A 144179-nucleotide genomic window follows, 5' to 3' on the forward strand; every position below is an offset into this window, starting at 1 on the left:
CAAATATTTAATATTCAGCACAGTGTATTTAAAGGATAAACCCATCCCCAGAATAGTAGTGGGGTGAGGGGGACGTAGCAACAGAACAGCAGTAAATCTGATAAGTGTTCATATCTTTGCAGCTTGTTAACTCCTGAACACCGAAGTTCACAGATGCAGCCAAGGCAGATGTTTCTGTCCAGGCTGATAAGATCTATGACTTAAGGTCAGCTTCTGCCTTTTATGGGTGTATTCAATGTCTCCCTAGCCTGACAGGCTGTGGATGTCACAAAAAGCTTGGATTACCCACTCACGATACAACACACAGACACTCAAGAAAACAGAAAGACCAAAGTATGGATGCTTCAGTCCTACTTACTTTGACGTGGCAACAAAATAAAAATCTTAAAGAGTGATTCACAGCACCAGTTCCAAGAGCGGGTCAATGGAGCGGCTGAGGAAACCGCCAGGGTGATCTGAGAACCAGAAGCAGTAGACAAGGGGAACAGACAGCAGGGTGCTTTAGGAATGAGTTCAGAATGTCACAGGTGTCCCCGAGTTACTCCTTTCTGTGCTGGGTTCCTGAGGCTTGGGGTGAGCTTGGTGAAGTTGACCTGGGCGTCAGAGGAAAACAAGCGAGCAAGAGTGAAAGGTTGGAGACCTAGAAGTGTCTCTAAGGAGCTTGTGCCTGATGCATCTATCACCACAGGATGGAAGAAACCGAGAGGTACATCTAAGTAGTCCATTAGGCTAGATCCTGGTAGGGATCCAGAAAGAATGGTTTTACTGATTTTAGCTTCATCCTGAACTTTCTTTTAGGAAGGGTATGAATTCTGCCAGGTAAGGACAGAAGAAACAACTGAACCATGTCCTGGGGTTGAGCCTTGGGAAAGAACATGAGTCATTGCATAGAAAAAACAAGTCCACTTCAGGCTTTATCGTGGGCTGGTTTGTTTGTTTGTTTGTTTAAGATGAACTACCTTTTAATGTTTTACTGAAGCAAAAGCAGTCAAACAAATTTTCACTTGAGAAAAAGGAAAGCCAGCGTTTAGAAACAACTGTGATTCTAAACAATCCTGGAGAATTTTTGTGGAGGCAACAGGTTCCCAGAAGACCAGTGTCTGGCTCCTTATTCTCTATAAACTGGGAGGTCAGGCCACCAGTGAGTTCTAATAAAGTTATCAGTCAAACCTGGGTCTTGTTATTTACCATCATTTCTGCTGGCAAAACCCTACCACCATGCTCTTTTAATTTTCCAGTTTATGTACATGAGTGTCTGCCAAGGGAATCTTTCTAAAGGCAGAATTATGACTCTCCTGCAAAAGAAAAAGTGAGCGTGTGCCAAAATATGTTTGCTTTTGCCAAGGAATTAATGAGTTGCTGTGTCCTCTTCAAAGGAGAACTCAGATGTGCACACATATACCTCAAGGGACAATAGGAATAATGGAAAGAATTGAAAAGTGAAGCAAAACTACAACAAATTGCCCCTCAACTTGACAGAATTCACCTGCACATCATGGGTTAGGATCATAGGAGTGGCTGCCTGTTGTCTAAATTTAAAGCTATAAAACAGTTCATAAACCTTTAGAGGCACAAGCCTCCCAGGATCCGGTGACCTGGAAAGGAATATGCTAAGTCTCCTATATGCTGCAGTTTTTCTTAATTTTCTATGCACAAGCCACCTCTGTTTTTAAGGCCATAGCTTTGACACTGTTCTCCAAGAGTAGAGCCATCCATGAAGTAACTCTTCTGTGAACACAGCTGTCCAGATCTGCCAGATTGTCTGCAGGATTGCAATTCTTTTGATTTTTTTTTCTTTTCTCACTTCTTTGGGTGTTTGTTTATAACATGGTTTCTTCATGTAGCGCAAGTTAGTCTTGTACTCTCTGTGATGCTCCTACCTCAGCCTCTAGAATACTAGGTTACAGTTGGGTACTACCACACCCAACGTGGTTCATTCGTTTTTTTTCTAAATTCTTCTCCCCATATCTTTCTAGCTATAACATGACTGGTTGCAGATATGGCTTTATAGTAACATTTCTGGATGCAAGCACTGTTAAAGAGGGAACTGTAGGCGACTGTGAGGTTATTTAGACAATAATTCTATTACAAATAAGTTGCCATGCAGTTCAGGAAGAGAGGAAGAATCAAGAATAATGCCCAGGGGAAATGGGTAGAGTATGACAGAGTAGTTTAGCCCACTTTGAAAAGATCAAAGGCTACTGAGTGCTGTGAGGAAAATAAAGCCATCCTTAGTCATAGAATTCTACCATGTTTCCTTTGTCTGGAGTCCAAACTAAACACAGAAAGTATGTGCTGTGAACCCTAAGCGTCTATAAAACAAAGGGACTTTATAATGCATTTCATGGCTTCTTGCTTCAAGAACTCAGAAAAAAAAAAAAAAAAATAGAAGACTAATGTATCGAGTTACAATAGTGTTTCCTTTAATGCCTTCACCTTTCTGTTAAAACATCTCCTCCAGGGTGGATTTCCTCTTGGCTATTCTTACTGCCTTGGATTTTATTCATTTATTCATTCATTTATAAATAAAGGTTTATTAGAATTTAAGCATGTCCATTTGATTAATGCACACACACACCCTTTGAGACAGGGTCTCTCTATTGAGCCTTGGCTAGCCTGTGGACCAGAGATCAGCCTGCTCTTGCCTCCTGAGTGCAGCACCACACCCAGCCCTTATGACTGTTTTCAAGCTAGGGCAATGCATTTGAATTAGAACCAACCCTTGGCATCTGCAGAGGCTTGATTCCAGGTCCAGTAAGGACACCGAAACCTGTGGGTGCTCAAACATCGGGTAATAATGGCATGGTATTTGCATATAGTGCACACACATCTTCTCATGCCCCGACCCACACACACCCCTTGTCATCTCCAGGTTCCTTGTAATACCTAAAGTAATGCAGATGCTATGAAAATACCAACTACAGCTCACAGTGTAGGAGTAAGGGCTAGGAAACAAGACCAGGTGTGTTAAACATGGCTACTTTGTCTGTTTGCTATTGTGGCTTGGTGCTGGGAACCATCTTGAACCTAGGGCCTAGAATATGCTAAGCACAGGCTTATCCACTGGGCTACACCCCCAGCATTTTGTTTTCTACCCATGGTTGGTTGAATGTGATGCAAGACCCAAGGAGAGAGATAGCTGCCAAGTGTAGCTGCCTCTGAGTCTGAATGACTACAGATCCTGAAATATGTGCCAATGCTCTTTTAGGGAAGAGTTCCCAGCTCCCCATAAGAGCAAACTGTTCATTTAAAAGATGCAGATATTAAAGCTCCTGATACACCCACAAATCCCTCTCTGAGAAGCTCATCAAGATTGCGTTAGACCCTTCATAAAATCCTATTTGTGTTCTATTTGTATGTATATGTGTGTGGGTTTGTGCACATCCCCACAGAGGCCAGACGAGGACAATCCCCGGGAGGTGGAGTTATAGACAGTTATGAGTTGCCCTCATAAGTGGGCATGCTGGGAAACCAATGGTATATCAAAACTGTCTGCAAGACCTGGCACTACCTTCCGACCCCTGCAAGTACCAGGCACATATGTGGTGTACATGTATACATAAGAGCAAACACTTCTATATACAAAAGAAAAAATAAACCCCTTTCTCTTGGGCTATTGAGATACCTCAGTGGATAAAAAGTTACCACCAAGATGAAAGTCTTGCCACCAAGACTATCTGAGTTCTATCACAAGGTGGAAGAGGAGGGCCAACTCCTCCAGGTCATCCTGAAGCACTTGCATACTTGTACTTACATAGCATTTCCTCCCTAATACACAAAGTCTAAAACAAATGAGGTTTGGTAAGGACCAGTGTCTTGGATTTTAAATGACCTATAGCTAAACATATAATGCATCTCCCAAGAATACTGGAGCCAGAACAAAAGCTCAAGGCTCATCTATATCTTGTCTCCAGAGTCTAGGGGACCACAGCACAGGTTCTTGAAAGTTGCAGATCTAGAATCAAGTCAAAACACCTAGCAACTGGACTAGTTGCTATACAGTCAAAAGCCTACAACTTAGACTTTGAATTGCAGAGGGAAAGAAACTCATTTTAAAATAAAGCTATTCTTGCAACTGTGTTTACTAGAAAAAATTAAGTTCATTGGAGAGGATAAAGAACATAGAAAGAAAAAAATCTAAAATCTTACCAATTGCAAGATTTGGTTCTTGTGACAATTTTAAATTATATTTGTACCCTTAACAGTGGTTCCGGGCTGGGGAGATGGCTCAAGTGTGTAAAAGTACTTTCCACACAAGCATGATGACGGAAATCCTAGAACCTACCTTTATCAAAAGCTAGACATATTACCTGAGTGTTTGTATAGCATTGCTCCACCAGGGAGATAAAAGGCAAAGACAGGAGAGAACACAGACACATACACGATGGTTCCGATTCGTATGTATGTATACTTTTTACTTTAATATATTTTATATTATGTTCATATATATACACCTATATATTTATGTTTTTTCATTAACATAAAACATTTTTTAAATTCACTTATCTGGGCCTGGAGTTCTGCTCAGTAGGTAAAGCACTTTCGTACAATACACAAAGCCCCAGGTTCCCTTCCCAGCAATACACAAATAGGCCTTGGTCACACATTCCTGTGTAATCTCAGCACTTGGGAGCTGGAGACAGGCAGACCAAAAGCTTAAACTTATAAAATAAAGAGAGAGAGAGAGAGAGAGAAAGAAAGGAAGGAAGGAAGGAAGGAAGAAATGAAGAAAGGAAGAAAGGAAGAAAGGAATGAAGAAATGAAGAGAAAGAGAGAAGTTAAAGTCATCTTCTTTTACATATAGAGTTCAAGAATAGCTTGGATAGAGATTCTGCCAAAAAAAAAAAAAGGAAAAAGAAAGAAAGAAAGAAAGGAAGGAAGGAAGAAAGAAAGAAACAAAGAAAGAAAGAAAAGAAAAGAAAAGAAAAAGGGGAAGACACACACACAAAAAAGAGAGAGAGAAAAGAAAACATTTTAGCTTAAAAATTACTAAAACTGGTATTTGGATGCATAAATATTAATTATCTGGGCCCATAACTCACATAGCATTCAAAAAAATTTATCCTATATAGATCATAGCTATAATAAAAAGTAAAACTGCAGAGCTAAACCATGAAATCCACACACTTAAGCTGAAACCATGAAGAAAATAGAAAAGGACCTTTGCAATCTAAGCAAAGTATTTTTAGAACAAAAGTGTCACAAACTATAAATTAAAACAGATTAGATCCACCAAACCTTAAACATCCTGCTCACTGGAAAATGTTCTTTTTAAAAGTGAAAGGAAAAAAAGCAAGCTGAGGTATAACATTCGGCCACAGTAGAGTATTTTAAGTACCCAAAGTTATTTAGGTATGTGGCATTTTAAAGTTGATCTACTATGATGAATATACGTCACACTATATAAACACAGTGCCATACACGGAAAATACAATGTCTTAAACAAAACTATTTAAAATTGCGTGCCCCCCCTCCAAAATAAAAAAAGGAGTAACAGAATTGGAAGAAAATATTTCACGTATCAAAGAATTTGCATATAAAATGTTTGGATGATTCACTATAACAGTGGTTCCTAATGCTGTGACCCTTTAATACAGTTCCTCCGGTTGTGGAGACCTCCAACCATAAAATTATTTTGTTGCTACTTTATAACTATAATTTTGCTACTGTTACGAATTGTAATGTAAGTATCTGATATGCAGGATATCTGATATGCAGGATATCTGATATGCAGCCCCCAAAGGGACCATGACCCACAGGCTGTGACCCACTACTCCGCAGGATACAGTGCTGTAAAGGGTAGTCTAGTTCCCTCACCTGAACTCACTTTAAGGCACAGTAACATGTTTGCAGGTAGTTCCTTGAAAAGTGGGAAAAATGGGGAAGCAGAGGCAAGCAGATCTATGAATTTGGAACCAGCCTGGTCTGTATACCAAGTTCCAGGCCAGCCAAGCTCTACATCGTGAGTACCCTTCTCAAACAAAACAGCAAAACCAAAAGCAAAACAATCCCAGGAAACCCTCTTGTATCTTTAAACTCTAGTACAATGGTCTTCAAGCTTCCAAGGAGAAAAGGATGAGGGAGGAGAAGTGGGTAGTTTGCTATGATGCAGAAGCATCCTTGAAACAAGGAGGTTATTTACAATCAGGGAACAAAAGCATAAGAGAGGATATCAGGACAGTAAGAAACTGGAAAAACCAACTTAGTAGACTTAAGAGTTGAATTTGCTTTACTTTGGCTAAAGGGTCTCCATCAGCCAGCCTGCTTCTTACATGACAAATAACCACAAAATCGGTGTGGCATTCTAAATGTATCTATCTTTTGGCCTAGTGGGATGGCTAAGTGAATTGGATGGCTTAGGGTTTTTATTGCTGTGGAGAGATACCATGACTATAGCAACTCTTTTTTTTTTTTTAACTTTTTACTGATTCTTTGTGAATTTCACATCATACACCCCAATCCCAGTTACCTTCCCATCCCTTCATAACTGCTCCCTGCCCTTGCAACCTCACTCCCAAAAAATAAAAATAAAAACAACAAAAAAGAGGAAAAGGTAACATTAGAAAACATCTCACCGTGGAGCCTGTAGTATGATCCTAGTGTGACCCACAGTACACCTTTTGTCCACACACCTTTACTTGCAAATGTTCACTGCAATGAGTCACTGGTCTGGTTTGAGGCCCCTGGTTTCTGCTACACTATCTATACTGGGTCCTCACTGGGACTCCTCTCAATATCCTATTGTTGCCCTGTGTCATGGAGATCCCGCACCTTTGGACCTCCAGATGCAGCCCCTTCATGCAATCCAGCAGTCCACAGATGGGGTAGATGCTGGGGTGAGCCAACTCAAAGCCCTGGATCTGGACCTGGGTGTTATCTGTGTTGTTCAGCCTGCCAACACAGGGCTTTCACCACCAGAGCCAGCTCTCCCATTGTCCAAGCAAGGAGTAGGACCAGCTCTCCTGCTTGTGACAGCTGGTGGGACTGGCTCTCCTACACTCATGTCATCGGGATCAGCTCTCCAGCAGTGCTCTGGCTAGGAGAGGGGCCTGGTGGGCTCTCTTCTGAGCACTAAGGCAATTCTTACAGTATTTAACTGAGTGAGGCTGGCTTAGAGGTTCAGAGGTTTAGCCCATTATCACAGAGGGCTTTAACTTCCTTGCTGTGGTGCAGCCATAAGCCAAAATAAACCCTTTTTCTTTTTCTCAGGGTAATTTTTCTTTTTTTCATGGTAATTTATTTCAGCTACAGAAGAAAAAACAAAACCTGGGAGAGAAATAGAGACAGCACAGTGATAGTTAGTTTTATCAACTTGTCAGAATCTAGGATCCCTAGGCACACCTGTGGATGGTCCCCTGGCTGTGTTGAGGTGGAAGGACTTGCCCACTGAGGTACGGTTCGCCGGGATAGAAATGGGCTGTACAAACTGAAAAGTAAGAGAAACGTAATCGCTCATCACGGTCTGCACCCCAGCCACGGGTCATGTGACCTCGACTGCCTGAGGTCTTGCCTTCCTTACCTCAAACTGTGAACCCAAAGAAACCCTCCCTTCCTTGGGCTGCTCTGGTCAGAGCAGCTACAGGAAAAGACACCCTGACTCCCACGTGGCCACTCAAAGGGGATTAGTGTGTCTGTCGCGGGTGCTTACAAATGCTATAGTTCATTGTGTACATAAATTGCTATTAAGGAGAATGTGTTACTGGCAAATGTTCACAGTGCCATTTATAAAAGCAGTTCTGGGAAAGGAGAACTTCAGAATATCCCCCAAAAAGGTCAAATTCAGATAATACTGCCTATGCTCAAAATTAGTCTCCCTTGAATCATGAAAGAGCACAGAGTCATGGGTTTCCCTCAGCACAAAATGCCTGGCCAGAGACAGTTGTTGTTACTTTAAAAGTTAAAAACATTTCCAGAAGATACTGATGAAGGGAGATCAGGTCAGATCCCTCATTTCAGGTTTTCACCATAAATGACATTTCTAATGGTCAAGACTTTCTGTTAGGAGCATGGTTAAAAAATAATCTTAAATACACCCATATTTAAATGTTACTTTAGAAATGTTTGTCTTAAGAACTAAAGTTAAGATATGGTCTATGGGTGACTTTCACCATGGTGCGATTGAATGATATCATTCAGTTTAGCACTCTGGTTTTTCTTCATAAAAGGAAAACTTGGCGTAAAACATTATGTGTGTGTTTAAAGCAGATTTGAAGCTGAAGTGAGTAAGTTGGCAAGTGAAAAGTCTAGAGTATTAGCACATGTAAGTAGGGATTTGGCTGACATGAATCTTGAATGTGCCTTTCAGAAGTGTACTGTTAGAGAACGTAGCAACCAACAACAGAACTGATGGTTTAAGAAAGGAAGAAGAGGAGGAGGTAGAGGAGGAAGAGGAGGAGAAGGAAGAGGAAGTAACAAGGGAACTCATTAAAGGCTAGTTCATATTCCGTTGGAGGACCAGAAGTCAGACTCTGAGGCCATGCACTGGGTGACTGTGGGTGAAAGCTAACTTTCCTGGGCTCATCACTGCCACTGCCCTAAGTGCCAGGGGAGCTACGGTACCTATGATACTCACCACACAGAGCCACAGGTTCTCTGCCTGCGTCACATTGTCCCTGCTACTTAAGGTCCTGTTCTCGCTCTGCATTTGGAGAAATCCTGTGAATACATGTACAGTGGCAACACCAACAATGATCTGAATGAAGTAGAAATATGTTCCTCCTGAATCAAGGTGAGCTAGACATCAGAGGTGCAGAGGCAGCGTGGTACACTGTGGAGTGGGGACCAAGCAGCGTCTTCTTACGTTCTTGCTTAACTCTTGCAGCTTTAGCCTCACTGTCTAAGGGGGCATCATCGACATCCTAAGGATGACCGATGAGACAGAACAAGTAGACGACACACTTGTGTTCTCCTAAAAATAAAAATGTCCTAGGAGACAAGGGAGTCCACAGATAAAATCTCAGGTTTCCAGTATAACTTCAAGCATTTACTGAGTCTGAAATGATTTGAGACATCTTGGCCCCAAGATAGTCCAGTGATATCTGGTCTTCTCCTGACCTTCTCTTGCTTAGGACAACAGCATCCCTGGGTCTCTTGCTACACATTCTGGGTGTCTACACATTCTCCCAGTCCCACCTTTGTGGCTTGCACTTAAACTCCTCTCAGCCTTTCAGGGATGTATCAGAGTTTTCCATCTTTGGCACCTAATAGTCAAAGTATCTCAGGAGGTGTGGACAATGTCCCTTACTATGCAGAGGCTGCCCATGATTAATGTGAGAGCTCCTTCTACAGCCCAAATGTGGTTTGTGACAAGGTCCTCTCGTCCCTGTCCCTCAGTCTGGCTTCCTTCTTCACTGCAGTCCTTGGTGGCCAGAAGTGACACTCAAGCCTCTGGCTTCCTGAAGTCATATCATCCTTATTCCAAATTCCATTTCTCAGCAAAGCCTTCATGATAAATAGAATGCTGACAGGAAAATATTCAGTTTACCAATGAGATAACTGCAATATTAGTAGGATTATAAATCATTTTTGGTTTAAGGGAAAATACATTGTTTTACCATTAATTGTCTCTGATTAAAAGGAAGACAGTACTGTGCATGTATAACAAAGTAAGTTGTGATTGTTACTAAAAATAGAAATACCTTCTCTATCTTACTCTGCAAAATCTTTTATACTGGGAGCTTTCTTGGAGATGAGGAGATGGATGGGTCGGTGTAAGAGCACTGGCTGCTGGCTCAGAGGACCCAGGTTTGATTGCCTGAACCCACATGGCAGCTCACAGCTGCATATAACTCTGGTTCTAGGGAATCTAATGTCTCTGTGGGCACTTCATGCAAATAGTGCACAGACATACATTTAGGCAAAACACCTACATATATAAATGTATATATTCTTATATTTATATAAATTATTTCATAATTAAAAGAAAATAACAAGAATTTTTGAATGCTAAAAAAGATAGTTGAAAGGGGTCTTACCCCTTTGTATAAATAGAGACATTCATAGATTTTTAAAGTATTTTTATTAATGCTTCAGAAATACTAAATTTTATGGCTATATATCTATAACAACCTGGGAAAATCTCTTCAGTAGACATAAAACAGATTCTTTAAAAGAAATACCTTTAAAAGGCTCATCATTAATCGGAATGAACTTGCTCAGTCCTCTCTGGTTTTGAGCCATGAAGAATTTACAATAGTAAAGAGGGGCATTTTCCCTCACTCCTTTGTGTCTGAAGGCTAGAGGTGTTTGTCATCCATAACTCTGGACTTTCTGTCTATGTACCAATTGTCTGCGTATCCCAGACTCACCCCAAACAAACAACAAGACAATTGATACTTTGTTTAAAAACTGACTTTTGAAGCTAATACAATATAGATTTACCCCCTCACAATCAAAGTTGAACAACATGACTAAGTCCTACACATTCATCCGGTTTGTTCACTTCCTGTGAGCTACGGCTTCCTCTGTGTCAATATTTAGCCTTTCCTTCCTGTTCCCCTTGTGGTTTGGGGTGTATTCTCCACACTCATCCTTGATCAGAAGAAATTCAGCTCTTTGTCATGTCTGGCAGCTCATTGTTATCTTAATCATAGGTTGATTTTATTCTTAATGAAAAATTTTCAAATATATACAAAATCATGCATTAGACTAGAAAACTCTATTTATCACCCTGCTTTGGTAAAAGTCACAAGGGATTTTTATTTCATCTGTAACTCTGCCCACTTCACTACCACCACCTTCTCCCAGCTTTTTTTTTATTATTAATTATTTTATTCTTTTACATTTCAAATGATATCCCCCTTCCCGGTTCCCCTCAGAAAACACCCATCCCACCTCCTCTCCCTGCTCCCTCCCTCACCCACCCCCACCTCACTGCCCTAGTATTCCCCTACACAGGGTAGAGGGCCTCCCTTCCCACTGATGCCAGATAAGGCCATCCTCTGCTACATATGTGGCCGGAGTCAGGGGTCCCTCCATGTGCATTCTTTGGTTGGTGGTTTGGTCCTTGGGAGCTCTGGGGAGGGGGGATCTGGTTGGTTGATATTGTTGTTCTTCTTATGGGATGGCAATCCCCTTTAGCTCCTCCAGTCCTTCCCCTAACTCCTCCATTAGGATCTCCATGCTCAGTCTGATGGTTAGCTGTAAGTATCCTCATCTGTATCAGTATGACTCTGACAGAGCCTCTCAGGAGACAGCTATACCAGGCTCCTGTCAACAAGAACTTCTTGGCATCAAAAATAGTGTCTAGGTTTGGTGTCTGTATATGGGATGGATCCCCAGGTGAGGCAGTCTCTAGATGGCCTTTCCTCCAGTCTCTGCTCCTCTCTTTGTTCCTATATATTTTTTAGACAGGAGCGATTCTGGGTTAAATTGTTAAGAAGGGTAGGTGGTTCCATCCCTCAATCGGATGCTGTGTCTAACATCTGGCTTTCTGTTCTTTCTCCCCTTTGTTGGGTATTTTAACTAATGTTATCCCCACTGGGTCCTTGGAGCCTCTTGCTTTCCTGGCATCTGGGACTTTCTGTTGGTTCTCCCCAGTTCCCCATCCCCCATTGCAATATACCTCAGTTCAATTTCCTGACCCTCTGCACATCTCCTCCATCTGTCCCTCCCATACTCCCCCACCCCTTTTCCTTTTCCCTCCTTTCTTCTTCCCGAGTTCCTCCCAGCCTCTATCTCCGGTGATTATTTTGATCCCCCTTCTAAGTAGGACCGAAGCATCCACACTTTGGTCTTCCTTCTTCTTGAGCTTCGTATGATCTGTGTGTGGGTGGTATCTTGGATATTCCAAGCTTTTTACCTAATATCCACTTAACAATGAGTGCATACCATCTGTGCTTTGTGATTGGGTTACCTCACTCAGGATGATATTTTCTAGTTTCATCTGTTTGCCTAAGAATTCAAGAAGTCATTGTTTTTAATCGCTGTGTAGTACTCCATTGTGTAAATGTATGACAATTTCTGTATCCATTCCTCTGTCAAGAGACATCTGGGTTGTTTCCAACTTCTGGCTATTATAAATAAGGCTGCTATGAACATAGTGAAGCATGTGTCCCTGTTATATTTTGGAGCATCTTTTGGGTGTATGCCCAGGAGTGGTGTAGCTGGGTCCTCAGGTAGTACTATGTCCAATTTTCTGAGGAACCACCAGACTGATTTCCAGAGTGGTTGTACCAGCTTACAACCCCACCAACAATGGAGGAGTGTTCCTCTTTCTCTGCATCCTCACCAGCATCTTCTGTCATCTGAGTTTTTGATTTTAGCCATTCTGACTGGTGTGAGATGGAATCTCAGGGTCATTTTGGTTTGCATTTCCCTGATAACTAAGGATGTTGAGCATTTCTTTAGTTGCTTCTCGAGCATTCAAAATTACTCAGTTGAGAATTCTTTGTTTAACTCTGTCCCCCATTTTTAATATGGTTATTTGATTCTTTGAAGTCTAACTTCTTGAGTTCTTTGTTTATATTATCAGATGTAGGATTGGTAAAGATCTTTTCCCAATCTGTAGGTTGTCCTTTTGTCCTGATGACAGTGTCTTTTGCCTTACAAAAGCTTTTCAATTTTATGAGATCCCATTCATCTATAGTGGATCTTAGAGCCTGGGCCACTGGTGTTCTGTTCAGGAAAATTTCTCCTATGCCAATGTGTTCAAGGCTCTTTCCCAATTTATCTTCCAATAGAGTCAGTGTATTTGGTTTTATGTGGAGGTCTTTGATCCACTTGCACTTGAGCTTTGTACAAGGAGATAAGAATGAGTCAATTAAAAAAAAAAGAATGGGTCAATTTTCATTCTTCTACATGCTGACCTCTAATTGGACCATCACCATTTGTTGAGTATGCCGCCTTGTTTTCCACTGGATGGTTTTAGCTTCTTTGTCAAAGATAAGTGACCATAGGTGTGTGGGTTCATTTCTGGGTCTTCAGTTCCATTCCATTTAGCTATATGCCTGTCTCTGTACCAATACCATGTGGTTTTTAACACTGTTGCTCTGTAGTGGAGTTTGAGGTCAGGGATGATTCTCTCTGAAGTTCTCTTATTGTTGAGAATAGTTTTCTCTATTTTGGTTTTTGTTGTTGTTGTTGTTTCAAATGAATTTGAGAATTTCTCTTCCTATCTCTGTGTTGAATTGAGTTGCAATTTTGACACCCTTCACAATAGCCACAAATAATATAAAATATCTTGATGTGACTGACCAAGCAACCGAAAGATCTGTACAGCAAGAGTTTCAAGTCTCTGAAGAAAGAAATTGAAGAAATCCTCAGAAGATGGAAAGATCTCCTATGCTCATAGATCGGCAGGATTAACATAGTAAAAATGGCCATTTTACCAAAAGCAATCTACAGATTCAGTGTAATCCCCATAAAATTTCCAACTCAATTTCATTTCACTCTTGAAGCAGGGGTGCCACCCACTGGTCAGATGTAGAATGCTGCATCACACCGATTGTGGTCATTTGAATGGCATTGGCCCACATAGATGCAGGTAATTGAGTGCTTGGTTCCCAGCTGGTGAAACTGTTTGGGGAAGGATCAGGAGGTGTGTCTTTGGTAGTGGAGGTGTGTCACTAGAGGTGAGCTTTGAGGTTCCCAAAAGCCAAACTACTCTCATTTACCTCAATCTGCCTCCTGCTTGTGAATCAAAGCACCAGACCCTCAAAGTACAAAGTCTCAGCTGTGCCATGGCTGTCTGCTGCCACGCTCCCCTCTTTGATGGCTACGGGCTCACCCTGTGAAACTGGAGTGTCACTTTAAGACAAGAAATGAAGAGTTGCTTTCTGTTGTTGTAAGAAATACCATGACCAAAAGCAACCTGGGAAGAAAGGGTGTATCTTGTGTTAAGAGTTTTCTCCAGGGATGCTAAGGCAAGGACTCAGGGAAGGAACCAGGAGGTAGGAACTGAGGCAGAGACCACAAAGAAGTGTCCCACAGACGTGCACACAGGCCAGCCCAACAGAAGCACTTCCTTAGTTTTAAGTCCCTTGATGAGGGCCGTGCAGGAGAGACAATCAATAGCTTTAGAACTATTGGAATTCGGCTCACTGGTTACCACAGGCACATGTCCTGAGGACTTTTGCCGTTATGGAGTTCTGCTCTGCATGCTGCCCGCACATCCCTCATCCGAAGAACCGTGAAAAGACTTTAAGAGGGCTTCCAGTCCCTCCCCAGGCAGAATCTCTGGCATTCGCAGTATTCACGTTTGATCTCTTTCAGGCATTGCTGCTGTGATTAATTTCCAACCTAGAGAAGAACTTAGAGACATAGGTGGTCAGCAACAACCACCACCCTGAGGAAACATTTGGAAAAATAAAATTGTTAGTGACGCTAGGTTGCTATGTTTTTACTACTGGCTCTGATGTAGAAAATCTTAGGGAACAAGCTGAAGTTCAGAAAGACACACTGCTAATGGATAAGCCAGGGACCTTTTGTGGTCAGGGAACAGGAACAATGGCAGCACTGGCTGATGTGACTCTCACTGAGGCTGGACTGGTGAGGATTGTTTTTATACACCCATTTTTGTCCTCAGCTTCCTGATACGGTTTATTAAGAACTGCTGATGGGTAGCTATGCATTCTAAGATTTAAGGCACATGTGACTGGTTTTTATATAAAAGTTTGGAGTTGTGAGTCTTTTAAGATTCTAAAAGATTACCTTTAAAGATAAATAACAAAATAATTACTCATTCCTTTGTAAACTGAAAACCCAGTAAGGGAAACTGGCTGAGAAAACTACCTTGTTTGCTTACACTTTGTTAATCTGTAACAAGTTGCTCTGTTACAAATGTACTTGGGTTTTGGAGAATAATTTGTTTTCTTTAATCTGTACTGCATAATGTTATTTCTTGTAGGAAACACATTGTTTTTCATAATCATTCACTAGAAAAAAAACTAAAATGTAATCATATTATAATGTTATACTGCTCAAAAGATTTTGCTGGGATATATAAGCCGTGAAAAAAATAATAAACTGTGGGGGACTAGACCATTGTTCCTTCTACCCATCAACTACCTCTCTCTCTCTCTCTCTCTCTCTCTCTCTCTCTCTCTCTCTCTCTCTCTCTCTCTGTGTGTGTGTGTGTGTGTGTGTGTGTGTGTGTGTGTGTAAAGCTTGTCTGGTGGGTGGGAGCTTGCTCCATCCACCACTTGTGTGTATATACATATGTATGTGTAAAATGCTTGGAGCCTGCTCACTGGAGCTCTGCTCTAACTTCTATGTGTGAATGTGTATATGTCTGTCTGTAGTTCTATATTTATGTATGCATGTATATATTTATGTATACATATGTGTGTGTAAAATCATTAAATTCTGCCTTATGGTTTTCTCCCTCCCCCCCCCCCTCTCTCTCTGTGTGTGTGTGTGTGTGTGTGTGTGTGTGTGTGTGTGATTTTTCTCTTTTTCCTTCTCTCTCCCCCACCCCAAGGAGCTAAAAGAGTTCATAGTTTTTCCACTGGGCACAGGGAGTGCCAACTCCAGTAAATTAAGCTTTGTTCCCACAGAGAAAAGGCTGCTGAGTAACTTCTCTAATTGCCCTTGGCAGCAACCCTTATAGGTATCTGGATCCACCCATCAGCAGCTTCAAGCACTGGCACCCAATGGTTGCCTGCCTCCATTTACCCACCACATGGATGCCAAGACCAGTCATTGACAGTCTCTCTTTCCAGGTACATCTGCTTGATTACCGACACTGACCATGACATATGCCAAATAATTCTCCAGCACACCGGTTTCTGCAGTCCTTCTCAGATTCGTTTTAAATGGAGATAGAGAGGACCACAAAGAAAAGAGATGGTATGAAAATACTGTTGCATCTAGTTGTCCATAGCTCTAGTCAAGCCAGAGCAGACTTGGAAGATGCTGTTGTGGTTCCTATAGAAGCAACTCTTCTCTCTTATTCCTGTAATCAAAAATCATCATTCCAAAAGGCTTCGGAATCTTGTCCTTTTGTCCTCATTGATGTAAATAATTTTATGTTTTATGTGTGTGCGTGTTTGTATTAAAATGTTATTGAAGACACAAAGGAAGTCTCTATACAATAAGAAGTATCACTTGGGCCCAGAAAGACCTCAGCAGGTAAAGGCACTTGCTCTCGAAACCCAGTACCTGAGTTCCTAGGGCTGACTTGGTGGAAGGAGAGAATTAATACCCCTCAGCTGCCCTCTAACTAGTCTCTCTGTGTCTGTCTGTCTCTGTATCTCAATGACTATAATTAAAAGTTTTTAATTAATAATTTGGAGAAAATATTGACTTGTGTGCCTACGTTCTATAAATTCTAGAAATTTATAGATGGTTTTTGTCAAGGAGAAAAGGTCAACTCCATATAGTCACTGAGACAGCTGTTCTTCAGTGTCCCGGCTTATCATGCATGCTTTGCAAAGCCTACAAAGTGGCCAGAGTACAATTAATAGTATTCAACTCCTGTAAATAAGGTTAGTTACTGAGGTTTCTGATGAGGTCCCCTAGGAGGGCTAAGTAGCTTTTATCCCACTAGAGGGCACTGTGATACTGGTCAAATAGGAGCAGGACAGCCAGCCTCTAGAATGAGAAGCTCAAGAAGCCCCGAGTACCTCATAAATAACCCTCATGGAAAAGGTATGTGTGTGACCTCAGGCAAAGGAGAAGAGAAAGCTAGAGGAAACAGCAACACTGAACATTTTTCCTAAATTCTTATCTTCTCTCATTTAGATGCTACAATGATCTAGTGAAGTGAGTTCTATTATTCCTCATTTAAAATAAACAAAGAGGCGTCGATGCTACAGATCTTCCCCAATTCTCTAAGGACCAGCAGTAATTTAACATAGTTACTCATCAGCCTTAATTACAATGAGTAATGTCCCACTACTGACCCATAGTGACTGTGGACATGCTTGTGAAATACATCTCATATTAAACCTGAGATATTTGGGGATTAGGCATTATTACTCATTACTCCAGCATAACCTATTTAAGGTTTTGTTTAAATTCATTGAGAGCCAGGTGGGGTCATGTGACAAGGGCATCTGGTCTAAGCTGGGTTTGTTGTTTGTTTGGTTTGGGGTTTGGTGTTGTTGTCATTGTCGCTGATTTTTCCAGAGTCCGGGACTTCTCAGTGTTATTCTATCATGGTATTTTACAAAACACTTCTCAGAACATCTCACATCTACCAAGTGTAAATGTGATTTTAAATGCAACTTAATCTAAGAAATTAAATATATGTATACTCATTCCACAAAAATGCATTTTCCTCCTGATCAAAAAATATATATAATGCCAGATGCCAGAGGTACAACCACAACATTCCCTGCTGTTGAGACTTACACTTTAGAGAAGATAAATTATGAATATGATGCTATTACATACATAGTACACCAGAAGGTAAGTGATAAGGAGACACACAAGGCACAGACAGCAGGTAAATGATTCCTCGCATGAGGTAGACACATACCAAAGTCTGAGAAGGTCTGACGTAACAGAACAATGGCCCATAATGCTATGCTGCAGAATAAAGGATGGAGGTGCTTGTCAAATACAAACCAGCTCTTGGGGTAAGCAGGAAAAAGTTCCAGATCAGATCTGGTGATGGCATGTTGTGGGTGAGACATTAGAGCCAGACACTAACATACAAGTGCAGGCACATCCTAAGTTTATTTGAATGGGCTTCTTTGTTTTTGTTTTAAGACAAGTTTTCACTGAGCAACCCTGGCTGGCCTGAAATTTGCTTTCTAGACCAGGCGAGCCTTAAACTCACTGAGGGCCCTCCTGTATGTTTCCCAAATGCTAGGATTAAAGGCACGAAGCTCTACACTCAGCCCCACAATTCCTTTTTTTTTTTTTTTTTATTAAACAACTTTATTTTTTTTAAAAAAAAGATAAATGTACAGATTTATAAAAGCATTTTTGCATAAAACCATATGAATATATATATTTTTGTCAGCACTTGCTTTTTTTAAAGATTTGATAGTATGCATTGAAAACATACTACTTATAATGAGCATAAAGTACAAATAAAACAAAATGTAACAGAAATAGTCAAAGTTTTCTTGGTGTGTAAAGATTAAACATAATGATTTTAAAATGCCAATGAATGCCACAAGGCTTCGTTCTTAGCTATTGAATTATTCATGATTTAAGGTCTAGGTTTACCACACTCTGAGAAGGTATACACTTTGTTTTTCTAAGAAGGACTGATGCTTCCATATTTTGGCCTTGCTTCTTTTTGAGCTTCATATGGTCTGCGAGTTGTTTCTTTGGGTGTTCAGAGCTTTCTGAGGTTACTACCCAATTATCGGTGACTGCATATTATGTCTGTTCTTTTGTGAGTGGGTTACCTCACTCAGGATGATATTCTCTAGATATTATCCATTTTCCTAAGAATTTCATAAAGTCATTGTTTCTAATAGCTGAGTAATACTCCATTGTGTAAATGTATGACAATTTCTGTATCCATTCCTCTACTAAAAAACATCTGGGTTCTTTCCAGCTTCTGGCTATTATAAATAAGGCTGCTATGAACATGGTGGAGCATGTGTCCTTATTATTTGTTGGAGCACCTTTGGGATATATGCCCAGAAGTGGAATAACTGGGTCTTCAGGTAGTACTATGTCCAATCTTCTGAGGAACCGCCAGACTGATTTCCAGTGGAGGAGTGTTCCTCTTTCTCTGCATCCTCGCCAGCATCTGCTGTCATCTGAGTTTTTGATCTTAGCCATTCTGACTGGTTTTAGGTGGAATCTCAGGGTTGTTTTGATTTCCATTTCCCTGGTGACTAAAAATGTTGAGCATTTCTTTAGGTGTTTCTCAGCCATTCGATATTCCTCAGTTGAGAATTCTTTGTTTAGCTCTGTCCCCCCATTTTTTAATAGGATTGTTTGATTCTCTAGAGTCTAACTTCTTGAGTTCTTTGTATATATTGGATACTAGCCTTTTGTCAGATCTAGGATTAGTAAAGATCTTTTCCCAATCTGTAGGTTGTCCTTTTGTCCTGATGACAGTGTCCTTTGCCTTACAGAAGCTTTGCAATTTAATGAGGTCCCATTTGTTGATTCTTGATCTTAGAGCATAAGCCATTGGTGTTCTGTTCAGGAAATTTCCCCCTGTGCCTATGTGTTCTAAGGTTTCCCCCACTTTCTCTTCTAATAGTTTTCGTGTACCTGTTTTTATGTGAAGATCTTTGATCCACTTGGACTTGAGCTTTGTACAAGGAGATAAGAAAAGATCAATTCGCATTCTTCTGCATGCTGACTGCCAGTTGGACCAATACCATTTGTTGAAGAGGCAATCCTTTTTCCATTGAATGTTTTTAGCTCCTTTGACAAAGATCAAGTGACCATATGTGTGAGGGCTCATTTCTGGACCTTCTATTCTGTTCCATTGATCTACCCGCCTATCTTTGTACCAATACCATGAGGTTTTTAACACGACTGCTTTGTAATATAGTTTGAGGTAAGGAATGGTCATTCCTGCAGAAGTTTTCTTGTTGTTGAGAATAGGTTTCGCTATACTAGGTTTTTTTTTTGTTGTTGTTGTTGTTATTCCAAATGAATTTGCAAATTGTTATTTCCCAATGCTATGAAAAATTGAGTTGGAATTTGATGGGGATTGCATTGAATTTGTAGATTGCTTTTGGTAGGACGGCCATTTTTACAATGTTGATCCTTCCAATCTATGAGATCTTCTGAGATCTTCTTCAATTTCCTTCTTCAGAGATTTGAAGTTCTTGTCATACAGACCTTTCACTTGCTTGGTTAGGGTCAAACCAAGGTATTTCATATAATTTGTGACTATTATAAAGGGTATGTTTTCCCTAATGTTTTTCTCAGCATGTTTATCCTTTGAGTAGAGGAAGGCTACTAATTTGGTTGAATTAATTTTATATTCAGAAACTTTCCTGAAGTTGTTAATCAGCTGCAAAAGTTCTCTGGTAGAATTTATGGGGTCACTTAAGAGTACTATCATTTCATCAGCAAATAGTGATATTGTGACTTCTTCCTTTCTGATTTGTATCTCTTTGACTTCCTTTTGTTGTCTAATTGCTCTGGCCAGGACTTCCAGTACTATATTGAATAGGTAGGGGGAGAGTGAGCAGCCTTATCTAGTCCCTGATTTTAGTGGGATTGCTTCAAGTTTCTTACTTTTTACTTTGATATTGGCTACTGGTTTGCTGTATATTGCTTTTACTCTATTTAGGTATGGGCCTTGGATTCCTGCTCTTTCCAAGACTTTTAACATGAAGGGGTGTTGAATTTTGTTAAATGCTTTCTTAGAATCTAGTGAGATGTTCATGTGGTTTTTCTCTTTGAGTTTGCTTATATGGTGGATTACGCTGATGGATTTCTGTATATTGAACCATCCCTGAATCCCAGGGATGAAGCCTACTTGATCAGGGTGAATGATCATTTCGATGTGTTCTTGGATTTGGTTTGCAAGGATTTTGTTGAGTATTTTTGCATCAATGTTCATGAGAGAGATTGGTCTGAAGTTCTCTTTCTTTGTAGGGTCTTTGTGTGGTTTAGGAATGAGAGTAATTGTTGCTTTGAAGAATGAGTTGGGTAGTGTTCCCCCTGTCTATTTTGTGGAATAGTTTAAAAAGTATTGGTATTAGGTCTTCTATGAAGGTCTAATAGAATTCTGCACCTAACCCATTTGGTCCTGGGCTTTTTTTGTTTGGGAGGCTTTTGATGACTGTTTTTATGTCTTTAGGTGTTATGAAACTGTTTAGATGGTTTATCTGATCCTGATTTAACCTTGGTATCTGGTATCTGTCTAGAAATTTATCTATTTCTTCCAGATTTTGAAGTTTTGTTGAGTATAGGCTTTTGTAGTAGGATCTGATGATTTCTTGAATTCCCTCAGTTTTTGTTGCTATGTCTTCCCTTTCATTTCTGATTTTGTTAATTTGGATACTCTTTGTGTGCCTTCTAGTTATTCTGGCTAAGGATTTATCAATTTTGTTGATTTTTCTCAAAGAGCCAGCTCCTGGCTTTATTGATTCTTTATGTTTCTTTTTGTTTGTTTGTTTCTACTTGGCTGATTTCTGCTCTGAGTTTGATTATTTCCAGCCATCTACTTCTCTTGGGTATATCTGCTTATTTTTGTTCTAGAGCTTTCAGCTGTGCTGTCAAGCTGCTAGTGTATGCTCTCTCCAGTTTCTTTTGGAGGCACTCAGAACTATGAGTTTTCCTCTCAGTACTGTTTTCATTGCATCCCATAAGTTTGGGTATGTAGTGGTGTCATTTTCATTAAATTCTAGAAAATCCTTAATTTCTTTCTTATTTTTTCCTTGACTATGTTACCTTTGAGTAGAGCATTGTTCAGCCTCCATGTATATGTGGGCTTTTTGTTGTCTTTGTTGTTATTAAAGACCAGCCTTTGTCCGCGGTGATCTGATAGGATGCATGGGAGTGTTTCAATCTTCTTATATCTATTGAGGCTTGTTTTGTGACTGACTATATGGTCAATTTTGGAAAAGGTGCCATAAGGTGCTGAGAAGAATGTATATTCTTTTATTTTAGGATGAAATGTTCTATAGATGTCTATTAGTTCTAATTGATTCATAACCTCTGCTAGTTTCCCTGTGTCTCTGTTCAGTTTCTGCCTCTATGATCTGTCCATTGATGAGAGTGGGGTGTTGAAGTCTCCCACCATTATTGTGTGTGGTGCAATATATGCTTTGAGCTTTAGTAGGGTTTATTTTATGAATGTGGGTGCTCTTGTATTTGGAACATAGATGTTCATATTGAGACTTCACCTTGGTAGATTTTTCCCATAATGAGTAAAAAGTATCCTTCCTTAACTTTTTTGATAGCTTTTGGTTGAAAATCTATTTTATTCTATATTAGAATAGCTACTCCAGCTTGTTTCCAGGGACCATTTGCTTGGAAGGCTTTTTTCCAGCCTTTTATTCTGAGGTAGCATCTGTCTTTGTCTCTCAGATGAGTTTCCTGTATGCAGCAAAATTCTGGATCCTGTTTACATATTCAGTCTGATAGTCTTTGTCTTTTTATTGGGGAATTGAGTCTATTAATGTTAACAGATATTAAGGAATAGTGATTGTTGTTTCCTGTTATTTTTGTTGTTAGAGGTAGACTTGTGTTTGTGTGCTTTTCTTCTTTTGGTTTCCTTGCATGATTATTTTTTGCTTTGCCTTGGGTGTAATTTCCTTCCTTGTGTTGGACTTTTCCATCTATCATCCTTTGTAGGGCTGGATTTGTGGACAGATATTGTGTAAATTTGCTTTTGTTCTGGAATATCTTGGTCTCTCCATCTATGGTGATTGAGAGTTTTGCTGGATATAGTAACCTGGGCTGACATTTGTGTTCCCTTTGGGACTGTATGATGTCAGTCCAGGATCTTCTAGCTTTCATAGTCTTCGTTGAAATGTCTGGTGTAATTCTGATTGGTCTGCCTTTATATGTTATACGTTCTTTTTCCCTTATTGTTTTTAGTATTCTTTCTTTGTTTTGAACATTTGGTGTTTTGACTATTATGTGTTGGGAAGAATTTCTTTTCTGGTCCAATGTATTTGGAGTTCTGTAGACTTTTTGTATGTTCGTGGTCATCTCATTCTTAAGGGTAGGGAGGTTTTCTTCTATGATTTTGTTGAAGATATTTACTGTGCATTTTAGTTGATATTCTTCACCCTCTTTTATACCTATTATCCTTAGGTTTGGTCTTCTCTGTACACAATGGGTTAGGAACTTTTTGGTTTTTGCATCTTCTTTGACTGTTTTGTCTATGTTTTCTATGTTGTCTTCAGCCCCTGAGATCCTGTCTTCCATCTCCTGTAGTCTGTTGGTGATGCTTGTATCTATGACTCCTGATTTCTTTCTTAGGTTTTCTATCTCCAGGGTTGTCTCTTTTTGTGATCTCTTTATTGTATCTATTTCCATTTTCAATTCCATCATCTGTTTGGTTGTGTTTTCCTGTAGTTCTTTGAGTGATTTCTCCTGGTTCTCCTGTAATTGTTTAAGGGAGTTTTTCATGCCCTTCTCAAAGATCTCGATTATCATCATGAATTATGATTTTAAGTCTAAATCTCTTGTTTTTCTGGAGTGTTGGGAAATCTACTACTTGCTGTGGTGGGAGAACTGGGTTCTGATGTTGCCAGGTTGTCTTGGTTTCCATTTCTTGAGTTCTTGTGCTTTCCTCTTGCCATCTTGTTGTCAGTGATTTTTGGTGATCTTTTTGTTTCTGACTGGTGCTTGTCTCTCCTGTGGGTCTGACAGCCCAGCCCATGAGTTCAGGAGGGAGATTGCTCCTGGGTGTTCGGCTCTTCGTGGACAAGCAGTGAGTTAGATGGCACTGACTCAGTTCTGTCTTCGTGGGCTCATGTGTGAGAGTTCTTGCAAGGCAGTTCTGGGAGCACAGCCCTCTGCCCACACGTCCTGAGTCCTAATGGTGGAGATTCGGCTCTTTCTCTAAGCCAAAAAGGACCCTTTTCCAGAGAGCACCACGGTCCACGCACTTCAAGAACTCCCTGCGTTCTCTCACTGGACACTCAGCAGGTCTTTGCGTCAGGGTCACCCTCTGTCCAGGTGAAAAAGCGCCTGTGCAGCTGATCTGGGGACTCAGGCTTCTGTGGGAAGATCCTGAGTCCTGATGACAGAGACCTGGCCCTCCAGCCCCACAATTCCTTAACCTTATATTTTAGACATGAGTACATATGTATATTGTGTGACTGCTCATTGTGTTAGTGTATTAGAGGAAATCTTGTTATTTTTTAAAATGTGCTTATAATATTATACATTGTATTATTGTTGCAGAAAATAGACTCTAGACCACAAAGGATATGTCAGAAAGATTACATTCACATTTAACCAAATTAAGCTGTCTTTTCTCCAAAAATGTATGTGTTACTTCTTAAAGTCAGAATGAAAATAGAAATTTAAAGCTCTCTGAACCTTGTATTCTTTAGCCATTATTAAACCTGGCTTTCTGTATCAAGCACCTGGACCCTTATGTCATTTCTTCTAAATCTTGGCTATGTTTCCAGCCATGGCTATCAATAGCAAAGGTCCCTTCGAGGCACCACTGTCTTTTTCCTTTTACCTCATCTCAGGCTTATGTCTATAACTCCAGACACCTCCAGTTCAACTAAGTCTTTTGTGCTGTTTTGTATCAAAGTCCTATCCCATGAGCCTTATCAAGAAGAAAAAAGTAAGTAGAGAACTCCCTCTGGGCTTTGGTCACAGGAGCCACTGCTGAAATGCTCATCACTCAAACCTAAGTGGCATCGTGGAAATTGGCTGCTGTCATACCATCTAGTTTGGCACATGCTGGTAGTTTCCAGGTCTAGGAGCTATGCAATTAGCAAGCAGTCTCACCTTCATACCATGAACATGAGAGGACCCAGCTCAGAAAAGCATAGTTCACCATCCTTACAGAGCCTTCCTCATCTCCACAAATCTGACAGAAATACCAATTCTCTCTATCTTAATTCTTTCCCTGAAAGGATGCTCAATGTCATCCCTGTTCCTTCTTCTCCACCCCACGCTTAACACAAGCTCCTTGATGAGATGAAGCTTCTACAGAGCAGAGAGAACTCTTCAGACAACTAACTTCTCCTTTCCTTACAAATAGACCCCAAGAGAAAAAAATGCACAAACAACCTTGGGGGGTGGAGAATATGAAACAAACGGAGGATTTGATTACCAAGGAAGAAATACCAGCTGCTACAAGTCAACTTTATGGGCAAAGATTAAGCTCTCTATATCTGGTCTTATCCTGGATGCCAATGTTTTATTGCCCAACGACCATTTTCATCTATTAACTTTCTGATGTTTTTTGAAACCATCTCTTCCAATTTTCAGTCCTTGTGATTTAGACAGTCTTTTTGTGCTGGACATTTTGTTGCAGCCTCATCAATCACAGCAAAGTCCATCTTGACTCTAGCGATTAGTTGAGGAATGGATGCATGATTATTGTCCAATGATAATCAACTTTAGGTGTTTTCTCAGATGTGGAGGAGTTCACTTAGATGCTTTAGCTTTGTAGAAGAAAACTCAAACCAAGAGGGCCTATGTTGAATGAACCAGGCAGAAAATGGAGCCAAAAGAGGAAGAGACTTGAGTCTGATGACCACATTTATGCCCCTGTATCCAACTGTGCCTGAAGCTAATAGTATATCACCTGGACTTTCAGTTATGTGAACCAATAAATTCTCTTTTTTGTTGAATTTTTTTTAAATGGGAAATGGTCCCACATTAATTAATGTTATACAATTGTCCACATTCATATTTTTGCATATTTAGCTGCCTCAATGACTCAGTGATTAAGAATTTATTATTCTCATTTAAAATGAACAAACTGGGTCTGGGGGAGTGGTCCAGAGCCTAAGGCTCACTGGGAACATGTGAGGACTGGAGCCAGAGTCTCCAGAATCCACACAAGTACTGGGTATAGATGGGCAGCATGGCAAACCCACCCGTGATCCCAACCTCTAAAGACAGGGTCCTCTGAGCAAGCTTACCAGCCAGACTAGCCATATCTGACCACTCTAGATTTGATTGACAGACCCTGGCTTGTAGAATAAGGTAGATGTGCAATCAAGTATCATTTCCTACACCAATCTTGGTCCTCCACATGCAGTGTAACACCCATGCCCCGACCCTGTCACATGCACATAAACGCACACAACAAATTAGAAGCAGATTAGATAGATAGATGACAGATAGATAGATAGATAGATATTTAGATAGATAGATAGATAGATAGATGATAGATAGATAGATGACAGATAGATAAATGACAGATAGATAGATGACAGATAGATGACAGATAGATAAATGACAGATAGATAGATAGATAGATAGATAGATAGATAGATAGATAGATAGGTAAATAGATAGATGATGGAAAGAAATGGAACAAACTGGGGATCCAGTAAGATTGGGTAAATGCCCATGTCAACACACACACACACACACACACACATACACACACACACACACACACACACACACACACACACTAAATAGATCACATTTAGCAGCAAGCACTGCTTCTGTTGACCCTCCCACTTCAGCACCAGCTGAGCCAGATAGCTCTGTGTTTTCAGGGCTGCTCTGTTTTAAACTGATTCTTGGTCCAGCTTCATGCTGTGTTCGAAAGGAGCCATGAAGGGTTGTTTTGGGTTTTGTTTTTTGTTTCCTTATTCACTTTACATCCTTCTCACTAGCTCCTCCTAGTCACCCCTCCCACAATCCTTCCTCCCACCCCCTGACCCTTCTCCTCTGAGCAGGTTGGGGCTCCCCAGGGTATTCCCCCACCCTGACACACCAAGTCTCTGTGAGGCTAAGTGCATCCTCTTACACTGAGGCCAAACAAGGCAGCCCATCTAGAAGAACATACCCCTCATACAGGCAACAGCTTTTGGGATAGGCCCTGCTCCAGTTGCTCAGGACTCACATGAAGACAGAGCTGAACATCTACTACATATGTGCAGGGAGGCCTAGGTGTGTATGTTCTTTGGTTGGTGATTCTGTCTCTGAGAGCTCCAAGGGTCCAGGTTAGTTGACTCTGTTGGTCATCCTATGGGGCCGCAATCCTTCCTCCTATTCTCCCTTAAGAGTTTCCAAGTTCCAAGCACTGTTTGGCTGTGGGTGTCTGCATCTGTCTGAGTCAGCTGCTGAGTGGAGCCTCTCAGAGGACAGCCATGCTAGGCTCCTGTCTCATGCATGGCTTTTGATGACTCTGACAGTCCAAGTTTTTCTAGACAGGTTCTGGATGTTCCCTACATAGACAAGGACTCAGGCACCCATTGTCTTTATTTGGGCATCACTTCCCATTCAGCACGTTTTACACAAGCAGCACAAGAAACACACCACTCTAAAGAATCCCACTATGCCAAAGGATGTAGAATAAATGGAATCCCCATTTGTTTTTAGGGAAATTACGGCTCTCGTTTCATGGCTCTTGGTCATTAATAAAACATTTTTAAAAGGGACTGAGAAGAAACCTCATCCATAATTATATCTAAGCTCGACAGAAAGAGAACTAGGCAGGCAAACAGGAAATCTTGGAAGCTGCCTAGATGAGGGAGATGGAGGAGAGGAAAGGCACGTCCTTTGCAGTGGGTTGGCAAGCAGCTGCGTGGACAGAAGGGGTTGGGCTTTAGAGAAAGAGTAAGAAAGCTCAGGGTGTCTGGGAAAGCATGTGTTTGTCCAGTATAAGAAGAGAAAACTGGAAGATCAAAAAGAGTGAAAAAAGATAAGCATTCACACTTCCCCAGCTGTCATGCTCACACACAGCTTGGCTTGTTAACTTGGGTTGGCTCTACTCCACACCTGCTACTCTCCTCCATCTTTGTTCCATGATCCTAGCATTTTGAATGTCCTGGGGTCTCCATTATTATTTAAAGCTTTACACACACACTCATACACACACACACACACACAGACACATACACATTCATATACATGTACACATCTTAAAAAGCAGATATATTACTGTATTGTATAACTTTTAACAGTGGCCACAGGTCTTACTATTCTCGCATATGAATAAAGTTAACATATAACTGAAGCTGAAGCAATATAACCCAAATCACAACATACATAAATAACCATTCCACTTAATCATATATGAATGGCACCTCAAAAGGAAGTTTTTTTTTAAGGCTGACACTTTTATTAAGTTCGATGATACTTTATTTTAGAGTTAAAACAAAGGTTTCCAGAAGGTGTCTTGCTCTCATACTGCCCAACAAGGAGAGCATTTCAGTGTTGCTTGAAATGCTGGGAGTCAATTACCAATAGCAGTATACTTCACATTTCCATGAATAAAAAATTCTTTGTAAAGTAATGAACTTAGAAAAGACAAACTCAAGAGAAATACTCCATGGCAAACAGGGGATAAGTAGGGAAACAATTAGCTCCATCCAAATTCACTTAATATGGGTAGGCAAGCCTGAAGACCTGAGTTCAATCCCTGGGACCCATATGCTAGAAGGAGAGACTCGTAAGAGTTATCCTATGACCTCCAGATGCACGCCGTAGTACATGCACCCCTGTACATCAACACAATAAATAAATAAGTATAGCTTTAATAAAAATCATTGACAAATTATTTGCTATTTGAATGTGCCTGCTGTCTTTTGAGCACTAAAGTTCAAACTTTAGGAAAAAAAAAAACTCTTTTGTCTGAGGCAAGGAAATATTCTGTGGTTTGGTCTAAAACTGGCAGATGCCAGATTTCCTGAATGCAAGGGTATCATGGCTGGCCACTACTTCTACTAGCATAAAAGTTTGTTAGAATGAATATGACACAATCTGGTCCCATCTTTGAGCCGGATTCTTTAAAAAGCAAAGGCCAGATTAGATTACCTGTAGAGTCCTTAACTTTGGGATCCTCTCAGTCAGGTTTTTATTTTGACCTCAGGCCATCTGTCTATTATCATGGACTATACTTTTTATTTCTTTTTCAACTTTATTTTAAAAACAAAGATAAATGTACAAATTTTACAAAAGAAAGATTTTTAAGGTAGGTATAGGAAGTCTGGCACAGAAGTCTCTGACCATATACCATCACAATATATGAAGTTACTTAGGTCTTTAAGAGTTTTGAGATCAACAGTACAATGCTGAGCCCACTGGGATTGTGGCAAGACAGTGTTAGATTGCTAGATTCGATGAAAACCATTGTAGGACATGATGTGTCAAATCAGAGAAGTGGAATTAAGGAGAGCTTATACCCTTGTAAAAATTGGTCCTTGCACTCTTGCATTTCCTCCTGGACATGTGACTGGTGTCACAGCCAATATAAACATAGGTGCCAGATGCAGGGTTTTCCACACTTTGTGGTAACCCACCAATTTGAGGGTTTTGCTGACATATTTGTATTTCATTTATGACTTTCTTTGTTCTGCTACTATAAAAACTCAGTGAAACTATTGCAATACTGGAATATGGAATTCAGAGAAACCTAAATCTACCCTCAGGCCATGGTCACTCATACTGTGATGCTGAATAAACTATCCCTCATTCTCTCAGAGGTGAGAGCTGTGTGTGTGTGTGTGTGTGTGTGTGTGTGTGTGTGTGTGTGTGTGTTTGTTTTTAAGGGTTTCAAGAGGTTGCTGCCTTCAGAAAGAAGGACCATTGCTGAGGCAACCCAGAGCAAAACAGAACAAGAAGATCCATCCCCATTTGACCATACCTCTTTTTTAACTGTCCAGTCTTTTGAGGTTCTCATTGGCAGAACCCAACAAAGATCCAGCTATGAATGGGAAATCTTGTTTCCAAAGCCTAACCTGAGCATCAGAGAACATATTATACAAGTATAGATGGAGAGCTAAGAGACAATTGACAAATGGTACTTATGGTTTCATAACAAAGTTTAAACAATGATTTTAGTGGCTTCAACCTAAACTCACTAGTATGAAGTTCCCAAGGTGTGTTTTATCTGGTAGTCTAACACCCGCTGATCACCATTACTTGAGATTTATTATTTGATTCAGTGTTATGGCAGAGTGGTCTTCTGATTGAGGCATCCTTTTTGCCTTCATTGGGTGGAGTCTGCACAGAGCAACAGTCACACTAACCATCTCTTCGATCTGAATTACAATTTGTGCAGGAAGAAAACAGGGGAAACGTGCCTATTCCTTTAAGTCTATTTTCAGAGTTGCCAACTTAGGAATCATGAAAGATGACTAAGGGGTTAGCAACTTTTGATGTTAGAGACTTGTCACGTGTGTTCATATTTCTGGTCTTCTTTTAGTCTACTGTGGGCATTATTCTCTTTTATATTGAGGTTGTCTCAGTTTAGGCTACTTTAAGTGTTGTTTTCTGCATATCTTTTAGTTCTGGATTATTCTTGAAAAAATATCATGCAAGATCAACTTAATTCTATCCCTCTCATTTGGCTCTAAATCCCAGTTCTTCAGTGAAATTAGCAACGTATCCTGAATTTTTTTCCACCACTTGGTAAGATGCTAAAAAAACACCTTAATTGTCTGGTGTTGAGCTACCCTGGGGAACTAATCTTTACCAATACAGCAAAGCTGGTGTTAATTATAGAACTTAACATTGTTCAATTCTAAGCAAATTGGCAGCCAATTATTATGTAGTAGTCTTTCCCCTACTTCTCACGGGGAAAAGGGATAACAACAAAACAATGAATACAAGAGAATTATTCGTTCTAAAATACAGAGCTAAGGTTTTAAATATTCTTGTGCTTTTCTAAAGCAAGAAGTCATAAATGGTGGCCCTAAAATGGGCTGTTTGTGCCCACTGAGATTATAACTGTTGTTGAACATGTCAAGTGAAAGAACAAATTACAGACCCCAAGATTCACCTATCTTGAGAAAAGCTTTTTCTTCCCAAATAGTTAGCAGTGTGTTGATTATTCTTTTTATTCTTTTAGAAGTATATAAGCTGGCAAATACCAGCATGTCATCAAAACAGGTGACTGGGTCAGCTCATGGGAAGATGTCTTAGTCATCTTCTTGTTTAGTGTGTGCTACTGAATCCTGGCCCTATTTCCTACCATTAAATTCAGCTACTGAAAATTCAGACTTTCTGGTTAACTGAACTAGGCAATTTACCTACTAAATGTCAATTCTTTATGCACCCGTTTTCATATTCTTGCCAAAGAGATCTAAAATTTGATTCATGCCACTTGATTCAAATCTTGTTACCTTGAGGTGCTGAGATGAAATTTGCTTTAGGATGAAATGTTTTACAGATATCTGTTAAATGCTCCTGTCTAAAGGAAATAAAGGGACAAGAGTGGAGCAGAGACTGAAGGAAAGGCCATCTAGAGACTGTCCCACCTGGTGATCTATCTCACATGCAGCCACCAAACCCAAACACGATTGCTGATGCCAAGAAGTGCTTTTTGACAGGAGCTTAAGGGTACTTATCTGGCATCAATGGGAGGGGAGGCCCTTTGTCCTGTGAAGGCTTGATGCCCCAGTGTAGAGGAATGCTAGGGTGTTGAGGTGGGAGTGGGTAGGTAGGTGGGGTAGCACCCTCATAGAAGCAGGGTAAGGGGGGATGTGACAGGGGGCTTATGGAGGGGAAACTGGTAAAGGGCATAACATTTTAAATGTAAATAAATAAAATATACAATAAAAAATCTTGTTACCTTTAGGAAAAGAACCCACATTTCTTAGCATGGAATATTATACTTTCACCCTCTGTTCTACTTACTTTCCTGCCTTGTAACTGTCGCAGGGCCCCACACCTAATGTTCTGACGCTGGAGTATTGGCAGAGCATTCTCCCAGTTTGCCTCTACATTTCAGCAAGTTGTTTTGTCTAATTTGGATAGTTCCCCTTGAAGCCTACCCTCCTCACCCCAGATAACTAATTAGGACTCATTCTTAAAAGCCAGTCAGACATCTGAGATTTGTGTTATCAACTCTGACAATAAAAGAAATAGTCAAGTTTCCCCCTTCCCTTTGCTGCACAAATTGTAATTTGAGGGAATGTTGTTCTGTGCAAACTCCCAGCTGACATCCTCTATACCCCAGTGGATTAGCTGCCTTCACAATGCCTTGGTAGAATTATTATCAATTCCCTGAGTGTGTGACATTTACTATCTCCCATAAGCATCTTCATGTAGCTGATCTTTGTGTGTGTGGTGTATGTTTGTGTTCGTGTGGGTGTGTGTGCATTTTTGCAAGTGGAGGTCAGAGGTCAATTTCTGGTGCCTTCCTAAATTACTTCACCTTATTGAGAAAGGACCTCTGACTGAACTTTGAGATCATCGATCTGGCTAAGCTAGCCTTTGAGCTCTAGAGATCCGCCTGTCTCCTCCTGCTCCCACAGAGTGCTGGGGTTATATTTGTGCAATGGGGTGCCCAGCTTTTCCAGGGATACTAGGATCCAAACTCAGGTAGTCATCCTGTTCACATAGCAGAAACATTATCCACCGATCCATTTCCCAAGCTCCTCTTGCATTTAATTTTTGGTGTTCAGCATTATGATTGCTAAAGCTCCAGTGAGTATTTTCTGGTAGAATAAATGTACAATTGAACAATCTTTTTAAAAATTATTTTATTTACATTCCAGTCATTTCCCACCACTCTGTCCCCCCTCCCACAGTTCCTCATCTCATTCCTCCTCCTGCTTACCTCTGAGAGGGTGCCCCCCCCCCACAGACCTTCCCCTCCCCTGGGGCCTTAAGTCTCTCAAGGATTAAGAGCATCTTCTCAAATTGAGGCCAGTCCAGCAGACCTCTGCTACATATGTGCCAGGGGCCTCGGACCAGCCCAGGTATGCTCCTGGCTGGTGGCTCTACGACTGAACAATCTTAACAGCATTTTCAACTATTCTTTCAAGCTGTACTAATTTCTATATACTTTAGTATAATATAGCCAAGCTCTCTGGTGTTCCACATTTGCACAAGCTTTGGCATTGTCTGTCTGTCACCGGATATTGCTGTGACTTTAATAAGCCATTAATATGCTAATGGATGCAGCTGTAGGGAAAGGATTTCTCCAGCATTCATTAACATTTCCAAAAGCTGCAGATGCAAAGGTTCAGACTCATCCGTTATCTTAGGCAAGGCCTCAGTTTCCCTGGCTCTTCATTTCTTGCCTTAAAGTAGTACTTTATCTGCCTTTATCAGCCTTACAGAATTACTGAAGGCTGAAATGAATGTGGCAACAGCTGACAGAGAGGAAGACCTGATCACAGACTGTTACACCTTATAATTATGGTTTTAAATAACACATCTGCCTAAATTAAAGATACATAGCCTCAGGGAATTTGTTTTTAGGATAACCTTTGCAGCTTCCTATTCACGGGTAATTAGGACTCTAATACTGTCATATTACAGTTTAGAAACACGTAAGGAAAATCATGTGTAACAAAGATACAAAAGTAATTTATATAGAAGACCTGAATTCTAGAAGTTTCATTCTTGCTCCAGATCATCTGTCACCTTACATACTTATCTTTCCCACTCTGTTATAATCCACAGGACAAGAGATCTGATATACGCCTGAGTTTGAACATCACGGCTTCTACTTCTTTGGGTGTGGTAATGGGAAGGAAACTGAACCTTTAATCGAGCTTATTTGGGTTTATTTTGCAAACAACTTTATTATGGTTTTACTCATGATACCCAATTAACAATTTAAATTGTAAAATTCAGTAGTTCTTAGTATAAGGGCATGGCATTGAGAGAACCATCATCACTACCAATTGCAGAATATTTTTATCAACCCTCAGAAAGAAATCCCGGGACAGCAGTTATACTTCATTCTTCCCTCCTCCCCGACTCCATAGCAAGTGCTAATTAAAGTTCGTACAGACGTGCTTATTCGAGATCTTTTATATATAAAAAAATAACGGCATCATACAGTATGTAGACTTTCGGAGCGAATTTCTCTCCATCTCTTTCCTGCCTCTACAGGCGCACACGGATCGGAGAACAGAAGGACGAACGAGCCTCCTTCACCCAGTAAAACCCGGACCCCCGCCTTCAGCTCTACCCCGCCGCAGCGGACCGAGCAGCGCCCCACCCATCCCCGGCGTCGCCTCACTGACGTCACTGCTCCCAGCCGCAGACTCCCTCCCTCCTTCCCGGTCGCGGTAGCTTTGACAGGGCGCGATGGCGGCGGCCGGGTCTGCAGGGTTGCCGGGGACCGTATCGGATAAGCAGGAGTTTTACCAGCTTCTGAAGAACCTGATCAATCCAAGCTGTATGGTGCGGAGGCAAGCCGAGGAGGTCTATGAGAATATCCCAGGTCTGTGTAAGACTACATTCCTCTTAGACGCCGTCCGAAATAGAAGAGCAGGTTATGAGGTGAGACAAATGGCTGCCGCACTGCTACGACGGCTTTTGTCCTCTGGGTTTGAGGAGGTCTACCCAAATCTACCTCCTGATGTGCAGAGGGATGTCAAGATTGAACTGATACTGGCCGTTAAGTTGGAAACACATGCTAGCATGAGGAAAAAGCTTTGTGATATTTTTGCGGTGCTGGCCAGGAATTTGATAGATGAGAATGGCACTAACCACTGGCCAGACGGTCTGAAATTCCTCATTGATTCGATCCACTCTAAAAATGTGGTTCTGTGGGAAGTTGCACTTCACGTTTTCTGGCACTTTCCTGGGATTTTTGGGAGCCAAGATCGTCACGATTTGGATATCATCAAGAGGTTGTTGGACCAATGTATTCAAGATCAAGAGCATCCAGCAATCAGGACATTATCTGCTAGAGCTGCAGCTACGTTTGTCCTTGCTAATGAAAACAATATCGCTCTTTTCAAAGACTTTGCAGATTTGCTTCCTGGAATATTACAGGCTGTGAATGATTCCTGCTATCAGGATGATGATTCGGTGCTAGAATCCCTTGTTGAGATTGCAGATACTGTACCTAAGTACTTGGGTCCCTATTTAGAAGATACTCTACAGTTGAGCCTGAAGTTATGTGGAGACTCTCGGCTTAGTAATCTGCAACGCCAGCTGGCTCTGGAAGTAATAGTGACCTTATCTGAAACTGCAACTCCGATGTTGAAAAAGCAAACGAATATTATTGCACAGGCTGTGCCTCATATATTAGCAATGATGGTTGATCTTCAAGATGATGATGACTGGGTAAATGCTGATGAAATGGAAGAAGATGATTTTGACAGCAATGCAGTTGCTGCTGAGAGTGCACTAGACAGACTGGCTTGTGGACTTGGTGGAAAAGTTGTTTTACCAATGACCAAGGAGCATATCATGCAGATGCTTCAAAGCCATGACTGGAAATGTCGACATGCCGGATTAATGGCCTTATCAGCCATCGGAGAAGGTTGCCATCAGCAAATGGAACCAATTCTAGATGAAACGGTTAACTCGGTTTTGCTTTTTCTTCAGGATCCTCATCCAAGGGTAAGGGCTGCTGCCTGTACTACGCTTGGACAGATGGCTACAGATTTTGCACCTAGTTTCCAAAAGAAATTCCATGAAGTAGTGATTACAGCTTTGTTGCGAACCATGGAAAACCAAGGTAATCAGCGTGTGCAATCTCATGCAGCTTCTGCTCTTGTTATTTTTATTGAAGACTGCCCCAAATCACTGCTAGTTCTATATTTGGAAAATATGGTAAAAAGTCTCCATTCCATCCTGGTAATTAAACTTCAAGAGCTGATTCGGAATGGAACTAAGTTGGCCTTAGAACAACTTGTGACTACCATTGCCTCGGTTGCAGATGCAATAGAAGAAAGCTTTATTCCATATTATGATATATTTATGCCCTCACTCAAACACGTTGTTGAGCTCGCTGTGCAAAAGGAACTCAAGCTTCTTCGAGGAAAAACTATTGAGTGCATTAGCCACATTGGACTTGCCGTTGGGAAAGAAAAATTTATGCAAGATGCATCGAATGTGATGCAGTTACTGTTGAAGACACAATCAGACTTAAATAACATGGAAGATGATGACCCTCAGACTTCTTACATGGTTTCAGCCTGGGCTAGAATGTGTAAAATCCTTGGCAAAGACTTTGAGCAGTATCTTCCATTGGTTATTGAGCCTCTTATCAAGACTGCCTCAGCTAAACCTGATGTCGCACTCTTGGACACGCAGGATGTGGAGAACATGAGCGATGACGATGGCTGGCAGTTTGTAAACCTCGGAGACCAGCAAAGCTTCGGAATCAAAACTTCAGGACTTGAGGCAAAAGCAACTGCTTGCCAGATGTTGGTTTACTATGCTAAGGAGTTAAGAGAAGGATTTGTGGAATACACAGAACAAGTTGTGAAGATGATGGTTCCTCTGCTGAAGTTTTATTTCCATGACAATGTTCGAGTGGCAGCTGCAGAAGCCATGCCCTTTCTCTTAGAATGTGCAAGAATTCGTGGCTCAGAGTATCTTTCACAGATGTGGCAGTTTATATGTGATCCCTTAATCAAGGCAATCGGAACCGAACCTGATACAGATGTACTCTCAGAAATAATGAACTCTTTTGCCAAGTCCATTGAGGTCATGGGAGATGGTTGTCTCAACGATGAACACTTGGAAGAACTGGGAGAAATTTTGAAGGCAAAACTTGAAGGGCACTTTAAAAACCAAGAGTTACGGCAAGTAAAAAGACAAGAAGAAAATTATGACCAACAGGTTGAAATGTCTCTTCAAGATGAGGATGAATGTGATGTCTACATTCTGACCAAAGTATCAGATATTTTGCACTCATTATTTAGTACTTACAAGGAAAAAATTTTGCCGTGGTTTGAACAGCTACTACCACTAATTGTAAATCTAATTTGTTCAAGTAGGCCATGGCCAGACAGACAGTGGGGACTATGCATATTTGATGACATCATAGAGCACTGCAGTCCAACCTCATTCAAATATGTTGAGTATTTTCGGTGGCCGATGCTACTGAATATGCGAGACAACAACCCCGAAGTCAGACAAGCTGCTGCTTATGGACTGGGAGTTATGGCACAGTTTGGCGGAGATGATTATCGTTCTTTATGTTCAGAAGCCGTTCCACTCTTGGTAAAAGTTATTAAGTGTGCAAATTCCAAAACCAAAAAAAATGTGATTGCTACAGAGAACTGTATCTCAGCAATCGGAAAAATTATGAAGTTTAAGCCCAACTGTGTAAACGTGGACGAAGTTCTCCCACACTGGCTCTCATGGCTTCCGCTGCATGAAGATAAAGAAGAAGCTATTCAGACTTTGAATTTTCTCTGTGACCTAATTGAAAGTAACCACCCAGTTGTGATTGGTCCAAATAATTCCAATCTTCCCAAAATCATTAGTATAATTGCAGAAGGAAAAATTAATGAAACTATTAGCCATGAGGATCCCTGTGCCAAACGCCTAGCTAATGTTGTTCGTCAGATACAGACTTCTGAGGAATTATGGTTGGAATGCACATCCCAACTTGATGATGAACAGCAGGAAGCTTTACAAGAGTTACTCAGTTTTGCTTGAAGCAGTTTAATACCATCTATCATAAAAGCTACAAAGTGTTGAGTGGATTCATTACAAATGAGAGATACTATTTCTCTCTGCTAAGCAGTCCATATCTCCGTGTTTCTCCAGGATTAGTGTTAAGGTGGAGATGATTATCTGTTTATTTTGCACGTGTCACCTCTTGATCTGTGGTTGTAACTTGTGCTTCCAGTTGTCCTAGAGTTATTTGTCACCTTCCCCCTATTTAGTGTGAAATGTATAAATCGTTGTCTGAACTATTGATGCTGGGCAAATGGTATACTTGCTGCCAAGATTTTTATGACTGTCACAAGATGCTAAAAGCTCACAAAGAAAGGGAGACTTTCAGGATAAATATCTCTAGAATTGAGGGTGAAGAATACAGTGGCAAACTTGGTCTTCCCTGGTAACACTTCTGTTTGTTACGGTGATGGAAGGATGCTAGAACTGAGTGTGTCAAGGTACTACAGTGGATGTAGGAGTTGTTTTCTATAATATAAGTGAATCTTTTCATATGGTACTCCTAAAAAGTGGTTATAGCATGTCTAAATACAAGTTCCTACAGTGTCCACCTGAGAGTTAGAAGAACTTTTAAATCTCCTTAGCCAAACTGGTCTTAAAAAATTATCTAGAACTGAAAAACACTCATGGCTGTAGAGGAGGAGGTACTGAGAAGACTTTTAACACTAAAAGCATTTAACAGGCTATAACAGTCAGTGTTTGTGGGAATCAGGTATTGTTACATGTTTTAGCCAAGTATTACTTTGTGTTTGTATGTCATATCCCCATTACCCCCATTTCAAACATAAAGGGAAACCTTTATTCAGAATGGGGGTTAAATAGAGTTCTATTTTGAAGCAGTTCCTAATAGATTCTACAGAAACAGTGAAACAAAATGTTACCCTTAAACATTAAAAAGTAAAGAGCTTTTAAGGCTAGTCATATGTCAGTGTGTGTGTATTACAAAACAGCTATCAATTTAGGGTTAATTATATTAATTGTAATGTCTTTAATGTTGAAGGGGTTTTTTTGTTAGGATAGAAAAAAATTCTACTTAACAGAACTTCATTCAAAACTTACAAACAAGAATGTCTATTGTGTGTGGCTTCCTGAGCCTGTTGTGAGTACTGTGTATGTAACAGACCAAATATGTCCGAAACAGTAAGTGCTCAATAAATTGTCAGTGTTACTTCTGTTGATTGTCCTTCTACTGTGTTCTTTTTCGTACTTTAGAATTTGTTTTACATGGAATTTCCCCCCTACTAGTTCTATCTAAACTACCGCAGACAGGGATATAAAGTTAGGATTGTAGATAGTTCAGAATTTGATATATATTATGGTTACAATTTTATTTAAAATAAATAGAAAAATAGTTATCTTTAAGTTTATGTTTTCTCTGGGCAGTGGGACTAAATGGCAACTTTTTCCTTATCTATAGTTTACCAACAACATTTTTTTTTAATAATAAAGTTTTTTTAAGTCCAAGGACCTGATTTTTCTTCCATAATAACTAGGATAAGTTCATGAATAGAGTCAAGGCTCCTACTTATCCATAGCCTTCTCTCTTTATATGTCTTAAGAAATTTTTCATCAATTTACTTTTTTCATCTCTTGTAGTCTTGTGGAAATCTGGCAAATGATTTGTAGTTGAGCAATTAGAGTTTTGAAGTAAGAGTTCTTAATTTGGATTTTTTGCAAACTTTCCCCGTCTGTACGGCAGGCTAGTTGGTAGCTCTTGTGGTTGTTTGAGAGTCAAAGAAGGTAACAACTATCCAGTACTTAGCAGCACAGTTCAGTTAAGTGGAAGAAGCTACTGTGGAAAGCTTGAAATAGCGGCTAAAAGGGGACATTTGCTTGAGTTTGGTTGGCTTTAGATGTGGGCTTTGTCAGAGGAAATGAAGGAAAGCCTAGCCAGACATTTGCCAGTTGCTGAAGTATGACTGCCCCACCTTCTTTTCATCATGAGCTGAGGTATGTCAGAGAAAACCATAAATGCCAGATAAATACATGCATGTGCATAAATCCGTTTATGTGTGAAGTACTTTAAAAACTCATATTCCTGTCTCACTGTTTTACCTACAACTGGTATTTACTATTGAGCCCCCACAAGAAAGTTTTAAGCTATTAAATTTATCAGTCCTTTAATAGTTAAAGTCTTTGTTTATAGATATGTAAACCACTTTGAAAGTAAGATTGTCTCAACCATTTAGTTATGAATATGTTTAAGTTGCATTTCTATGGTTTTGGTTTTATGTTTCAATCTTAAGTTTCAAGCAAGTACATATTATGTGCATTAGAAAACAGTAACATCTATTTGGGGTTCGTAAATTTCTTCATTTTAAGCAACATGTAAATTAATGTAGTGAGTCCACTTTTGGGTAATTTAAAAATAAAAATAGGTAGCGAGACTTTAAAGCCACACCAATAATAAATAAGCTGTACAGTTTAGAGTAGACATATGGAGACTTTTTAGTGAGATTGCATTCTCTTAATTTTTTAGCCAAACTCCAGGTGGTTTTCGGTTTTTAAATTTCAAATTAGAAAACAGGATTCGCTTTTGAGAACTAGCGTTCTACATAACACCACTCTTCTTTTGTGGAGTCCTTAAACTTCCTTTCAAACTTTTCTAAATGCTGGTTTTATGTAAAAACAAAACCAAACCCAGTCACAAAAGGAAGGAGGGGTACAAAGAATATTTTACAACGGAGAGGACTTAATCTTGTTCGTTCTCGTTATTCATTTGGGTTAGCAAAGGTTACTCTCAGTCCATTGATCGCCTGCCAGACTGTGCACCTGCGCAGGCGCTGTTTCTCCGTCCACCCCACCCCTTACAGAAGCCCGCATATTGATGACATCATTAGTCCGCGCAACACACTCGGCCTCCAGGCCTGTGGGGGAGCCAAGTCCGAGCTTTGCGTAGCAGGGCGGGGCCAAAGGGGGCGGGGCCATCCTGAGCTACTACGCATGCGCGCCGGGAATGGCGACGGTACCTCTTTCTTTGCCTCTCTACACGGCTCTCCCCAGCCGGGGGGGCTGAGTGCCCAGCCCCTTTCCTCTCCGCTCCTCCCCTTACCCTCCTCCCGCCCGGCGGGGCTTCTAACTGACAGTTGTCGCCCGGCCCGGTCCGTGCGCCGCCTCCTCCTGCCCAGGTCCCCCGCAGGTAGACAGGGGCGGGAGGGGGTGTGAAGGAGAGGAGGAGCCGGAGCCGCGGCGGCCCGGGGCTGCGGCCCACTCGAGAAGGAGCAGAGCCCTCTTACTCCTCGCCCCCTCCCAGTGCCCCGTCGGCCCGGGAGGGGGTGGGGCGCCGAGGCCCCGCCGGCCCGGCCGGTGAGCGGGCGGGCGGGGTGTGGAGGGTGAAGCCGGCGCGGGCCGCGCGCTCCGGGGGGAGGGGAGAGGAGGGCACCTAGCTCTCCTCTCCCCCCTCCCCCGCGCGCCATGTAACCCCGCCCCGCGGGCGCGAGCCTGAGACCCCCGCGCGCGCGGGTCCCGGCCGGCGACTGAGGAAAGCAAGGCCCGATGCGGCAGGGGCTGCGCGGCGCCGCGGATCTCTGAGGAAGCGGCCCGCGCTCACGCGTCCCCCGGCGCCTCGAGCGGCCGCTCCTCTCTACCCAGCCTGGGCCTGCCGGGGGCATGAGCGTGCCGGAGACACCGGGGGAGATGGAGCGGGCCGCGGAGGAGGAGCGGCCGCCACCGCCGACCGGAGGAGGGAACGAGGAGGAGGTGGCGGCAGCGGCGGCCCGGGCCTCGGCACTGGTCCGCAGGAGGAGTGCCTCCTCGGTGGACGACGAGGAGGAAGAGGCGGCGGCGGAGACGAAGGTGGTCGCGGGCGGTGGCTGCAAGGAGCAGGAGCTGACCTACGAGCTGCAGCAGGGCTACCGCATCCTGGGCGAGTTCCTGCAGGAGAAGCACCGCGGCCTCACCGCCCCTTTCCTGCAGCCCTTGGGGGGCGTTGCCGCCGGGGAAGAAGAGGTGGCCGAAGGGCGGCGCGGCGGTGGCCGGGGCAGTCGCGTCCTCCCGCAGCAGCCGGGCCAGGGCATGTGTCTGTTGAAGATGGAGGAGAAGTTCTCCAGCGGCCAGTACAGGGGCATCACTGAGTTTGTGGCGGACTTCAGGTTGATGCTGGAGACGTGCTACCGTCTGCACGGCGTCGACCACTGGATCTCCAAACAGGGCCAGAAACTGGAGATGTTGCTGGAGCAGAAGTTGGCGCTTCTCTCTCGGTAAGCGAGCCCGGTCCCTAGTGGGACTGACAGACCGACACAAACACACCCGCACACGTGTCCGAGGAGGGGCTGGGCCAGGGCCTGGGGGGCGGCGCTGATAGGTGCTGAGTTGGTGCAAGAACCGCGGGAGGAGGAGCAGCAGCGCCGGGCGTGAGACTGGAGGGGTGTGGTGGGCACCGCGTGAAGGGTGTGCGCCCGCACGCCGAAGCCGAGAAGGTAGCCCCGTCCAACGAACCCCCAAACTCGGATAGCAGGTAGATAGGTTCAACATGTAAGAGCTACGGGAGTAGGCGCAGGGAAAGCTTTTTATAGGATGGAAGTTGAATCCGCCACTTGTAGACAGTTGTAACGTGCCGTTGACAACAGCACGTGGGGCGAAATACTTTTAGGAAAATAATTTTGATCGTTGAGAAAGATGGTCGAGCAAAATTTGTATCTTTTACTATCAGTTTCAGCCATTTGAAATTTAAGTGTTATTAAATGTTCCCATTTCATGAGGAAATTGAATTTTTGCAGTGACAAAAAATGCATCGACATCTTTCATAAGTGTAGACTTGCATGGTGTGGGCCGGTCGGTCTATCGGTCTGCCTGTCTGTCTTTTTCTTTTTCCAGTGCTAGATAGAACAGAGGGCTTCAAGTATACCAGACAAGCACCCTACCACGGAGCTAAGAACCCAGCCTCAGACATTTTTTATACTTTCTGCTAGAAAGTATAGGTAATTCAGATTGTACAGTGCTTTTGGTATACAGCATCTATATGCTTCCCCCTTTTAATAAGAGGAAATAAGTTAACATAGGACATTGAAGGTATTTTATACAATAATCACTATATAGTGGACACGAACTCAGTTAATTTCACTTTTTTAATAGTAGAAACGTTTTTAAATATTAGAAACTTTAATTAAAATGGGTTAATTAATTATCAAGGCTTTTATTTTGTGTATATGAGAGTGTATGTGCACTGTGGGGAGTAATGATCGTGCAGTGGAAATCAGAAGAAAGTGTCCTTTGGGAAAATGTGAGATTCCATTTTCTAGAGAGTGAAAGCTAGCAAGCCCCAGCCAGCCTCCAGTCTTCATCTCCCTTGGAGCAGGGGTTACAGGTTTGTTCCGTGCTAATAGGATCTGAACTCAAGTCGTTTTGATTGGGCATCAAGGGCTGTTAGGTGCTAAGCCATCTCTCCAGCTCCTGGAATAAGGGTTTGAGTATTTATTACCTGGATGAGCTTGATTGATTGACTTTTTTGACCGGTTTCCTTGTCTATAAAATACTATCTACTTAAAAAGCTTGCTGTGAGGACCAAATGAGGTTTTTTTTTAAAAAAAAAAAAACAAAGTCAATACCATAAGTCATGTAACTCAATGTATTAAGCACAGTCGTGCAATAAAAAGAATATTATCTCAAATCTGAACTTGGGCTTTGTATAAAATATGAAAAATAAGTTACTCATTTGTCTTTGGCTTATATACTATTTTCAAATTTATTACTAATTTCACTAAAAGAATAATATAGTGAGTGTTAACTCACTAAAAGGCAGATTCTTTAAACAGACGAAAGTTGTTTTTACATCAGCAGTGAAGTACAATTATTTCTAATAGGTTAAGTGTTTACAAATTAGCTTTGTAAGTAATTTTTAGTATTTTTATTTGGTGAGTTTTTTAAAAAAACTGTTACTCTTTACAGTGCATTGTGGTGGAAATACCACATATTTTAAAAGCAGTCCATCCAAATGTCATAAATTTTAAAAAGTTTTTTTAAAAAAAGATTTTAACTTGGGGGAGTTATATGTATGCATGTGAATACAGTTGCCTGTGAAGGTCAGTTTGTCAGATTGACTGGAGCTGAAATTACAGGTGGTTGTGAGCCACCTGAAGTGAGTGCTAGGAATCAAAGTCTGGTCCTCTGGGAGAGAGCAGTTCGAGCTCTTAATCATCTGAGCCTTCTCCCCAGTCCCACATGTCATTATTTTTAAATAGCTAAATATACTTCAAACTGATGTCACAGGATTTTAAACACAGAAGGAACCTTAGAGTTCTTGTAATCCACCTAGTTTTATAGATGGCGAAACCAGATCTAGAATGAGACAGAATTGCTGTATGGGAAGTTCTGAAAGGTAGCATGTAGACACAGCTGATCTGTAGATATGCTCAAAATTACTCTGTGTGCAACAAATCTTTGTTCTATAAAACGACAGGCTGTTCTTTTCTCTTTTGCATAAAATTGTATAAATTCCCAACAGCTTATGCCCAGAAATACCCCCTTTACACTTCAGAGTTTAAACTTGCAGTGTTGTAAAGTAATAAAAAATATGTCTCTAATTTATTAGGTCAAATGAAATAAAAATTCATTTTAATAGCAAAAGTAATGTGATGGTCTCAAATAGATAGTTTTGAGTTCCTCATGGTTTTGTGCCAATATTTGATGTATGCAAACATTTTGTAAGTGCTAGACTATATTTGTGGATACTCATTCTTTTCTTTTTTTATATTAGCTTAAAATCTGAGTCATAGTATTTGAGTGGGCAGAACTTAGTGAATGCTGCAGCTTCTTGGAATACACGTTTGATATATCGATGTTCAAGAACAGTATTCTACGGACTTTTTATGTGATTATGGTTTCACAAAATAGATGACTTTATGAGTATCATAAAGTGGTCTGTGGTTTAGTAATTAAACCAGTATTACATATTATCTTTTTGTCTTCTAATGTGTATTTCTCAGACACTGAACTATTATTTTCAAATGGTAAAAATTATTTTAAAGTTGCTGCTTATATGATGCTGGCAAGAATACTCAGTGGGAAAAGGTATTTGCTGCCAAGCCTGAGGACCTGTGGGATACACAACCCCTTCCATAAATACATGTTAAAAAATTGTTTTGAGCTGCTATATATACTATTGAGCTTTCTATTGAGCAGTTGATGAGGTATTAGGTGAAGAGGATGCCACATTATCATTAGTGAGCAGCCTAGTAGTACTGATACTATGAACAAGTTATAACAAATATGTTTCATCATTCAGACAGTGACAGTGGTGATAAGCTAGGCTAGTTGATAGTATAAATATTTCTGAATTTATTTGATGGGATTGACTGGAAATCTTGGCTTAGCTTATAAAGTACTCTTATGTGTTCCATGGGAACATTCTTTGGGAATACTATGATGAGCTATGTTCTAGAGTGTTTGAGGTATATAGACATGGTATAAACTACTGGTGTCGGGGCAGGGGTGAAGTTTAAAATATCTTATTATGTCTTATTCAAGACATTGTAGTTTTGAGCTAGATGAAATTGATATCATTGAATATGTATTTGAGTAGTTCTATATTGGTAAACATTATCTTGTTCATTCAGGTTGATAAGTGCAGAAAAACACACAGATCTGGAGACAAGAGTTCAGTGTTGGACAAGGGTACCAAGGCAGAACTTTATATGAGAATCACTGGTCTTTAGCAGTCTTTTGGGAGAGAAAAAGATTATAAAAGTTTGTGATTAAAATGTATACACCATATATATTGAAATCTTGGCAGCTTGATAGAAGGCTAGAAAGAGTATATTATGGCACCAATAAAAGGTATTATTTTCAGTACTATGAACTTTATCTAAAGTTTCTGTTCCACTTGAAACTATTTTAGAATATTGTAGATTTCTTACAGTAAAAATGCCTTGGTAGAGTAGTGTGTCTTTACTATGTAGTCTATCAGTATGGTTGTAAGCTGTAGTACAAATACCTGAGAAAAACAATTTTAACAAGTTTTATTCCATTTTCAGATCACTTTTAGACTATTTCCTTAAAATTAGAATTACTCAAAACAAATAATCATTTTTAGTGTCCACAACCTTGTATAATAGTGTTCGAATTGGTAATTTGGCACATGACATTTGCTTGGGATCTTCTTTTCCCTAAGGATAGCCCTTGTCTTTAGATACATTCCATTTGTTAAAGATACATCTTGTTTCAAATGGTAGCATCCTAATTTGTAGGAACTACAGCTTTATTTTTCAAAAAAGACTTGCAGGTTGGCATATTAGCAATTGAAAAAATTTTAAATCTAATCCAGTCTCAAAAAGAAAAATCATCATATGATTTTTTTTCTTGTATATATAATGGTGTATGGCATATCATGAAAGTAAAAGTTGGATTATTGGGCATGTGAAAATAAAGGAGAGTCAGAGGTGATGGAGGTTATATTCATTTGTATTCACATATGAAAATGTTATAATAAGACACCATTGTACAATTAACACATGCTAACAAAAATAACTTTAAGGGGAAAATTGGGTTGGAAAGATACAGAGGTCAGTAAATACCTACCATTAAAGGGAGCATGAGGACCTGAGTGTGGATCTCCAAACTTGTAAAAGCTGGATATGGTGGCACTGGGAGAAAGATGGGGCAGTGCAGAGACAGGCAGGTTGTCAAGGTTTGCTGGCCAGCCAGTGTGGCCAGTTGGTGAGTTCTGGGTTCAGGGAGAGACCTTGCCTCAAAAGAGAAAGTAGAGAGGATTAGAAAGATGGTTAAGAACCATCTTGGTGGTTAAGAACTCTTGTTGCTGTTACAGAAGACCCAGGTTTGATGCTAAGTGCCCACATGGTGGTTCCACAACCATACATGACTAGTTCTAAAAGATCCAGTATTGTCTTATGATGGCCTTCCTGGACACAAGGTACACACATATTGTGCTCATATATACATGTAAAACACTTTCACACAGAGAGTAAATAAATATTGTCAAAATAGTAACATGAAACAGTGATGAAGAAAGACACCCAGTCTTGATTACATATGCATGCATGTCTGCATTAACCCATGCATACTCAAAGCATGCACACATACACAATTTTAAAAGATAAATTATAATTTACTAGCACATTATATGACTTATGTGGTAGTGTATATTCTCAGCCCTTTTGATCAACATCAAGGAATCTTTTCCACAAAATGTGTACTCAGGTAGAGTATTATTTTCCCAGTAGCATTTCATACTTTCGTTTTTCTTTTTTATCCTTACTGTATTTATTTATTTGTATGTTTATGTGTATTTGTGCACCCATACACAACGCCATACTTGTAGAGGGCAGAGAACAGCTTGAGGAATTCAGCTTTCTTTTTCTATCATGTGTGTACTAGGGATCAGACTCAGATCATCAGCCTTACCTGCAAAGCAGTATTACTGGCTCATATTTTTGTTTTTAAAATTGCTTTTCAAACAAGTCTATGATTCCTGCATATGGAAGGTGAAGGTTGGAGAATAAATTCAAAGCCTGCTAGACTCTATATGGCCTTGCCTTGAAAAAGAAATAGAAACAAAATACTATACCAGACTTGATGGAACATACTCTTGATCCTAGTGCTTGATCATATAGGTAGGTAAAATACAAAACTAGAAAACAAACAAACAAACAAAAAAACTTTTACTAAATAAACTATTTCTACAGAGACAGTTCAGAGTATTTTCTCAGGTTTGTCCTAAAAAAGAAAAGTCTACTTCATTTCACACAGAGAAACAGGCTATTTAAAAAAAACTCATTACATATTTTTCCTGTAGTTACAAAACCAGTGTTTTTGACATATCTGAAAATTTTTAATTAGAAGATGAAAATATTAGAAAATAATAAGAAAGTTGAAGACATTTTATATTTGCTTTGAATATTTGTGCTTGTGCTTAGAATATACTACAAATACATTTTTTCTTGACTCCCTTATTTTCTTCTCTGATGCTGCCTTATCTAAGACTTCCTTTTTAAAAATTTTTACTTTTATTACCTATATTTTGTTTACACTTCAAATGTTATCTCCTTTCCCGGTTTCCCCTCCATAAATCTATCCCCTCCTCCCTCCCACTTCCCCCAGCTTCTATGAGGGTGCCCTTCACTCTCCCCCCACACCCCATTTCCCCCCCCCTCACTTGACATTCCCCTACACTGGGGCATCTCGAGTCTTAGCAGGACCAAGGGTTTCTCTTCCCATTAATGCCCAACAAGGCCATCCTCTGCTGCATATGCAGCTGGAGCCATGCTATGTCCCTCTGTGTACTCTTTGGATGGTGGTTTAGTCCCTGGGAGCTCTGGTTGGTTGGTGTTGTTCTTATGGGGTTGCAAACCCCTTCAGCTCCTTCAATCCTTTCTCTAACTCCTCCATTGGGGACCCCATTCTCAGTTCAGTGGTTGGCTGTGAGCATCCACCTCTGTATTTGTCGTGATCTAGCAGAGCCTCTCCGGGGACAGCTATATCAGGCTCCTGTCAGCATGTTCTTCTTGGCATCAACAGTATTGTCTGATACAATGGCTTGTATATGGGCTGGATCTCCAGGTGGGGCAGTCTCTGGATGGCCTTTGCTTCAGTCTCTGCTTCAAACTTTGACTTCCTAACCATTCTTAAGTCACTTTCCTTTTTTGGGTCCTTATCACCTTTAATGTGCTTTGTTCTTAATAGGGTTTTGTTTTGCAACCTTTGTCATTACTTTTATGTCATATATAATTATTTCTCTCTGAGCACAGGAATTTTTTCTACTTGGTGTGCTGCTGTTTAACTTTTGTGACTATTCACTTGAAATTAAAAAGTAAGTAGCTCTTTAAAAACGAAGGATTTTTTTTATTAATTGTTGAGTTGAAAAGAGGCTTCATACTCAATTCCTCATGGAATGAATACAGTTTTTAGAAGCCTGGTAAAATTCATGTTTGAAGTTAGGTTAGCTTGGCCAGTTTAGTGAGACCCTGCTAAGAGTGCTTGGGGAGAGTGACACTGACCTTGTCTGTCTTGTGTGAGGTGCTGGTAGGTTCAGCTGTCCATACTACAGAAAGAGAGGGGTATGGAGGGAGGAAGGAAATAAGAGACAGATGTGTAAGTGTGTATATAATGAAAGGTATGGGCTGGGGAGGTTTGTATTTGCTTTGATACAGCACTTTAAAAGAAGGGTTTCAAAGATCTCATACCAGTGGGAGCTATACAGTGAGACCATAACATAAAAAAAAAAAAAAAAAAAAAAAAAAAAAAAAAAGCAGTGTATAGTTAAGGCATGCTAGAGTCTAGACTGAATAAGAAGAGAAAGTGAGCTGAGTAACAGCACTCATTTCTCTCTGTGGGTCCACTGTGACTATCTGTCTCATGTTTCTGCTGCTACACTTTGCTTGCCATGATGTACTGTACTCTCAAACTGTGAGCCGACTATCTCAGTTCCTTGAATTGCTTTTTGTCAGGTAGTCACATAAATTAGAAAATGAACTAATAGAGCTGCTAAGAAAGAAAAGAAAACCACTTTAACTAGAAATCAGCCTGACTCATTAAACTCTTTTAAGTTGACGCCATCAATCATACCATGATTAATTTTAAATGTGGTACTTTATGTCATACAAGATTAGCTAGTTTTCTATTAATTTCCTCACTTCATTCTAATTTATAACAGCACTCTCATGATTGGTTTATCAGTCTAGAGAGATAGTTCTCAACTGTCCTAATGCTGCAACTCTTTAATATAGTCCCTTATGTCATGGTAACCCCCAACCATCAAATTATTTTGTTGATACCTCATAACTATAATTTTGCTACAGTTATGAGTCATTATATAAATATTTGATATACAGGATGTCTTGATAGGCAACCCCTGTGAAAAGGTCAGTCATATCCCCACCCATCCACCCCCAAGGGGTCTCAACTCACATTGAGACCCACTGGTCTAGAGCAAGGAATAGAAAAAGCCTGTAATAGATAAAATCTTAGCAGAAGTTTTGAAGTTACATTTTAATACTATTTTAACACTAGTTAACATTTATTGTCACTGCAATCTTGTTTGAAAGGTATTACATACATTGTTGTTCTCTTAGTTTTTAAGATATTTATTGAGAGACTGGAGAGATGATTTACAGGATAAAAACAATAGTTTTTGCAGAGGATCCCAGTTCAATTCCCAGTATCCACATCAGGTGGTTCAATACCACTTTGAACTAGTTCTGGAGGATCTAGTACCACTTTCTGGCTTCTTTGGGCACTAACACACATGTAGGCACTCATATACACAAAATAGAATCCTTTAGAAAGGTAGTTACTGATTTCATGAACTGTTTTACAAATGGAAAAATTGGGTACTAAAAGATTAGTTTACCCAGACTAATTAGTGGCAGAACCTGAATAGGAATGTAGGTGGTTTGACTTAACAGCCAGTATTTAACCACTGTGCTGTGTTGCCAGAAGATGTAGGGATTGAGGAAAAGGAGTCTACCTACTGAGACAGGCTGGGGAGGAAATGCTTATAGGGAATTTCAGGGCATAGGGGCTAGAGACCTAGTATTGTAGGATTTCCTGTATTTGTAATATTATTAAAAATAATAACATAGGCAGGCACTGATACATGTTTTTATTCCTATTAAATGGGAGGACAAGGGAAATAAATCTCTGAGTTCGAGAGCAGCCTGGTCTACATAGTGAGTTACAGGCTAGCCAGAGTTACATAATGAGACCTTATCTCAATAGCTAAACCAACAACAGGATATATAAAGTAACTGTTGTAGAAATCTAAAGAAACTAATTAGCAATTTAGTGATTAATGTTTGCATTATTGTTTATTAAAAGAAATGATATGTATATCTGGTAGCAAAAGCTAAATGTTATAAGGAAGTAGCAAAATTTTTCTAAGAAGTCTCCTTGATCTAGGGAGTTGGCTTAGGAGATAAGGTACTTGATGTATAAATTAATAACCTCAGCATTCACATAAAAACTGGGTATGGCAATGCCTTCCTGTAATCCCAGTATTGGGAAGCAGAGATGGAAAGATGCTGAGGAGCTCAACAGACCAACAGGTCTAGCCAGTTAGAGAGCTTCAGGTTCAGTGAGCAATCATGCCTTAGAAAAATAGGGTAAAGGCAATTGAGAAATATGCCAGAGATCAACTTCTGCTCTCCACATACCTACACACAGGCATGACACTTAGATACTTACGTATATTGCACACACATGCACACTTTACATAGACTCTCCTTTCTCTAGCAGTATAGTCTATTACTGTTTTGAGACCACAGTTATTTCCTGTATCTAATTGATATCTAATAACCAGTTTAAACATGTTTAAACCTGTACTTATGGCTTATTTTGTTATGGTAGTAGTGATAGTTTTACTGTGGCTAATCTTATGGAGCTCTGGCCAAAACACTTAAGTTTTTTCAAGTTTCTTCCATTTCATTTGTTTCCCTTATTAAAGATGTCAATTAATTCTGAGCTTGTGTATTTCTAATGTTGCTGCTTAAGTTTAAGACATTACCATTTCCTTACTTGTAGTTTTCTAATTTTTTTTTCTTTTGAGTTCATTTTCTGTTCATCAATCATTTATATATATATATATATATATATATATATATATATATATATATATATATATATATATATATATGGAGGAATTAGTAAGTACCCTTACAAATAAGTGCTTCACTGGCATTTTGGGTATATTAAAGAATTTAACTGTTCTTCCTACATATCTGCCAAACCACCTCCCCACCCCTCCCCACTGTCTATTTATTTATTTAGTATTTAGGTGCTGTGGCTCTAAGGTGGAAGACTGAGGACAAGCTGGGGAGAGGAGGTTCTCTCTTTCCATCACATGGGTTCTGGGGATCAAACTTGGCTCATCAAACCGTCTCACCACCCCATAAACCATTTTTCATATCATGAACTTTGTACTTGATCTTTTAGTTTGAACATATATATATATATATATATATATATATACATACATATATATATATATATATATATATATATATATATATATATATATATATTCCTACATTTGTTGTTGTTGTTATTTTGGTTTAGTTTTGCATGGTTGACTCCTGCTGTCACTTCCTCAGAGAAATTATTCTTAACTGAATCTATAACTTAGAACTTCTGTATATTTGCTTACTTTGATTTTGTATATCTTTACTACAGCAGCTGTCCCAGTCCCTAGCCACAGTACCTGTAAGTGTCTAACTAATGACGAATGAAGGCATACATAAGATGAACAAAATGATTTGTTAGTCAAGAAATGAATTTGAATACCAGCTGTTTTGTTACTGTGTGCAGCTAGTTGTTGCAGCATCACATTTCTCCATTGTTTTGAAATGCCATCTTTATGATAATTTCAGGGTATATTTTGAACTCTTTACTCTGTTGCCGATCTTTAGACATTTGTATTTCTTTAATTTTGTGATTTTAAATTTCTTTGTGTATGTTGGGGAGAGAGGGAGGGAGAGGATATACATGTATGTGCGTTCTGCTCACATGTATGTGGAGGCCAGAGGGCAACTTAGGCGTCCTCCTCAAGAACACTTTTTTGAGGCAGGCCTATACTAGCAACCAGCAAGCCTATGGACCCTCCCTTCTCCATAATGCTGAGATTTTCTTACCTGGGCTTTAATGGTAAAGTTAGGCTCTCAGGTTTGCAAAACAAGTGCTTTTTACTGACTTCTCCTCTTCAGACCCTAAAATCCTTTAATATCTGGTAAAATGGTCCTCTGCCAAAACTAAATATTTTACCTGGAGTTCTTTTCTCCAATTTTTATATGAAATTTGTCTTTTTAGTAACTTGATAGATTGGACATTTGTCTCAAGTTAGCTATTGGTAGAGCCTTTCAGAGGACAGCCATTCCAGGCTCTTGTCTGCAAGCACAATATGGCATCAGTAACAATGTCAGGGTTTGGTGTGCACCCATGGGATGGATCCCAAGTTGGGCTAGTCACTGGGTGGCTTTCCTTTCAGTCTGCTCCATTTTTGTCCCTGTATTTCCTTTAGACTGAAACAATTCTGGGTTAAAAATTTTGAAGATGGGTGGCTGGCCCCCTGCCTCAACTGGGGCCATGTCTTTCTACTGGAGGTTGTCTCTTCCAGCCACTGTTGGGCATTTCAGCTAATGTCATCCTCATTGAGTCCTGGGAGCCTCTCATATCCCAGGACTTTCTAGAGGTTCTCCTGGCCCTCTGGGCTCCCTTCTGTCTCTCATGCCTGATCCTGTGCCTCCCTTTCCCCTCCTCAGTCCCTTCTCCCACCCAGTTTCCTCCATCCCTCTGCCTCTGTTTCCCTTCTAAGTGGGTTTCTGGTATCCACACTTGGGTCTTCTTTCTTGTTAAGTTTCCTATGGTCTGTGAGTTGTATTGTGGGTATTTATTTCATTGTACAAAGCTCAAAATGTATGCTTTAAAAAACTTATAGTGGTCTGTCTTCAATTGTGGGTAGTATTTTTATTGATCTGCTGTTTCAATAAATATCTAAGGCCTAGAAATGTTTAACTTGAAGGGTCTCTGCAGTTAGGTCCTACTGAAGTTTTCTTTGGCTTATACTAAAGATAAAGGCCTTCTTTCTCAATCCTTGGCTTTTACTTTGTTCTTTCTCAGTCGATTGGGAAAAATTAAAGAGTTTAGGTCACTTACCAATTAAATTTTTGGTCTCTGTTTTTGCAATTTAAGTTACTCCTTAACTCATCTTTCAGTATTCTTTTGCTGGCTTTTCCTTCATCTGTAGGTAGTTCCTGCAATTGCGCCTTTAGAACTTCTATTTCTGCATTTATTCTTCTAGATACATTATTCATTCCCATGGCTTTACTTGCCAAAATATTTCCAGGTCAGTATTTTAAGCCCTCTCTCTCTTAAAAAAATAACTTATTTCTGTCCATAGAACTTGTTTTTTCCTTTTTAGTTTTTATAGAGACAGGATTTCTCTGTATAGCCCTGGCTGTCCAGGAACTCACTCTGTAAATCAGGCTGGCCTCAAACTCAGAGATCTACCTGACTGGTTCAGAGTGCTGAGATTAAAGGTGTGTGTCAAAACTTCCCAGCAGAACATTTCTAATTAGTTAAATAACTGCTACCTCAGAAGTATTATCTATTTCTAGCCCAGATCTTGGTTTTTAATTTTGACTTTTACAATTCTTTTAGGTTTTTGTTGGTATTGTCACTATTGTTTCAACCTTGCTATATTAATCATCTTTGATATTTATACATTTAATTCCATATACACAAACTGTCATGTTCCTTGCTGAATCTTTATTGTTTAGTAGATATCTGAATGAATTTGAATTATACAAATGGATATTCCCTCTCTACTTTTCTATCCCAAAAAGTTTCAATTATGTTGAGTTACAGTTAATGGCTTAAGAAAAGAGTGACTAGATGCTAGAGATCTAACATGAGTAAAGTAAGGACTGGGACGTATTTTAATGTCCTAACAAGAAGATTGGGAAGAATGACTCAGTGAAGTATGTACAGGCAGTTGCCATGTTAGACTGCAGTGTGAATCAAAGGACTAGCAGTTTAGGTTCAGATATTTTCAAGGGGAATGGCTGTTTTTAATCTGACTTGGACATGGTTTTATGCTAAAGGAATGCTCAGGAGAATTCATGAAATAGTAATATTGAAATATTTGAATTTTCAATATTTCAATTGAAATATTGAATAGTCTTAGTTTTTCAAAAGTTGAAATTAATGGATATCTTACTAAGTTGTAGTGGGTGATAGGTTGAAGCTTTTGCATATGATGGTATTAGACATGGCTGTTATGGAGGCCAAGAGAGGATGTTAACTACTTTCAAAGAAGTGGTCTTTGTCTAGGTTGAATCCATTTGTTCATAACTAAAAAATAAACTACAAGGCTTTGATTTCGATAATCATGCTTAGTAGTAGAAGAATATGAGCAGAGGGACTTTAGGCTAAGATGTAAAAGAAACTAAATACATGGGAAATACATGGGAAGGGAGAGAAGAAAATTTGTTAATGTATTTTGAGTTTCATCTTATTTATGACTAATGAAAAGAAGCTGAATTCTGTTAGAGCAAAATACAAGTTTTCTGGGGGAGCTGAGGATTTTAAGGGGAGTAAGAATAATAACTGAGGGAACAAAGGGAAGGAACAATAGGAAAAGTCTAGTTATGATTAGTTCTTTCTTACAGATGATTTTTTCTTCTGAAAAAAAATCTTGGATATCAAGTAGCTTAAAGATGAAAGTCTCCAAACTTTAAAAAAATTAGTATATATTATTTGTGAAAATGATTGGTTTCACCAAAACATTGTCAGGCTACTAAATTTTTATAAACTGATCTTTGAAAGAGGGAAAAGAACTAGTATGTGTACTATAGTTTGTATTTATAAATTGCAAGTAAGCATTTCTTCAGGCAGTAATTGTACAAAAATTATTTTTTATGAAAGCATTGTGATTTGTTTGTCAAGGTTTGGTTTAATATTGCCTGTTAAGATATTTGAAGCTTCTTTTATGCTAGGTTTATTTGGATATGTGGTTTTAGTGAACAGTGCAGCTCAGAACTTAAAAAGATGCATACATTTAGATGGAAGAAGTACACACCGGCCGCAATGCCTATATCGCTTATCTATCAAATGTGCTTTAGTTTTTGTTGAAGTCCCTAGTAAAATTTCTTTCTTTTCTAATTTCATTCAGTTGGTCTTGAAAACTAATACTCAGGTTGTGCTTTGCTGTTAGTCATCATGTGCTCCTCCAAATGCATTCTCCACCCTTGTATACTCTGCTCTGTGCCCCAGGAGGCTGATTTCTAAGGACTGCATCAACTGGTCTGCCTTGTCCCCTGACTTCTGATTGGGTTCAGCCAACGGAAGGCACTGACAAGAGGACCAAGAGGTAGGAGTATTTACTTTAACATCTTCCTCTTTCCTGGCCTTGAGGCTGTAACTGTGCTCAGTCGTTGTGTGGCGCTCTTCTTTAATTACAATTCTCTTGGTCTGATAACTACTCCCCATTCCCTTTTCTTCCTCTCTTAGGCTTAGAGTAGGAATAACTCCTTGTTGCGGATCCCAGAATACTTCATCATCTCTTCCTAAATTATCTTAGCCTTGCCTGCACATTTGTAAATAGTCCCTGCATTAAGCAACACTCACTGTCTTTTACATGTTCTTTCTTACTATAGGATCCTGGATAATAGTTATAATTGTATTTTAACATTCATTAAATGAATGAGTTAACAAAGTGAAACTTTTTTTACTTAGAATATTAAACAGATTAGATAATTTTATTTCCAAATTATAATTATGCGCTCTCTCATGTGCATTGTTCCCAACCCCTGTGTGTGTGTGTTTGTGTGTGTGTGTGTGTGTGTGTGTGTGTGTGTGTGTGTGTGTGTGTGTGAGAGAGAGAGAGAGAGAGAGAGAGAGAGAGAGAGAGAGAGAGAGAGAGAGATTGAACCGGGGCCTTGTGTATGGTAAATATATTCTCTACTTTTGAGCTGTTTGTCCATACAAATAATTGTAATACTAATGGAATGCACATTGCTTTTAGTAATATCTAAAAACCCTCAATAATGGAAGCATTTCTTTTTTTTTTCTTTCCTTAAACTTTATTTTAAAAAACAAAGATAAAAGAAAAAATTTAAACATTTTTGAATAAATGTATACAAATACAATTGTGTCAGTGCTTGGCTTTTTTTTTCTTTTTTTTTTTTAAGGTTTGATACTCTGCATTAAGGTCTTACTAGTTACAATGAGCAGAAAGTACATGTAAAACAGGATGTAACCCGGAATTAGTCAACGTTTTCTTGGTGTGTAAGGATTGAGCATGACGGGGTTTTTTTGTTTTTTTTGTTTGTTTGTTTGTTTGTTTGTTTTGTTTTCTTTTCTTTTCTTTTCTTTTTTTTCTTGAACTTCATACAGTCTGTGAGTTGTTTCTGGGGCAGTCCAAGCCTCTGGGGTTAGCATCCCAATATCAGTGACTACATATTATGTCTGTTCTTTTGTGACTGGGGGAAGCATTTCTAAATATCTGTTTTTAATAGGTATCAAATAAATAGCAAGTATATTTTATATTTTATATCAGTTTTAAGTATTAATTATTTAACAGCAAATTGCTTCATGATAATACTTGTTTTAATCATTGTGAGTAGAATTTAGTCTCTAAATCCTGAAATTCAGAATGTATTAGCATAGGCATTTTATGTTTTAAAGGAAGAAAAAGAGAAATGATGGTTAAAAACTCAATGAGTCAACTATAATTGCTAAAGTTTTGTATATTGTTGGCATATTATTTTCATTATTTTCAAACCACTGTCATACTAATTTCATGAAATAATTTTCCTCATAGGAAGAAAATAGCTTTTTTTTTTTTTAAAGGGAAGAGTTAGTTTAATGTATTTATGTGGTTCTTGATCATGTGACAGTTCCTGTTTAGAGGTGAGGGGAAATTTATTTATCTTAAATTATAGGATCTTATTCTCTAATAAATAAAAACCAAATAACATGTTTACTCAGGACATGTGGACAAATATACATGGATTGGAGTTTAAATGTTTAAATATATTTATAACTGAAAATGTGAAACAGCTTGGTTTGTATCCTTTCAAAGATATTTAAACATGCATGCACCCATATATACATAAATGTGTATATATATAAACAACATGTGTCTACTGTATTTTGGGGTCAGAAAGTACAGCCAATAAGGAGAGAAAAGTCCCTTCTATTCCTGGACCTTTCCTTCTAGTTGGGTATATATAAGTTTTTTTAAAAATTCATTTTATTTTATGTACATTGGTATTTTGACTTCATGTGTGTCTGTATCAGGGTGTCAGATCCTCTGGAACTGGAGTTACAGACAGTTGTGAACTGCCACATGGGTGCTGGGAATTCAACCCTACCCTCTGCAAGAACAGCCAGTGCTCTTAGCCACTGAACCATCTCTCCAGCCTCAATAGATATTTTTGTAATTGAAAATGTTTTTTATAAATATATTTTGATCATGTTTTTCTTCTTCCCAGATCCTCTCCTCTTCCCTGTGCACCCAATTTTATGTTTTCCTCCTTCCTTTCTTTTTAACAAACAAAATCAAGAAACTCACACACAGAACTCACCCAAATACGGAAACCAAATATATGAGCAAAAGACCAGTAATACAGAAAATGCCCAAAGCAAGTTAAGACAAAAAAAAGTGTACAAAAATGCCATTGAGTTTTTTTGTATGTGTATTGGCCAACTACTCTTGGGTACAGGGCCTGCTCTGAAGTGATGACAGGTGCCAGTTGCAATTCTTGCTGAGGCCTGCAAGCCAGTTTCTAAATTCTCCCTCAGTGCTTGGACCCTGTTTGAGCTGAGCCTGTATGAGCCTTGTGAGTGCTGCCGCAATCTCTGTGAGTTCATATGCGCTTTGGTCCTGCTGTGTCTGGAAGACAACTGTTTCCTGGGAGTCATCCATCAACTCCTGCTTTTAGTCTTTCTGCCTCCTATTTTGCATAGATCCCTGAGTTTTGCCAGGGGTGGGGGTGTAGATAGTTATTAAGTAAATACTATTTAACACTGTGTTGATAAGTAACTTAAAGACAAAGAAAGCAGTATAAGATCATAGAGCAATAGGGGAGGTGTTATTAAACATCACAATTAGAAACCCTTTCAGATTTGGTGGCATCTAAAAGATGATTGAAATGAGAGACATACACATGGACATCTAGGAAAGAATATTTTTATGGAGGAGGAATGGGACGCAAAGGTTCTAGGGAAGTAGGTATGATGGTGTGCTTGAGAATAAATGGGAGACTTTGGCTGGCATGCAGAGAACAAAGACTTAGAAAAGCAGGAAGGGTGGCCTTATGGAGAGAAGGACCAACCATATTATACTAGGTCTTACAGATAATAAGAACATCAGACGTGTTCTAAGTATGCCTGGAAGATTGGGAGGAGACAGCAAAGTAATGACATACTCCAACTCACTTTTAAAAGTGTTGTGCAGGTTTCTGTATCGATAGAACAGAATGAAAGGAAAAAAACCTTGTCATGAAGCATTTGTAGTAATCTAGGTTAAGAAATTGAACTCATATATAAATAAGCATACATACTTCAAGATGTCATTTATTTGTGATGTTTGTAGATTAAATTATTTTGATCAAAAACTTTTTTACACTTGTGAGTGCATATACAAGCACCTGGTCCTCTCAGATGCATTGGTTCTAAAGTATGTTAACTAATGTAATCTGGGCCATGGAGGTGACTCAGCAGGTAAAGGTCCTTGCTGCCAAGACTGATAGTCAGAGTTCACTCCTTGGAACTTCCATATGGAAGGAGAGAACCAACTTTCAGTTGTCCTCTCTGACCTTCATGCCTGTGTGCGAGCATGCAAGTGCACACACACACACACACACACACAAAATACATAAATGTAAAATTCTGTTAAAAGGTAGAAAGAATGTACTGACACTTAAAAGCAATATTCTTATCTCTACAGGCATACAAACAATGAATATAAATTTTTAAATTAAAATATTAATTTTTTAAAAAAAGATAAGTGCCTGAAATAGCAAACCAGATTAGCTCAAACTCTCCATTAGGAAACTAATGTTCTTGTCCTGTATAAAGCTAAATTAGTTAGTGATATCTCCATGTAACAAAAGACACTAGTACAATAATTCAATAGAATCTATCATGAGATCTAAATGCCAGTGAATGTAAGATTGATGTTATTCTAATTTATAGTCATAAATCAATGTGGACACTGTTTAAGAAGGGTGGGGCTTTAATTATACCTCATTATGTATACCTCATTGTGTAAAAGTGTATGCTGAACTGACCTTTTTGACAGTTTTTAGGAAAGCAAGGAAATACAACTATTGCCAGCATTTAATTCATATGAGTTCTTTTTTGTGTGTCTTGTTGCTTAAAGAGGAATATGGTTTATTAAGGTAAAGTAAAAACACTCAAGAATGGGAGGAGCTCCAAGATAGGAATATCCCTTATAAATTATTCCATAGTATTTTGAGTGATTTTGAGTACCTGAGTGATATGCCTAAGTACTGACTTAAGTTTGCCATTGTAGAAATAGCATATGTGAAAGTTTTAGAGGCTTTGGCATACACTACAAAGGTAGAAGAGACATTTTATATGAACTTTTAAATTTTTTTATTTTTTTGCTTGCTTACTTACTTGTGACAGAACTTCTCTGTGTGGCCCTGGTCATCCTGGAACTCACTCTGTAGACCAGGGTGGCCTCAGCTTCAGAATATGCCTGCCTTTGCTTAAGTGCTAGGATTAAAGGCATGTACCACCACCACCAGGCCTGAACTTTTTTTTAATAATTACTGTTTATATAATAAATGCAGTCCTAAAAACCAGTAGTTGGAATGACCTTTAAAACTTTGCAATATCAGTATAATGGTTTTTTTTTTTTTTCAGGATAAATATGTTCTTATTGACTTCTTTTAGCAGTATTATAGATTAATCTTAGGGTTATAACAGTTGCTACCTTGAACTACATCCTTAGGTCCATTGTAAATGTTTTTAGTCATTTAGATACATTAAGATGATTTATGAACAATTAAGTGAACTGCTGAGATACTATTTTTAAGCATTAGACCAGTGTCTCAATGAATTAATAAAAGTATAAAAGACACGTTTGCATTGAGATTGAAAAGGAACTCTAGAGTTATAAACTCTTTTTACAGTTGAGTCAGAAGTCAGGTTTTGTTACATTGTTCATTCATATTTCTATTAATATTTCTTTTCATTAGTATTGATAAGTAATTAATATTAAAGAATTAGTTACATCACTTTGTAAAAACACATTAGAATGAACCTCTAATTCATCTATTCATGATCTATTACTGCTAGGCAACTGTTTTCCTTCGGCCTTATAATTTCTTATTCTCAGCCTATATAATATAATTGCTATGTATTGTAATACTGCACTTGTTAATAATTTCCCCAAAGTATTTATGTATCAAAAATCTTCTTTCTCAAAATGTTTTTAGATCATTGTACACTTTCTCATACATTAATAAACAATATATCTATTTCAAACAAAACTTTCTACTAAACAATTAGTGTTTTAGTCCTCAGTTTGAAAGCTTCAGGCTTATACTTTTTAAATGTAGAAGACATACTGTCCCTCAGTGGATTTTGTATGAAAGAGTTAGAATCTTGTATGGACAAGATAAAACTCAAACATGGCAAATAAAGGTTTGACTAAATATTTTGTATGTAAACAGAAAAGAAATTCTACTTAAGGTACTAGTTGAAAGGGTGTATTGCTTATCCAGAAGATTTGACCTTGTGAATTGACTTATTCTTCTCCAAGGCACTTGAGAGAAAAGACAACGATAGCAGTTACATCTAGAGGCTATTATGGATTGGAGGAGGAGAAGGGAACTGCATGTACTTCAACAAGGCGTCGGTCAACACCTCGAAGTTTGGCAGGTTTGACAAGTGGAGTTTTTGAGTCTATAATGGTTCAAGTTTTGAGACAGGAAGAACAGCTGAGAGCAAAAGAAGAAAAAAGGTAAATGTTAAAATATTAAATGTTCAGATTTACAAGAATTACTTTTAAAAGAATAGCTTTATTTATATGCTGATATCACATTTTGGTCCCATTTTAGTAGGATTATGTATTTAGTAGTAGTGCACTGTCAACAAAATATGAATTGTTAATGGATCACAGTGAAATTTGTTTTAAAGTATAGTTTTAAATTGAAAAACAATTATTTTGACACTGTACAAAAATAGTTTTTAGAAAAGATTTTCTACTTTTCTAGAAATCTTCTCAGGGGAACTTTAAAGTGCAGAAGTTTTCCTATAGACAGGTATTTTTAGAATGGAATCACACCTTGAAGTTACTGTCAACTCCAGAAGTCACGGAGTTTAAGAATGACATGGGCTGGGATAACAGGGCAGGAGTTAAAAGTTCTCACTGATCCAGCAGAGGACCTGGGTGGTAGCTCACAGCCCTCTCTAATTGCAGGGAAGGTACCAGGCATACACATAATACACAGACATAAAACACCCATACACATAAAATAAAAAATTAAAATGTAAAAAATAGAATGGCATAAATCTACCTTTACCATTTTTCTTTATTTATTAACTTCTTGGATAACTGCTTTTTTTTTTTTTTTTTTTAAAGACTCTTCAGGAAGGAGTTTTGTACTCAATTAGTGGGTACCTTTTCGTGTCAAGGAGCATAGAGTGATTTCTGTAATTGAGTAGAGATTTTATATCAAATCAAATCTCAAAACTATACTAGGAATATTTGCTGAAATAGGATTTGCTAGTGTTAGTTGAAGGACGCTTATACCATTTTGTTGCTCTTATACTAATAAATGTAACTTGCTTTAATTGTAGGGATAACTACAATTAAACTCACTCATGATACTTTCAGCAGTCTTAACTGTTTTTTTAGCAGTGATTCATTTTGGACACAACTGTGGATACATTTCCCACACTTATACAGAGCTCCAAAGTTTTTCTGCTATAGGAAATGGGGATTTTTAGAATTAAAATTAATTTGACAGTAGTGCATAATTGGCTGGAATGGAGTAACCAAAAAAAAAAAAAAAAAAAAGGCAGGCTGGTGGAAGACAATATCTACATTACTAGTTACAAAGAACAGAGAGTAAAGCAATTGCTCTGAGAAGGCCTACCAGATCTACCTTCCTTGATAGAAGTAGAGCAAGGGCATAGCTGGGTGTGGTAGCACATGCCTTTAATTCCAGGACTCAGGACTCAGGCAGGTGACTCTCTGTGAGTTTAAGGCCAGCCATACACAGTAGGAATGATACTAGACTAACAAGGAAGAAAACTTTGAGTGTATTGTTTACTGTAGAAGAAGGCTTAACTCTCGACATGTGTGTCAATTTGTATCCTGAGTCACAGAAAATAAAGTAGTTTGCCCAAAGTCGCATAGTTTCTGTGTTCCTAAGCAGTACACCACTCTGTGATTTGCAAAAGGTCAGAATAGCAAAGAAACTGTAAGTTTGAAAATGAGAAGAAACAGAGAACTTACTAAAAATAAAGGTATTGAGATGAGTACATTTAAACATCCAAGTATGAATGTATAGTGAGAAGCTAGAAATAGTCCCAAACCATCTTTTCTTTCGGTCTTAATCGTATTTATGTGTACTCTTGCCACAAATAAGCAGAGGAGAATAAGCCATTGCAGAACATTGTTCTCAAAATGTCCCATGTACCACCAGACCCAACTCCCATATGTTTTCTTATTTAATTGTAAGAATTCTTTATATACAAAAAATACAAGTTATCTGCCAGACAAATATAACTGGCAGATGCCTCTTAAAAACTGTGGCTTTCTGTTTTCAGTGTATATTAAGAAAGTTTTACCTATGACATTCAGTTGGTCTTTTAAAAATTTACACTTATTGTGAACTGTATACAAAACCATAGACATAACTGGGGTTATGAAATTTTTTACTCCAGAAATTTCTAGGTTTCCATTTTTATGATTATATTTGTTACATAATTGAACTTAAAATTTTGTGTGTAGTGTGAGAAAAGTATAAAACTAATTTTTTTTCATACCAGTAACCAGTTTTGCCAATATCATTCATTGGGGACAAACAAAAGCCAACCTATCATTTTCCACTGCATTTTTTATTCATTTTTATTGAAATTAATTGAACAATTATTTGTGGGTCAGTCTGAATTCACTTATATATAAATACATTTAATCTATTTTTGCTTAATTTTATGACTACTTGATACTGTTGCTGAGTACTATTTGAATTCAGCTTTATATAGTAAGCTTTAATATTAGGTAATGTGAGTCTTCCAACTGTATTTTTTATTTTCACATTGTCTATTATGATCTTTACCTTTCTGTGTAGTTTAAGAATATTGTAAGTTCCTATACAAAAAATATAAGTCTGAGGGGATTTTGATTAATATTGCACAGATATTACTGATTAATTTTTGGTTATTGTTTTTTTCTAATTTCTCTGTGTAATGTTTTATATTATAAGCCATTTTAACTTGTAACTATGTAAAAATTTGTAATTATGTAGTGTAGTGACCTTTTGTCTATTTCCTAATTCTATCAGATTGTGCTTCATCTAGTGTAAAATGTTACTACATACTTGTAATTTTAATTATAAAAATTAACTCAATTTTGCACAAACTAGCTGAGCATGGTGGTATACATGTATAGTCGCAGCACTTGGGAGGAGCTGATAGGAAGATCAGGAGTTCAAGTCATCCTTGGCTTCACTGGGAGTTTGAGGGTCAGCATTGTCTATGTTGGTCTGTGTTATGATCCTGTCCCATTAAACCAAATTATAGTTTTAATGCAACAGGTAAAGTGCTTGCTGGTGAAACATTAGGACCTGATTTGATCCCTACTACCTGCATAACCTGGGCATGGCAGTACACATCCAGTTCTAGGAGGCAGGAGCAGGAGGATCCCACAGCTGTGCTGCCCACTCAGTTTAAGCAATTGGTGAGCTCCAAGCTCAGTGGGAGACTCTGCTTCAGAAAGATAAGTTGAAAAGTAAGAGAGAAAGACACATGATACCAGTCTCTAATTTCACCAAGTACATACTCCCCTGCACACATATTCACATATGCATGCATGCACACATGCAGACACACACACACACACACACACACACACACACACGAGTTTTTAATTTTTAAAAAGAAAAATAAGAAAGAAAAATTGTATTATACTAGCAGACTATATTGACTTTAGTGATAGTGTATATTGTTAGCTGCTTGGGTTGATATCAACAAAAAACTTAGTAAAACGTGTACTAAGGTAGAATATTAGTTTTTCACTAATATTTTATGTTTTTATTCAGTAAGAGACCCTTTCTCTTATGAGGTGAAGTACCTAGTGTGATGGCATATGCTTTTAGTTCCAGTACTTGGAAAGCAGAGACAGGAGGATCTCTGAGTTCCAGCCCACCCTGTTCTACATAGAGTTCAAAGACAGCAGGACTTCATAGTAAGACCCTATATTAGACATATCAAACAAACACACAAAACCAAAACAACAGAATAAGATAGAGCACAGTAGAAGACAGTCAACATTAACTTTGCCTTCACAATTCCACAGGCGTATAACATACACACAAAATAAAATACATTGTACATATTAATTGATCAGTTTGGTTTTTTAGTATTTCATTGAATACTATAGCATATATGTCCATTGAGAATGTTGCTCTGTAGTTTTCTTTTTTGTTGTTGTCTTTTTATTAGTTTTGATATCAGAATAAAACTGGCTTTGTAAAAATTAATTTGGAAACATTTCTTCCCTGCTGCTTTATGAAATCATTTGAGGGAGTAGTTCCTGGTACTCAGGAAGAAGTTATGAGAAACTTTTGAAAGTGTGACATCTCCTATTGAAGGGTTCAACTCAAGCTAAGGAAGGAGCCAAAAGAATAAAATAAATACTTTCTGATCAGGTCTTAGAGGTCTCTATTGACTGAATTCAAGGGCACCAAGAGGATGAGGTTGTCTGTAGATAATCTGTACAGCAAAGAGTGGGGTAAATGTAGAGGCAAACAAGATACTTGGCACAGTATCTTTAAATTGCTCATATCTAAAATTATAAATGTACAGGCTTACTTCTTAAGACTCAGTATTATTGCAGGGCGGTTGTGGGTTTTTTTGGGGGGGGTGTTTATTTTGTTTTGGTGAATGATATTACTATCTATCGAATTGTACAGGTTAGAAATCTAAAGTTCATTCTGGGAATGTTCATATTTCTTACATGCATTTTGAGTACACCCCAAGATTATGACAGTTTATTTCTAGTATCTTTCGTGTCTATATATCTATATGTGTCTTTTGTTCCTGACTTCATCTAGTTAATTTGCCGTTCACTTAAACTAAGGAGATTGTATCTATGCTCTACTCATTCTGTTTTGTTTTGCACATCAAACTATATTAAGGGCTGGGGGTATAACTGAGCTGGTAAATTCGTAGTTCACTATCTTTAGGAAAATGCTGACAGGACAACAAGCAGTTTGTGCTAATTGGTACAGAGAGGGCCTCTTGATCTAGAAATCATAAATATAATAAGCCAAAGAAAGTTGAGTTAGATTTAGTTAATTTATGGTTGCTAAAATAATTATAACACTATACCAACTGCTTCGCTTTATTTCTCATGGTGACCTTGAACCATTAAAGGAAGAATATGTTTTGTAGAATTTATTGATTGAACAAAAAGTTATATAATACTTTTAAAAAATAAAATGTGTTACAAGGACATATTGGCTCTCCTTACATAAAATCTGTGTGTCTAGAATTTAGTTTTGTGTGTGTGTGTGTGTGTGTGTGTGTGTGTGTGTATTTTGTTTTAGTTTCTTTGTCTTATGGTACAAATGCTGAGATCTCAGACATGCACCATCTTACTCAGCATAGAATATGATGTTATCATATAGTAGTTTTGATATCTTATTGTATTAAAAATCCTCTCATGTTTATCTTTTATAAAACAGTGTTTGGATTATAAGAAAATTATATTCTTTAATATTCATTGTTTCATATACCTGTATGAACTAACTCATCTTTTGACTTGGAAATCACGATAATTAAATCAGTAGTAGTTTTTACATGTTTGTAAACTTAAAATTCTGACTTTATAATCTATTTTCAAATTCTCTAACAAAAAATAATGACATTTGACAGTTATCACTCTGCATTTTTATAGCTTTCTAGTCTTTTGCTAATTTCTTTTTTATGTTTTATGTATAAGTATTCTATTTGCATATACTTTTGCATGGCAGAAGAGGGCATCAGATCACATTATAGGTGGTTGTGAGCCACCATGTGTTTGCTGTGAATTGAACTCAGGACCTCTGAAAGCAGCTAGTGAGTTGAACCATCTGAACCACTAAATCATCTCTCTAGCCTGCCTTTTGCTAACTTCCCATACAAATCTTGACATTCCAGGTCAAATGCCAAAAACTTTATATGCTCCTAACTACTCACAACTAAGGTGAGAGCATGTGACCACGTATCTTATTTCTTAAGTGGAACTGCTGAGACAGGAGACTGTAGATCTTGACAGAGGTGGTAGCAGGAGTTTCTGATTATTCTAGGCTCTTATTTCCAGAGGTGTGAAAGACTACTGGAAGTCTAATTTTCCTGAAGAAATGCATAGATATAATTTAGGTTACTTTGTGCTTTTTTAAACACTAGTGTCTCTGATCCTACACAGGGTTTCTATAACTTTTTTTAAATTAAGCTTTACATTCCTTTTTGATTTTGAGATTCTGTTGTTAGCAGAGAAGTTAAAAAAATCTGGCTAATAAATTTGATGACTGGTTAATGTTCCTAAAGTATAATATATATTACTTATTTTAAAATCCTAATGCCTTAGCTTCCCTTTTGCATGCCTTCAATTGCTTTTATTGCAGTGTTTCCTTAATGGATAATTTTTAATGGAAGCTTCTGTGTTTTTACTGGATTGCAAACTCTTGAAAAGAGAGGTCTATATTTTTTCCTTCTTTATTTAAAATAAACATTCACTAAAAGTTTATAAAACTAGTGGTACTTCCAAATGTGATTTTTTTTAGTAAAGCCATTTATCATTAGCATTATTTCTTCTAAAATATGCATAGCTAAAATAACTAGAATTTGTTACTATTTCATACAGTAGCAGGTAAATGTAAGAAACAGGCCTGTAAGAAACAACATTTATAAAATGAGCTTATCTGGTAAATGGAAATAAGGGCCAGTTGTTTTGTTCATTTAATTTTGTTAATGAATAATTGTGGACTTTATGATGGAGAGGCCCATAACTCTCTGTAATTTTAGTTCCAGATAGCCAGGGCCTTATTCTGTCTTCCATAGGTATTAGGCACATGTGAGGCTCATATATATACAGGCAAAACACTCATATATACCAAATAAATTAAAAATTGATAGATTACATATATTATCTCTAGTGCTCTAGATACTAAGGCTCTCCCATTATCTATTTACCACATTGTTGAGAATCAGTTGAAAGACTTCACAGTCCTGTTTTTAAGCCCAGAATGTGGTACTCCCCAGGAGACAAGCAGGAAGATTTCTGCAATGTCAAAGTTAACCTGGAGTGTATAGTGAGCTCCAGGCCAACCTGGGCTGCATAAGTGAGACCCTATCTTGAACAAAACAAAGGAAGCAAACAAACAAAAACCCATAGCAACCATATGCTTCTCCCCCACTCCCAACTCCCCTCTATACTTCTCCTTAGAGAAGCCAAAGTCTTGGACTAGATTCTAGCATCCTCCCCTGAAAAATATAGTTCATAATGATTAGCATTATGAGCAGTATCTCTTAAGTAACTGCACATAGTGCATATAGAGTTGTCCGCATTGTATTTCAACTGTGTGCTGGCTCTTCTAGGGACCTGACTAACAGAATGTATATATTGTATCATTGCTTAATTTCCTCCCAAGAGTAACCAATTGATGCTAACTTTAGTCTGCCAAGTTAAGGCTATCCTTGTGCTCTCTTACACCTACCTGCTATGGAATTCTGAAGAAGTCATCCTCTCATCATTCTATGTGTGTTCTTTAGTGTCTCCATTAGGTGAATAGTTTGACTAAAGGCTCTGTAACACTGATTTAGGCAAAAACAACCCTTATTTTTAAAATCTGCTTAAATTTCCTCTTTCATTCTTCTCCTAAGCACTGGTTGCTTTTCTTTCTATCTCTTCAGAAACATGTAATTTTTCTTTATCAATACAAAGAATAATTCACTGATGTTTATGTATTGCCTCTAGAATACCATGATTCTTTTTTGTTCTCTTTCTCTACTTAGGGCTCATTATTGTTATTGTCACTATTACTATTTTATTATCATATCGATTTTAGTATTTGGTGCTCCTTCATAGGAGTTGGGCATACTAGATTCAAATAAAAAGATTTAATACTCTGAAAATCTGATAGTTCGAAGGGCTGACATAACACCACAAAGGGAAGTTTTTACACCTGATGAAATTTATACTCAAGTTTTAAAAGTTTATATGGGTTGCATTCGGTGCATGGGCTCATTAAAATGCTACATATACATAAAACTACCTTCAGTCAACATGTATGTGATACATGTGAAACATAAATTAATTTCATGTTTAACTTTGGATTCCATCTGGAAAATATCAAGTATACACAAAAACTATGAAATCTAAACTTTTGTCCCCAGCATTTCCATTATACTCAGCCTGTGAATTCATTCTTTGGGCAAAAACAAGGTGTTAAACATTTTGTTTTGTTTTCATTATGTTTTCCATTTATTTTATGTGTATTTTCATTTGCATGTATATATGTACAATATACCTGGTACCTGTGAAGGCCAGAAGAAGCTGTCTGGTTCCTTGAAACTGAAGTTACAGACATTGTGAACTGCCCTGTGGGTACAGGGAACTAAACCTGTGTTATCTGCAAGATGAGCAACTACTCTTAATTGCTAAGCTGTCTTGCCAGTCTTGAATTTCTTTTAAATGTGTGGGTGTGTATGAGGGAGACAAAGACAGGGATGGGGGGGCATGCATTCCACATAGCGTGTAAAGGTAGGACAGAGGACAGCTTAATTACTAAGCCTTGTCCCAGGCGCTTACATTTTAATTTTAAGATAGAAATTTATTATATATGCTGTTAAAATTTGCTTTTGTGTAAAGTTACATAGAGTTGATCTCTGGACTTAGGATCTGAGAGGATTTAATAGCCACTAATTGATTTTGCAGTGAGTTTCTAGTCAAAGGTTATACTGAAGTTGGTCAAACACAGAGACAAGTAAACCACCCTTTTTACTTTCCATAGTAAGCAAATCACCTTTTTTAATGTTTGATATTCTAACAGATACAGGATCATACAACAGCCTTTTAAGCTTAATTAAGTTTTATGGGAAATGAAAATTCTATATACTTAACAGCAGAATTTTGAAGAGGAAATTCTGTTTGACCCAGTTTATAATTCTAGAGAAACTTCATTTATTGGTAAATAAAATCTGTTCTTTGAATTAGATAAACAGGATCTTCAAATAATGACCTACCTCATCTTTAGGTTTTAAGTTTTTGATTTAAGATTTTTTTTAACATTTGTAGACTATAAAGTCATATAGTACTCTTAAGGCTTCTAGTAAAAGAGAATAGTTTCAGACTGGAGAAGTGGCACTGCTCTTCCATAGGTCCTGAGTTCAAATCCCAGCAACCACATAGTGACTCATAACCATCTGTAATGAGATCTGATGTCCTCTGTGGCATACAGGTGGCATACACACACACACACACACACACACACACACACACACACACACGCATACACACACACATTAAATAAAGGAAGGAAGAAATAACAAGATAATGTTTGGGGGGTAAATATTCTCATTACAACTTATTTCCAAGTCCCAGATTCAGAATCACCTATTTCTTGCCCTTTTTATTATAGCAACATATATTGATGCCTGTATGGAAAAAAAAAAAGATTAAAGATTTAGTTCCATTGGAACTATTTCCACTGGTAGAAAAGTTGCAAATTTGACTTTTGTCTTGTTTTTTTTTTTTAACCTCTTCTACCTCATCTTTTTGTTTACTTTTGTTTTAGTTATGGTTTGGGGGATTGTTTGTTTTTGTTTTTTGAGATAGGATCTCACTGAGTAACTCTGGCTGTCCTGGAACTCATTAGGTGGATCAGGCTGGGTTTGAATTCTCAGAGATCCACCTGTCTGTCCCTCTCTCGTTCCCTACCTATATTGTTTTGTATTAATAATCTAGCCATCTTATTTTAACACCAAACTAAACATTGCTTTTGATTAATATATTTACCCATATGACTAACAGTTTATTTCTAATCATTCTTGTATAATTTCTTTCTATGATCATTTTTTCTTAATTAAATACTCCATTAAAGTATTTTCCTCTGTATTTGTTTAACATTCACTAACCTTTCTTTTCTGGCTACCTCTAAGTTCTGTTAATTTCATTTAGTGTGCTGCTTTTTTTTTCTTAATCTCAAACATTTTAATTTTTATCAGTCAAAGTTTAATTTGTTTTTGGCTTTTGTTCTTAGAGTTTTGTTTCCAAGACAGTGTAGCCCTGGCTGGCCTGGAACTCGCTCTGTAGTTCAGGCAGGACTAGAACTCAAAGAGATTAGCCTGACTCTGCTTCCCAAATGCTGGCATTAAAGTTGTGGACCACCACCACCTGACGTTATGTTATTAGTTTGTTTAAATACTTTACAAGTTAAGTGAGTTTTGCTGTTACTGTTGTTTGTTTTCTGTGTTTGTGACCAGCTCTCACTAGGTAGCCTTGGCTAACCTGGAAATCATTATCATAAACCCGATTAGATATGAATTTTAACAATTCACCTGCCTCTGTCTTTAAGTGCTGGGATTACAGGCTTGTGCCATAGACACCTAGTTTAAGTGAACTACTTGACCATGCCAAAATATAGCTTCAATAACTATCACAGTGTCTGCTAATTCTAGCATTGGTATCATTTCTGGATCCATTTTGATTGATTTTTAAGATCTATTTATTGATTTTTAAGAGATATTTGTTAATTTTTAAAAGAATTTCATGCTATGTAGTTTATTTACCCTGACTCCTCTCTTTAACTTCTCCCAAATTTACCTCTATTAAGCTTCTCCCTCATTCTCATGTCTTTCTCTTTTCAGAATAACCTAGTGAGCCCAATTTGTGCTGCCCATGCATATACTGCTGGGTATGTCAGAAGCCAGTGGAGCATGGCCAGCCTCCTAGGAGCCAACTCTTTAAGAAAACTGACTCTTCCCCCCTGTGGCACTATCACTTGTCTGTAGCTTATCAGTTATGGGTAGCGCTTGTAAATCCTTCCCCCTCTGTGCTAACATGTTGACAAGCTTGATCTTGTGTGGGTCTTATGCCAGCAGCCACAGCTGCTTTAAGTTCATAAGTACAACATTCCTGTCATCCTGTCCTTACTTACCCCTCATTCTTACTGTCTGTCTCTCTTTCCAACTCTTTCTACAATGGTCCCTGAGTATTGGGGTGGGGCTGTGATAATAGTGACCTAATTATGTTTGAGCATTCCATTGACAACATATTCTCTGCATTTTTGACTAGTTGTGAGTTCCTGTGTTTGCTGTCATCCACTGTACATCTCTGATGAGGTCTGATAACAGTACTAAACTCTGGGCAGAAAGAGTGTTTAGATTTAGAAGCCAGTTTGATTAACTTGTCCACTTAGCAGTATGAGGGTAGGTTCATTCCTGGGGCCTGTGAATTTCCCAACCATGGGTCCTTGGCCAACTTAACAGTACCAGACATGCATTTTCTCCTGTGGAGCAGGCTTTAATAAACCCAGCCAGAAAGTGGCTGTTTATCCCCATAACATTTGTTTCACCATTGGACTCTGAGCATATATAGCCATGGTGGTTATTGTTACAGTCCACAGGTTCTCTGTTGGGGGAGACTGTTGACTTGTTTAACCATCAGCCTACATAACACCTTCCAGTACTCTGAAAGTCAGCAGGAAGGAAGCTCTCTGCTCAGTACCAACTTGATTTCTCCATGTACTGTGACCTATGCATGTGGGGTATTACCATTACATTCTAATAGGCAACCAAGAGCAATGTCAATAGTGTGTATTGTTCTGAGGAATTCTGGGATATCTCTGACCAACAACTCAAAGCGAGGTATAACATAACTACCACTGGGCCTTTTATTTGGCAATATATGCCTTTGCCAAGAAGCAAAATTCCCTGTGTAGGGTAACTAATTAAATGCTTATAAAATGGGTTTTCATATGACTTTTTCAAATATCTTTAGTGCCAATTATAAACAGTGCATGTCTCTTGACAATCTGTTCCTGACTTTTTAATTTAGCTTTCTTTATCCTCTTAATCAAATTTTAACATATTCTACAACATCCTTACTTTTTATAGTGTGTTGTTTCTTATGAACAATACTTAAACATTTTTGTTGCAGGACACATGGAATAGCTAGATACTGAGTCATGGATGCCTTGGTCCTGGGCTTCTGATCATTGTTTGAGGGTTTTCTGATAATACCATGAGACAGAAAAGTTTATGGATTCTGCCAGCCCTTGGTAGGCCTGACCTGCTAAGGTGAACAATTATATCTTATCAGTCTTATACATTCCTTCCTTTTTTTTTCCCTCTCTCTTTTTCAATAACCAAGGTGAAACCACTCAGGCTGGCATCTTTCAAATGTTATACCCTTCACTCTCCACCTTCCCTCCTCCCCCTCAACTTGCTTCCATGAAGGTGCTCCCTGTCCCAATCACTCTCTCCACCTCAGTGCCTTGGCTGTTGATGGTGTTGTTCTTCCCATGAGGGTGCAGACGGTTCAGCTCTTTCAAGTCTTTTCTCTAGCTCTTTCATTGGGGTCCCCGTGTTCAGTCTGATGTTTAGCTGCACACATCCTCATCTGTATCTATACAGCCTCTGAGGAGACATCCATGTCTGGTTACTGCCAGTAAACATTTCTTGGCATCAGCAATAGTACTTCGGTGGCTGTATATGGGGTGGTTCTCCAGGTGAGGCAGTCTCTGTAGATCTTCAATCCCTGCTCCTCTGTTTGACCTTTTTATTTCCTCCCCTGTTTTGTTCTCCCTTCTAAGAAGAACTGAGGCATCCACATTTTGGTCTTCCTTCTTTTTGAGCTCCATAAGTTCCATGGTTGATTTCTTGGGTATTCCGAGCTTTTGGGGGGTGTCATTCAATTTTTTAAATTTTTGATATATCTGTGTTTGCTCTTGTGCCTGCACATAACATGTATTTGGAAGTCAAAGGGACAGTCTGTGGGAGCTGAATCTTTCCTTCTGTCCTAGAGGTCAAATTCAGGTCATCAGGTTGCCCAGCAAGTGGCTTTTACCCTATGAGCCATCTTGCTAGCCCTCAGTAGCTGAATTTTGTTAATAATATTTAACATTGTTTGAATGGCCAAATGCATACACATACTAAATCACTAATGGAGGTATCTGTATAATTCTTACTTAATGAACTTAGTCTATAAGAATAACTGATTACACTTTAATATAAGTGGAATAATAGTGTGAACTCTTAGCCAAAACCATAAACTAGGTTAGTCTATAAAAGAAACTCCTGATATTTGTCAGTGTGTAGGTGTTTTACTGTATATTTGTCTTAAAAGATTACAGTTGCTGAAACCTAGAATTAATTCTTCCTGTCCATGTTTGGGTATTTTCTGGCTGCTTTCTACAGTTTTTTTTGCTGATCTCGCGTGATCATTGTTTGATTTCTTCCATTAGATTGACTTTTTAGTTTCTACAAATGAGTGAAAACTTGTAACCTTTATCATCTGATATGGTTTATTTCACTTACATAATAATTTCCAGTTCATTCATATTGCTAATGACAGAAATTAATTTCTTTAATGACTAAGTAATATGCCATGTATGTTACCACATTTTCCTTATTATTTATCTGTGATGGGCATCTTGTCTCATTTTATATATAGGCTAGTAATATAATTTTTTGTGTGTTTGTGGTAGGTATACATGTGTCTGTGGGTATGTGTGTATTTGCAAGTGCATGTGTGTAGAGACCTGAATTCAACATCAGATCCCTTTTTCTATCATGTTCCCTCATTTTTGTTGTTTTGTTTGTTTTGTTTTGTTTTGAGGCAGGGCTGTCAAGTCAGTTAACCCATTGGATCCAGCTGTCTGTACTACTTTGGACCCCTCACCCTCCACCCACACTTACAGACTCACAGTGCATATCATTGCTCCCAGCTTTTGCTTGGGTACTAGAATCTAAGCTCATAACCTCACGTTTATGCAGTACGCACTTTACCAGTATCTGCTACAGTTCCTTTATAGTCTTTTTTTTTTGTCTAATAAAGCTCCATGTAACAATAACAAGCATATAACCTTTTGCTTAAATTATTTTTGTTGTTATTTACTACATTCTTTCTCTTTTTTTGAGGCAGTATTTCTCATTTTCCAGGTTGGTTTCATATTCATTAAATAGCCAAGAATGGCCTTGAGCATCAGTTTTTATATAATAATGGGAATCAAACTCAGAGCTTCTTACATACTAGACAGACACTCTATAAACTGTCTATACTCACAGCCCTATTCCTGTAATTTTTTTAGAAATAAAATAGTATGGTTAAAAAAACACAAACTTTTTTGCTTTTAAGTCATAATATAGAAATAACTACACTCAAAATTCACTAAGTAGATATACATTGTAAGATGAAGTTTCATCCTGGAGACAGTGTTAGAGATAGTTCTCCTTTAGTAAAACTGGGGGTTCAGGGTTATATGTATCTCCCTAGGGGAATTGAGGAGCAACATACTTTTTTTTTTTTATAAAAATTAGTTATTTTATTCATTTAATTTACAAATGTTATCCGTCTTCCAAAATTCCCCTTCACAAGCCCCCTGAGTAGTACTATATGGTGTAAATGTACATTTTCTGTATCTGTTCATCTGTTGAGAGACATCTGGGTTGTTTCCATCTTCTGGCTTTTGTAGATAAGGCTGCTATGCACATAGTGGAGCTTACATCCTTGTTATATGTTGAAACATTTTTTGGGTCTGTGCTCAGGATTGATAGAGCTGGGTTCTTACTTAGGTAGAACTATTGCAAATTGAGGAGCAACATACTTTTAATGGGGCACTTTTTACTGATGTGAAAAAGTAGAAGAGCTGTCTTAATGACTGAAGATAAATGTAACTTTAAATTTCAGTGTTTTGTGCTACTGTCTTTAAGTAATAGTAGTATTCAATTTTGTTTAGGCTTCGGGAGCAAGAAAGAAAAGAAGCAGAAGAAGCTTGCCAAAAGGAAGTAGAAGAGTGGGAAAGAAAGCTCCTTGCTCAGGCAGCTCCAGCCTGCATGGAGAACATGTGGGAAATTCCAGCCATTGGGCATTTCCTTTGTTTAGCCCAACAGATTCTAAACTTGCCAGAAATTGTCTTTTATGAACTGGAACGCTGTCTTCTGATGCCACAGTGTAATGCCTTTCTATCTAAAATAATGACTTCTCTACTTAGCCCTCCCCATCGCAGACCAACCTTACATAGAAGACCTACTTTGCCTTATAGGACTTGGGAAGCAGTGCTGAGACAGAAAGTACAACAGTGGTACACTGCTGTGGGGCAGACTGAGAATCCTGACAACTGTGCTGAAAAACTGGGCTTGTGTCCTCAGTTTTTTAAGGTTCTTGGAGAAGTTAATCCATTGGAAGAAAGACCTTTTCACGAGCTACCTTTCTACCAGAAAGTATGGCTACTTAAAGGACTTTGTGACTTTGTGTATGAAACACAGAAAGAAGTTCAAGATGCTGTGCTTGGGCAGCCTATTCATGAGTGCAGGGAAGTTATCCTTGGTTATGACTATCTGGAGAACGCTTATGTACATTTTCCACAGTTCTGTGGTGCAGATGTGCGAATTTATAAACAAAGACCCTTTCAGGCCCCAGAGTTTCCAGTTCCACCCATTAAAGTAAAAAGAGTACCTCGGATTAAACTGGAGAAATTCAAGTGTGACTATGTTAATACAAGTAATGGGGAACACAGATGTAATAAAGAAGGCCTGCCCTTGGCTTTCAAGAAAGAGCAGGAAATTGATTTTGATCCAGCCTATTGTCCTGCTAAAATGAACTTTGATAATCATGACATCACTGTTGAAATGGAAGTAAAATCTAACTGTGACATTAAACTTCACAGGCCTTGTGAAACTGAAAAAACTGATTGTTGTAAAGAAAATTTGCAGAAACCCAGAAGTCCAGGAGAAGTTACTGGCTTCGGAGAACCACTCAGTCCAGGTGAAATAAGGTTTATAGAAAATCAGGAAAAATATGGTGAAGCTTCCAAAATAAGGACAGAATCCAATCCACTGAAAGAAAATGCTCTGAAATCTTGCCAAATTCATATAAATGGAAGTCACATTGATCATCCAGACATTAACTGCCACAAAGTTGTAAGGGATATATTGTTAGAGCACTCACTGCAGAGTCACAAGAAACTCAAACTAACTAAAATGAGGGCAAAAAAGAAGAAAAAGAAAAAAAAGAAATTGAAAGATGTTTTGAGTGAAAATTTACAAAGAAAGCGTGAAGGTCTTCATTCTCTTCCCTTCAAGTCTTACAAGCCTGAGATCCAGAATAAATTATTGATCATCAAAAAGAAAGGAAAACACAAGAAGCACAAATCTGGTAAGCTGACTTATGGGCAAGACTTATATTTGAATGCAATTCAAATTTTCTTTCAATTCTGCATCTGGAAAGCTCTGATAGGTAGCATGAAGTGAATGTGTGTACTTACGTGTGTGAGGGTCAAGTGTTTTCCCCATGGGATTTTGAAGAAGACACATTTTTGTCTATTTATGTGTGTACATTTATAATTGGAAGATTATGCTGAGCATTTAAAACCTTCCAAGTTTAGTTATTATTAGAAAAATAAGTTTTATTTCACATGTTTAAAAACCCAGGACAAGTGAGATTTTTATATACTAACAAAAAAGTAACTAGAATAACTAGTGTAGTACATTTGAATAACTCAATTTGACATATATGAATATTATACTTCTATATTTTTTCCTGTAAATAATGTCTTATCACTTACAGTAAGTGATTTTTTTTCTTTCAAACTAAGGACAACACAAATATAGATGCTTATATCTTTATCTAGAGTAACTTATGATTTACTTGAGTCTGAACTTATTCCCCATATCACATATTTTTTAGCACTTTGTTTTCAGCATATATTTTTACATCTAAAAGAAAGGGCCTGAGAATTATGTCAACTAATAAAATACAAAGTATAAATTATATACTTAGAGAAGGATTCGTGAGTGTGTCTTCAATTTAAATATATATTTGCCAACAACCTATTTTAACAACAGAAGTACTATGTTGGTTGATTGCCTTTTTTGGGAAGGGTGGTTCTGATGATTTTGTTTTTTTCTATTATCATAAGTTGATGTCTCATTTGCCACAAGATAGACATATGGTCATTCTTAGCATTCTGTCTAAGCTCTGCCCCATAGTTACCTGTCAACAGCCAGGTATGCCTGACACTATAAAAGGGGCTGCTTGCCCCCCTCTCTCTTGTTCTCTTGCTTTTGCTCTTGCCTCCCCTTCTCCGCTCTCTCCATGGGCTCATGGCTGGCCTCTAGTTCTCTACTCTCTTTCTCTCTCTGCCTTTCTCTGCTTCTACTACCCTCTGACTCCCCTCCCCATGCCCTGAATAAACTCTATTCTATACTATTCCATCCTGTGGCTGGTCTCTGGGAGGTGGGGGGTGTCCCTCAGCATGGGTCCATGGAAACCCCCCTCATGTCCATAGAACACATCTTCCCCCCTTTTTTTATAAGCACATCAGTCAGTTTTATTAAACTTTATAAAAAATTTCTTGATGGAGACAAAAGTAAGAATAGCATACCAAAATGATTTGTGGTTCCAACCATCCTGTGGGTCTCATTTTCATTTCTTCTCATAGCCACATGGTTAACTAAACTAGCAGAAAGTTGCTACTGAATCACCAAATGAAGGTGTGGCCTTTTAGTTATTTAAATAATTAAATAGAATACAATGTGTTCTATAATATGTATTAATCAATTATTAAATACAAGACAGATGTTGGCAAGCAAAAGCTCTTACCACCAAGCAAGATGACCTGAGTTCTTATAAGCAAACACATGCGCACATGTGCTCACGTGAAGGGGGTTTGAGGGAACATACAGTTAATGTAAAAATTTAAAGGCATAATATAATATTTATTACAAAACCAGGCACAATTTCTTGTACTAAAACTTCAAAAGTGGTCCATATTGACCTAATTTTTAAAGTAACTCAGAAATAAACCTTTGGAATGAAAATTGACAAAGAATCTGTGAAGGTCTTTATTCTCTTACTTTCTTTCAAGTCTTTTTTTTAAAACAAAAACAAACAAACAAAAAAAAAACTGCAAAGTGTATTTGATTCTGCAGAAGTCCAGGATGCTAGGGTCTCTCATTACCAAGATAGAGAGACCCTTTCAAGTCTTACAAAACTGAGATGTAATGGTATTATATCAGATGTTATAAGAAAAAGCATTTGTTTTACATCATTTCATGCCACTTATTGTGTATATTTTTATTAGGTGTTGAGGCAGCATGGCCTTTTATAGTTGAGTTTCTGTCATACTTGAGTCCAACACTTTCTTTGTTACACTTTTTTTTTAATTCATTTATTCTTTTTTATGTTATGAGTACACAGTTGCTGACTTCAAATGGTTGTGAGCTAGCATGTGGTTGCTAGGAATTGAACTCGGGACCTTTAGAAGAGCAGTCAGTGCTCTTAAAGTGAGTTTCATGTTCATTTGACAAAGTTTCCTTTTACTGTGTTTTACTATAGGTTCATAGTGCATTCTGAGAAAATCCTATCACATTTATTTTGAAATTTAAAAAATGTTTAGATTTTAAAGGGATATTATTGTGTATCTAGTATTAAATAACATTCCTAATAGGACCCATGGGTGGTTAGATCAGATGAAATGGAAAAAAAATTTTAAGCTTATAGTAGTTCAGAAATGAGTTTGTTAACCATTTAAATTATTTTAAAACTATTTTCAGACCCCCTTTTAATCTTAAAATTTTAGATAAATTATTTGGGACCTGTATATTAGCAATCTGGAAAACTTCAAAGAAAAGAAAATAATTTTGATTAATGCAGTAGTCTCTTCAAATTTATCTTGACACATACCTTTTTCAAGTAATGGATAGCTTATGTGCTTTATAGAGCATACTTTGGGATAAGCTATGTCATTAATGACTGATTTATGAATGTGCATTTAGAGTGGACTAAACTCAACGTGTGGTTATCTGGTCCACAACATGTTGATTACTATAGGCTTTAAATTTTAGACATTTCTAAATTTTAATTAAACTAATTGTTGTGACAGGAGGTGATTTTTTTTTTTTAATATAAGATACAAAGTCAACTCAGTTTGAATGATTTGGTAATTTTAGTGTACTGTCATCCAGTTTTGCAATTTTTAAACACTTTACTGCTTTTCAGAGTTGGGTGGTTATTTCTGTTCTCTAAAATGTGGTTTCATTTTTTTTTTAGTCATTTATGCCTTTTATCTTTTGTACTTAAGCCGAGCAAGTAAGACTGACTGAGACACACACACCCTGCTCAGTGCATTTAAGCATCTCTGAAGGCCCTGCCCCTAGGAAAAGAGTTGCAGGTAATTAATTGCTGCTAAGAAGGAGAACCAGTTTTTTCCAGAGATGAGCCTCATGCCCACCTCCACTGATAGATTATCCAGTCATAAATAATCAACTGTAAAAACAGAACACACACATAACGCTAAGTAGGAATAATTTTTTTCAGAGGAAAAAATACTAAAGTTTTAAAAAGACAGATTCTTATTCTTTTTGTTTTAATGCATATTGATATTTTGCCTGTTATGAGGGTGTCAGGTCCCCTAGAACTGTAGTGAGCTGCCCTGCATATACTGGGAACTGGGAATTGAGCCATCTCTCCAGCCTTGGCAGATTCTTTTTAAAGTTACTGTTGCTATTAGTAGAAATGCAAAAGCAGTACATTTTCTATTAATTAAAAGTAAATTTTTTAGAAAGATTCCTTTTTTACCTAATTCTATTATCATCTCCTTAAGGAAATTTCCCATTATTTTCTAAGTTCTCTTTTGTACTCAGTTAGAACACTAGGCATTTCTTTATAATAATTAACTAATAGTGACATTTGTTTCTGGAATATTTTGATGAGTTTCCACCCTTCTTGAGGACTAAAAGATTATTTCTGGTTTTGCATTTCTAGCACTTAGCACCAGGTTTAAGAATCTGTTAAATAAGCCAAATGGTGGTAGAGCCTCCCAGCACTCAGTAGGCAGAGGCAATCGAATCTGTAGACGGCCTGGTCTACAGAGTGGTTTGCAGAACACTCAGGGCTATACAGAGAAGGCCTGTCTTGAAAAATCAAAAATAAAAAGGGAATGAATAAATGTTTAATAATTGAACATATATGTTTTCCCCAGATAGATCTAATATTAGCCTCTCACTATGTATCTTTTCAAACACTTATTTATTATGTATACAGTGTTGTATCTGCATATATGTCTGCACACTAGAAGAAGGCATCAGAACTCTTTTTAGATAGTTATGAGCCACCTTGTGGTTACTCGGAATTGAACTCTAGACCTCTGGAAAAGCAGATAGTGCTCTTAACCTCTGAGCCACTTCTCCATTTCCTTTGTATCTTTTATATTGTTTTAACACATATTTTTAATAGGACCAAAGTAAATATACATTTTAATGCTTTGCATTATTCTCCCCTTACAGAATACATGAGCACCTGTGTGCAATAGGTAGATCTTTGCAGCATCATTTAAATGACTGCATTAATGATCTACCCTTCTTTGTAGACATTTTGGTTGTTTTAGTGTCATTACAGATTGTGTGAAACAAATCGCTCAAATTAATTTGAAATATAAAGATACATTCACAGTAACTAAAGTCGTTATCTTAACTTATTCACTTAAGTTAGTTTTAGTTTAAAGGAGTTTTCCCCCTCAGTAGTTATTCTTTTCAAGCAGATCATTCTGTGATACTTCTAAACTGATCTTAAGTAGATAAGGCCAAGAAGTCTTACAGGTTAAGAAACTATGGTCAGTCAGCAAGATGGCCCAGTAGAATGAAGGCTCTTACTGCCAAGCATGACGTCCTGAGTTCATTCCTGGGACCCAAAGTGTGTGTGTGTGTGTGTGTGTGTGTGTGTGTGTGTGTGTGTGTGTGTGTGTGTGTGTGTTTTGACCCAGGGTCTCACTATAGCTCTGGCTTGTCTGTGTAGACCAGGCGAGCCTTGAACTTGAAGAGATCCACCTACCTTTGCCTACAAAGTACTAGAATTAAAGGCATGTGCCACCATGCCTCACTAACTTAAAATAAATTTAAGAAAATTAAGTTCAAATATGGTAAATATGGGTCTGTGGAGATTTCTCAGTTATTAAGAGCACTTGGTATTCTTGCAGAAGACCTGAGTTCAGTTCCTAGCACCCATAAGGAGCTCACAACCATCTGCATCTTCACTTCCAGGGGATCTAAGACTCTTCTGACCTCTGCTGCCACCAGGCACACTATAGTATATATAGTATACATGCAGACAAAAATTATAAGAATAAATAAATCCGAAATAAAAACCAATAAACAGCTTTTCAATTTAATAAGACCATACAGTAAATTAGGAAAACTCAATGTATGCCAGTGAGAAGATTTTACAAAGAGTGAAGGACTTTGAAGAACAAGTAGGCTTAAATAGTTACAAAATGATTAATATCATGTACAAAAGCAGAGTTATAATTAATTGATCGGTAAAAAAAAGATCACAATACGAAGTAAAAGTTGAAGTGTTAGAAGCTATTTGGGAGTATGACTTTTGGGAGAGACCTCTTGCTAGTCAGATAATAGTAGTTTAAAAACTGAATCAAGATCCGACGAACAAATGATGAGTTTGGTATATGATGTGTCAGATATATAAAAAGCAATTTATAGAAAATCTATGAAAAATAATATCATTTATAATATTTGGTTACTTCCAGGGCCATATTTGTGAGAAGTTTGTGGAATTATATATTGATAGTACCTAGAGCCTAACTATGTGTCTTCATGGTACATATTTTTAGAACACCAACTAGATACTGTGAGTGAAAAAATTCACCACCGTCTCAGTTTATTTTTATAATTTTGCAGTGCTGGGAATGAAATCCAGGTCCTTATGCATATACCAGTTATATGTTTAACCACAAGGTTATTACATCCTCAAATTCATTCCATTTTTTTCAGTCCCTTCCATTTTTTTTCTCAGCATAATTAATATTTGTGTAACACTGCTAGCCCTCGTATATATTATTTCACTTACTCATAAACATTCCAAAAGTAGATGACTACTGTTATTTTTATTTTATGTATGTAAGTGGTCTGCCTGCTTTTATAAATGTACATCACATGAATACCTGTGCTGGAAGAAGCCAGAAGAGGGTTAGATTCACTGGAACTAAAGTTAGAGATGATTCGGAGATTATATGCAGGTGCTGAGAACTCAGTCCTGCTTCTCCACGAGAGTAGCAAGTGGTCTTAACTATTGAGTCATATCTCCAGCCCCAAGATTTTATAGACATGAGGAAAAGGAAGGTCTGTTTACTTGCCTAGTGTTACACAGCTAATAAATAGCAGGATTCAGAGAAAAAAAATCTGAAAAGATAATTAGGGCGCCATTGAACAGGAATGAAAAGACACTGACTGCTCTTCTAGAGGTCTTGAGTTCAGTTCTCAGCAACCACCTGGTGGCTCACAACCATCTGTAATAGGATCTGGCTATGACAGTGTACTCAGACATACAAAATAAATCCTTAAGAGAAAGGGAGAGAGGGATGTACAGAAAGTAGCAGAACTTGGCATCTAATTTTTATTTTTCATTTTTCAGTTCCTTCTATTTTTTTCCTCAGAACTAACATGGAACACTAATTTAAAGAGAAAAATAATTGGATATTTAAGAGTCATAATGTGTAATTAGGTAAGAATTGCCATTATGACAAGATCATTTTTTATAAGCAAGGAGAATAATATGAAATTCAGTTGATAAGATCAAATTGTTTACTTACAGCAGCCCAGGAACTTCTACAGATTAAATAATATTAGCTTAAGACATAAATGTGTAGACACAAATTAAACTTCATTTCTGTGGCTTGATATCCCAAGCACCACCCATATATGATGTCCATGTGTATTTTTTTTTTACTTTAACAGTAACTTATTCCTTTTACTCATCTACTTAATAATATTTGTTAACCAAAAAAAAAAAAAAAAAAAAAAAACCCAATGGGAGTATTTATTTTAAACCAGGGAAAGGTTAGATCCTGAAAAGAATTGTTAAAAGTCTTTGATTAGGCCAGTGGGTCAGGGATGAAGACATGGAAAAACAGATGAAGGATGGGAAGAAAGAAAAGGAGAATTGATTTTCTGGTTCCAGATCATAAAGGACAAGTCATTTGTGCTTCAGTTAGAGGATAGTGTATTTTTAGTTACTTTTTTTTTTTTTAAGGTAGAGTATGAGTTTCTTAAGTTGTTTTGAGCATGGTTTTAGAAAGTATCATTCAGAATACTCTCATAACATTAGTTACAAAGTTTTTTATTAGGATTACTAAGATAACTCTTAAATGTTTTCCAACCACAAATTAACTTTACACATCTAAGCATCATTTTTTAGAAATTCTGCTTATATTTTAAACTGATTTCTGATTCACACACAATCTTAGGCGTAGATTATATTTGGTTTTATGGGACCAGGAAATTTGGGGCTTTGAGAATAAAAGCACTGAGTATGTTCAAACCATGAGAATGTTCCACTGGTAGCAGTTAGCTGTACCTTTGTTATGAAACAAAGACAAATGACCAAATATCCAGAATATGGAGGTGATCTGGAATCTTTCACCCCATTAATCAAACAGAGTTGATTCAGTTTACCTGCCAAGCCAGATAGGTGGCCCTTTCTCCTTACAGTTGTTTATGTGTTCCTCATAAAGCTGTCTGCTAAGTGAATGAGGACAGCTGTAGCCTGATAGAAAAGGGCCATTTTTCAGTTGTAGATCTACTCACATCTGTATTTCACTGCTAACCTCTCCAAGTAGACCCAAATAATGGCTGTATGGTTTTTGTACTAACCTATACTTCATACAGAATTGTTTAATTTCATGTGTGAATTTTAGCAAACAATGGGAAACACATATCCAGGCTATCTTTGGAGGTTGCACAAGGTATTAAGCAATGGAGAATGTGCAAATCTTTTAATCCTGATTTAAAAAAAAAAAAAAAAGATTACTCTGAGGTCAATCCAAAGCATATCTCATAAGTCTGAAAGAAAGCAGTATAGTTTTGAAGCGAGTTAATATTTGTTCCAGTACATAGTAGCTATAAATCCTCCATTGATTTCTGTTTGTTATCTGCTCATTAGTAAAAATGAGCTAATATAGTGTCTAAGTTGCTGTTTGGCTAGCAAGATAAATTAGAGTAGCAAATTCAAAAAGCATATCATACTTATCACTTGGTTCATAGTGGGAATTAACAGTGGTAGCTGTGATTTTTGTGAAATAGAATTACATAGCTGAAGGAACTTGAACTTTGGAGTTAGAATCCCTGAGTGTGGTGCTTACTTACTGGCACATGAGTAAGTTAACTAGTCCTTTTGATCTTTAGTTATCGCTAGTAACATATTGTTTATTATCTACTTTCAACAGTTTTGAGAAATAATTTATATAAAACTTTTTAGTAGCTGTGTCATATAGTAGGTTCCAAATAAACATTAGTTCTCTTATAACCACTATAAATGTTAGTCCTCTGTGTCCACTATTAAATTTTTAAACTTTGGTAAACAGTATAAATTAAACCAGAAATGATCATGTTCACCTATATAATTCTAGGTGCTACAGAGGCTGGGGCCATAGGATCTCATGTTCAAGTAAAACCTGTGCAGTTTACCAAGACTCTAGCTCCAAATAAAAAAGGACTGGAGATATAACTCAGTGCCCTTGGGTTCAATTTTCCAGTGCTGAACAAAAGTATTAATTACTCATAGTAATTTCACGATGGTCTTTAATACAAAATGGACATAAGTGGATAAACAAGACTGCTAAGAAATAACTTGCCTCCTTTCCCCCCTACAACTATACTGTTAAAAGTTCTAATGAAAAATTGGAATTCTAGTATTTAAGGATCACTTGTTGGAAACTATGCATTGTATTGTCAAGAGTATATAATTTTTATCACCAGGTATTTAGTTATGATACCCTGATAGGTGTTATATTAGTGGACTTAATGTAAAAATAATAGCAGGGAGCATAAGAAATAACAAAAGCTATGAAGAAGAAGCAAAGAAAAAAGATTAAAATACAAGATTTACAGGGCCTGGTAAGATGGGTCATCACATCAGTTAAAGATACTTGTTACCAAGTCTGATCATTGAATTAAATATCCAGAGTCCACATTGTGGAAGGAAAGAATCAGTTTCCACAAGCTGTTTACTGACCTACATACTCAAGGTCATGTCATTTCTACCCGAGCTTTTCTCATTTTAATAGCTCACTACTCTAGTTTCCTAGACTTAGTACTTTCATAAGGTAACAGTGTAAGAACAGAAGCAACTAACAGTGATGAGCAAGGAAACATGTGTTGGGTAGGTATACATTCATTTAATTAAAACCAAACAGTGAAATTTATATGAATTTAAGTACCTCAAAATTCACATAGTTCAATCATACATAGTATATACTGTTTTGAATCAAATTTATGAAATATCCAAGTTAAAATTTTCCGATTTCATTGAAAGGGTATGCAGAGGATATTCAGTTGCCCAACATGCACAAGACTTTGGATTTAAAACCAGTACACACCAAAAAATTAGAAACATTTTCATGCTTCTAAAGATTATTAACTCTTGGAAGACAAGGTCTCTACTTGATAAGTCTTTATTGTCCTCATAAACTAGTGTCTTGTATATAGTATTTGTTGCACACAAGTATTTTATTTTTTATTATGTGTATACATGTTTTGCCTGCATGTATATCTCTATACCATGTGCATGCAATGATCTACACCAGAGGACAATGAGTTCATGAAAATAAGTTATAAGCCACTATATGGGATTGTTGGGAGTGGAGCCCAGGTCCTCTGGAAGAGTAGCCAGTGCTTTTAAAACCCCTGAGCCATTCTCCAACCCACAATTAAATAAATTTATTAGATAATTACATACAAGGAGACGTGGTAACTTGTATGAATGAGGCCATCCTTGGTTACAGTGTAAGATCCTCAATGTTGTAAGGAAAAATGCAGTTTAGCATATTCCTTGCCAAAACGGTGTGTGTTTTATTTTGTGAAGTTAAATATTTGAGATGTATTCTAGAAATTGGATTCTTTAGGGATGAGGTATATTTTTCCTCATGATTTCTGAGTATACAAAGTATTGATTGTACTTTTAAAAGTTTGGATATTAAATGCTGCCAAGACTACCCCATAAGACAAATGCAGAGCTAAAGGGGTGGCATCCTAATGTCACTAAGGGGTATCCACTCTTTGTTGAGCAGTCCAAAATCTTTAGATAAAATGGTTACTCAGGTTCCCAACTGCAGAAGTCACTGTTCAGGTAAGGCTCTTTTCTGTGCAGTCTTAGTAAGCTGTGAAATTAGATTTTTAACTAAGCAGTAGTTTTGTGGCTTTTATGCCTACTTTTAATAAACTCAGATGTTTATATATCACCTTGAAAAGTGTAATTATTTTGGTTCTTATATAAATATGCAGCATTGTTAATGTGTCTGTTATGGGTAGTTACAGTTTAATATTTGCTTTCACTGAGGCTTGTTTGATTCATCATTTTCATTTGACTTCTAGCAACCATCTGTTAGTTACAGTTTAACTTTCAAGGCTCTATGTAATTTGGTTTCTGTTAGTAAGGTGCTGTAAACAGCATTATGAAGTTTTTCTCTTTTAATCTTGAAAGGAAAAAAATCCATATCTAAAAAAGCAGTCACAAAGAAGAGGAAAACTGTCACAAAGTCACCTGCTGTGCCAGAGTTTCAGGTAAATGTTTCAATATTGTCAACAAGTTTTTCCATTTAATTTTTTGTTTTAGCTCCATTCCTTGTGAGAATGGCTGAAATTCAAGAAACCACAAGGTGTATATTTTTAATGACTGTTTCTAAAATGTATTTTACTTTAAAGTACAGATATAGGCAAACTGTTATTTTTAATCCTCCTTATCTCTATAAACCTTCGTATTTTTTGTTTCGAAACTATACTAACTTTTGTAGATGTAGTTTAATCAAGTGTATATACTTACATCTCTCTATGTCCGTTTGCATGTATTCCTGAGTACATATAAACATATGTAAATGTGTCTTCTAAGAAAAAAATTATGTTTTGTACTTAGTGATGCTACTCTGATAATCCATTTTTATGTAGTTTAACCAGTATAGAAAAGGTGGACTGACTATCTTGAAAAATAGGTATTTTAACTCTTAACTATAAATAAACTATATTCAGTAAAGGCTAAATATAATAGTCTTTAACAATCCAGAAGAAATAATTTGCTGCCATATGTGAAGTACTAACACTGAAAGTAAGCAAGCTCATCATAATTATGCTTTTATTTTCTGTCTATGCAATGATTATTTTTTCAACAAATGACACTTCGTTTAAATTTTTTGTAGTATTGTAGCCAGTTTATTTCTAAAAGTTTTATAAGCTCATAAACTGAAAGTGATATAATTGAATTTGTAGGACTTGAGTAGTTACAAAACTATAGGGGGCAAGAAAAATACTATCTAGCAGTATTATACTTTTATTTTCAGTAAAAATCTTAGAAATTGATAAAAATCAGATACCCTTAAATAATAAAAAGAAGATATATATATTTATAGTATGATATTTTAATGACATTAGGATGAATTACATTCTTTAGAATTTTTTATATAACCTTTATACAGGAAATCCAGTAAAATATAATTTATTAGATTATATATTAATTTGGCTGGAGGCCTTCCTACCACTCATTTCTTGTAATATGTTAATGGTATACTGTTACATCTTTATGCTTTCACTGGAAATCATACTAGCCTTTGTTACTTCTCCCACTCATTTTCTCCCCGGTTTGTTAATATAGAACTCTATAGAGCTTATGAGCTTAACCAAAAATCCATGTTTGGTATTTGTAAGTGGACTTGGTGTGTAATAGCAACACAAAATGCATAAGTAATGCTTTGTACAGTTATGGGTGCTACTAGTAATATATGAAATCAACTCAGTGGGTTACATTTCTTTTTTAAGTTATCAAAATTAAAAAAGAATTTGTCAGTATATCACATATAATCGGTGTATCTTGTATAATACCATGAATATGTATAGTCATATTACTCTTTTATGAAATTTGGTTTTAGTTCTCTCTGTGTGTGGACATGCATGGTAAATTGTGTTTTTGACTCTGGCTCATTGAAACATGTTGGCAAACATTGCTGTAAGTGATACTTCTAGTCAGTTATTGACCATTTGCTTATTGCTCAGAAATTCAAGCTCAAAAGTACATGTTTTGTTAAATTGAGCTGCTGTTCAAAATAAATTGTTATCCCTTTCCTGATTCTTAAGGCACAAGGGGTAGAGGAGCACCGTGTGTGTGTGTGTGTGTGTGTGTGTGTGTGTGTGTGTGTGTGTGTGTGTGTGTGTGCACGCATGTTCCTGCCTGCCTGCCTTGTTTGTTAGTCTATATTGGGCTAAGGTAGCTCTTCTAGTTTACAGTGTGAATGTTATGATTCATGAAGAGGATGTGAAACTGCCTTCTAAAATAAAGAGGCTGGAGAAATGGCTCAGCTATGAAGACCTTTTGCTCTATTTGCAGAGGACTTAAGTTTGGTTCCCAGTATCTGCATGGTAGCTCACAACCACCTGTAACTCCAGTTCCTGGGGATCCAGCACTTTCTTCTAGCTTCCAAGGGTGATAGGCAAATGTGTGGTATACACACATACATGCAGGCAAATACACATATACATGCAGGCAAATACTCATATACATAGCATACCAGTTATTATCTAATAAAGAAGTCAGTTTTTTCCCCCAAAAGTTCTGATAATATATTTAGCATCTCATCTCTTAGTAATGAACATAAAAATACTTTGTAGACATAAGTAGCCATTCTAAACTAAAATACCCATTCTTACTACTGAAAATGAAGAAAACTTTGGTGCATAAATTTTCAATTGCTTTTATAAAACCTGACCTATTTACAAAAGGCTGATCTTTGACTCATAGAAAATATGCTTAATTTAATTGATTAAATTTAAATGATTAAATTTCTTAAGTCTTAATGATCTTAAAAAAGTAAAGCCTGTTTTGACCTTAACTTCTTGACAGCGTTTATGTTGACTTGTTAAACACTAGAAATTTGCCTCCTTTAGTTGCTTCATAAGAATTCATGTTTGTGTGAACAGTATAAAACTTGGAGTCAGAAAATAGCTTCACAATTGTATTTAGAATATATATGCACCAGGGTCATTGAAATAATGGCTTTGGGTTTATTTTGTGTGTGTGTGTGTGCGTGTGTGCGTGTGTGCGTGCGTGTGTGTATTGTAAAGAAACTAACCGTGTCTGTTACTTTTTCCTAAGAGCTGTGTCCTTCCCTGTTAAAGTTTATAAATATTAATAATAAAAATCTGATGCCTTTATTAAAAGTGAAGAATGGTAGGTTTTGTTCTCCAAAGACCTTAAGTGAGTAATGGGTATCAGTAATGTTCTAGTAGGTAAAACATGTGGACTATGGAACTAGACTATTTGAGTTGAATGCCAGGCTCACCACGTGACTATTCTATCACCTTAGCTGAGTTATTTAACCTCTACGTGTAGTTGTTCATCTGCACAGAGGAATGATAGTAGCCATTACATTGCTAGAGCTTCCCAAATAGGCATAGAGACTGCTGTTGAAAAATACTGCATTTTAAGTAGGAAAATTAATTAGGATTTTAAGAGCATCTGTTGCACTTTAGCACTTTTCCAGCTACTTAGGACATTAAATTAAGACCTGGAATCTGGTTTTATTAAAATAGCACATGATGGAAACTAAGAATTTTAAAGTGAAAAACCAAATAATATATTGACCCACAGAGTAAAAACTTAGACTTTCTTACTCGAATATTTTGATTCGTATACAGTGGCAGGTATATCAGCAGAATTGTGGGATTTATTTTTTATCAACAATAACTGCAAATATAGATAATATTTTTATTTTAGATGGTTAGAATATTATTTAAGTTTTGTATCAAATTTAACAGTTACGTTTTTTTGGGGTTTTTTTTTTTTGTAATATAAATACTTTTAGACTCAAAACTAAATGTCATTTTTCCTAATAAAGTTGATTGCCTCTCAAGAGCCTTTCTCTTGTTCAGTATATTGGGGGTGTAATAGTATATAAATTCTCTTTTTGTGCTAAATTAAGTTAGAAAGTTATTTTTAACTTGATGTGTCAAGTCCCAGTAAATTCCACTTTTTTAAAAATAATGAAAGAGGAGTTGGAAAAATGGTTGATTGGTTAAAAGTGTGCTCTTTCAGAGGTTCTGAGTTCAGTTTCTGCACTTACATTGAGCTGCTCACAACTGCTTGTAGCTTTAGTGTCAGAGGATCTAGTGCCTCCAACCTCTGTAGGCACTTGTACTCAACATGTGCGTGTGCGCGCGCGCACACACACACACACACACAAACACACACACACATGTAAAAACAATTAAAAATAGTCAAAATAATTTCTTAAAATTTTAATAAGTAGGGACTGGAGAAATGGCTCAGCAGTTAAGAGCACTTGCTGTTCTTCCAGAAAACACAGGTTCTGTCTACAGTGCCCAGGTCATGTGACTCACAAATGCTTGTAACTCCCACTTCACTGGATCTTGTGCCACCTTCTGGGCTCCATAGGCACTTGCACACTTGGTAGTCACTTAAACAGACATATAATTAAGTGGCCTTACTTACCTTTTTTTTTTTCTTCTTGTTGGTAATCCCACCACATACAAATACACACAAAATACTTTTTTAATGAGTGTGTACTTGGCATCTGATCTATACATGTGATTCATTCTACAGATTAAGTATTATCATCATATAATAAATTGAGACTAAAATTCAAATCAGTTTTTAACTTTCCTATGTTATAAAGTTCTATGGAATATGTCATATTTTAATTGTTACTCTTCAATTATGTATTTTCAAATTGGGTTTTTTAAAATTTATAAATGGAGATGTTTTTAATCTCTCTAAAACCTTTCAATCTTATTTAGCATAAGGCATTAGGAAAACATTTTTAATTACATAGTGTTGTTAAATATTTTGTTAGCTTGTTCTTCAGAATTATTTTGTTTTCATGTCAAGTAAATATTTGTTATTTATTGTCCTTGCTGCTAAGACATAGTTTATGTAATTTTTAATGTTAGCATAGTTTTAACAACTTGATACAATTATTTTTGAATACTATGTGGACTTCTAATTTGTATTTTATAGTTGGTATTATAGTTACAGATTTTATAATTGTAGGACCTTTTATTAGAACAGTAGTAAAAATGACCCATTTTGTTTGAACATAATTATTTTTACTTTTCATCATGATTTCCCCTTTGCTTTTTAAATATGACCTACATTTTTTTAAATTTTGCTTTATTTGGAAGTATCTTTCAAACCTAGTGTGGCTCTTCCAAAATGGCATGATTTTAGTGACTGAAGTGATAAGGAAATCTTTATTATGTAATTCTCTGAAATATGGTCATGAAATTCTTTTACTTAAAAAGTACTGTTCTTTTTTCTAATACATATATAAAACTTTAGTTGAAGGGACAGCCTTTTAATACTGTCAATGAAAATAATACATTATGAATTTTATCCTAAAACTATGTGTTCAATTGTTAGTTTTTAGCATTTTTAACTTGTTTAGAAAGAGCCCTCAGCATATGACTAGTAGAAGCAGTTTAGAATTCTGTAGTACCCTCTGCCACTGTATCACCTCAGTCACTTCACATCAGCTGCTTTTAGTTCTTAGGTGTCAACTGAAGATATACCTGTCTAGCCTGACCTGAGCCTCAACCAAGTTCCATCTTTCCATTCGTTTCATGTGTAAATTGGTTGGTTGAGGCTCAACCTTGATTCATTCAAGTAAAAGGCTTATTTACCTTATTGAAGTGTGTCACTCTTAGATTCTCCCTGGGAAGGAGGGGCAGTAGTGACCTCTGGAGTAGGAAGGAAAAGCCCAGGGGTGTGTGTGGTCTGGCCTGGTGGGAATCCCATCAGTTCAGCATCTTTTTCACCTAGAAGGTCCTGTGTCTCAGTAAAACTTTCTAAATTATTACTAACCAGAAAAGAACTTAATGAGATGTTTTTCTTTGTTCTTACTAAATGTATTTGTTCTCCTTACTAAGATGAATTTTTACTGTGTTGATTCTAGTTTTAATAGAATTACCATTTGAAATAGAAAACTTTTATTATAAAAAAAGAAGGAATTGAGTTATATGTGACATACAATTGGCATAAATCAAATTATTTCTACTCCAGAATTTTGTAATAGCTTTGCATAATTTTGTGTATTGTATGATAAGCATGCATTAGGTATATACAAATATTAAGAATATGTTTGCATATTAAGAGTATAAACCAGGCCTGGTTGTGATAGCACGTATCTGTAACACCATCACTTGGAAGGCTGAGAATAGCCTCAGCTACAACATTTTGAGGGCATCTTGAACTTTGTAGTAAGATCTTATCTCCACAACAAGGATTATAAATTATTACATAGATATTGAGTTATCTTAATGTACCTTCAAGATAAATACCACTAAAAATATTCTGATCTTCTCATTTAAAAAAAATACACTTAGGACTTAGATAAGGTAATTTACTTTAAGAACATTATCCTAAAAATATCTCTCCCTATAAATTTGGAAATTGTTAATTTTTATTTTTATTAGCTACAGAGCACCAGAATGTTTTACTGTCTCAGTAATTGTGCTGGTTTGTAATTCGCAGTCACTAAGTACATGACTACTCAAAAGTGTGACCCACTGACTATAACTAAACTTGTCAGCTGTAGAAAACACTAAATCCAAAACTGTCTAGGTTCCCCTGCTTTGTATGCACACTGATATTTAAGAAGAGTTGATTTAACACAGCTTATTAACTAGGTAAGCTAGAAGTGTTACTTCATATACCTTTTAATGCTTTGGCCTCAGCTGTTGTACAGTAGATGAAATATAATTAGTAGTTGATGTCATGAGTAATTGATAATTGAAAGATCTTTCAAACTTTTAGGATGTGTTTTGTTTGTTGGGCATATGCTTTCATTGTTCCTGTAAATTTCTACAAACTACACATAAAATATGCTTTAATCATTTTAAGTGACATGCCTAGAATATAAGGAAAATCACTCTGGGCTTTGCCATAGGTAAGTGAAAAAAATCTATACTATGATATTAACCAATGCACCAAATTCGGTGAAAAAGGACAACTATGACATAACAGTAATAACAACAGACTGTAGTGCTAAGAAGTTTGAGTGAGCACTCATCACACCCATGGAGAACTGACGTTGCTCTGCCGATACTTTGTCAGTCACTATTAGCTGAAAATGTTATCTAGTTGTAGATGTTCTTAACTAGTTGACCAGTCTACTGTTTGACCATCAGCATTTCCTTCATACCAGATTTTACAAATCAGAATATGTGTATCAGTTATGCTCTCCTCCTGTGTAATATTTTCTACTCTGAAGTTGCTTTTGTCTTTGTGTTTTACAAGTACTCTACCCCTGAGCACATCCCCAGTCCTAAAATTGTTTAATTTGGATTTCTTAGCTATTTACTTGTCCTGCTTTATCAATGAATTTGAAATTTTTCAGATATTTCTAACAAGTAATTAATACTAATTATGGTATAACATATGTGATAATTTGAACCATTTTGCCATTTTTACAGATAAATAAATGTATATCAAATTTTCTTAAGGTTTTAGTTTAATTTAAAGCAATTCCTGTCTGTTTTTAATTACATAATAACAACTAGCAGTTATTTTGTAACCCACTTGATTGTTACTTCTGTCTGATTTTCTAATGAAAAAATATGTACTTTTGAAGAAAACACTTAACTTTACATTAATGAATGTAATAAACACACTGATAAAGGTTAGTGATAATTTATAAATATATAGCATATTTTTAATTATACAGTATAAATATCACAAGATATTCTTAGATCTGAAACTTTTTGTCTGTATAGATGTAGTTTTGCTTTTGAATTTTCTATTTTTAAAAAATAGATTATCTTAAATGTATTAAACTCACTGGACAAACAATATAATTTTACAATAACCATAGGGAGTAACTACTATTTTTGTTAGTATTTCTTAATCTTCAGTTTATAAACTTTACTTAAGCCAAGCTAGGTCAGTTAATAAGAGTTCATCATTTTGGTCATTTACCAGTGTTAACCAAAGTAAAATAAAATTAGCCACACAATTATAGAAGGAAATAGATACTGCTTGTAAAAATTCATTAAGACCTGTTAAGCTCAGTTGGGCTGGGTGACACATTTGAAATCTAGCACTTAATAATGGCTGAACAACATAAAAAGTTTGAGAGAAGCCAGGGCTACATATAACAACCTTAATCTTAAAAAAAAAAAAAGCAACAGTAAAAATTATTAAAGGTATGACAAGAATATGTACTTAATTATGTTTCTATCTTCGACTATATTACACATAGTTTTAGTACAACTTCTAGCAACAGTAGCTTAGTTTGTAAAAGTATAGGGTAGCAAACCTTAAGACAAGGATAATGGCCACTTGAAGGCTTGTGTTTTACCTTCTCGTAGGCTCCTGGTGGGGTTATTTCCTACAGGTGATTCAGTAACTTATAAAATCTAATGAGTTTCCAGATCTTTGTCATTCTGGGCTGAAAGTTAATAGTACTAAGACAGTAACAGGATCATAATGCAAACATAGAGGTGGGGGTGTAGGATGAGACTACCATTGTGAGATTTTATCTCATTTTAAATGAAGCCTGAAGTTCATACATCATAACAAGTAAATATCACAGACGTCAACTGTAGGTAGAGCTTTCCTTGCTTTTATTATTATGGAGAAATAGTTTTAATTTCAGTATATGTTAAATAATTTTTGTTACCACATTTTGGGTGTTTTATATTATGTGTTATCAAGCTGTGTTTTTGTGTTTTGTTTTAGCTTATTTGCACTAATCTTGATGAACTCAGGGAATTAATCACAAAAATCGAGAATGAACTCAAAGATCTGGAAAACAGTAGAAAAAAATCGGTAGGTGTTTATCCAAAAGTTCTATCTATTATTGTCAGCATTAAAATATATTCCTGCTTTTTTTTCCGAAGTTTTTAAAAATCTTGTTCTCCTAATAACATGAAAATTTACAATTAAGAATAGAAGCATTGTCTCTTTCATTTCTCCCGTGTGGTCTAATTTTCATTTTTAATACAAAAAGATTGTATCAAGGCAAGAAGATTAATTTTTTTACCTGGTTTATAATAAGTATAGTCTTAGATATTATCCATATGCTGGTTGTTTTTGATAGCTTTTAAGATATTGCATACTCTTATTTAATGAAAACCTATTACATAGCAACAAAGTTAATCCTATGTAATATTAAACAAATATAATCAGGTCCCAAATTCTTTTTATTGCTACCAAGATGACTCCTAAAACAACTGTTACAGACTCTAGGCTTTTAAGATTAATTTTTTACTGTATGTCTTAATAATTGATCAATTATTTTCCTGAAGTGATGTTTATATATATATGTATATGTGTGTGTATACACACACACACACACACACACACACACACACACACGCTCTCACGTGGTAAAGTGCTCTGTGTTGTTCATTATAAATAGATAACATCTACTTAACTAGCATTTATGTCATATTGGAAACACAATTATACACCTATAAGTAAGGGGAGAAGATATCAAAGATTTAAGAAAAATCAGTCATTAAACTCTTTTCTCATGAAACCACCTGCTTTGTGCTTAGAACTTTTTGATATAGATATTATAAAGTATGATAAAGTGATTCAGCAGGTTAATAGTAGCCATTTTACATGTTGTTAAGAATGATTTATTGGAAGTACGTTGAAGAGATCAGGCTGAAGTATCACAAAACCTCAGTGCTGTCTTAATGCAGAGTGAAAAGACCTTAAGCATTTCAGAAGTCTATCATATGATACATCTGAGAGGATCGCTGTAATCCTAGAAGTGAAGTATGTTCATACTAGTCATCAGCAGATGTGGAGACACATGCTTTTAATAGCAGCGCTCAGGGGAGGCAGTGCTAAAATAAAGTCTGAGTTCAAAGCCAGCCTGGTCTGCATAGTGAGAACCAAGCCAGTTAACACTACCTAGTGAGACCATCTCAAAACAAGAACAGTCTAAATAGTCATCACCTAACAAGAAAAACCATATGGTTAGTATATCATCAGAAAGTAGGAAAAACATTTCAGAAATACCTCCATTTAAAAATAGTTGAAACCTTTGTTTTTATATGTACTTTATGTATCTGGGAAGTCTCTTGATGTGGAAGGCTGTTTTATTAAAATTTACTATAGTAATATGTTCTTCATCAAAACAAAAACAAACAAAAAACACACTATGATAAAACTTTCAGCCAAAAAGGTTTATTTTTTTCATCTTATTTAATATTTTATGTTCATAAAAGGCTGATTCTTTAGCAGAAAAGGATTATCATTTTTTAAAAAATCAGCATAAATTATAGTTTTATAGGAGCTATTGTTTTTAGTTACTGCCTCAGAAGGTATTGTTTTCATGTTTCATAACTGAGTAGGCTTCTGTAAATTGCACAGCCTTTGTATACTACACATAAACATTACTTTCTATGATACAAATTTTGTTTATGCTGCAGTTTTAAGCATAGCTGATTTAAGCACATAAAGCACATATTACAGGAGAAAATTCTTGCAGACCCTCAAGATTCTCTGTGAAACCTGACTTCCTTAATGAAGTGGATCTCCAGTATGAGCATGTCATCTTCCTTCATAGGATAAAGTAGAAAACAAAGTGCAGAAATGAACTGAAGGCTCATGACAGTGTAGTCTTTTGCAAGTAGGTTTATTAGGAAGTTTGAGGTTATATAGATAGTTTTATGGATTATATTTTTTGTCTCCAAACTTGTCTATGTTCTTTGTTATTTACAAGTTGTTTTTGATGTTTCCATTCTTGGAGAAATTGGGTTTTTGGAACTGTACTTTACCAGGGATAATGTTACTGAAGTACCAATAGGATGTAAACTATTTCCCCTTGGCTGAAGCTCTAAAGGACAGTTTACATAGACAGTTGTCTTATCCAGTGAAAGTGACCAGTTTTGATTTTAGAATTATCTTCACAATTACCTTTTTCCTTTTCAAAATCTGATGTTGGAAGTGATCTGTGCAAATTACAGAAATTAACTTGGTATCATTTAAGAGTAAGATGCTCTACTTAACATTTTTTAGTACACATAAATGTAATTAAAAATCCTTATTTTAATCATTTAATGATGTTTTTTGTGCCTCCTACTATCTGAGCACAATTTAAACCTCTGTGATTGACTCGGTGATCACTGTTATAAATATCAGTTGTTTTAGTACCATAAAACTGTGTTGCTGTTACTTGATCTAATTAATATTCAAACATATATTTTGAAGAATTGTTTTGATACGTTTGCTTTTGGTCTGTCTCCCCTATCCCCATTGTCAGACTGTCTGTCAGCTATCACTTTTTATTGTAGACATATATTTGCACAAGTTAATACTTACTGGAATTGAATTTACTGTAAAGACTGTTGTAGGGAGGCTTTTTTTTTTTTTTTTTTTTTTTTTTTTTTTTAATGTATGGACTAGACAATAGAGATGGCTGCTTTGACATATCCCTCATCCTGTGGGCTTCCTGGCTATTGCAAGATGAATGAAGATTAATATTTATACCCTCGGAGGATTACTGTCAGGACTAAAATAGTACTTAGAATCAAAACATTTCTTTCATTTAACATTAATTTTCATTCTTTATAACAACGAATATCAAAGAAGGTGTAGATGTTTAGTTACCCATAAGTTTCTCTAAAGTTAGAAGTTGCACGTGGGCTGTTCATTTAATTCACTAATAAACACCTAGCTGTTTCAGAGAGTTTCTTCTCTCTGGGGTCTTTCTAAATACTTTTTCCTACAAACAAGGGAAGCCAAGTATGTTGTACATCCCTGTATCCCTGGCCATAGAGGAAAGGAAAGTAGGACCAGAAGTTCCAGGTTAACCTTCCCTACATAGTGGGCTTGAAGCCAGCCTGAACTGCATGTGTCCTTGCCCTAGGGTAGAAAAAAAATTCCATTTTCTTATCCAGCCAACATTGCATTTAAAAGGTTATTTTTGTTTTCTCATTAACCAGCTTTATATTGTAGAGCACTTTATTGTTAAATTTAAAAGACTTTTAAAAATATCTCAGGTTTTGCCGTCAAACTGTTCATTACAATAGAAGTTTATAGTCTCTTAGTCTACATCATTTCTTTTGGATTCTACCACGCTGTACTTATTCATCTGCCTCAGCTTTGTCTAAAGGAAGGCATCTAGTTGAGATGGAGAGAAATAAAGTCTGACAAGACCTTTTAATTTCTCTCAGTTATAATTTATGCTACAGGAGTTTTTAGTATTCTTGAAGAGGAATCCTATTTTTTGCTGCTTGGGTTCTTATAGCTTTACATGAGATTAATTTCTATTCTGCTGAATTATTTTGGAAACATTTTTTCTACTCTAGGAAATGTTTTAGTCTTCCTAGAAGTTAGAGCATGAATGTTTTAATACATTTACTCAGTCTTGTTGTATTTGAAATTTGTTAGACATTGCCTTCTAGGTAGTAAAAAAATGGAAGATTTTTATCACTCTTTTTAAAGAAAATTTTATGTGAATTTGTTTTTTTCATTATTTGCTCACTTTATGCTTGATCATAGTTTGTTCAAAGAGGGATCTGCCTTTAAGCAAAAATTCATGGATAGATTGAATGTAAGAAAAAAAATTTAAGTACATTTTTTTTTTTCCTGTAGTGGAGAATTAGCTGCTTCACTAGGAATGTGATCTGCCACCCAGGTTTCTGTTTGTACAAAGCAGTGACGTCATCACAGTGGCAATTGTGTACTTGTACTTGATTTTAGTGCTAATTTAGAAGTATAGCAAATGGGGATGTGTAAATTCAACATGACACTTAAGTGAAGCTATCGAGAGTGTGAGAGAGAATTTTACCTGGCAATGTTAAAATGCTTTTGTAACGTTTTCCATAGTAATATGCAGTCATTTTACTATATTATCAAAACTAGCACTTTTTCAAAAAGGACTATATAGCAATGAGATCACAGGGTTATTTTATCTCCTGAACTGATATACAGGACTGTGGAAATGTGGGGGCAGTTTTTTACTAGATGTAGCATTAATTTTTTTTTATTTGCTATTACCTAGACTTTAGTTTATTAACATAGGTTTTGTTGGTTTGGATTTAGTTTTTCAAGTCAAGGTGTATAGCCGTGGCTGACCTGGAACTTGCGCTATACACCAGACTGGCTGGCCTTGAACTCTGAGAACCTCCTTCAACTGCCTCCTAGTGCTGAGATTAAAGCCAAACCCAGCTAAAGCAATTTTAAATTTTATTTGTGCTGTTTTCATTCATATGAGTTTACATTCTTTGGAAGACACTTTTTTTTTCTTATTATTCTTTTTTCCTTTTTTTTAACTTTATTTTAAAAAACAAAGATAAATGTACAGATTTTTAAGCATTTTTGCATAAAAGTATACAAACACATTTTTATAAGGTTGTAATTAAGTATTTGTGGATACCTATACATACACATATGTATATATATAACCATAATATAGGAAAAGAGGTTATTAATTTGAGGAGATAGGAGAGAAACTGGGAGGGGCTTTAGGGAAAAAGGGGGGGATGTGATACAGTTCTATTTTAATTAAAATATATTCTTTTTTTTTCTTTTTTTCTTGATCTTCACATAGTCTGTGGGTTGTTTCTGGGGTGTTCAGGGCTTTCTGGGGTTAGTATCCCATTATCAGTGACTGCATGTTATGTCTGTTCTTTTGTGACTGGGTTGTCTCACTCAGGATGATATTCTCTAGATGCATCCATTTTTTTGAGAATTTCGTTAGACCATTGTTTCTGATAGCTGAGTAGTACTCCATTGTGTAAATGTATCACAATTTTTGTATCCATTCATCTACTGAAGGACATCTGGGTTCTTTCCAGCTTCTGGCTATTATAAATAGGGCTGCAATGAACATTGTGGTGCATATTGCATTTGGTTTTAAATGAGCCATCATTGATCATCAGGGATCTAGTGACACCTTCACAGTTATTCTTACTTTTCTTGAAATGAGAAATAGGACTTTCTTTTCTATCATAAGATTTCTGTCCGTGCTAAGAATTAGTCCTGGGATACAAGTACTTTGTCTTGTGATCCATGTTTCTTTCTTTGTACTAATATTTGTAAGCAGAAGGATGCTGGAGAGTGGCATTCATACTTTGACTGTACTTATCAATTTTTTTTGCTATGTAATTTTTCAAAGGATAAAATGGTATATATTCATCTATCATGAACATCATAACATTTATTACCTACAATATAATAAAATTTCTTTTTACAATACTTTCTCAAATTAAAAAATTCTTCTATATTAATATATGATTTAACTTTCTTATTATATGATTCCTAATAACTTGTTTTGATTATATACAACAGTACAAGAAAATATTTTTAATGAAAGGATGGTTTATATAAGTGTTTTTACTATAAAGAGCATCTGAGTTTATTAATGTGCAGACATATCCATGATGATGAGATACATTTGTTTTCCCCCCTTAGGTTTCCAATGTCCCCAACATTAGTAGATTGCCAACTCCCTCTTTGCAGCACCCTAGGCAGTGTTAGTCTGGCATTGTCAAACCCATCCCAGATTTGCAGCAGGATGGAGTTGTTCTTTAGTTGTGAGGTAAGTTCCCCCATGCTCATTTCATTCACATTCATTAAGATGCAGGTTTTCATTTTACAGTATTGTGTAGTTTTGTAAGTTTGTGTCTTTCCTCATGGTTTCGTAGGTTGTTGGTGCAGTATACTCAAAAAACTTATAAAACTGCATAATATAATAAAGGACTTACCTTGTGACCATAGATCAGCTTCTTTTAATAATATTCCCCAGAGGGTCACTTTAAAACTCTAGTACAAAGGGAGCTGGCAATCTGCAGATGCTGTGGACATTGGATGAGAAGCAATGAAAGGTAAGCTGTGAATTTAAACTATTCACTGTTGTTTTTCTGTTGAATGCTCAAAATTCATTGTTCATAAGGTTTATAATCTGTTCATTAAAAAAGAATACTACTCTTGGTCTGGAAAAATGGCTCAGTGGTTAAGAGTAGTTGTTCTTGCAGAAGAACCAGATTCAGTTTCCAGCATTGACATGGTGTTCCATATCACCGTAACTAATTCCAGGAGACCCAGTGCCATCTTCTAACCTCCTTGGATATGAAATACACACATAGTACACATATATACATGCAAGCAAAACACACAAAATTAGTAAAGCTTTTTTAAAAAAATTACATGGACTGGAGAGATGGCTCAGTAGTTGAGAGCACTGGCTGCTTTTCCAGAGGTCCTGAGCTCAATTTCCAGTATCCACATGGTGGCTCACAACCATCTGTCATGGGATCTGATGTCCTCTTCTGCTGTGTCTGAAGACAGCTACAGTGTACTCATGTAAATAAAATAAACAAATAAACCTTTTAAAAAATACTACTCTGTTTTTAAATGTTCATAATATTAAATTTATATAATGTATTTGAATTTATTGTTAAACTTTCAATCACTGAAAATGGTCAGGATTCTGATAATAATATTACATGCATAACATTAAATAATATACTAAATAAGTTTTTAGCAATGCTCTTAGCACCTGAGTAGTTGCCCCAAATACCAGTCCAATCTATTGGTCCTTTTGTGTAACAGTTTCGTTCTTTTAGTTCTGTAATCAATACACATGAAGACTTTGGCTTTTTTTTTAACAACTTTATTTTACAAAACAAAGATAAATGTACAGATTTTAAGCATTTTGCATAAAATTATACAATACATTTTTGTCAGTACTTTTTTTTTTTTTTAAGGTTTGATAGTGTGATAAAGATCCCACCAGTAACAATGAGCATAAAGTATACGTAAAACAAGATGCAACCTGGAAATAGTCAAAGTTTTCTCGGTGTGTAAAGATTTTTTTTTTTTTTTACAATGGGCAGACAATACATGTAATACAGGGTACAACCCGGAATTTGTCAATGTATTCTTGGTGGGTAAGGATTGAACATGACTATTTTTTTTGTTTTGTTTTTTTTCTTTATTTCTTGGACTGCATACAACTCAGCCACCAGAAACAATGACTTAACCAAATTCTTAAGAAAATGGCTGCATCTAGAGAACAATCATCCTGAGTGAGATAACCCAGTCACAAAAGAACAGACATAATATGCAGTCACTGATAGTGGGATGCTAACCCCAGAGGCTCGCACTGCCCCAGAAACAACTCACAGACTTTGTCTTTAAAAAAAAAAAAAAAAACAAAAAAAAAACAAAAAAAAAACAAAAAAAAACCGTAAGGTTTACATTAATAAAGGTAGGGAAGTCCTGGTTTTCTTTTCTTTTGAAACACACTCTGTAGCCCAGACTGATGTCAAACTTGAAGCACATCCTCTTGCCTCTAACTCTAGTGCTAGGATTATAAATGGGTGCCACCACAGTAGTTTGATGTTTTTTTCTTTAAATTCAGTTTGAAAATATGTCTCTATTTTAATTACTATTATACTTTTGATTCGGCAAACTATCTGCACAGTACAATCTATTTCACTTGTGTAGGACCCAATCTTGCCGGGACCAGGAGAGACAGCATGATGTCTGGAAGAGTGGAGTTTAACACTTCTGAGATGCAGCATTTTAGTCTGAAGCCAGTTCCATTTTACAAGTATTTCCCGAGGTGACTTTCTTCTAGGAGGGCATGTCCTTTTAAGTTTTAATAAATCCATCGTGGAAAAAATAGCCAAAAAATTTTTTCATCAGTAAAGTTATTAATCAGTTAGAAAGCTATTTCTGGTTTATGATTATTTACTTAGTTTAAACATAATTATGTTTAAATCAAAGTTTGATTTGAAGTAGATTGTTTTTATTGAATCAAAGGTAGAATAGATTGTTATTAATTGCTTGTAAAATGAATGATGTTTATGCTTTTTGTAATAGTTCTCTGTACACTGTGAAAGGGAAGTCACTCCTCTGTAGACAGCAGCAGTGTTGGGACAGAAGTTTGGTGGAAGATAAAGCACAAGGCTCAGAGCTCAGTGCCTAGCACCAGTGCTATGGGGCCCCTAATGTTACCGTTTTAGTTGCATTTGGATTGTCAGTATCATGTTTTAACCAGATGACACATGAAGCCTTGAGTTCTCTCCCATCTGAGTAGTTGAGTGAAAAGTTACTTAAATGCCAGTGCATGTAATGATTGTGCTCTTAATCACCTCAAGACTATAGATTCACATTCCCATGGCAGTGTATAAGTTTCCTTTCACTAGAGACATACTTTTATATATTTATACATTTTATTAATAATCTATGATAGAAAACCATAGGTATCTTGTGATCTCCACTAGTCTCAAAGCCAAAAGAAGTGTGGTTGCCCTAGATGAATACTATTTCTTATTCTGTTTAACAGTTTTGTTTTATGGATCGAAATAAGACCTCATGTTATTTTACCAGTTCTTTTGAGAAAAATTTGATTTTAAAGTATAGCTCACTACTTACTTGGGTCTGACTTGAACTTTTCTTAGAACACATTTGAAAAGAAAGCAGTACTATTTAGTTATAGTAGCATTTCTCAATTTGTAGGTCACAATCCCTTTGTAGATGAAATGCTCCTTTCTCAGGAGTCACATAAGACCATCTGCATATCAACTATTTATATTATGATCTATAGCAATAGCAAAATTATAGTTAGGAAGTAGTAACAAAATAATTTTATGGTTGGGGTCACCACAACATGAGGAACTGTGTTAAGGGGGTCACTGTGTTTGGAAGATTGAGAATCATATGTTGTAGGAAATTCCATATTAACTGACCTCAGTTAATAATATTTGTTGCTCTTACAGAAGACCTATATTCATTTACCACCTTCCACAAGGAGGTGTACAAGCACCTCGTAACTCAGTTCCAGAAGGTCCAACTCCCTCTTTTGGCTTCACATGCATTACACAATGTAGTGAACTTATATACATACAGGCAAACACTCATGCACATAAAATAAATTGTTTTTAGACATGAGTTAGCATAAGGTTCAAATTTGGTGTATCTATAGCTCATAACCCTACCTCCTCTTACGCTTCTAATAAACAGTTCTCTTTAGTATTCAGAAACCACAGCCCAGTGGTTGGCTGTGTGCATCCATATCTGTATTGGTCAGGCAATGGCAGAGCCTCTCGAGATAGCTATATCAGTCTCCTGTCAGCAAGTGCTTCTTAGCATCAGCAATAGTGTCTGAGTTTGATGTCTGTAGATGGAATGGATCCCTAGGTGGGGCAGTCTCTGGATGGCCTTTCCTTCAGTCTCTGTTCCACTCTGTCTATACATTTTTTTTTTTTTTTTTGGGAAGTAAGCAGGTACAATTCTGGGTTAAAATTTTTGAGATGGGTAGGTGGCCCCATCCCTCAACCAGGGCCGTGACTATACTGGATATGGTCTCTACGGGTTTTATCTTCCCTTTGCTGGGCATTTCCGCTAATGTCATCCCCATTGGGTCCTGGGAACCTCTTGCTTTCCTGGATTCTGGGACTTTCTAGTGTCTGCCCCCAGTTCCCCATCCCCCACTGCCTCACACTTCTGTTCAATTTCCTGACCCTCTGTACATCTCCCTGGTTTTCTCCCACACCTGATCCACCCCCCTTTTCTTCCCCCTCTTTCTCCCTCTACCTCCGGTGATTATTTTGTTCCCCCTTCTAAGTAGGACTGAAGCCTCCACACTTTGGTCTTCCTTCTTCTTGAGCTTCATATGATCTGTGGGTGGTATTGTGGGTATTCCAAACTTTTAGGCTAATTTCTACTCATCAGTGAGTACATACCATGTGTATTCTTTTGTGACTGGGTTACCTTACTCAGGAATTTCACTTGTTTGCCTGCGAGTTTCATGAAGTCATTGTTTTTACTAGCTGAGTAGTATTCCAGATGTGCATGCTCGCAGCCAACCATAGGACCTTATAAGCCCAGGGACCCCAATGGAATAGAAAGGAGAAGGGCTAAAAGAAGGTGAAGGAGATTGTACCCCCTCCAGAGCCCCCAGGGACTAAACCACCAACCAAAGAGTTCACATGGAGGGACCCATGTATATGTAGCAAAAGATTGCTTTATCTGGCCTTAATGAAACAGGAGGCTGTTGGTCCTGTGAAGGCTTGGTGCTCCAGCATAGGTGGATGCTAGGGTGGTGAAACAGGAATGGTGAGGGGGAGAAGCACCCTCATAGAGGCAGGAGAGAGGGGGGGATGGGATGGGAGATTTATGGAGGGGAAACCAGGAAAGGGGACACATTTGAAATGTAAATAAATAAAATAACCAATTTTCAAAAATTAAAAATTCAAAAACCTTAGAAGAAATAATAGCTGTTTGTGTTTTTATAAACATATTCTATTGCTTCAAAATATTGAAACTTTCTGATCAGGCTATACAATTAATGACTGTGTTATAAAGTTACAAAATTATAATTATAAATTATGAAGGTTTTGTGTATGTGCATGTATGTGTATATAAAAATTGGCAGCTCCATGTATAACTTTAGAATATACCTTTTCTATAGATAGTAGCCTTACTCTCCTATATATGGGCAGATTAACTCAACAGTTGCTTATCGAATAAAGTCTGATTTTAGATTTGTTAAATGTGATCTACAATACTTATCTTTCATTAGAAGTAATACATATGAATTACATGATACATGAATGTAATAGTTAAGTGCTGTTCTTAAATGTGTTGTTTCTGTAATGATGAGATGATTTTATATATGTTGATGAGGTATATCTTTACTTAAGGCTTTTATAAACTACATGATATGAGTTTATTTGATGCTGTTTATTTCCTTGTTTTGTCTTGTTCTATTCTTGAGCCAGGGTCTCATTGTGTTACCCTGGCTGGCCTCAAACTCAAGATCCAACTGCTTCTTCCTCTCCAGTGCAAGATTAAATCATGTACTACCACACCCAGTCTTTGTTGCAGTCTTAGTTTGAGAACTAGTTTGGGTATCAGAATCAAGCAGATATGGATGTACATAGATATAGTATACAAAGATACAGTGCACATAGATGGATGGGGGTTGTGGGGGAGAAGGAAGGCAGAGGGGGAGGGAGAGGGGACAGAAAATAACTGTAATACCAGCAAATAAGAGGAATGTCAGTAATAATTAATTTTAGTGTAGTGTTGTAGACTTTAAAACCTAGTTGACTGGGCTCAGGAAGGTAATTCAGCAGGTACGGATGCTCACTGTAGAAGCAGGAAGATTTGCATCCTAATGTTACCCTTCGGTTTCTAAATCTTCTTGCACATGCACACACACAGACATCTCAACACATGTAAAATAAACAAGTTAACTGTATCAGTTACTTTTCTACGCTAAAAACTACTAAAATAACTCTAACAATGTCTAAGAAAGTTTGTTAAATCTCTCTGTCTCTCTTAGAAGTTAAAACTTTACAACATGAACCAAATTTATTTGATGAGTGCATTTAAATATTTGTGCTTTTACATTGTTTTGTTCATTTGGTTGGTAGGGTTTTTGGGGGGGGTTGTTTGTTTTTATGCCTACTTTGGCACTGGGAATTAAACCAAAGACACTACATATGTTTAGTAAATGATTTGTTAAGGTATTTACTTAACTTTTTTTTTACTTAACATTTACTTTACTAACTAACATAATTGCACCATTTTTAAACTTGTTTTTTTTCTACTTAGATAATATGTGTTTGGGTTTTCAAGTATGGAATTGAAGGTCACTAAACATATTTAGATTTCTTAAAAATATTTCCTCTTTTGTAAACCTTTGTGGAAAATATTTTTGATAAATTATTAGTACTTTTGTTATTTTTATTAGCGAATAAAACTTAATTGACATTAACTTTAGATTAAGTATAAGGAATTTACTTTTTAAAATTATGTTTTTAGGGCAAATGGTACCATCGGAGGCAAGCTGTAAAAGAATTACATAGTACACTGATACGCCTTTTAAATGAATTGCTACCATGGGAACCAAAGTTAATGAAGGCTTTTCAGAGAAACAGGTAACAAGTTTTTGTGATGTATATAACTTATTCTAAGTCCCCATTTATGATTGTGGGAAAATATAATAAAATCATTTAGATTTCTTTTTACTCATTTGTAATTCATCAAATACAAAAAAAATCTCTGTGATTTACTTTCTAATGGAAGAAATATACAGATTCAAATGTGATAAATGCTAGTGGAAAGAACATGAGGGAGGGAATATGAAGTTCTTGTTTGAGACCGTAAAGGCTATTCACAAAGCTTATGCACACTCATAATGCATACTCTAATATTCATTAGAGAGAAAAACCCAATAAAAGGGGCACAATCTCTAACTATAGAAATGTATTTGGTATATAGAGGAAGCACAAAGTTAGCTACAGCCAAAGAAAAGTGATTGATAAAGATGGTAGTAGACACAAAGGTAAAGGTATCCAGGTCAGGAATTTAAGAGTTTATGTGGACTAAGATGAGTACTTTTCAAAGGTTTTGAACAGAGATAGGATGTTATCTTCTCTGTTGGGCTTGCTTGCTTGCTTGCTTGCTTGCTTGCTTGCTTGCTTGCAAGTTGAGACTTGAATTCAGATCTTTGTACATGGCTAAACGAATACCACTGAGCTGTATCTCTAACCTTAAGCTTTCTTGTTTTGGTTTGGTTTTTGTTTTTACATTGGTTGGCTGACTGGCTGATTGATTGATTGATTGATTGATTGGTTGATTGAATTTGTGTATATGGAGGTGGGATATGGTTTGTGGCCTGAAATACACTTGTGTGTGCCATGGTGCACATGTGGAGGCTAGAGAACAATGTGTAAGGAGTTGATTCTTCCTACCATGTGATTCTTGGTAGCAGGAACCTTTACCCATAGGAACTATCTCTGCAACTACCTGACCTTAAATTTTAAAGCATTTGCTTTAGCTACCATGTTGAAATAGCTGTAAAGACGAGAGCAGGTGAACTAGGTATAGTGTAGTAGTGACCCTAAAAAACAAAAAACAAACAAAAACGGAGAGTAGCTTGTAGAGTCAGTCACACATGACAAGAAGTGATTTGGATTTAGGTATAGCTTCAATGTAAGATTGGTAAAATTTGACTAAATATTATATATAACTATGATAGGTTAATGCTATTGTAAACTTGAAACTTAGAAATGCCATGGAAATAAGCTTTGGGGGCATGTCTGTAAGGAATTTTCTACAATAGGTTAATTGAGTTAGAAAGGCTCACCCTAAATGTGGAGTAGACCCTGAGAGTAAACAAGAGAAAGGGAGATGAGCTCAGGCACTGGTCTTATCCCTGATGGTTAGTGTAAGAACCTGCCACTTCAAGCTCCTGTTGCCATAACTTCTTTGCTAGGATGTACTCTCAGACTGAAACAAATACACTCCCTTCCTTCCATCCTTAAGTTGCTTCTATCAAGTATTCTGTCCCAACAGTGAATGAAGTAGCTAATAAAGTAGAAATTCATGAGTGAAAATTCCCATGCCTAAAATTTTTGATCTAGATAACTGTCATAGTGGATTTGCCATTAACTGAGACAGGAATGACTGAAGGAGAGTCAGGTTTGGGAAGTGATAAGGGCTGAATAGTTCGGATTTAAACATGTTACGTTTGATAGACTTTCTAGGCATCTACTTGATGGTGGTAAGTAGGCATAATGTGAGTTATGTAAGTAATTCAATAGTATTACTAGATTTGAGGTACAAATTTGGGAGTTATCAGCATTGATTATATTAAGAGTCATGAGGTTAGTAGAAATTATATGAACAGTGGACATTGCAACATTTGTAAGTGAGGTAGACGAACAGGACACTTTAAGAGGCTTTGGGAGAATGCTAAGTAAGATAAAAAGGATAAACAAGGAAGAAAGGTGCCTTAGAAACTTGGTAAGTTGAAGAAAAAGAAGCTATAGAAGAGAATTAGGAGAAGAACTGAAGAGTAGTACTCTTTTGTGACCCTCTGGCATAAAATGCAGTGGAGAAGTGAGATAGCACCAGGAAATACAGATTGAGGTATAGAAAAAGCATTTTGATTTCTTTTAATTAAAAATTTTTGTTTTGTAATAATTTGTGTTGAATTACATAGAGGAATAACAGTAGAGTAGTAACTAGACAAGAAGATACATGTAAAATTGGGGGTGTTAACATAGGTAGAAGAGAAGGAAAATATGAATACAAATGAAGGTATTTAAAGATAAGATGTGAGCATATGAAATATTTTTCCAATTATTATCATCCATGAAATACAGATAGTCAATAGCTGAGAGTGGGGATGGCATTCAACCATTATATAGATGTTTCTCTATTCTAATCTTATATATAAAAAGGGATATTTGTTTCATAGCTACTCTTTGCTAACTCATGCTAAATCAAGCATGTATATGACATGCAGATCACTGGGACTTGTTGGCTAGGCTACTTGATGGGCCCCAGGCCAATTTTTCAATTCAAATAGAAAATTTTAGTTATCTATTGCCTTTTTAAAATAGTTATAGCCCTCAGAGAGATGGTGTGTTCAAACTTTATTCAGAAAGTTTAAAGACGTAACCTTTCTTTAAATTTTGTAAAGCTTATATCATACGTTTTGTCTTCTTGGATTATTGGCAAGACTGAACTAATAAATATTTAGATACACTTAAAACAAAAAATGTTTAATGACAATTGAAAGCATTTCGATATTTAGTTTAAAATGCTTATTTTACTTTAACTTCTAGAAGTTCCATATTACATTCGTTTATTTCAGGAGCCGCCTGAAGAAAGACTATGATGACTTCCGAAGACTACCTGATCATGGTCAGTTCACAAGAGAACTGTGGACTACTGAAGACTGTGAAGGGAACCCTGAGAGAGAGGCTCCTAAAGCTGAAATCAGTAAGTCTGTAGATGCAGCAGAACCTCTAGACAGCCTGGAGAAAGAGCATGAGGATCCAGGTAGGCATTCCAGTTTTCTAAATGTAAGTATAAAGAGAATTTGCTGTTTGTTGTAAAGGCAAAAGGTAATTTGCTCAGTGAGTGTGATTGAGGAAATCTGATATTTTAAAGAAAAACCATCCATATCCTTGTAAGCAATTTCTTGAAAGCTATTATTAAATTTTCAGAGCTTCTGGAGCCAATGCCTAACCCTAAGTTACATGTGTGTCATTGCTTGTTACAGATCCTGCACTGCTAATCTGTTACCCCTTTGGAATTTATTGATTATCTTTTTATTGTTACTACTCATAAAGTTCTGTTGGCAAAGTTTGCTGTAAATGAATTTGATAAATCCTTAAGATTGTGAGGATTTCTTTTAAATGAGGTGTGGCCAAGGTTGATGGCCAACTGAGAGCAAAGTAAACCCATCATTCTAATAAGTTTGGGTAGCTAGACAGATAAAATTGCATGTGACTTATTTTAACTCAGCAGTGGCATTCTTTAGTTATATAAGAAGTTGATGGAAAAACTCATGATATGTTAACATATTTCATGTCTTGTGAATTGTAAAAGTGTACTTCTGACCAGATATGACTATAAGTTATTTAAGGATAAAAAAACAGGAAATGTTGAACATTTCATTTAGAGTCCCTAAAGAAAATACAGAATAGCAACCATTCTTCTGTGGTACAAAGTTCTCCGTATCTAGAGAAAGAAGACTAGCCAGATTCAACTTCTTTTTAACCATGAGTTTTTCCTTATCACTTACACATAGACAGCAGGATTAGACCAAAACTACTGTAATAGGTTGCTCTTGAGCATACTTGGGATACAGAAGTCAGCTTGTCAACCTCCTTTAGTAGTGCAGAAGCTTTCGAATGTCTGTACTTCTTAAATTACCTGCTCAAAGGGTGACTATATATTTTTAATTGGTGTTACGCAATCATTGTTTTCTATAACAGGATGCTTGTTTTTATCATTTTCAGATGATATGAAATTATCAGACATAGGCTTTCCTGTGGCCAGAAGCAAGTTGTTGAAAAAAGAATTGCCTTCTAAAGATACAGTGAAGACACTGCCTAAAACACTTAAACGGCAGTCCAGACAAATTAGTTGTCTAGATGAGAGCACAGAAGAGCTTTCACCAAGGAAGAAAGCAAAGCTAAGCACAAATGAGACACCAGCTGAGAACTTAGATGTCGACATGCAGATTGACTGTTCAAACGAATCAAAGCCTACGGAACTGCCATTTGCAGAGTCCTTTGCCTCAAAGGATTCAGTACCAGTGTCTACTCTCCAGAAAGGGACCAAACCTATTCAGGCTTTGCTTGCAAAGAATATTGGGAACAAAGTGACCTTAACAAATCAACTGCCCCCTTCCACGGGTAGGAGTGTTCCTGCTGAGGACAAGCCAGCTCTATCTCCTACAGAAACAAGCCCCATAAAGCCAGCATTGACCTGCCTCACCAGTACAAAAGGACCTTTACAGATGGTGTACAAAGTGCCCTGTGCTCAGTGGTTGCCAGTAGACCTTCACAGTAGTTCTGTCAAGATTCAGATGCAGCCTGTGGTGGATTCGAAAACAGGAGAAAAGATCATGCAGCAAGTTCTTATTCTGCCTAAGAATTTTGTGATTCAGCACAAAGAGGGGAAAACGGTTGCAAAAGAGATACCTCCACCTCAGCAGAAAGGCACAGAATGTTGTTCACCTTGCCCACAGACAACAAGCGTAAACTGTTCTGTAGTATCTGTTCCTGTCACCTCTGTTTCTACCCAACTACCTAATACAGTTCTCAATAAGACAATTACACTTTCATCAAATGTGAGTGCTAGATCACAGTCTCTGTCACCTATAACTTCTGTAAGTAATGTATTAACATCACCAGTTAAGACTAGCCAAAGTGAAGCAGGAAAAGTCAAGAGTACAGTTTTATCCACCACATTCCCCCAGCCTAACACTTCACCTACCATTTCATCAACAGTTCAGCCTCTCCTGCCAGCAACAACACTACATGAATCTGCAGATCCTGGCAGTTCCCTCCCCTGTCTTTTACAGCAAACTGTTGATTCTTCTGAGGCAAAGCAAGAACTAAAAACAGTATGTATAAGAGATTCACAGTCAATTCTTGTTAGGACTCGAGGCGGGAACACTGGAGTTGTAAAAGTACAAACTAATTCGGAACAAAATTCACCTAATAGTTTACCTTCAGGCTCTGTTTTCACCTTTGCACCTCAATTTCAGGCGTTTCTTGTGCCAAAATCAACATCATGCCCTGTTTCCTCACAAGTAGCCGGAGTGACTACTACGTCTAGTCTACCATCTTTCAGCCAAGCACCTACGTCTGTGTCTATTTCATGTGGCTTTCATCCACCCATGGGGAAAAATCTCAAATCTACATTAGGCCAAACCTTCAGCAGTGGTTATGTGGGCCCCATGATAGAAAAAACATCATACATGCCCTCTTCACCCCTTAAGCCCTCCATTTCCTCCAGCTCACTGCTACCAACAACAGCAAATAGTTCAGTTAGTGTAATTAGCATATCAACAGGAAATTTTGGGCAAACCAATACAAATGTTACTCATTCATCAACTAAACCACAACAAGCAGATTATATCACAAAAAGTTACCCAGTTACAAGATCAGAAGCAACAACAGCAATAAATGGAAATGGGCTCAGTGAGACTCTAGGTCAGAAACTGATGCTGGTATCAGCTCCATCTATTCTTCCTTCAGGCGGTGTACCTTCAGTTAATATGGCATCAGCACCAGAAAGTGTTTCTACCCAGAAAGTAGTTCTTATTAATGCTCCAGTTCCTAGTGGCACTTCATCCTCAACTATTGTTGCTGAATCATTAAAACAGACACTTCCTTCTCCCTTGAATAAAACATATATTAAGAATCCAGAGCAACCTCAAATAGTACTAATTCCCTCTACAGTAGGAGCACCAATAAAAATAAATTCTTCACCAACTGTGTCTCAGATTAAAGATGTGAAAATTGGACTAAACATAGGTCAAGCAATTATAAATCCTCCAGGAAATGTGCCAGCTATGTCATCAATTAATATATTGCAAAGTGTAATGCCGAGAGGTGAAGACAAAAGTAGTAAGGGCTGTATTTCACCCATCTCACCAAGTGGTAACTCAGTTCCAGCAACCTCAAATATTGTGAGTCAAAATCTCCCTCCTGCTAGTGAGTCAGCAAGAGCTGCAAATACATTTTCAGGAATAGGAGCAAATGTACCTTTGAGTTCTCTTTCAGTGACCTCATCCCCTGCTTCAGTTGGGACACGACCTCCTGTTTTAGTCAGTGGAAATGATACCTCTTCCAGAATTATGCCTGTTTTGTCAAATAGACTTTGTACATCAAATCTCGGAAACACTGTGGCTATATCAACTGTAAAAACAGGACACCTCGCATCATCCGTTCTCATTTCAACTACACAACCAACAGTGTCTCCCAAATGTTTGACATCAGCTTTGCAGATCCCTGTGACTGTTGCTTTGCCTACATCTGGAGCTACATCTCCAAAAATGATCAACACAGTTCCACAGTCAGCAACGGTACCAGGAGCCACATGCCCTCTCTCTCTCTCTAAAAGACAGTCTCGAACTTCTCTCCAGTTTCAGTCACCAGGGACTACAGCTACAGTGCCAACAAATGCAAACACAAGTAAGCCTCTAGCTGAATTATCATCCCCATCACAAAGTCCAGGTAAAATAACTAGTATCTCCAATGTTACTTCTTTGCCAAACCAGCATATGCCCCCTTCATTAGTAAAAACAACTCTCGGTAACAATTCTATTGCAGGTGGCTCTGCCATTCACACTTGTTCACCACCATCAAATATAACTAGTCTGGCAGGTGCTCCATTCAGTGAACCTTGTATTCAGCAAAAAATAGTTATCAATACAAGTACACCTTTAGCACCAGGAACTCAAATCATGATGAATGGAGCCCGGTTTATTGTTCCACCACAAGGTCTTGGAGCTGGTAGCCATGTCCTCCTTATCTCTACTAATCCAAAATATGGACCTCCCTTAGTTCTTAACAGTGGCCAAAGCATACTGGCTACACCAGTAGATAATCCTGTCCAAAAGATCATACAGACATCAAATAATTCTTTAAGTGGACAGCCTTTAAAGCATTCTGTAAGAAACTCTACAAAGATTGTAAACTCTCTTGGACGTCCAAGTTCTCTCTCTGCAGTACATACAGCACCACACATCATAAACACACCTGCTAAAGTGTGTGTTGCACCTGCACCACCGGCAGCATTGACTTCAGTAATTAAGACCTCTCCAACTACTCTTTTAGCTAAAACATCTTTGGTTTCTGCCATTTCCTCCAGTAATCCTCCACTGCCAAGTAGCACATCGGTATTTCATTTGGACACCTCTGTCAAAAAGTTATTGGTTAGCCCAGAAGGCGCCATTCTAAATACCATAAATACTCCAGCAGCTAAGGTATCTTCATCTCTTCCTCCAGTTGTATCTGCTAGTCAAAATCCTGCCTCTGTCTTCCCTGCTTTTCCATCTGGTTTAGAGAAGCCTGACACAGCTGTACCTTGAATTTAGACTAACTGAGCCAGTTTTTAAATAATGGGGCATTGTTTTAACTCCTATAAAAATTTTAACTGTTTATTATACCGTTGGAAACATATTGTTCATACATGTGTGTGCGTGTGTGTCGTCGGTGGGTGTGTGTCTTAATGTACCTTCATTAGCTTGCCTAAAACTTTATTAAAGAGGAAAAAAATACACCATTTCATTCATTGGTGAGAGGATGTTTTCCAAGGTTTTTTGTTCAAAATATGTCATCAAGATTTACTTGTCTATATAACATAAATTGAGCAAAGTCAAGTTTGAATAGTTTAAGTAAGCTAGCCTTTCACACTTATATCGATACGTTTCTTCTTGAATTTGGATCGTTGTGGTGTAGCTACAGTATAGTAGTATTCTGTGTCATTAGTGACATTTTTGTTTCTGTAAAAAGAATATATATATATATATTTATGCATTAAGAAAATGCAGTTTATGGTGTAAAATTGTACATATTCCTTAAATCCCTAATAATCTGTACTAAATATATGTACAAAGAACAATACTGTCTTATTTATGTTTTGTTTACATAATGTATAGTTTTTTAAGTATTTTAGTAATTTTGGACCAGTGAACTGTTAGCAACAATGCAGAAGAATCTGCATATAATAAACTGAGTTGCTGTATTTCTTTGTTTGCATACAGTTTTTAAAAATGTGTTCTTGTCCATTGAAAGAATACGTGGTATAAATGAAAACAGTCCTTTAAAACTTTGTGTTAAGCTGTGGAACGTCCAGAAGTAACTGCACTCTCGCACAGGCCTTACACTTGATGTCACTTCCTTTCCTGTGTCTCACTGACTTCACGTAACCCTGGGGGCTGAGTGGCGTGTCCAGGCTTAACCTGGGGAATGGAGAGCAGAGCCAGGGCACGGATCTCATGCTTCATTCTGTCTCCATACTTCTACTTCGCTTCTGTTTTGAGACTTCCATTCAAAGTTTCATAGTTTCAGACATTTGAAAAAAAGAAAAAAAGAAAAAAAATTGCCAAATTTTATAATGACAAAAAGAAATGGGTGGTTTTGTTGTTTGTTTTTTTTTTTTTCAAATAAGTATATTTGGTTTATGTCTATACATTAAAAACATGTTTCTTAAAACTTTTTAAAGGTTTCTCTGTGCCCCTAGGCAGGCCTGGAACTTTCTGTATAGCCCATGTTGGCCTTGCCTCAGCCTCCCTAGTGTGCCAGGGTTATAGACATGTCCTTCCATGTCTGGCAGAACTTTGTTTTTAATAATCTGGGTTCATAAAAGGTTACCAAAGAAACCCGGAGTGGTGGTGCTACCACTTACCTTCTCCACAGACATTCTGTTTACATTGAGAGCTTGATTCATCGTTACTGATCTTCCAAAATTATGTTTTAAAACTTGAATTTCTTTGTCATTTGAAATTAAAAGCAAGAGAAGAATAGTATTGCTCTTTCATCTTTTACTCAGAGAGCAACTGCTTAAATTCTATTATGAAATAAATTTGGTGGCTCAGTTGGTTTGACTCAGGGCTTGACTTTTTGTAGTGATTTGGAATGTGCCTCATTATAAATAAAAGGTAGCTTTGTGTTTACTGGAGCTTTATTATTTTATTTATTGAGATGCTGATATATACACATTCAGCTTAAAATATTAAGCTTCAACACAGCATTCTAGTCTAAAACTTAAAATATTAGAAGAAATGGGATATGAGGTAGCTCAGTGAATAAGGGTGCTTGCCACCAAACCAGAAGACCTGAGTTCAATCCTCATGTCCCAAATGATGGAGGGAAAGAACAGAGTTGTGAAAGTCACTTGCTGACCTCCACAACATACACACAAAATACTATTTTAAGATATATTTTCATTGTTTAAAGAAAGAGACGGCTAAGTGGTTGCTAGCACTTGGTGCTCTTCCAGAAAACCTGAGTTCAGTTCTAGCAACTATACTTAACAGCCCACAACTGCTCTCAACTCCCACTCCAGGGCTTCCAATGCCTCTGGTCTCCACAGGTACACACAGCAACATGTATATTCCACACACATAAATAGAAAAGGGTCTAAACATTTCATTCATATTACATGAAAATGATGTTATTAAAGTGGACAGGATAACAAGTATTTCTAAAATGTCCATATTTCTCAAAGTTACACTGGTTATATAACTCAAAGTTTGAGGCATCATCTCCCTTTTCTGACTTTAAAGCTTGATTATAAGTTCTCATTGCTCCATGTTTCCCTTTCTTTGCCGCGTGGCAGCTACCATCACAATACTGCAGTCACTTATAGCCTGAGGACATTCCTGCTTCACAGCTATACTTAAGGAAATACCTGCTGTTCTGAAGAGGAGCCTCATCAGTCACTGTCATCCCAGCAGCTGACACAGGGTGTTTGACACACACTTGCTGAGTAGAACCCTAGATAGCTTATCTGACTGCCTAGTTCACTTTGAGACACTAGAGTGCTTGCCTGGCGTGTATTCATGAGGACCTGAATTCAGTTTCCAGCACTGGGGAGATAGAATCAAGGAGATGAGAAGTTCAGGACCATTCTAGATACATAGTTGGAGACAAACCTGAAATATACAAAGCTTTGTCTCATTAAAAAATAAAGACTGACCCAGTCTTCAGTTTCAGAAATGTTTCCGTCCTTTGCAGTCTTATTTTCATGATGATGATTTTTTTCTCAATTTTCTTTGCTGTTTTTCCCCCCTCATAGTTTTAGGTTTTGTTAAAAATGTTTTTTCCTACAAAGTTCTTAGACACATTTGAGATGTGTGTGCCATACATTGAGATTAAGGGATTTTGATGTCTCAAATGGCTGAGCTTTTAAAATCTGGCTGTAAGATGGGTGTGTAGAGGACTTCTTCGAATTCCTTTGGATATCTGGGATACCTTCATGTCTAGTAGGGGCATTTTAAGAATCAGGAAAGGCAGATGTTCATTTGTAGCTTGAAGTACAGTACTTTCATCAATTTTTAAAGACCGCCTTGCCTCCTCACCAACTTAACCCTAGCTGATACCTTTTTGGTTAGTTCTGTTTTCCTTCCTTAAATAAGTATGCCTGCTGTTTACCATAGCAGCAATCACAATGTCCATATCAGAATCTGTAGGCATACGTTTTTTGCATCCTACTTTTAATAAGAATTCAACCTCTCTTCCAGCCGACCGCCCAACAGAGGTAGTGGAAGAGAAAAGTTATTAGGATACAGGGGACGTGGACCTGTTCAGCAGTAGTTCTTTGGCAGTCGTCCCATAGCAAACCCCAAATACAACGCATCAGCTGCAGACCAGTCCTCTAGGCAGGGAGACAACAGGCACAAACCACCAGCTACAGCCCAGTTCTTTCAGCAGGCAGACACCAGGCAGCTGCAGTTCAATCCTGAAGAAACTGCCAGGCTCACCAACCAGCCTGAGGCGAGGCCACAGAAGCAGCAGGCTGCAGCAGGAGCCTGCAGACAGCACTACCACAAGCTGAGCTCAGCAATGCTGTGTGTGTCATCAGGGAACAGTAATGACATGGAGCAAAACAAACCAGCGCTCGGTGCTCAGCCCCCACTCTCTGTGGGGCCATACTTACACTGCCTCGTCAAGCATCCTTTCCCCTGTGTCTGCTTCAGCAAAACATCCCTTCACCTGCGTGCCCCAGCAAACCAACATTTGGCATAACTTTCCAAAGAAACTAGAAGTTTCCACTTGAAGAATCTCCATGGGAAATATGTAGAGGCTTAAGACTTGAATTCAAGACCACTGTGTTGGGTCTGGAGGAGAGAGGCAAAGTAGTTCTATAAAATTGTTCTCTGTTTGCTCACCTCAAAGTGAAGCTGGTGTTACTTGTCCAGTATATTTGGCTAACTGGAAAAGGCTGTTTCTAGCCAGAGGGGACTAGCTCTGATCACTCTAGTCCCCACCTGGTTCCCAGAAAACAGATCACAGCAGCACTAAGTGAGCACACTGTAGTCGGGGCCTGGAGCCCCATGCTCACCAGTGAGATTTGATCTCTTAGGTTCACATTTTCTTCATCAGCAGGTAAGCCAGTCCTACCTACAGTGTCTACAAGGATCTCCCCTCCTGAGGCCAGTTCTTTTGGTCCAGGAGCAAAGCACATGGAGCACTGAATTCAGAGCCTCGGCCTAACTGCTAATGATACTGGTCTTTAGTGTCAGGATACCAAGGCCTTAACATTCATCTATTTCTGCCGAGATGTTTGTCCTCTGACTCAATGTGAGCCTCTCTGGATGGGGTAGACTCCTTGTTACCACACAGGATTCTAGCACCATGTGGTACTTATGTTTAGTACAGAGCTTCCAGGGTTTCCTGCAGTTGATTGTGAGCCCAAGGAGTGGCATTCAGAAGTAGGACTAAATTTGACACCTATTTCTTTAGTGTACATTCTAATTTCTCTCTGGTGGACTCGGCCCAAAGCTATTGCCTGTCACCTGATACTGTTAGAGGGAAACTAAGGAAAAGCTGTCCACATGGAAAAAGAGGTTTGTCCGTATGTGACTGTGAGAGGCATGAAGCGGCCTCCAATAAAGTGGGCCTTCCTCATTAAGCCATTAAGCCTCTGAAGATGTGAATGAGATTGAAAGGTCTTGTAAAGCAGGGTGGGGGTAGGGAGTGGCAAAATTCCTGGTAAAGTCCACTGAGAATTCATCTGTCTGAAAGGAGAATCGGGTGTTTTAACACTTGAGAAAGACACATTGTTTAGGATCTCATTGGGGTTTTTTTGTTGTTGTGTTTATCCCTTTAATTTTGTCTTTGGTAGAAATGGTCCTGTTAATATTACATTTATGCTTCTAGTGACAGAAGGTATTTTAGGTGACTTATTGTTTAACAATAAGAATCATGTAGTGAAAAGGACATTTCTTTAAACAGCCTTGAGTTTCCTGTGATTATTAATAATGTCTCAGAAAGCAGGTCTCGGGCTCACGGCTCTTTACACCCATCTAGTCTTCCTAGGTTTTAATAAGAACAGCCTGTTATTTCTTTTCATTTCATAGCTCTACCTAGGAAAGTAGTGCTGGTTGCATTTAGGGTGTGTTAAGTGTTAGAAGCACTCAGGTTCATGAAAAGGAGCTGACACAATTATTCTTCAGAAGCTCTGGAAAGGGAGCACTGACGGGATGAGGGAGGGGGAGAAAGGAGAGGAGGGGGACTCCTACTCTGGATTCCATCCACTGCTGTGAGGAGCACTGTAGCCAAAAGCAAGCCAAGGAAGAAAGGCTTTTGACTTAAACATTCAGGTGGTAGACCATCAATGAGGGAAGTCAGGGCAGGAACCCAGAAGCAGGAGCTGATGCAGAGGCCACAGAGTGTTTGCTCGACCTACATCTTATAGAATCAGGACCACCAGCCTAAGGGTAGCCCCACCCACAATGAAATGGGCCTTCCCCGTCAATCACAATTAAGTGTCCTACAGTCTTCCTTACAGCCCAGTTGGGGTTTTTGTTTTTTGAGACAGGGTTTCTCTGTGCAGCCCAGGGTTTTCCTGGAACTTGATATGTATACCAGGCTGGCCTCAGACTCCTAGAACTTCACCTATAGAAGCATTTTTCTGTGTCCCTCTTGGGTGACTTTAGTGTGTGTCAGGTTGACACAAGCTATCCAGCACAGGATGAGAGCAGACTTTCAGATCTGAAGAGGAACTCCACCAGGAGAGAGAGCTGCCCTGTAGGCGTGACCAGGACCTAAAGGAATGAGCCTTGAAGTCCTCAATGCTTCTGGGTTTTGGGGAGCTGGCAGGAGGTTCTGTACCCTATGAGTTTGCCAGGGCTAGATAGGTGCTGAGGGACAGAGGCAGCCTCAAAAGTTTCCCTTGGCGTTGCAAGGAGGAGGATCTGTGCTTGCTTTTCTCCTGTGGCCTGAATGCCCGCACCCATCAATTCTTTATCGACAGACACATGCAATGAGGGTTGGGTAGCCTGATTTCTGGCAGAGGGAGAGAAGCCAGATTTTAGTCTGTGATCCAAATCCAAATGTGTGATCAAATGAAATGTGACCAAAAAAAAGTTTTTCATAAGAGGCTAGGTGGTAGATTGTTTACCTAGCACACATGAACCCCAAAGTTTAATCCCCAGAACTGTGCCAACAGCCTGTAGTTCCGGCACACAGGAGGTAGTCAGGAGTACCAGCCTGGTCACAAGCTACATGAGACCTTGTCTCAATAATAACTAATGAGCTCACCAAAAAAAAAAAAAAAAAAAAAAAAAAAAAAAAAAAAAAAAAAAATGGATAATTGATACATGGATATGAAAAAAAATCACACACTGGGCATTCATTGGATTTATTGGTGGTGCATGCTTTTAATCCCAGCATTTAGAAGGAAGAAGCAGGCTCTGAGTTTGAGGCCAGCCTGGTCTACAAATTGAGTTCCAGGAAAACCAAGGCTATACAGAGAAACCCTATCTCACAAAAGAAAGAAGGCGAGAGGGGGAGGGGAGAGAAGGGGAAAAGGAAAGTAGGGGAGGGGAGGGGAGGGGAGGGGAGGGGAGGGAAGGGGAGGAAAGGGAAGGGAAGGGAAGGGAAGGGAAGGGAAGGGAAGGGAAGGGAAGGGAAGGGAAGGGAAGGGAAGGGAAGGGAAGGAAGAAAAATATCACTGGAAAATCTCTGGTCCTTTGTAATTTAGTCTGTAATTTCGAGAGTTCGAAAACTCAAAAAACAAAAACTAACTAGGGGGTGAGGAAGATGGCTCTGTGGGTAGAAGTACAATGCAAGCCTGAAGGCTCCCTGGAGCCCTCCTAAAAATCCAGGTACTGTAGTGTGCACCTGTAACCCCAGTGCTCCCACAGAGCAACAGAAAGAGACAGCAGGCTGGAAGCTGGCAGGCCAGCTAACCTAGAGTATGCAGTACCACGACAGAAACGATGGGTCCTGCTTTTAATTGCCTTGAGGTCACTTAATACACAGACATTAACCAAAACAAAAATTGCTTTTACTTTTTAAAAATTCTTACACTACTTTCCAGCTTAATAGAAAACTAAGTAACTTACCATCCATTATGAATGTTGAAGTAAAATATAATTAGGAATACATAGGTACATATGTAGTCATATGTAATATCATAGGTACAGTTCAAGATAAAGACTTAGCAATGCTGCACAGACTCAGTAGGTTTTCTGTATATATGTGTATACATGTGTAATAATAGTAATCATAGGAAAGAGGCCATAAATATGAAAAAGTGGAGTAGGGATATGGATGAGAAAGGAAAGGAATGGAATGATGTAATTAACAATACTCATGTCTGAAGTTCTCAAAAACAAACCTTTACCATTTGACAAATATATACATATATTTGTTAATTTTATTTTCTTCAGAGAAGATAACTTAGTTTGTAAGGTGCCTGCCACACAAGCTTGAGAGTTTGGCACCCCAGAGTCCACATACTAGTGAGTGTGGCAGCACATTAACTCCAGAACTGAGCAGTGGAGACAAGTGGGTATTCGAGGCTCCCTGGCTAGTTAGCCAAACCAATGAACTCAGGGCTCGATGAGAGACTTAGTCAAAAAGCTTACCCAATACTGACCTCAGTCCTCACAAATACATGCCACAGAGATTGGGGAATGGAGGGAGGAGAGACTTGCTTTAAAGTGTGTTATTTCAGGGTCACTTTAGAACACAGAGCAGCCTGGTTAATACTGTCCAGCAGAAGTGGGTTGTTTTAAACCTGTAACGGGATCCTTTATGAACATCCCATAACACCTGCCACAACTCGGCGCAGTTCATACTGGCCAATAGGTTGCTTTTAAAAGAGGAAGAGTAGTTTGGACGTTAGCTGGACCTCATTTAAGGCAGCAGTGGAAAGTCAGAAGAGGTGGCTGAGTTGTTAATAGTGCTTGCTGCTCCTGCAGAGGGTTCCTTTTGGACCCCACCACCCATATCAGTCAGCTCAAAGCCTCCTGAAACCCCAACTCCAGGGAATCCAGCAGCTTCTGGCATAAAAGTGGGCACACATAAAAATAAAAATGTCTTCACACATTAGATGCTCCCTGGTCATCCGTGTGAGTTCACCCCTCAATACTAACGATGATGATTTAAGAGCATTACTACTGGGACAAGATAATATACGTTAAGACGTTTATTGAAACTTTTCCATATTTCTCACCATTGCTCACCACCCCTCTGCTTGCCCTGTCAAGAATTTAACACTGCCCTGTAGGTAGCTGTATTTTCTGCAGCATTCTAGAGCAAAACACCGGTGTCTACTCAGCCTTAAAGCGAAAACGTGACGGAAACTGTTTCAGCATTCTTAGCAGTTTCCCAGGCTCTCAGGGTGAATATGGGGGTGGCGAGTGGTCCGAAGAGAGCTTCTCATAGGCAGGTGGGGCGTTGGGGACCTGTGAGGATGAGAAGGAGAGTAGGCTTGGCGTCGGTGTGCATGGTCTAGAATGGGGGCGGGGCGAGGCCGCTTGCATCTCATTTATACTTCCACTGTGGACTGAAGCTTCTAAATCTTCATGCAGATTTTTCACCCAATGGAGTAATCGTTAACTTTTACAAATATGTATGTTGAAATGTTGACAGGAAGAGAAAAAGGGAGACAAGAGTATCCCCCAAATTGATAAGTGTACTTATGCTCAGAGGTTCCTCAGAATCCTCAGGTCCTCGTGAAAGACTTGGGTTTGTTTGTTTAGTCACTTTGTGTATGGGGGCAGCACCTGTGGCACAGCACACACAATGGATGGCAGGACACTCTGGGGGAGTTGGTTCTCTCCTTTAACCAGGTGGGGCTCAGGGATCAACCTCAAATTGTCAGGTTTCGCAGCCCTGAGGCAACTCACCTACCCATGAATTCTTGAATCCTGAGTATCACTCAACAAACACTTCATCTTCACCACATAGGTCCCTGTTAGCTGTGTCTAAAAGCACATTTAGGGCTGGGGGGGAGGGGGCAACTCAATGATAGACATCATTTATAGACAGAGTCAGAGAGACACGTCAGTCTACCAACTGAGTACAATGTGCCCGTCATTCAGCTAAGGCTCACAACAGATCAAGGAGATGTTCTCAAGGGGAAAACGGAGGCACAAAAAAGGCACTTGCCCTGGCTGAGCATAGGAAGTCATGGAGCTAAGACGCTCAGCTATCTGACTCCAGAATCAACACTACAAATTACTACATATGGTTGTGGCTCAGGTCTATAGGAGAAATTTTTCCCATGTCTCTTACATGTAGGTCCCTTATTGGCTGTAAAATCTAAGTAAAAGAAGACACAGCTTTAAAAAAAAAATAAAACTATTTCCCATGTTTGCTTGTTTGTTTATAAAATATACAAAACAAAAATTACCATTTTGAACTTGATGGGGGAGGGGCAGATGTGTGACTTGAATGCAGGGCCTTTCAAGCTTGCAAAGCAAGTGTTCTATCATTGAGTTAAGAATCCCGTCCTAATTATGTGCATTATCCGTCAGTAACAGTTTAGTGACTGACATTATGTAAACTCAAGATTCAGCTTTAATAGAAATCACTTTGTTTACTTGGGCTGAAAGCAGCTGACATGGAAATTCCCAGATGCATGATCACCACGTACCACAGGCTGATGGTTCTTTTCTTGAGAAGACAGTCGGCCATCCTTGTGATCAAGACTCTCACATAAGCATCTTTCCCTCGAGATATTTTGAGTACTAGCATGACGCTTTTTGTCCTGAAATATAAAGTCATAAGAATGAATAAAATAATAATAATAATAATAAATAACTGAATCCATTAAAGAAAAAGGAAACAATGCTTTAAAGGTTGGAGAGATGGCTCTGCAGCTAGGAGCATTATTAAAAGAGGTCCTAAATTCAATTCCCAGAACCTACATGTGCTGGCTCACAACTGCTTGTAACTCCAACCCCAGGGAGACCCTCTTCTGGCCTCTGTGGACACAGGCACTCTTGTGCACACACTGACAGACACACATACATACATACATACATGCATACATATAATTTAAGATAAAAAAATAAAAGATGAAAAAATGCTAGGTAAAAACTAATAATTTTTTTGCCATGTCTAGATGTGTTATATAAAACATCAGCAGAGCACCGGGCAGGACCATGCCAAAGCGTTCCTCCTGAGAAGTCAAGCCATGAGACAGACCTAATATAAAGGTTTATTGGTGAGAAGGGGAAGGGGGAGAGAAAGAGAAGGAAAGAGAGAGAGGGAGAGAGGGAGAGGCCAGTTAGGGACACCATGTGGGGAAGGGAGAGGTGAGAAGAGGAGAGAGAAAGAGAATAGGGAGAGAGAGAGAGAGAGAGAGAGAGAGAGAGAGAGAGAGAGAGAGAGAGAGAAGTAACAAGCAATTCTTATATATTAGCCTGGTACCTGGCTGTTGCTAGGTAACTGTTGAGCAGAGCCTGAAGGAAATGCTAACATTAGGTTTAGAACAAAGTCAGTGAGGTTTTGAAAAATTAATATCTGAGGTCACAAAGCAAGTCAGCAGTGGACAATGAAGCTAAATCCTGGTGCCCTACAACCTAGTGACTTCTATTTTATTTTTGTATATTTTAATTTCCCTGGTCATCCTGGAACTTGCTCTATAGAACTCGCTGGCCTCCCACTCACAGGGATCCACCTGCCTCTGCTTAACCGGTGTCAGGATTAAATATGCTTGCCACCACTACCAGGCCCAAGTGACTTTTATATGCCTGTTTTTCTAAAGGGGGAAGATGAATGAGAAGACCAACTAATAAATAACTAAGTGCAAGGAGTGTCATTATTCCATACCAGAAGGACACAGACCGAACTGAATAGCAGAAACTAAAGTCCTCCCCCTTACTCATCACACACAGAAGTAGGTATCCTATGGACAGGAATTCTAGGCTTAAAGCAATTCCTGACTTTCCCAAGGGTTACTTGGAGTCTTGCTCACACTTCAGTATGAACTCACTAGAGGACTCTGCTTGGTGATGTGTGGGTTCCAATGTGCCTTGCCTCTTTGGATTACATTCTGGACCCTCAACTAAAAATGGGCAATTAGAGAAAGTGAGACACAGACACAGCCTTTCTCCTGGGCAAAGCTTTTGAACTGGGATGGTGGGCACTTAATAAATGTGAGTATGATCCGGGCTTGGGAGGCAGCCTAGGCTCAGAGCTGAACCATGAACAGTACTGGGGGCTTGGAGGTGGTTGTTAGAGTCCCCTCCTTCCTCCAGAGAGGACAGAGCGAAGATCTTCTGCAGTCTTGGGAAGTGTGGGTCAGAATCTGAAAGGGTTCCTGAAAGTTTCCGTCCACGCTGCCATATTTTTCCCACCTGAGCTCAGTGCTTTGTTTTTTAGCTGTTTCTATGACAACACATTTTGTTGACTTTATAATAATCTAATTTTGAATTGATGTGGTTGAAAGCCTGTTTGGGGATTGGGAAGGGTGCTCTATCCTTATTTTTGAGGGATTATTTATTTATTATGTATAAGTACACTGTAGCTGTCTTCAGACACATCAGAAGAGGGCACTGGATCCCATAACAGATGACTGTGAACTGCCATGTGGTTGCTGGGATTTGAACTCAGGACTTCTGGAAGAGCAGTAAGTGCTCTTTACCACTGAGCCATCACTCCAGCCCCCATTCTTATTTTTTTTAACAGGTTCCTCGTAATGTGTGGTAGCCTGAACTATACCCTCCTATCTAAGTGCTAGAATTACACATAGGTGCCACCAGCCCTAGCTAGTGGCTTGATTGATTGATGATTGATTGATTGATGATGATGATTGATTGATTGATTGATTGGTTAGTTGGTTGATTAATTGGTTGATTGAATGTCTCTAATGTCTGGCGTCTTGCCAGAACGTATGTCTGTGCAACATGGGCATTCCTGGTGACTCTGGAAACCAGAAGAAGTTGACAGATTCTCTTGGACTGCAGTTCCCGAAGGTTGTGAGCCACCGTGTGGGTGCTGGGAACTGAATCTGGGTCCTGTGGAAGAACAGCTAGTACACTTAACTGCTGAACCACCCTTCCCGTTCAGTGGCGTTCACCTTTAAAGATTTGTTTTTACTGTGTTAACACTTGGTTTCCCTTTGAGATCACATTTAAAATTTCCTACCTTGCTATGCCTTGCTGGCCTCAAAGCACGCAGACTTTGTTTTGGAACCTATACAAATGTTCAGGTTCTTAAGGCTCTCTTCCTAATCTTAGTGCTATGACAAGTTAACATGTGATGCTTACAGGACCAGTAGATAGCCAGATGGATGGGGAAAGATAATTCAGTGGTGCACCTTATGCTGTGGCCAGGGAGGGGATGGTTTTCTCACGCTGCTGTGACTATCAGTAAGATGATGGATATCATGGGCTACTTAGCATGACAGAGACAGAAGAATTCAGCAGGGACCCAACCCAGCAGGAAAGCACTGATAGGCTGAGTTTGATCCCAAACGACCACAAGGCGAAAGGCAAGAACCAACTCTAAAGCGTCCTTTACTCTCCACATCCATACCGGGGCGTGTGCACACACATGCACATACATTCACGGGCATCTCCAGGAGAACGTTACCCACCGTCAAGGTTCTGTATCCACTTCGTCTTCTACAATACCAGCAGCCAATCAGCAGAGCAATCCCCAGCACCACAATCAGGATGCCAATTCCTGCAGCCCTGGACCAGGAGACAGACATGTCCAACACAGCTCAAAAGCATCATTCCAGACTTTGATGAGGCAGCAACCAACCTTCTTCCTTTCTGTGGTCCAGGAAAGCATCTTCTAGTCTCCAATTGGTCTAGTCTCCACACAGGGCACCTGACCAGACCTACAGCTCCAGTATCCGAGGACAGGGCCTAGCTTAGGAGCCTTTAAGTGTGGTGTGCCCAAGTCCCAAGCACAAGGGCTGCCCTGGCATCTGACCCTCATGTGGACAGTTTATTTTCTGAAGTAGTCATCTTCTCAACATGGCTTATTTAAAGCATTTTTCCCAACTTGGAAAAGACAAAAAGTAGAAATGGACACTATGAGCCAGTGGTTGTGCTAACCACTTGTGATATTTTCATAACTCTGCAGTGTAGATACCACTTCACAGAGGAGGAAATAAATCCAGAGGGCTTGCCACCCAGAGCTATCCCAAGTCTGAGTCAGGGTTTGAGCCTGAAACTGTCCCATTCCTCAAACTCTGCTCTGCCCTGACCCCCTGTGGCGTCGGCAGAGAAGTCTAAGTTAGATGGGGTGCAGAGTAACACCTCCACTATGTTTCTGGCCCTGAGCATTAGCCTCTTATGTCCTGTGCCTGGAGACCCATGGGAAGCATTACAGTTGTCGAAAAAGCCCCGGGAACAGAGCTTCGCGTGTGAGTCCCTGCTCAACACTGAGGACACTGTGACCGTGAACTTGCGGGATGGCGTGTACTGGGTTGAGTGACTGCAGAGGTGGAGGGGAGGGAGTTCTGCCAGTAACACCTACCGTCATCTCAAAGCTGTCAAGCGTTCAAGTGTGTCCCATCCAACTCTTATGGGATGGAGAAACCTGGAGGATGACCATTACAGAGGGAAGCTCTGCCCTGACCGTGTAGGACAGTCCCTTACAGTAGCCTCGACTGCCCAGGAACCTTTCTAGAGCTACAAACTGAATGGTTCAAGATCCCAGATCCCAGGCACTGGCACCTCCTCTGAACACCGTTTTGTGCCCGGTCCTGTGCAGCGGTCCTCTGAGCCAGGGGCAGTTCCTTACGTAGCTGCTGTGCTGTCGGGCTCACAAGATGCTCAAGGCTGCACAGCCCGCATGGAAAGGAACCCGCGGAGTAAACGGTCCTGGGCAGCCATCATGGTAGCTCTTGGATTCGGGTCAGACCGACGTCCTCTGAGCAGTGCTTCCCTGGAAGAACCGTCTCCTAAGGTCAAACTGTCACCAAGAGTGCCCAATGGCTCTCATGACTGAAGGCAGCTGACACAAGTCCCAGCACGCTCGTGCTCCAAGTTCACCCTGTTCTCTCCCTTTGAGCATCTTGACACAGACAGCTCTGTTCCGGTTCTTTACACACAGTCATGTTGTACTTAGAACACACACGCACAAGTGGTTGAAAGCATAAAACATCAAAGAACGCCAGCCATGCCAGAGGAAGCTGCTGCCTAGCCTAGCAGGCTCCTCAGTCACACAGGCACCTGGGGGAGTCACATGCTGTGCAATTAAAGGACAGACCCTGGGCCCCTCCTGCAGCCAGCTGAGTTAAGGCAAGATCCCGGGATGACTCATTCCCACACAGGTCTGTAAAAGCCCCTGTCTACTGAGGCTTCAGAGGGAGCTAGCAGCCAACAGGTAGGCAGCCCTTTTTGACTGGCTAAGTGAATTCACTTTATACTACTCTTCCTCGTGTGACCGGCGGATTTCAGAGGAGAAATACCGTCCGAGAATCTCGGAGATGGATTGTTTCAATACAGATGCCTCTGCTCCCGGCTACTTCCGACCCTCCTGTTTAAACAGGGCAGCCAGATGACCTTTCAGGATGAATTCTCATACAGATGGCCTTGCATAGTGCTTTCCTTGTATTCTTCACTGGCCTCTTTTGTTACCTGCTGAAAAGCTTGTACCACGCTTCAAGTACGGGACGGTTGCTTCCTTCACGGACTGAGATAAAAAGTGTCACTGCACTGTGCTGGGGTCTCTGGTGATGCTGATGGAAACGGTGGCATCCATGTCTGCAGATTGAGCAGGAGGTTTCTTTTCCTCCCACTGGAACCCAGGACCTCTCTGTCCTCTCAGGGAAGATACCATAGTACTGGCTGCCCCTGAATAAGCACTTTGGTTAAGGTGTAAAGAAGAAAGCACAAGCCTTCAGTGAAGGGGTTAGATGAGGAGGAGGAGGTGGAGGAGTGTGTGTGTGTGTGTGTGTGTGTGTGTGTGTGTGTGTGCGTGCGTGTGTGCGTGTGTTAACAAGATGTATATGATAGTACTGAATCACAGGTACCCTTCATAAGCTGTTGTCCCCAACTCCAAACCCATCTTCCTATGCCCTGCTTTGGGCTGCAAACCCAATGTCTTCTTCGCCAGTGTGCCCCTACAGAGTGTCTAGATCTCTGAACAGTCTGCTTCCCACTCTGTTCAGCATCGCCTCACCTCACAGCAGCTCCTCACACGGTTAGTCCGCTCAGTTGCCTGCTGTGGAAACCACTACGGGGCTTCCCCAGCTGAGAGCCGCGGCTCTGCACTGCAGAGACTCGGCTTCCAGCCCACCGAGCTGACAGCGCCTGCCTCCAGCTTCTAGCTGGCAGTCAGAGACACTGGCCTCCCCTCCCTGCGGGTGGGATTGTGCAAATACCTGCCTTCTTTAACCCACCCGCTTAGTACACCGCAGGCAGAGAGGTCTGCATTAAATCCCAACATCACCACGTTCTGCTACACACCTCCTGTTTGGGAAACGCTCCCAGCTGGACTGCACTGAGGATACCCTGTTTGCTGGCTGACTCTAAGGTTTTCCAACAACTCTTTCTACAAGGGGAGCAGATCTGCAGGGGTTCTGAGCTGACAGCTCAGAGACTCTAAAACAGAGATTCACAACCTCCCCACCCCGAGAAATCGACTGACCTTTTCACAGAGGTTGCATATCAGATATCCTGCATTTGAGATATTTACATTACAATTCATAAATGTACAGTTATAGCATAGCAATGGAAATAGTTTTATGGTTGTGGGGGGGGGGCTCGCCACAGCATGAGAAACTAATAGAGTCTCAGCATTAGGAAGGCTGAGAACCAATGCTCTAAATGAAAGCCTGTCTGCAATCCCTGCTCGGGTTCGTCTCCGACCACACCCTTCCCAGTTCTAGCACCCGCAGAGTGTGTGTGTCCTGTGTTCCCCGAAGGGCACTTACGTGTGCTAGAATGACTCCCTGCCTAACTCTGCCCCTGGACTCTAGACCTTTGCAGAGATACAGAATATCTCCTAATCATGTGCTTAGTTCTTAGAAGTAATAATCCAATAAATACTTATTACTAATTAACCCAGAAGCTCAAGCACCTTTCTGCAGGATGGAACTTTCATGCAAACATCATGGCCACCAACTTCAGCCTGGAGTCTGCATGCAGACTGAGACCCACTGGTGTGGCCCTCACCCACACTGGCTCTTTAGCAACTTAGCTCTGTCTACACGGCACCTGCAGGAGTCTTGAGAAGAGTTGAGAAAAGGCTTGAGGAAGGAGGTGTCCAGTTCTGGACAGATGTTTCCCAACTTGGGAGCAAACAACCAAGACCCGAGAACTCGGTCAAAAATAGCAATATCTAACTTTCCTCCCTTGTATCTCCCTGACTGTTTGGCCCCAGAGAACTGTGACCAAGACCATTGTGGGACCTCCAGGTCTCCCCTTGGTGGCAGTGGTTTTATTCTTTGAGGAGATTAAATGTTAGAGAAAGTTACAGATAGGCACGTGTGGGTAGAAGTCAGTCGGCCATGTCTGTAAATGGCAAACCGTAAGCCCCAGAAGCTTTGCTTTGTCACTTACTCCTCAGCGGTGACGTAAGAGTGGCTGTGCCCCTTCCTGGGGTAACCGAAGTGAACTTCTTCTCGGGGCATTGTGTGGACTCAGAGCACAGAACACCTAAAGGGAGGACACATGGGGATCGCTTAGTGTATCCAAAACATCCTCACGCATCGTATCTCACGGCAACACAGAGACTGTTCCCAGGCCTCTGACTGTTCATCAGCTAGCCAGCCCTCTGATCCTCCCTGTGAGGATTCACATATCCTCCCATTGATTCCAAGAGCTTTAGAAACAGCTCAGGCTCTGACACCTTCTACTTATTGGAAAACTAAGTTCTAAGAAAAGACTACAAAAGAAACAACGCTTTCGGGGGAGGGGAGGTGTCTTCCCTGGCCTTCAGTTTGATTCTATAATAAACTCGAGAGGATTTTAGTCATTCCGTCTTGACCTTTGCTGGCCTAGAGCATCAGTGAGTAAAACAAGAGGTGGGGCTGGAGGAGTGATTCGGTGGGGAAAGATGTTTGCTACATGAGTCCTGCAACCGGACTTGTCTGAGTGTGAGCCCCAGAAACACTGGTACAGGGGGAACATTCCATGGCATTGTCTGTTGAGTCCCACATGTGCACTAGACATACACACACACATACACACACACATACACATACACACACACACATACATACATACACACACATACACAGATACACACACATACACATACACATATACACACATACACACACGTACACATACATACACACACATACATACATATACATACGCACACACATACAACACACACTGTGTAATAATAATTAAACAAATAATAAAAGTAGCTGAGCGGAGGTGGCACACACCTTTAATCCCAGCACTTGGGAGGCAGAGCCAGAGGCAGGTGGATCTCTGTGAGTTTGAGGGAGCCCAGCCTGGTCTACAGAGTTAGTTCCAGGACAGTCAAGGCTACACAGAGAAACCTTATTTCAAAGACAAAAACAAACAAACAAACAACAACACACACAAACAAAAGATGCCCCATTTTACTCCAAAATTACCACTGTCATCAATTTCTGGCCAAGCAGAAGTTTACAGTGTTCAGTGAGACGTTTCCCCGGGTCACCCCAGCCCAAGCCTGGCCAGGGTGTATGTAATAATGACAGAGCACATCTTCCAAACCCACTTTTGAACAAGGGACCCTGCTCTTGTTGGCCAGGTACACATCGCCCAAGACTGACTGAGGAAGCCAGGGCCTCCTTCCATCTGGTAGCTCCTTTCCCTCCAATTCGGTTCCTACTTCTGTCTACCCAGGCCTCACAGCCAGGAATTTGAAAACTTTTATTTTTAGACAGAGTTTCCCTGCACTGCTCTGGCCGTCTTAGAACACAGTAAGTAGACTAGGCTGGTCTTGAATTTGTCTGTGTGCCTCTGCTTTCCGAGTACTGGAATTATTTAAAGATGTGAGCCACTACACACAAACCAAAAACACTTCCCAAAAACCCAAAGTGCATAAATGCATAATAACAAGAATCTCACAGGTTACAGTGACCATAATTACCGTGAGCTCAGGAAAAAACAGTAACAGAAGCTTCAGCCCTTGTCATTGGGGTTGGGCTTTTGCCTTTTTTGTTTTTGGTTTTTTTTGTTTGTTTGTTTGTTTTATTAGTAGTAGTGTTATTATAAATTTTAAGGGTCTACCCCCTGTGGAATTTTATCAATTAGCTCCAATTTGAAAAACGGGAATAATGGGAGGGCAAAATCAGGATTTCCTTGAGCCCAGAATGTGACTCCTTTCCACAGGGGGCATCTCACATGTAATTCGCTTTTCCCAGGTATAAAAAGAAAACTGTAGTTGAACTTCAGGCTCACTCCAGGTGGGTAGTGTAAGGTAAACCCTGTGTTGACAGACAAGAGACTCAATTAACTCTGCATTAATTGTTTCTGTGCGTATCTACCTCAAGCTCAGAACCTCGGCAAACAGTTACAGGGTAAGTGTACCTCACCCCAGTGAAGCCAACAGAAGTCCCTTTGGTTGACAAGACTAAATGTAGTGTAAAGGGGTTCCTGTCACCACCACCCCACATGTCAATATCCTTGATAACCTTGGAGGAATGAGAAAGAATCTAAGAGACCTCAAACTCCAAAGAGACCATTACAAACATGGAAACTCTGAGCTTCAAGAAGGCCCTGCAGGGAGACAGAGGCATCCACCAAGCCCTGTTCTGGAAGTGTAACTGGACAGTGTACAGTTAACAAGAAGCCAGTGCTCTTACCTTTTCTGAGGAGCGGTCCTCCCTGCTGACTGACAGGCTCTGTGTATGTGAAGACTGAGTCTCTGGCTGTTAATCTTAAAAAAAAAAAAAAAGAAAAGAAAATTATTCCGTTCTGGATCTTGAGTCTCATGATAGTCATGAGTTTTGGATTCCTAATGGGTTGTCTGTGATTGCTTATTTGGCATGAAAGAAACCAACTTCATTCTACCCTTTAGGGGAAAAAAAGAAGAAAGCTCTTTATGGCCTGTGTTTCCCCAGTCCCAACACATTGCCCCAGGCAAACTATTTCTTTTTAAGTTGCCAGGTTAATTACAGGGTACCCCCCTAGATTCCCATTTCAGATAAACAATCGCTTTTATTGTGGGTCTAATGCAATACTCCTACTCTAAAAAGTCCTCCGCTCTGGAATGGCCAGCTCTAAGTGCAACTTGAGTGTCACATGTCACATGCCACACCTCCTCATGCCAGGCTCTGGGCTCTTTCAGGAAGAGGAGGTTGTAGTAGTCAGAGGGGTGGCTGACTTGCAGGAGACTCAGCAGGGCAGTTGGGACAGTGTGCACAGACCTACTTAAGATCAAAGGGGACAGAGCCCCTCCCTAGCTGCAGAGCTGTCTTTGATAGATGCTGAGAAAGTTTTCTTTAGTGATGTGACCACATTCCAGGGCAGGTCCTACTCCTGAGAGTAGTTTGGCAACGCAAACTGTACTTCAGAAGTGAAGAAGAGGAGAGGGGAGGACAATGAGGAAGAGGAGGAATGTGAGGAGGAAGAAGACAAAGAGGAGGAGAAGAAGAACTAAAAGTTGGGTGGGTAGGGAGGGAGGGAGTTCCTAAAAAAAAAAAAAACTACATTGTATGGAAATTCTCAAACATTTAATTAAAATTTTATTTTAGAAAGTCTCAAACCTTTTAAAAGAATGTCTCATATTTTAAAAAGTGACACTAAAAAAAGCATTTTGTGAGCAGAGCACGGTGGCTCTCCTGCCTGCATTACTAGCACTTGGGAAGCAGAGGCAAGATCTCAAGTTCGAGGCCAGCCAGCTTCTGCTTCCAAATATGTGTATAGTCTATCTGCAGTCCAAGTTTGGCTGGCTGCTGCACTTCCATGGCAAAGATCCAGAGCTTGTGGACTGAGATCTAGAAAGCAAGTCCCATAGCCCATGTTCTCACTGGCCCTGGGGACAACTGTCCACTGGGGACTGAGTTCCCATGTACATGCAAGAGGCAGGTGACATTTTCCTTTCCAAGGTGGGCCTACTTGGACTCTCACTAAACCAGGGATAATTCTACTCAACATAAAAAGCAGATGTGTGCGACAGGACAGAAGTCACCTCTGCTAACTGGCTGTCCCTAGCTATCTCAGGCAGACAAACCTTCCCGGGTTAAGGAGTACAGGAGTCTTCATCAGCTAGGACTCGGGTGAGCCGACCACAGAGATCCCTTCCCCCTTACGTCTGAGAGCCTATGACTCTCTCCATGCTGAGCCATGAACAAGAGCTTGTGGTGAGATAGTAAATAACCTACTGGGAACTTAGTGACTGTTACTAAAATTAGCAAGGGACACACAAAACAGAGAAAGAAGAGAACTCTTTTTTTTTTTTTTTTTTTTTTTTTTTTTTTTTTTTTTTTTTGCAAAGTCTTCGCTATCACTGCTATTAAGGGTTGGGGCAGAAACATGCCCATGTGGTGTTGAGGAAAGCCCACACTGACCTCACCAAGAGGGCTGGAGAACTCACGGAGGAGGAGGTGGAGCGTGTGTTCAGCACCATACAGAACCCACGACTGTACAAGATCCCAGACTGGTTCTTGAACAGACAGAAGGATGGGAAGGATGGAAATACAGCCAGGTTCTGGCCAACGGTCTAGGCAGCAGGCTGCGTGAAGACCTGTAGCGCCTGAAGAAAATTTGAGCCCACGGGGGCCTGCGCCACTTCTGGGGCCTTCGTGTCCGCGGTCAGCACATCAAGACCACTGGCCGCAGGGGCCATAGCATGAGTGTATCCAAGAAGAAATGAGTCTCTGGGCCTTTGCTGTTAATATAGCTATGGGGGGGGGGGGGAGTTGGGAGAGGGAAGTGGAGGGATCTAGGAAAAGTAGGGGTATAGAAAGTAAATGTGATAGAAATACATTATATTCATGATACAAATCTTCAAAAAAAATTCAGACAATGTTATATTAAAAATGAAAACTAATAAAAAGCTAATTAATTTTTAAAATCTTATGAATGTCTTAGTTAGGGTTTCTATTGCTGCAATGAAACACCCGGATCGAAAAGCAAGTTGATTTACACTTCCACATTGCTGTTCATCATCAAAGGAATTCAGGACAGGAACCATGGAAGAATGTTCCACGTGGCTTGCTCAGCCGGCTTTCTTATAGAGCCCAGGATCACTAGCCCAGGAATGGCACCGCCCGCAACGGGCCGCCCTCCCACATCAATCACTAATGAAGAAAACGCTCCACAACGGAATCTTGCAGAGGCATTGCTCAATCAGTTTCCTCCTTTCAGAAAACTCTGGACTGTGTGTCAGGTTGCCATAAGACCAGGCAGGACAGTGAGTATGGGTGTGTTGTGTAGGTGAAGGTGGGTGAGCCTGTTACCCGAGGGTTTTTGCATCCCACGGAGCTGGAGTTACAAATGTTTGTGGACCATCACGTGACTGCTGGGAATTGAAGCCAAGGCCTCTGATGGGAGCACCTAGTGCTCTTACCGGCTCTGCTGTCTCTCCAGCCCCCCTACCCCTTTTACTTTTCATGGTCACACAGAGCCGAAGGTGGCCTTGAATTCACCAAGTACTGAGAATACTCCAATCCTCCCGTCTCTATGCCGAGGGCAACTACAATCACATCACGCGCCGACAATTCTGGTCAGGGGACGTTATGTAAAGGTTGGGAAAGATGCAAGCCTCCGGTATCTTCGTGTTTGGAGGCAGCAACTTCCATCTAAACCTCAGGGGTCTATCTGGTTATTCCCAGAAAACCCAACTAGTGATAATTGCTAATCTACAAAAAAAGAAAAGAAAGCAAGCTGCAGTTCTGAATTAAGAAGCCCAGGGGAACTCTGGGGTACTCTACAAAGAAACCCAGGAGCCCGGATGATTTGGGAGAGACCACAGAAGGAGGAGGTATTGTCTTGGATTATAGGGCAAAGTGAGGCTGTTGAGGTTTGGTCTGTGTGTGTATTGTAATGCTGAAGTCTGTACAGATGTGACTTTAGGCCTACGAGTGACTTCTCAGATTTACCAGCTTCTGTTGTGCAAACCTTGTTTTTTGATTTAAAACTATTGGCTAGAGCTGGGCCAGAGAGATGGCTCAGTGGTTAAGAGCACTGACTGCTCTTCCAGAGGTCCTGAGTTCGAATCCCAGCAACCACATGGTGGCTCACAACCATCATGTAATGAGATCCGATGCCCTCTTCTGGTGTGTCTGAAGACAGCTACGGTGTGCTTATATATAATAAATAAATAAATCTTTAAACAAAATTGTCTGCAGCCAATTACTGAAGGAATTGGAGGTAAGTGGGTTTGGAGTGACCTCGTTCCTGGAGGAGGAGAGACGGGAGGAGGGGGGAGAAGAGAGGGGAGCTGGACGATGAGTACATGTTCAGGAGAAACAGCAAGTGTCTGGGGAGGAGGCCAGGCCAGCAGTTAGAGCCTTAGATTAAGGGTGATTGTCAAAGCAAAACAAAATACCATAGTCTGAGTCTCGTTTATTTGTAAGCTAGTCCGGGATAAACTGGTTGTACTTCATGAGGCCCCGAGGTTTCACTCAAGGAAATCCTCCAGTGGCATGAGCTCATTCAGAGGGTATGAGTTTGTCCTGGCATTTGTTCAGAGTGGGAACATCTAAGAAGCCATCAACTCCTCCCACAGAGGCGCTCTGTGAACAGAGGCAGGATGCTGATGGCGCCTGGGCCGGCCAGTCCACAGTGTGGTGAAACCCAAGGGAGTGGCCTTCGCTGGGTCTTCTTTTTTTTTTTTTTTTTTTTTTAACGACTTTATTTTGCAAAACAAAGATAAATGTACAGATTTTAAACATTTTTTGCTTAAAATTATACATTTTTGTCAGTACTGTTTTTTCAGACATTAAAATAAATTTTACATAAAACCATGTGAATATGTTTTTTAGTCAGTACTTGATTTTTTTCAAGGGCTTGACAGTATGCATTGAAAACCTACTAGTTGCAATAAGCGTAAAGTACATGCAAAACAAAACGCAAGATGGAAATAGTCAAAGTCTTCTTGTTTTGTGAATATATGTATATTTTTTGTTTTCTTTATTTCTTGGACTTCATACAGTCTGTGAGTTGTTTCTGGGGGAGTGCAAGCCTCTGGGGTTAGCATCCCACTATCAGTGACTGCATATTATGTCTGTTCTTTTGTGACTGGGTTATCTCACTCAGGATGATCTTCTCTAGATGCAGCCATTTTCTTAAGAATTTGGTTAAGCCATTGTTTCTGGTGGCTGAGTAGTATTCCATTGTGTATATGTACCACAATTTTTGTATCCATTCGTCTTCTGAAGGACATCTGGGTTCCTTCCAGCTTCTGGCTATTATAAATAGAGCCGCTATGAACATTGTGGTGCATATATCTTTGTTGTGTATTAAAGTGTCTCTGGGGTATATGCCCAGAAGTGGAATAGCTGGGTCTTCAGGTAGTACTATATCCAATTTTCTGATGTATCGCCAGACAGATTTCCAGAGTGGTTGTATTAGCTTGCAACCCCACCAACAGTGGAGAAGTGTTCCTCTTTCTCCGCAGCCTCGCCAGCATCTGCTGTCATCTGAGTTTTGGATCTTGGCCAATCTGACTGGTGTGAGGTGGAATCTTAGGGTTGTTTTGATTTGCATTTCCCTGATGGCTAAGGATGTCGAGCACTTCCTCAGATGTTTCTCGGCCATTCGGTGTTCCTCAACTGAAAATGATTTGTTTAGCTCTGTACCCCATTTTTTAATAGGGTTATTTGATTCACTGGTGTCTAGCTTTTTGAGTTCCTTGTACACCTTGGATATTAGGCCTCTATCTGATGTGGTGTTGGTAAAGATCTTTTCCCATTCTGTTGGTTGCCGTTTTGTTTTCTTGACGATGTCCTTAGCCTTACAGAAACTTTGCAATCTCATTAAGTCCCATTTGTTAATCTTTGACCTTAGAGCTTGAGCCATTGGTGTTTTGTTCAGGAAATTTTCTCCTGTGCCTATGTGTTCTAAGGTTTTCCCTACTTTCTCATCTAATAGTTTCAGTGTATCTGGTTTAATGTGGAGATCTTTAATCCACTTACACTTGAGCTTTGTACAAGGAGATAAGAACGGGTCTATTTTCATTCTTTTGCATGTTGAGTGCCAGTTGGACCAGCACCATTTGTTGAATAGGCTGTCCTTTTTCCATTGAATGTTTACTGCTCCTTTGTCAAAAATCAGGTGACCATATACATGAGGGCTCATTTCTGGATCTTCTATTCTATTCCATTGATCCACTTGCCTATTTCTGTACCAGTATCATGCAGTTTTCAGCACAATTGCCTTGTAATATAGCTTGAGGTCAGGGATAGTGATTCCCGCAGATGTTTTTTTGTTGTTGAGGATGGATTTCGCTATTCTAGGTCTTTTGTTATTCCATATGAAATTGCACATTGATCTTTCCAATTCCATGAAGAACTGGGTTGGAATTTTGATGGGGATTGCATTGAATCTGTAGATTGCTTTTGGTAGGATGGCCATTTTTAAGATGTTGATCTTTCCAATCCATGAGCATGGGAGATCTTTCCATTTTCTGAGATCCTCCTCAATTTCTTTCTTTAGAGGTTTGAAGTTCTTGTCATACAGGTCCTTCACTTCCTTAGTTAGAGTCACTCCAAGGTATTTCATAGTTTTTGTAACGATTGTGAAGGGTACCTTTTCCCTAATTTCTTTCTCCACATGTTTGTCCTTTGAGTATAGGAAGGCTACTGATTTGTTTGAGTTAATTTTGTATCCGGCCACTTTGCTGAACTTGTTTATCAGCTGTAGGAGTTCTCTGGTGGAATTTTTGGGGTCACTCAAGTACACTATCATGTCATCAGCAAAGAGTGATGTTTTTATCTCTTCCTTTCCGATTTGTATCCCCTTGATCTCCTTTTGCTGTCTAATTGCTCCTCGCTGGGTCTTCTTAAAGGGGTGTCTTTGGTCTTGCTTTGCAGCCTCTGAGGTACCCAGTAACTTTCTTTGGAGTTACTGTCCCAAAATGATCTGTATAGATGCTTGGGAACCTCAAACTGTGGGAAAAGAAAAAGAAAAACTATTTCTTAGACTCACACAACCTCCAGGCAGTTTTCCCTGATTAGATCTTGGTCACCATCTTTGGACTGGCTGCAAGCATACCTGAGCCAGCCCAATCCAGGCCCGACTTCCCCTAGCCTCGCACATGCGATCTAAACCTCTGATCGCCTCAGTTCACTATAGACCGTGGTGTGAAGGCATCTGCTGCACACTTGATCATGGGAGCTAACGAGATAGCGCGGGTGAGTACTCACACCGAGCGTGCTTAGAGAGAAGCCCAGCTGTTCTCTTAGCCCCAGCTCAGGATCGCCAGCCACGCCTTTGTCACAGGTTAGAACGAGCACCTACCAGGCCACTGACTGGCTCTCTGCCGCCACCTAGTGGAAACACTCCTTCCTCGCCGTTTATTGCTTGCACCATCTCACTTAGTGAATTCCCCCTCTGAGCTTCAGTGTTCTCATCTGTAAAATGGGGAGAAAGAAAGAAAAAAAAAATCACGGAACTGCTAGCTCAGTGCCTAGCAGGTTCCTGAAGATGGAGGAAGACGGCTGGTGTTTCTGCGAACCCACAAACACTTGGAGGAAGAAGCCAGGTAAGCCTGGGTGCTCAGGGTAAGTGCTAAGTATTGGTCTAATCAAAAGTCACTGCCAGGGCTGGAGAGATGGTTCAGAGGTTAAGAGCACTGACTGTTCCTCCAGAGGCCCTGAGTTCAATTCCCAGCAACCACATGGTGGCTCACAACCATCTGTAATGTGATCCAATGCCCTCTTCTGGTGTGTCTGAAGACAGCTACAGTGTACTCACATATATAAAATAAATAAATCTTTGGGGGGGGAAAAGTCACTGCCTAGGCTGGGAGGTTCTAGTATTGGGGCTGTGGGAAGTAGGTACCTAAACCCTGCAGGCTTATCTAGGAAGGACCTATGGGAAGTTCTGGAAGCCTGGAAGACAGACCCTGTTTTTCCTCCCCGACACACCCAAGTGACAATCCATCTCAATCAACAGAACGGGTGCTGTCAATCTGACTTCAGCCTAACTCATGCAAGACAGCTTTCCCCGAGGAGAGATACAGCTCTACTCCCAAGGCAAGCAATGGGAAACAGGAAATCCCGTGATCACAGTGAACGGTCAGTGTCCAGAAGGACTGGGCTGCCGATCAGCTTCCATGTTTGCGGATTACAGCCCCAAGTACTAGCCTAGAAAGCAGTGCAGGCATTGGTTCTTTGTGGGTCAGGGGTGATGAAAAGGGCCAAGAGAAAATGGACTTCTCAGGAGTCTAGAAAGGTGATGTTTCCCATGTGTGCGTTGCTTTTAAGGTTTGGTGTTACACAGTGGCAGACTCTGTTTTATATTAGATAGGGACATTTTAGAGCAGTTTCTTTTTAAAATTTTTTGAGTTTCGTTTTTGTTTTGGTTTTGATAACTGTCTCCCTCAGCCTTTACCAGATAGATGTGTGACTGGCAGGAACCCTGAGACCTCATTTCTACCACCTTGATCCCTCCAGATACAAATACTCAGGTTGCCTGCACCTCTGGAATGCTTGCTGGCTTGTAGTGGCTGCTATGCCAACCGCCAGGGTAGATTTTTCTTTAGATGACAAACTTCCAGGCACCTTATCTGTTACTTATTCTATTCTGGCTTCCATTCCAACCAATGGAGGGAACCTAACGATTCCCTGGATTCCACAGCTGCGACCTAGCAACAGGGGAACAAAGGTCTAGTAACGGACCTTTGCCTAAATTCCCCAGAGTGGCTACACAAGGAACCAGTGGTCAAGCAGCCAGCATCCTCAGGCTTCTAGCTGCTGCCTGACCATCTTTGAAGCTCCCAGACCCCTGTGGAAAGGATAAGAATCGGGCATGGTGCCCCATATCTGTAATCCCCACACAGGCTAAGGCAGGAGGATACCTGTGAGTTTGAAGTCAGCCTGGGATATGAAGTGAGTTTAGGACCAGCCTTGGGTGCAGAGTAAGGACCTGTCTCAAAACAACAAAGAACAGGGAGCCAGCAAGTAAAGTACTTGCACCACACAAGTCTAAAGACCTAAGTTTGATTCCCTGCAAGTTGTCACCTAACCTCCATATATGGCCATGGTCTCATGTATGGATCTTAATGCGAATGTGATACTGACTTTAATGTTGTGTGTTTAATTTGGATACCTGTTGAAACCAGGAACCAGGTAGAACTTGAAGGTGGGGGTGGGGTGAGGAATAGGTGAACAGGCAATATGGAGGGGACAGAATAATAATGGGTTGAGGTTTAGGTAGTGTGATGGTTTGTATATGCTTGGCCCAGGGAGTGGCACTACTTGGAGGTGTGGCCTTGTTGGACTAGGTATCCCACTGTGGGCGTGAGCTTTAAAACCCTCATTCTTGTTGCCTGGAGGCCAGTCTTCTAACAGTCTTCAGAACACGAGGTGGGACTCTCAGTTCCTCCAGCCCCACATCTGGCTAGATGCTGCCATGACCCCACCTTGATGATAATGGACTAAACCTCTGAACCTGTAAACCAGCCTCAAATATTGTCCTTATAGGAGTTGCCTTGGTCATGGTATCTGTTCACAGCAGTAAACCCTAAGACAAGTAGGGAGGAGATAGGGGAGTAAGAGAGGTGGGGAAGGTGGGGACAGATGACTAATAGAACGTTTGAGAATTATCATATGTGTGTGTGTGTGTGTGTGAGAGAGAGAGAGAGAGAGAGAGAGAGAGAGAAAGAGAGAGAAGGTGCTTCCATATCAGCTTTCATAGTACCAGAAAATGCAATGCAGACCTCTGGAGGGAGAAAGTCATCAACAGACTTTCATGCATGTGAGCTCTGCAAGCTCATATGGTAATTGGCCTGCTGAAATATATCCATGGATACCATAGTGGCACGATATGGGGGTAAGCAGCTGCTTTCTGGTTGGTTTAATGCTAACTCCACAGAAAGAAACACATATCTGGCCAAGAACCCATGGCTGAGGATCTCATAGGCCCCAGAAGTAAACATATGAGTATTATTTTACTAAATTGACAAAATGTCAAACTGTCTTTGCAATTATCTCCATACCATAGATTAGTGAAGTTCCCATTAATTGTAGAAAAGAGTCCTTGTGCAGTGGATGATGGTCAGTATAGATTTATGCCTGGTCAAATGGGGAGAACCAAGTAACTATGGCGTGCTCAGCCACAAATGGAATTATCCTCAGTGTCAGTTACTTTTTGTTGTGATAAAATAACATGACCCAAACCAGCATATGGGAGAGTTTATTTTGGCTTATTGTACCGAAGAGATAAGGGTCTCTTGTGGAGGGGAGGTGGGCAAAAAGGGGGAGGCGTGGCCACCGGAATGGGAAGCCAAGCGTTCACATTTCACCAGCACAGAAAATCCAGAGAATGATCTATAAGTAGAGGGGGGGGGGAGGGCTATACACTCTCATGACTCAGCCCTAGAGATGTGTTTCCTCCAGGAAGGCTCCACCTCCTAAAGAATTCTTGGAATGCTCACTGATGTTTTTAAATATTTATTGTCTGTATTGGATTGTTCTTCTTTGTCCTTTAGCTCAGACAGTTTAATCTTCCCTTTGATCCATTCTATTGGTCAGACTTCCTGCAGAGTGAGACTCAGCCAAAAGAATCAAAAACAAAACTCAGCAATTATTATTTTGAAAACTCAACCAAGTTTAGGGGGGGGGGGAGAGAAAAGCATCTCTACTGCTTCCTTAAATGCTACTCTCTCAAATCTCATTCAAGTCCAGCCCAGCGAAGGCAGATTATGACGTCCGGGGTATGGGGGTGGGAGATAGGAACTGACTAAGCGGTGCAGGGTAGAAGGCTCCAAAAGTGAAAGATCCACCCCCACCTTGAGAAAACACTGAAAATGTCATTGTCCCCTTTGACAAACCCCACTGTTGAGGCCAGAAATATGGAAGTGTTAAAGCCAAAATGTCTATCTCTACCCAGAGGCCAAGGGTGCCAAAAAGGGGGTGAGGGTCTAGTTTCTGGCTCTCTTTCCTAAATGAGCATCTCTTTTCCAGAAGTCATCTGTTAGGATGTGACTGGAACTGAGAGGTACCTGGACACTTTGCATAGAGATCTTCTTTTCGAGCACTGTGTAAAGACTATCTCTGTATGATACGGAAAATGCTGGTTTCTGTTCCAGCAGTGATATGACTGCAGGCCAGACTTTGGTATTGTTAGTCCAATCCACACATTTTGTGAGCACTCCCTCTCTCCCTTTCCCATTGGTTTTAATAAAAAGCCTGTTGTGGTGGCCCCATGCCAGAAGGACTCACCAGCCTGACCCGGAGGTAGAAGCAGGTCCCAGTACTAGAGACTGATAGGAAACAAGCCGAATGGGAGACAGAATAAACAGAAGTTCTGAGAGCTGGTTGGAACTAGAATAACCCAAGGCCTAAAGCTTTTTTAAATAAATGTAAGTCTCTGTGTCATTATTCAGAGCTAGGCCGAGCATAAAAAGGCCTACACTTAGAACCTTGCAATTGAGAACTACACTGACTAGTTCATATTCCCTCTGCACCTCATCAGTAAAGCCTTACTGTCAGCACTCTGTCTAAGCTCCACCCCACAGTTACCTGGCACCAGCCAGGTAGCCTGACACTATAAAAAGGGCTGCTTGCCCCCTCCTCACTCTCTTGCTCTCTTACCCTCTTCCCTCTCTGTCCTTTCTCTCCTCATTCTGCCCCCCTCTCCACTACTCATGGCCAGCTCCTCCTCCTCTTCCTCCTCCTCCTCTTCCTCCTCCTCCTTCTTCTTCTCCTCTCTCTCTCTCTCTCTCTCTCTCTCTCTCTCTCTCTCTCTCTCTCTCTGCCTCTACTACCCTCTTAACTCCCCTTCGCATGCTCTAAATAAACTCTATTCTACTGTGCTGGTTGGCTGTGTCAACACAAGCCGGAGTTATCCCAGAGAAAGGAGCCTCAGTTGAGGAAATGCCTCCATGAGATCCAGCTGTAAGGCATTTTCTCAACTAGTGATCAAGGGGGGGAAGGGCCAGCCCATTGTGGGTGGTGCCATCCCAGGGCTTGGTAGACTTGGGTTCTATAAGAAAGCAGGCTGAACAAGCCAGAGGAAGCAAGCCAGTAAGTAACCTCCCTCTATGGCCTCTGCATCAGCTTCTGC

The 144179-nt window shown here is 38.9% G+C and overlaps 3 protein-coding genes across 5 annotated transcripts; 2 read left to right on the forward strand and 1 right to left on the reverse strand.

The window, feature by feature from the left end:
• Window positions 1-33528: 33528 nt before the first annotated feature.
• RANBP6 (RAN binding protein 6) lies at window positions 33529-37996 on the forward strand (the record flags this gene model as incomplete). Of its 2 annotated transcripts, XM_080912437.1 has the most annotated exons (2): window positions 33529-33664; window positions 34780-35001. In XM_080912437.1, 2 exons carry the CDS (start codon window positions 33529-33531, stop codon window positions 34848-34850), a joined length of 207 nt encoding a protein of 68 aa, XP_080768563.1. In that variant the 3' UTR covers window positions 34851-35001. The 2 variants fall into 2 exon arrangements, with proteins under 2 accessions (XP_080768563.1, XP_080768562.1); XM_080912436.1 differs by having other exon boundaries at window positions 33529-37996.
• Window positions 37997-40185: 2189 nt separating this feature from the next.
• BRD10 (bromodomain containing 10) lies at window positions 40186-114793 on the forward strand. Of its 2 annotated transcripts, XM_080911725.1 has the most exons (8): window positions 40186-41066; window positions 60107-60307; window positions 74517-75934; window positions 86270-86349; window positions 94523-94612; window positions 106583-106698; window positions 109425-109612; window positions 110578-114793. In XM_080911725.1, the coding sequence occupies exons 1-8, from the start codon at window positions 40477-40479 to the stop codon at window positions 114162-114164; spliced, it is 6270 nt and encodes a 2089-aa protein (XP_080767851.1). In that variant the 5' UTR covers window positions 40186-40476; the 3' UTR covers window positions 114165-114793. The 2 variants fall into 2 exon arrangements, with proteins under 2 accessions (XP_080767851.1, XP_080767852.1); XM_080911726.1 differs by lacking the exon at window positions 60107-60307.
• A 7583-nt stretch (window positions 114794-122376) lies between these two features.
• On the reverse strand, window positions 122377-130633 carry MLANA (melan-A; the record flags this gene model as incomplete). The annotated part of the gene is made up of 4 exons (XM_080912230.1): window positions 122377-122495; window positions 123689-123802; window positions 126638-126734; window positions 130563-130633. The coding sequence occupies 4 exons, from the start codon at window positions 130631-130633 to the stop codon at window positions 122427-122429; spliced, it is 351 nt and encodes a 116-aa protein (XP_080768356.1). The 3' UTR covers window positions 122377-122426.
• Between the last annotated feature and the right edge of the window lie 13546 nt (window positions 130634-144179).

Source organism: Micromys minutus, assembly GCF_963924665.1.
Source record: "Micromys minutus genome assembly, chromosome: 2".
NCBI lineage: Eukaryota > Metazoa > Chordata > Mammalia > Rodentia > Muridae > Micromys > Micromys minutus.

Bases quoted from the DNA above. Each gene is read 5' to 3' on its own strand.
- BRD10 (XM_080911725.1), top strand. From the start codon at position 40,477: ATGAGCGTGCCGGAGACACCGGGGGAGATGGAGCGGGCCGCGGAGGAG. The intron at 106,699-109,424 runs GTAACAAGTTTT...CGTTTATTTCAG, and splicing joins AAGGCTTTTCAGAGAAACAG to GAGCCGCCTGAAGAAAGACT. The intron at 109,613-110,577 runs GTAGGCATTCCA...TATCATTTTCAG, and splicing joins GAAAGAGCATGAGGATCCAG to ATGATATGAAATTATCAGAC.